General features: G+C 42.9%; 2 protein-coding genes and 1 pseudogene across 6 annotated transcripts; 1 reads left to right on the top strand and 2 right to left on the bottom strand.

Moving 5' to 3' along the window:
* The first annotated feature begins 34,246 nt into the window (after positions 1-34,246).
* Positions 34,247-95,436, top strand: Rmdn2 (regulator of microtubule dynamics 2). 5 transcript variants are annotated; one of them, XM_036171087.1, is made up of 12 exons: positions 34,247-34,345; positions 41,145-41,612; positions 60,633-60,807; positions 61,923-62,025; positions 66,444-66,504; positions 73,523-73,598; positions 74,473-74,550; positions 76,932-77,030; positions 80,060-80,113; positions 80,200-80,280; positions 81,715-81,764; positions 93,841-95,436. In XM_036171087.1, the coding sequence occupies exons 2-12, from the start codon at positions 41,161-41,163 to the stop codon at positions 93,914-93,916; spliced, it is 1,305 nt and encodes a 434-aa protein (XP_036026980.1). In that variant the 5' UTR covers positions 34,247-34,345; positions 41,145-41,160; the 3' UTR covers positions 93,917-95,436. The 5 variants fall into 5 exon arrangements, with proteins under 5 accessions (XP_036026980.1, XP_036026979.1, XP_036026982.1 ...); XM_036171086.1 differs by lacking the exon at positions 34,247-34,345 and adding an exon at positions 34,453-34,807; XM_036171089.1 differs by lacking the exon at positions 34,247-34,345 and adding an exon at positions 36,616-36,632.
* Positions 95,437-110,135: 14,699 nt separating this feature from the next.
* On the bottom strand, positions 110,136-118,659 carry LOC118571346 (cytochrome P450 1B1). The gene is made up of 3 exons (XM_036170280.1): positions 118,242-118,659; positions 116,831-117,874; positions 110,136-114,048 (listed from the first exon to the last, which is right to left on the bottom strand). Exons 2-3 carry the CDS (start codon positions 117,871-117,873, stop codon positions 113,460-113,462), a joined length of 1,632 nt encoding a protein of 543 aa, XP_036026173.1. The 5' UTR covers position 117,874; positions 118,242-118,659; the 3' UTR covers positions 110,136-113,459.
* Positions 118,660-119,554: 895 nt separating this feature from the next.
* On the bottom strand, positions 119,555-142,829 carry LOC118571495 (annotated as a pseudogene).
* Positions 142,830-144,179: the final 1,350 nt, after the last annotated feature.

Genomic DNA, 144,179 nt, shown 5'->3' with positions numbered 1-144,179 from the left:
AGATAGGAAGTGGAAGAATGTTGGGTGTGATGCCACAAGGTCTTTCAAGACTCTGTAATGTCATGAACTTCAAGAGATGATTTTTAAAGTCATAGAAGTGCCCACAAGGTGCTTGACTTTATCCAGGTCACAGAGGGACAGACAGCATCAGTTAATGCAAGGATGAGTGTGACACCATTATCCCTGGCAGGCAAGCAAGCCTCACTCACATCTAGGTCCCACAATTAATCACGCTAAGGCAGTTCCTGGGAGGAGGCTGTATCAGGCATCTTTTCCTTCCTTCTCAAGCCAAGACACCATAATCTTTTTTCTGCTCCAAATGACAGTTTTTGAAACTTTGGTCTTTGAAGGCTCTCCAGGTGGTTTGTGGTCTGTTGCCCAAATGCAACGGGTAAGTTTTGTTTAAAGGGTATTTTCTACTTGAAATTCAGATTTTTCTCTCCACAAAAGAATACAGAAATAGATGGTTGAAAGTTATAACCACAAAGATGGCCACATGCTAGGCAAACACTTCAAATGGTGGTTGGTTGGGTGTGTGTGTGTGTGTAAGCAGAAGCTTAGAGGTGGGTGGTCCAGGGGATTCCTTTAATGTGGTCGACAGTCTGAATTCTTTATTTGGAATGAAGTTGAGCCAAATACGGGACACCCAAAGGGCAATCTGAGATCAGACTGCTTGGGGAATCTCTAAATCAGATATTTGTAACTAATATTCCCACTAAGAAAATGTCTCAATGCTAAACACACAACTTCATTACACACTGTAATTGAGGAATATCCTGGCCATATCATTCTTACATCCAATTTTATTTCTAGGCTTTGAAGTTCTATGCCGAGTCATACATATTTTAAGAAATGATTTGGGGAAAGACTTTCAAGGAAATCTGTTCTCAGAAAAGGTCTTTTAAAAAAATCTTCAGTGGTCTTTATCAGAGTATGTATTTTCTAACTCCAATATATTTTTTAAAAATTCAATTTATTGTTTTAAAGAAAGACAAGAATATAGAGCATTACGATTTCAAGTATGTAGGGCTAACAGTTTTATTTTTTATCCTTTATTCTTTGGCAATGACATACATGTGTAGTGTAGTTTCATTTCATCTTCCCAAGTCATCAAAAAAGAAAGCGAGTTTAACAAGCAGGGCAATAAAGGAAGTAAGAACGCCTTCGTCTAAATTATGTCAGAAGGAATTTCCAGACCCTCAGAACTGAGGTGGATGGGACTGTGCAGCAGCAACAGAAGAGCCTGAGAGAGAAAAGAAAGGCCAGAGACATCTTACAAGTCACAGAATCCATAAGCGACGAACAGAGCTCATGCCTGAGAGGAGAGGATTGAGGATCAGGCGCTTTATGAGGACCCAGGTGAGCGCTTTGAAAAACAGCGAGAAAGACTCCATTCTGGTGGGAGAAGATCGCTGCCCTGTGCGGCTGTCCAAAAAACAAGGCCCCCAGACGTGCCCACATTCTAATTTCTAGAACCCGAGACTATGTTGCCTTACCTGGTAAAAGGGATTCAGCTAATGCAGTTAAGAATTCTGAGATGAGGACATTATCCTGAATTATCCGTGTGAGCCTTATGCAATCATAAGAGACCCTGGAGCAGGGGGTCGGGAAAATCAGATTCAGACAGGAGGGAGGCCAGCAGAAGCGGAGGGCCAGTGATGCACTTTTAAGACAGTGGAGGAGCCTGAGCCAAGAATCCCGACGGCACCTGGAAACTGATCAAGCAAGGAAGTAGGTTCTGCCGCAGCGCTTGGAGACGGAGGATGCTTCTGCCAACACCTGGGTTTCAGCCCAGCACATCCCTCTTCAATCTTCTGACCCGATGAACTGAAAAAGTAATAAAGTTGCATTTTAAGCCATTAAGTTTGTGTGATTTGTTACAGCAGTCATAGGAAACTAATACAGCAGAAACCACATTCTCCGCATCCCCTTTCTTAGTATGTTTCTGGCTAGAAGGGGCCAAAAGAGGAACAGGAACAAGATTTAGGAGGGTGGAGCCAGGACTCCTGTTCTCCTGTTCTCCGAAGCCCCGTGGTGAGATGAGGACCCTCCACGGCTGGCTTCACTCTCTGCCCTGTGTCTAGCTTTTCTCCCACTAGCCTGGTGACCCACAGCAGCCATGTGCACCAGAAAGGCTAAGTAAGCTTCACGTGGGTTACACACGCACACACGCACGCACGCACGACGCTGCCCTTCCTAGTCACACTTCAGCTCTCCACGCAGGGCTTCTGAGATGCCAATAGTTAGACGGTATAGATTGTTCTTGAAGCGACTGTATCAAGTTTGCAATGAGTAAGTTTCTGTTATTCCGTAACCTCAACAACACTTGGTATTGGCTGATTCTTACATGCGGCCCGTCTGTAAGCTCTGAGCTGGCATCTCCCTGATGAGTAATGAGGCTGGCATCTGTTAATAATTGTGGGGTGAATGTGGTCACTCATTTTTCCTACTGCGATGTCTATCTTTTTCTTGTATGTTCTGTATGTTGGTCCCTCATCAATTAAACGTGTTACGAATATTCCAGTGTGGGGGTTGCCTTCCCAGAATCTTTAAAAAGGAAGTCCTAAGGTCTAGGGATGTAATCAGATGTAGTTGGTGGTAGAGAGGCTGCCTACCATGGACAAGGCCCTAGGTTCAGTCTCGGAGAATTGAGTGATGGGGGGAGGGGGGACAAAAGTCTATCATTTTCATAATCACATCAAATTTATCATTGTCTTCTTAAAAGATCGGTGGATAGCAAACACGTCTTTTTTTTTCCCCATCAAAACCAATTCTTAGGTCCAAGATTGTTTATGGCAGCATTATTCCTATGAGGAAGCAGGACAGGGTGGAGGCAAAAGTTGGAAACTTCCAAATGTCTATCAACAGAAGAGATAAAGCATTATAGGCTGGTTAGAAGAGGGCAATGGACCAGAAACACATGTCTCTGTGTGTGGTTGAGTCTCACAAAGATATTGTAAACAAAACAAAACAAAAAATTCCTTCATCAAAACCCGGGTGCTCTGAGTTGAGTAATGTATTTTAAAATATAACAGTGGAGGAGTTCACTTTATAAGGAAAAGTGGGGCAATTCTCACAAAACATAGGATTGAAGTTACCTGTGGAGGAGACAGGAAATGGGGAGGAGCTCCTGGTGCTGCTGGCATCCTGTCATTTGAACTAAGAGGTATTTGCTCAGCTATTTTTTTTATTATTATTCTTTGAAACCACCATATGCTTCCAATAACCATTAAACCAATAAAACACGTTAAGAGGTATCAGTCACCTCAGTATACAAAGAGTTTGCATTCTCTAGGGAAAACTGTTCCCATATTGTATGTGTTAAAGGCTCAGACTCCAAATGCCACACGGCCTGGAGAATTAGAACGTTCAGGGCAGGGCTGAAGAAGCCACGTCATTTTGCTCAGGTCATTTTCTACCTGGCTCTAAGACACCCTTCTAGAGAACTCAGACCTCTGCAGGGATCAGCCTGGTAAAATTCATGGCCTGCACTGCCCTCTTGTGGCTAGTCCAGCTACCCACATGGAGAGGGGAAAGATGGAGCACACATGGAATGGTGGTCTAGCTGGTTTGGGGCTAACTCTGAGGACTTGTGTAGCTTCCTAGATGCCAAGATGTGTCGCCCAGAACCCACTAAATTGTCATTTTTGCCAAGGTTCCAAGCTCTTTAACCTGGCTTGTTTTCTGGAGGCCCGTTTGCTTTCTTCTGATGAGGATAATGTCACAGATCCGCAGACTCCCATCTGCTCCAAGCCTCCTCCTACTGTTTGGCTCTCCCTGTCCAGACAGATCCCATAGCTTAGAGTCTGCCTCCCCTTCTGGGCCCACCATACACATGCTGTCTCTTCACTAACTGCTCTTATTTTCTACCTAAGCAAATATCTACCGCCTTGACTGGCCACCTGGGCCCAGGGGCTCCTATCTGATCCTACCCTGTCCTTCGGCACCCCTGAAGGAGGACTCCAGAAATAATGCCGTAAGATAGACACTGCTCTGAGATGGGACCATGCTGGGTGTGCTTACTCCCTGCTAGTCTCGCTTCCTCCCACGCCCATCCTATTTTATAATCTCATTTTTGCTCTTTCTTCTGCCTCTCCCGCATCAGTTTCCAGTCCTCATGAGGAGCCCAGAACAGACAGGCAGATTCACAAAGAAAAAGACTTGGTGTCACTTCAAGGAAAAACTCAAACCAGATCTCATGCGCAAAGTCCTCACATGTAAGGTCTCCACTTTTTCACTGGCCTCTGTCCAAAGCCCAGCAGTCACTTGAATTCTGAACTTAAACTCTGCTGTTGTACATGGGTATTGATGTCTCATGAGTGAGCTAACCCCTATTGGTCCTCCCCAAGAGGCCATAGTCTTCTTTGTAGTATAATGACTACATTTCAATTTTGGAATGAGAATTGAATTGCTGATGATGGGCTAGATCGTTTTAGGCTCCTGATTGAACTGTCTATAAATCTCAGTCTCCTCATCTGTGAAATGGGAACACTATTTTACTCAAAGTGTGTTGAGGTTGAGATGAAAAACATGCTTATTATATTTCATAGACATAAGAGCAATTGAGTAAATATTGCTATCACTCGTTATGAAGTCCAGACCCTGTAGGCCTCAAATCACTATGTCTCATGGATAGAGTCCTTTGCAGAAGTAGATTATACTTGTTCCCAAAGCTCCTTTCTAGCTGTGTGGCAGTGGCGCACACCTTTCGTCCCAGCACTCGGGAGGCAGAGGCAGGCGGATCTCTGTGAGTTCAAGGCCAGCCAGGTCTACAGAGCGAGATCCAGGACAGGCACCAAAACTACACAGAGAAACCTTGTCTTGAAAAACAAAATAAAATAAAACAGAAAACCAAAGCTCCTTTCTGAGTACTCAGCTCCCTGAGAACTCTCTGGAAAGTGCTCACGTTTGACACTCTTCTCCATGTTGACAGCACTGAATACACTCTCCTTCAGTCGTGGCATGAATCTGGCTTTGAGGCTAGAAACTGGCCTGGAGTCCGGGAAGCTCAGTGCTCCTCCTGAGTTCTCATTGATCTCCAGCTGTCTACGAACCAGTCAGAGACACCCACCTTTTCTCTGCTGGACTTCCTCCTTTCCTCAGCTCCACTCCACTCCCTCTCTCCTGCCAGGATCATAACCACCATCCACATCCATTCCTGGTTGCTCAGTCCCTCATTATCTGTGCTGGGCCTTGAACCTGGGGCCTCACGCGAGGCAAGCGCTCTATCCCTGAACTCTGTTCCCAGCCCTGCTTTTGTAATCAGGGGTCCTGGGGTCATCTGCTTCAAACACAGTGATTCAATCCCTCAAAGAAACTACACAGTGAAAGACTGTAGAGCATGCTACCCTCAAACGTATCACTGTGACATCATCAGGATTGTTTTGACTCTCTGGGTACCCCAAGAATGTGTGATACACATGCCAACAAACTTCTTGTGTCTCTCTTGTTATCCCACTTTGTGTTACCCTGTAGAGTCCCAGACAGATGGAAGAAGAGTTCCCTCTTCCTTCAACAGCAGCCTGGGTTCAGAGAAACAAACAAACACACATGTGCTGTAGTGCTCAATCATGACGTCCTCTATGCTATGTACAAGGCCAGCCAGCCCCCACGGGCCTCCTCTGCTGTGTCCTCAGCTCTGCTTTGCTGACTCAGTGATTCCCAGTCTCTCTCACTCTTAAAATCTCTGTGGTGAGGGGCTCTTGTCTCTCTTTGGTCTGTCTGGAGTCAACAGTTACAGAGCTGCTGAGAATGCCCCTTCCTCAGTATGACATCGCTGAGTCAAATTCATACCCTGAACAACTTTTGCTAGACTCACTGGTGATGTTTCCTTAAATCTTCTCTCTGCTCTCTAGGACTCGGAGCTGGAGAGTGGTTCTAAGTATTATTGTCTCTTATATTTAACTACAGATTTAAAACTCTTCATTCGTTCTTAGACAATGATAACCACACAGCCTGGGTTACGGGCTCAGTTCTGTTTTCCCTTACCATGTGACCTTGGCAAAAATTACGTCCCTGAGGTTTCCCATCTGCCAACTGGGAGAGCCGGGCTGGTGACCTAAGAGATTCCTCAGGCTCTGATGGGTTAATGCCCTGTTCACCAGCATCAAGAGGGTCAGACTCAATCTTTTGGTACCACTGTCCCTTTGAGAAGCTCTCTAGTCATTCAGACATCATCCTCCTTATCCATCAGTAAAACTTCAGGGTCGGTCCTTTACTAATCCAATACACAGATTCCATAAATGGCATGCTTGAGGACACAAAATGAATCATTTTCCGAGGTCTAAACAGCAATTTAGGTCTCCATACAAGGTTTCTTCAATCAAGACAAGACACGAGAAACAATCTCTGCCAATGTTCCCCTCTCCATTAACATTGTTTAGTGTTGAAACAATGAGAAGCCTTTAGCAGCCTATGGCTCCTGTGCCCTGTGTTCTTACGTGAGCAAAGAAAAGCCCACTTCATGCAAACAATATAACGGACCTCCAGCTTAACCAATCAGGAACTGCTGACTAACTCCTGCTAGGGACTTCCTGCCTGATCATACCCAAATAAATCATAAGCCAAAGTGCAGACAGTCAAGTAATGTCCTTACTTTGTCTCCCTGTTCAGGGACTCTGTGAATCACTGCCCAGCTCACAGCTCCTTTGATGTTCAAATACACTCTATATGACGTCTGTTTTGTCTGAAGCTTTTAACAGTAGGTTTTTCTCCATCGAAAGCTTCCTGCTAACTGGGACATTACATTTCAAAGCCGAGTATACTTAAACACATGGATCATCATCACTCAACACTCGTCTTAAACCTGCATGAAGGAACAGTTAGAAATTGAGAAACTATCAGATCCCCCCACACATACCTTTAAAAAAAAAAAAAAGCTTGTCAAGACATGGCTAACAGCCTGTGAGGACTGGAGAGGTAAACGGTATATATCACAGTTTTAGTTAAGAACCAGAGCTTTCCATGCAAAACTCAGTGGCTACCCCCAAATTAACCCAGGCTCGGCCCTGAGTATTAAATTCTCAAGGCTAGTGGAACTAGCCTGGGAAAAAACCACTGAGAGCAAAAACATCTTTTCTCAAAGCAACATCTTATCATTGACTGCGTTTCCTTATCTAAGGAGAGATTAAACAGTTTTTGTACTGTTAGATGCAATACGGTCATCATAACTTCCATGTAACCTTGTAAAAAGCAGTTCAAGATTTTACAAGAGCTCTGACCAGGAAATTTCTTGTTCTTTACACTTAATTACATCACCGTGATTTTCATGAACAGGGCCAGGTTGTCACAGCAAGTCCTGACTACCCCATCCAGGTAGGGGAACAACCAAAGGCTCCCCCAAACCCCTGTGGATGGAGTTAAAGGAACATGGGCTGCAGAAAGGCTGAAAGGGTTAGAGACCAGAAAGTGTGTGTGGTTAGGACAAAAAAGGAATAAATGTCCAGACCTTGAAAGTGAAGGCCACAGAGATGACCACAGACATGAGCAGCTGAAGCAGAAGGTATGCCTAGAGATGGGAACAAGAATAAGGGATGGGATCAGGAAAGAAAAAAAAACCAAACCAAGTCATAGAAAACAGATGAGCAGGCAACATGGCGTTTAAGCCTCCTCAAGAGCTCTGAACTCACTCCTCCAGGGGCAGGACAGAAAGGAAAAGAGAGAGCTGGGTTTGATTGTGGACCCTATGGAGAGAGGGCTGCAAATGGGTAAACCCCTGAGCTATTTCTAATGGCCATTAGTGTGCTCCATTGTTTGGCTGTGAAGACTCGGTGTTCCACCACATAAAATTAATAAAGAGGGAACACGACATCTGTATATATTAATAGTTGGACACTGACTATAAATGCTCACCTTGCACTACAGGCAGTATTTTGTCTTGTTGAAGGATGTCTTGGTATGCCTCTGAGTATAAAGTAAACATATAGTGATGTAGCTTTGATAAAAGTCAAGGCATAGTCCTTAGTGTTGTAGAGGCGTGAATAGGTCTCTCCACATACGCCTCCTTTGCACAAGGATTGTTGGAGCTGATGGTAAGTAAGAAGACAGGAGAACTGTCTGTTCTCCCTCTGGCAAAGGGCAGGACACTGATTTACAACTAAAAAGATGTTCCACTTTCCTCCCACTGTCCTCCTGCAAGGACAGAAGTTGACCAAGTTAACCACTGAAGATAGCTTTAGCCCCTCCTGGGCAGGCACCAGAGTTACCCACAGAAGTGAGCTTTCCTGACTTGCCTTCATTAGCCTTCCTATAATTGCCTGCTTCTAGACAGCAAAGTCATTTCGTTTTAAGTCAAGGGTGTACCCAGGTTTTTGGCCTCTCCCCCCCCCCCCCGAGACAGGGTTTCTCTGTGTATCTTTGAGCCTTTTCTGGGACTCACTTGGTAGCCCAGGCTGGCCTCGAACTCACAGAGATCCGCCTGGCTCTGCCTTCCAGGTACTGGGATTACAGGCATGCACCACCACCGCCCAGCAAAGAGGCTAGTACATTTGTAAAAGTAGCCAGGAAACTATGCAAAGTGAAGCAACGGTACTGGGTGGGAAGGATTGGCAGGTGGTGGTCACGTGAGTGAAGGGACACCAGGGACTGTGATGACCATTTGGCAACTCCCCTTCCAGGTCTAATTACCCGCTGTATGAATGACTTGTCTTGTTGTTGTATAAAATACTTGATAAAAGCAATATAGGAAAGGCGCAGTTCCTTTTGGCTCACAGTTCAAGGCTACAGGCCAATAGTGGAGAAATCGTGGTAGCAGGAGCTTGGGGCAGCTGGTCACATGACATCTTCAGTCAGGAAGCAGCAATGTATGCTCTTTTCTCCTTTTTATTCAGTTTCGGATGTCAGCCCACAGCATGGCACCTTCCACGTTAAGTGTGGGTGGGTCTTCCTAATTCAGATAGCCTCAGTTAGATAATCCCTCACAAATGTGCAAGTCCTAGGACTCATGAGTTGGAAGGGGAGAACTGACCCCCACAAGTTGTTCTCTCACCTCCACATACACACTGTGGCATTCATGTGCACACACACACACACACACACACACACACACACACACACACAATTAAGTTTTTAAAAAATTTATAGAACTTCAACATATGTATGAGGCATAAACACATACTCAACTTTCAATGCTTTGACTTTGTCGATTTTAAAATTAAATTTCCTTATTCAAAAGAAGCATGCTACATCCCAATTTCTTTGCCTGCAGCACTGTCGAGGATACTCTGGAGAGGAGAACACCCTTAACAATGTAACCCCGAGGAGTCCACGCTCTCGGAAATGCTCTCTCACCTGGTGACTCTTCTCCACTGTTCTTTCCACTAACCCTCCCCTCTAACCCTGCTAAAAGGCTTTTCAGGCCTCAAGTTTTAACACAGACCACACAATGTATGAGAATTTCTATTTCAGAGGGCTTGAAAGGAAAACATCTTGCGTGAATTTGCCAGCTGTTGGCAGCTCCTATCAAGATGGTTGGTGCACAAAAATTAAGCATTAGATTGAAACTCAGAATTAGGGTGGTACCACTGGGCTGTGACAATGCTTTAAAATTCTTCAGCACAAGAGATCTCTGGATGCGGTTCCTATTGACGTGTTAGAATAGGCCAGGAAAGTTCAAGGACAGTATTGTACAATAACACACTCTTTATGTACTTTAGACTCACTGTTGTTTATTTTAGAGATCCACATCTGTATCTTGGTTGCACATGCCAACTCCCATTTGGTCAGTGTGGCAGACGTTGTTGGCTAATTAACCCAAACCATCTCCAACCACCTCTATTCCATTTTGCTACCCTTGAGGTCAGAAAGCCAGATGCCTGGATCCCCACCTCCCACTGTGCTGCAAATGGCTAGATGCTTCACTTCTGACCTAAGTGTTGGAAGTATACATTTTATGGAATTTTCCAAGGCATCTTCACCTTCCTGACAACTGGACCCATGTCCCTCCCTCCCTGTAGTTTGAGTTAAACAAGTAACAGAACAAAAGGCCAACAAAGAGAACGATAGAGAAGGGAAAAAAATCTGCCCTTTAACAGTTCATGGACAATGCCAATAACCTTGTCTCTCTCTCTCTCTCTCTCTCTCTCTCTCTCTCTGTGTGTGTGTGTGTGTGTGTGTGTGTGCATGTGTGTGTGGGTTCATGTATATGTGTGTAGGTGTAGATGTATATATGTATGTGTGGAAGCCAAAGGTTGACTTTGAATGCTATTCAATTGTTCTCCCTTCTACTTAGAGTGTCTCACTGAACCTGGAGCTTGCTTACTTGGCTCATGGCTGGCCAGCAAGCCCCAGGATGTGCCTGCCTTCTCAGTGCTGGCATTATAGGCACACGTCGCCATGCTTAGCTCTTTAGATTTTAACTTAAGCCGGGCAGTGGTGGCGCATGCCTGTAATCCCAGCATTCGGGAGGCAGAGGCAGGCAGATCTCTGTGAGCTCGAGGCCAGCCTAGTCTACAGAGCTAGTCCAGGACAGGTTCCAAAGCTATAGAGAAACCCTGTCTTGAAAAACCAAAAGAAAAAAAAAAAAACAACCTAATTGTTAACACAAGTGGTAGGGATCAAATTCAGGTACTCATGTTTGCATAGCAAGAATTTTACCTATAGAGCCACCTCCCCAAACCATCTTGCCCCTTTTTTAAAACTATTGTTTAAAAGTTCATTGAAAATGTTCCTGGTTGTTATATCATTATTTTTTCATTTTCTCCTCCAGGCAAAAATGTTCAGAGCTCATTCATTTTGAGAAGAGGTAGCCAAACAAGCCCACATAAGCACCAAGTACCTTCTTCACTATAGACCTTCGCCATATACTTCTTAAGAAGCCCATTTCTCCCAACAGTGTTAGATAGCTAGTTCCATATTAATGGGCTTAGGGGACCTTGGAACTAGATTCCCTCTGACATAGTCAGCAGCCTGTGGAACAAAGGACTGGAACGACAAGATTTTAATCACTCAGAAGAATGTTGCCTGAGTCACTATTTCTGCCTCTGGAAGGAGATTCGACATCCCAGACTGCCTGGAAGGCTGTTAGTGGATAACTTTCTAAACTGGACTCCATGGAGCCTTAACCCCCATAAGATTATTGTAGAACAGAAGGTTTTCTGGTGAGGAACAATGAGGAACCTTTTTATGATCTGCATCACTGAGATAGTCCTAGAAGAGTCATTTCCAACAGAACTGTTTAAACCACCCAAAAAGAAAATAAAAAAACTCTAAGGTGAAGTTGTTGTCTCTAGAGATAACAGAACACAATATATAGTCTACAGAGGATACAGACTACAGACTAAGGCAATGGTCTCTCTGGTCATGGTCTCTTTTCACCTCTTGAGAATGTATTCTCCTTTGCTCTGCAACAGACCACACATCTTCTGCCTTCTGCTCTGTAGATTCTTTTGTGTCACACAAATTCTTTCACCAGAGGTCACAAGAAGGAAAATGAGGGAAATCTGGACTGGGATCCTGCTGACATCTTTGGCATTCCTATCTGGTCATACGGGATTTCCTTCATCTTTATCGTTAGAGGACACAGACTCTCCTTTTTTATGTCAAGAGTGTAGTATCCTCTTCTCCTCTATGGTTACACCCTAACAGCCTGTGGGATCACCCCCACTTTCCTATTGTTTTGAGACTATATGTTTTGGGTCACCTTATCCTCTGCCACCTGTTGTCTCTGTGCTAACTGGAATACAGTTTTCAAGAAGAGGTAACTATGCTCCTATAATCTTTTTCAAATACACATTATTGTGGTGACTTCTTCACCATTTTAATTACCAGTATAAGACCTAATTGGAAGGCCACATGCTGTTATTTACATTAACCATTTTGCCAAGGCTTTCTTCCTTCAGCTACATAGTTTATATTTCCTTTACATCTCTGGTTCATAATTTGATTCATCACCATCATATAGTGGGATGAGTTCATTTTCTACCTAGGGTTGAGGAGGTGATGCCAGGCCCCAATAGGTGAGTTCCTTTGGTTTCAGTTGGTTGTTTTGCACCATGTACCCAAAGGACCCCAAAGGAGAACTTGAGGATCCCCTCATGATTAACCTTCAATACATTTGAGTGAGATGTGAATGCAGCTCTTCCTTCTGGGTACCCTCTTGAGCATCAGTTCAACCGCTCCACATCCTCATAGCAAAGACTCATGAATAATATCAAAAAGAGGCCATCTTTCCTGTACATGGATCAGAGGGAAACATTGAAAGAATCCATGGAGACCTTGACTCCCACCAGCGAAGGCGAAACATGCCACTCTTGATATCTAGCCTGGAGGGTGAACAGGGGATTCGTTCAATGATGGTTCCTTGTGGCTCCAGTAGAAGAGATGGCTTCTCCACAGGCTCCTTGTATTCCTTCTCTTCTGTATGGATAACCCCCCCTCCAATTCATACCGATGTCCCTCATGGTGTAGTCTTTGTAATGGGGACAAATTTTACCCCCTACCTTTAGAAATAAAGAGGTTGGTTTGATTTTTCTGTAAAATCGTGTGATCTCCGTGCATGTAGCGGGTCAGGAGAGTTGGCCTGGAAGAGGAAGTGTCAGTCACAATACTACTTTACAATCAGATTTATCTGTGAATGATTGGGCAAATAGGAACATCCTATGTCCCAACTTCCTTTGCTTTAAGAGAGGGACCAGAAATTAGATCAAGGATCAATAGTCCTCATAAGTGTGATAAAACCCTTCATTTAAGAGATGATGCTTTCTCTAAGCCCCCTCCTGAGAAGTCAGAAGAAGTAATACTGTAGGCATTGCCACCTATGGATAGATTAGGCCCACCATCTCCGTATTCAGAATCCTTTCATAACATTTGAATGAGCCTCCTCCAAGAACTCACTCGACAACTTGAAGCCATTGAGCCCAGCAGCCATTATGAGTGTACGCAAACAATCAGCTTCTCTGATGGTCCTGAGAAACACGGAGAGAGTTTTTTCTTACATCTCTCACAGAATTATTAGCTATTTTGGAAGGATGTCACTGTTATTATAGGACAGACACTAATTCTGAGAGAAAGCAGGTGAATCTGGCCTAGACAATACGTAAATGAGCTATACACTGTAAATTCTAAATATTCCCAATGGGACCTGAAACAGTACCAATATATCCCCTGATAGGGAAGTATAACACCCAACACCAGATGTGGCCTATTCTTGAAGAACTTTCAAAGCACTCAAGTAAAAGTAACAAATTGCTATACTGATGACAATTATTGATCAGAGCCTAAGAAAAACCAGACTGCCATTCTATGGTGTCTCAAGAAGCCTATTCCAAAATATATCTAGCCATTCCCACCCCACCCCCCTTGAGGGAAAAAATCCTTCTCTGTAACACATTTCTCACTCAATCTGCCCTAATAACACAAAGAAATTACAGAAATTGTCACTGGGACCCAAGACTCCTCCTACTGATGACCTACTAAATGTACAAAACTACCAATGTCAGCCGGATGGTGGTGGCACACGCCTTTAATCCCAGCACTCAGGAGGGAGAGCCAGATGGGTCTCTGTGAGTTTGAGGCCAGCCTAGTGTACAGAGCAAGATCCAAGACAGGCACCAAAACTACAGAAAGAAACCTTGTCTCAAAAAAAAAACAAACAAAAAACAAACAAAAACAAACAAACAAAAAAATAACCTACCTATGTCTTTGGCAATCAGATGCTAGAGAAGGAACAGAGAGAGAAAACAGAGGCTAAACTTACCAGAAAGAGAGAAAACAAAATAAAGAGAGGAAGCATCCTTAATAGCCTATGGGATAGCCCAAGATTCCCACTGGAGATTGCTAATTCTGGAGAAAATAACCTGGCAGATAATTGGTAGACAGGTCACAGAAGAAAGGTGGCCCAAACATCAGACATTTTCCTGAGAGTCCTTTTTCTGAGTGTAGTAAAATGGGCCAGAGGAGGACTCTTCACTCAACAGTCAAAGGACTCCTAGACTGCAGTCCAATATATTGTCTCTGGGATGAAGAAGAATCCATGGCTCCAGTTGGGCTCCCACTCAACCATCACCATCAATGGTACAGAGCCTCAGGTAAATCTGAAATTGCAGGTAGATTATACATGTTTTTCCTTGAGAGTGGGCCTCCAACTATGTTCTCACTGTGTATTTGTAGCATCAGTGAGATTCCTATGGTCAAATATTTCATTCTGCCTTTATGATGTCTATGACATGGTTCACTTTTCATCCATACTTTCCTAGTCAGACTTGAATGTCTACTCCCTTTATTAGGCAGAGACCTATTAACAAAATTGGAACCTAGATTACTTACAGTCTACTAAATAATCCCACCATAAAGGTAACGGGCACCTCTCCTGAAAGGCAGACAGTGACCCAGTCCTGATAGACCTCTCTATTAATCCCCAGGTACAGGCTACTGACATGTTACAGGGTCACGGTCTCCCCAGCTACCATCAAATTAAAATAGCCCCTTGCTTTTCCTAATTTTAAATAATATCTTCTTTATCCTGAGCCTTGGTCAGGACTTCAAGTCCTAATCAGTAAATTCTTCTGTTGTAGGCTTTGGCTCTGTAATACCCCAGTAGTGGTTATCAAAAAATCCAACAGAGACTATCACTTGGTACAAGACTTCCTTGCTGTAAATAAAGCTGCTGGTCTGATATATTCAGTGACCTCTGGCCCTTTTACGGTATCAGATAAACTCCGTCTAACACTCAATGATTCACAGTTCCGGATCTTGAGATGCCTAGATGACATTTTTGTAACCTGGTAGCCTCTGGATCTCAATTTCTTTGCCTTTGAACAGGCTGATGCATGAAGGCTGAGCTCCTCTCCCCCAGGGGTTAGGGACAGACTCATATTTTCAGATAGGCCTTAGTCAAAGGATCTAAATAACTTAACTTCAGAAAATACCATAATTTTACAATGTGTAGACAATTTCCTATGTTAAAAAAAAGCTGGTGGGTGGTGGTGGCACACGCCTTTAATCCCAGCACTGGGGAGGCAGAGCCAGGAGGGTCTCTGTGAGTTTGAGGCCAGCCTGGGCTACCAAGTGAGTTCCAGGAAAGGCGCAAAGCTACACAGAGAAACTCTGTCTCAGAAAACAAAACAAAACAAAACAACAACAACAACAAAGCCCCAAATCACCCATAAAAGATTTTAAATCCCCCATCTAATAGTGAATAAACAGTCTCTAAGCCCAGGGCCCAGTTGTTAACCCAAAGGCATTTTATCTGGGATCCATGCTAACTCCAGGTGGCACAGCTCTTTGGTTGATAAAGTTCAAGTTCTGCAGACCCTTCCCACACCTAGCACTGTAAAACAGCCTTTTCAGAACTAATAGGCTAACGTTGACTTTACATTCCCAGATGGCTAAGCCTGTTTGTAATGACCAAATTTCCCTTTTCGGGAAGCAAAAACAACAGAAGGTCTTTGATAAATAAAAGCCTCTTGACTCCAGGCTCCAATGTCAAAGCTACCGTACCTGACAGGCCTTCTAAACTGTACGTTACCAAAGGACAGGGTTGCAGCCCTGGAAGTCCTCACCCAGGCTTTGGGTCAAGCCCGTTATTAACCCGTTTTGATAATTATCCAAACAGCCTGACCTGATAGACCAAGAATGGCTGGGTTGCATGAAGACAATGGCAATTATAGGTCTCCTTTGGAAGAACCTCATGAGTTGACTCTGGGTTCTCCTTGACTGGGTTGCTCTTCACTCAAATAACCCCCGTTAGAACCCAAAGGATCCCACTGACTTAGAGATATTCATCTCTTACTTGGCCAAGCCTTGTTACTTGACAACACTGAACTACCTTTATGTAGATAATCTACCCTCAACACTGGTACTTGCTTTCCTACCCCTAAAGAACAGTATACCTAGCTCAGAGGACACTCTGGGGAAGTCCCTTCACAATTGCCTTGAGGTCATTAATTTATTTCATTATAGTAAAGAAGACTTGCAAGATAAGGTTTCTTTGATAACTCAAATGTATTTTGCTCACTGGTGGCCATTCCTAGGGGGAAAATGGAGGACAATGAGCTAGCTATGCTGCTGTTCCCTTAAAAACACACTGAAGTCCAAATCCCTGCCTCCCAGAACCACTGGCTGGGTTAATAGTCTTATCTCACACTTTGAAACTTAGCCAGGGGAAATGGGACACAATACACACCAGCTCTGAGTATTGCACATACTGCTACAACCTGGTGAGAGAGGTGTGGGAGTCCACATAGGTTTCCCAGTTAGATCTGAGCTTGCTTTACCCAGTAGGGCTGCATTAGGGGATGGCTGGACTATGTGCAAGGTCACCAGGTGTCTGGGATGGTCTGCACTTGACTGCGCTGGGGGAGGTCTTTTGCTCCACCCCTTGGCGTTCCTTTAAAAAGCCCTTTAGTCGAGACAGAAGGGGCTGGGGGGTTTGGATCCAGGCCCTCCCAAGGCTATCCTGTGTTTTCTGTCTGTCTCTCTCCTCTATATTTCTATCTACATACCCCTCATTTCTCCCTGGTGGAATAAGAGGGAGCCGGTCTCCCTCAAGAGAGATGTTGCCTTAATGTTAACTGTTCCATCAAAGATGGGCTTCCTATTCTAGTCTTATTGAAAGCAATACGCTTGTCAGCTAGAACAGCAGTAGTCCATTGTAGGTACCATCAAATAGGGACACACAAGGGACTCAGAGAATGGACACAACAGCCAAATGGGCAACTAGACATGGCTCAGTTATGTTAGATTTAAGTTTCCATCTCATATTTCTTCTCCAACTTATAGACCAAAAGAAACTACCAGGGCCTTATCCTAAGGGTGTAAACAGGACCAAGATGGGTGACTGATCAGAAAACCCCCTTCACCTTCCCCAGTCTATAGAAAATCAGTAATCACATGAGTTCTGCCGTCTAAGCCAAGACCGATCGTACCAAATTTGTAAGCAGATGTTCTGTAGCAAAGAACTTTATAAAAACCAATGATGGGTTTTAAAACCTGTGCTCTCTGTGCTGTTACTAATCCCTAGAATCTAAAACTCTCCTCCTTTGCTGGCTCCAGTCCTGGGGAGGAATGGCAAACAGCGTTGATCTAAGTGCCTCGTGGTTGGAAACTCAAATAGAGGTCTTCACGGGTACTCACACGGGTGTAAGAGGGCTTCTCTACATAATCTGAAGTCCCACTTTCCTAACTTTACTTGGGGTCTCAACTCTTAAGCTGGGGGAGGGGAGAGTGCCAGGCAGCTAGTTAGATATTGCCGGATGTGGAGGCCTTGAAGTTGAGCTCACTGCTTCCTGATCAGAAGCCTGCAGAGCAAATGACAGGAACAACAGGGTTACGGGGACTGAGTCCTGTTGCTGGCTCAGGAAGACATGTTATTTTGTGTTTTCCAGAAGGCATTACTGAGTAACTATCTAAACTGGGCTCCATGAAAGCCCTAAACCTCATAAGATTATTGTATAGCAGGAGGATTTCTGGCAAAAAACAAACAAACAAACACATACTGTCTTATGGTAGGTATCACCAAGCCACTTTGTTCTAGAGATTACAAAATATAGTCCATAATTTCGGGAAAGGCATGGCAGCAGATGGCTCCACAGCATAGCAGTGAGAGAATATGGCAGCTGCTTACTTACGTCCCAGTGGACCCAGAAGCCCAGAGAGAAAAGAGCAAAGGGGAGCAGCATAAACATCAAGGCCCGACTCTACTTCTTCCAGCAAAGTCCCACCTCCTAAAATTTCCACAACTTCCCAAAACAGCGTGACAAGCAGGGGGCCCAGTGTTTAAACACCAGAGCCTGTTGGAGGCATGGTGGGACATTTTCACATCTACACAAGAATATCTTCTTTGCTTTGCTACAAATCTTCATCTGTACAGTATTCTTTGTGCCGCATCTTCAACGGAGGACAAAGATCAGAGAGATGAAGAGTAGATAGACCAAGATCATGGTGATGATGTCACCACCCTTGACTAAAGACTCACAGCTACTAGTGATGAACACGCCACTGTCACCAGGGAAATTTCCTGTTACATAGAATTTTGCAGTAGAAGAAAAAAGAACTCTAACCACTGAACTCAGAAAGCTTTAAACCCCATAGGCTGGGAAGACAGAAAAGCACCTGGATTTTGTGACATGTGCAAACATGTAAGTCCAGGCAGCAATCCACTCAACACAATAGTCTACGTGTAACCCAAACTTCATCAAGATCCCCTAAATTGTTAGTATCCATTCTCACTGGATGTTCTTCATCACTAGTTGCTAGTACATCATCCAGATTACCTAAAAATTAAGATATTTCAAGCATTCTCGACAATCGTCAAGAGATGTATATGTTTTTATAAACATATCACTTCAACCTTTTAACAAACACTCTCTTGCTGGGCCTCCTCAGTATGGAGTCTGACCATTTCCACTGACAGAGGTCTCCCAGCAGACATCCTAGCCTCCCTCAGAGTTCTGAGGTGCTATGGTAGATATGTGGTAGGTACTGGGTGAATCCCTGGATACAACCTAGATAAATGGCCTCAGGTCATTTGACTTGTCACAAACTTGTTTAAATCCTAGGAACCACTCTTTAAACCTATACTCACTGAAGGTCCCAGAAACCATATTATGAAATATGTTTCTACAAAAATCTTCATAAAGAAATTAGACAAGTATTGTCATGAATGGTATTCAGTAGAATGTATACTTTTTCCCAATCTTTCTCATTGGTGTAAGAAAATACCTGGCAAGACCAGTTTAAGGAAGGGAAGATTGGTCTGGCTCATGATTTTATGGGTTTGTTCAGCCCTTGGCTTTGTTAATTCTGGGTATATGGTAATGTAGAACATCAGGATTGCAGGGGTGTGTGCTAGAAGCTTCTTCATTTGATAGTGGGCTAGAAGTAAGATCCCAAGATCACATGTCCCCCAGAACCACTTCCTCCTGTGAGACCTACCTGCCAACATTTCCAGTACCTCCAAAAAAGGTGCCACCAGCTGAGCACTAAGCATGCAACCTATGAGCCTTTGTGGGACAGTCAAACCATAACAATGTGACTCTAAATATGGGGACAACTTAAGAAGTGAAAACAAATTTCAGCAGTTACACTAATTCTCCTTTTAAACTGCTATGATACATTATCTCAATATTGGCACTATCAACATTTTTGCCCAGAGAATCCGTGGCTGTACGGTGGCTTCCCTGGACACCGGAAGTTGTTCAGCAGCATGCCTGACCTCTACTTGCTGATATTAGTAGTCTTCTCCTGTTGTGACAACTAAACAGACCTCCAGAAATTGTGAAATGACCCTGGGGGCAAGGGACAAAACTGTCACTGGGTTAAGAACCACACCTAAGGTTTATTGAAGTTTCAATCATAATCAAGAGATGGTAAAGTGCAAATTCTACCTCAAGGGATTTTGGTGTTTCTTCGTTGATTTATCCAACAATTAATTATTCCATAAGTACCATGCACAATATTCAGCAATAAGTGTGGAGAACATAACATTGAGGAGACAAAGGGCATGTTCTTAAGAGCTTACTTTCTATGGGGAGCCAAATGTAAGAGACACATGCCATGGAGGAAGTCCAGGGACGGGAAGACAAGAGGGAGGTGAGAGAATGCTGGCCAAATCTGTCACAGAGGCCAGCCTTGGGTGAGTCCAAGTATTAGCATGGGCAAAAGATACAGGAAAGAGATTCAGGGGGGCTCCAGGTTCACCTCACTTGACCTCACTTGGCAAATTGGGGGGAAGTTTGGCAGTATTTTCATAAGGTGGATTTTTAATAATCTCAATGTATCAAGTGTGTTCGTCTTTCCTTCCTATACAACTGGTACATTTATTTAGTCATCTTCATAAAGGTCAAAACTTAACGTTGTTTAAAAAGAAAATTAATGTTCTATTTTGTGATTTCAAAGGATGATCCCTTCTTTGGAAGAGCCACATGCAGTTAAAGAAAAATTTCCGTCTAGTTTTGGAACAAGCAGATTTGAGTTCTAGCTCTCGGGCAGGAAAGAGCAGACACAGGGATTGGGATCAGGGTTCATCACAGTGCAGTGTGTGATTTGTCCAGAAGGTTCTACAGGCAGGGATTTCCTTGTCATCGCTAGAGGTAGCAAAGAATGAGGTTGAGGACATGGCTATATTGTCACACTAGTTGAACATAAAACATTGAGAGATTTTATTTCAGCCACACTTAAATTTCCCCATCCACTACATTTTTTAAGTTCACTAAACTTAAAAGAATATATAATTAATCTTCTGACACCTAGCACAAGATAAATTAATCCTCGGACAGTGGAGATAACTATAATGTGTAAAGTAAATAAAAGAGAATGTCCCAAAGAATCAGAGAAGGATATTTTACACTTTCAAGTCCAGAAGAGTATCCAGTGGATTATATAGACCCTTACTTCACTTCTCCCCACATTTTTTTTTTCTTTCTGGTCTGAATTATACCCTGTCTTGGGCAGGAAAAATATTAAGACATGGAGTTTTTGATGAAGAAAACAAGAATGTTTAACCTAAAAAAAAAAAAAAAGTGCATAGAAAAGAATGCTTGTTGATAATTCTATCATTTTTTAATTAACACATTGTATGTTTAGTGGGGTACTGCGTGACATTTCAACATTACAGTATGTAATGATCTCACAAGGGTAATTTGCATACGCATCATTGTGTGAGTTACTATTGAGTCACTGTGACTGTCTTAGTTAGGGTCACTATTGCTGTGATGAAACACTACGGCCAAAAGCAACTTGGGGAGGAAAGGGTTTATTTCCCCCACAGTTCCATGTAACAGTTCATCAAAAGCAGTGAGGGCAGGAACTCACCCAGGGCAGGAAGCTGGAGGCAGGAGCTGATGCAGAGGTCACAGAGGGGTGCTGCTTGCTGGCTTGCTCCTCAGGGCTTGCTCAGCCTGCTTTTTTTTATAGAACCCAGGACTACCAGCCCAGGGATGGCACCACCCACAAGGGGCTGTGCCCTCCCCCACTGATCACCAAGAAAATGCCTTATAGTCAGATCTTACAGAGGCACTGGGTCATCTTTCTGATGACTCTAGTTTACGTCAAGTTGACATAAAACTAACCAATATAGTGACCAGATAGTAAGCTCTGGTTTTTCTTCCTAACTGGATGATACAGCTTTTTATGGTTAATTTTTTATTCATTTGGAATTCTCAGAGACTGTAAGCAGACAACTGGCAATAGTTTTTCTAATAAAATTAATCAATTACGTCATCACTACCTCCTTACCGATCCTCTGTTTCTCCTTGGTTACTAAATGCTCTGTGTACCTAGGTCTCTACTGGGCTGTTGTCTCTTCCATTAATTTTTGTGATTCCCCACACTGGTTGTGTGCTGTTATATTATTTTATAGTAAAATGTAACACTCAAAAGAGCTAATTCATTTCATTATTACTATTCAGACTCTTCCTGATTATGTTTGCATGTTTATTCTTCTGTTTGAATATTAAAATCAAGTCTGAAAGTAGCCTGGTTTGGGTAGAAATTTTGTGCACGGCATCTTTAAAACAGTGAATCTTTGTGTGCACGAACACAGTATGACTTTTCATTTGGTCTGGCCTTCTTTGGTGCCTGTGAATAGGGTTTTTCATCCTTTTCTTTTTCTTTCTTTTTTTTTTTTTAAGACCTTGAACCTTGCCAACTAATTGTAATGAGACACCATGGTGCAAAGTTTATAAGCAAGGACTCTGGAGCCAGACTGCTTGGATAACACCTCCAATACTTTCTGGCCATGTGGCTGCACAAAATTGCAGCTCTCTAATCACCTCAGGTTTTAATCTCTAAAATGGAAATGATGAGCTAGGGGATATATCTCAGATGGTAGAGTGCTCACCCAGCATTGGGAGACCCTGGATTCAGTCCCCAGTTCCTCTAATGAATTAAAATATAAGTGACAGGATTTACGTTACAAGATGGTTGGGAAAACTAACCAGATTAATCGTGAGGATTTAAAGGGATTATTTACGGAAATCACTTTTTTTTTTTTTAAGTCCTTGTTTCAGGCTAGGCATGGCGCAACACCAAGCCTTCAACTTGGGAGGCTAAGGTGGATTCAAGGTCATTCTGAGCTACAAAGTAGATTATCTTAAAAAACAAGCAAGCAAGCAAAAGGCAAGAAAGATGGTGAGGCTGGGTACTTATGACCAAGGAGATCATTACAAAAGGGGAAGGACTTCGCAACCAGAACCAACGGCTAACAACCATTGGAGAAACTGTTGGCGAGCGGTTTTCAATCGTACAACATTTGGAGGACAGGGAGGCGATACCCATCCCTTTTGTACATTTACCCCTGGGACCTGGGAATTCCAGTTTGAAATACATTAATTACCTTGGAAAGACACTAGAATGAAGACAATGCAGGATTTGATTTGCGGTGGGACAGTTTGGGGGTTATTCTCTGTACTGCCCTCTCTCCGAAAGAGGCAGAAATCCTACAGCTGTTTATCTCAATAAATCCTATCTGCAGGTAGGGCAGGCTGCAGCTAGCCTGGTAAATAATTGCTGTTCAGTCACTTAGCAAGGGAAGCAGATCTTTGCCATTTGGGGCTGCACAGTACTCTTATTTGATCTGGCTGTTCTTTAAGGCTTTTATGGAAAACAGTATGGCTTAGCTGTGAACATGGGACCAGTTGACAAAAATATCGATGCCTACTGCTTCAGATCTGTCCCTGGACAAGGGCTGGTTTCATTTTTCTTGTTGCTATTATTTTTGTTGTTGTTTTGTTTGTTTTATTTTTTGTTTTTGTTTTTTGAGACAGGGTTTCCTTGTGTGACAGTCCTGGCTGTCCTGGAACTCACTTTGTAGACCAGGCTGGCCTCGAACTCACAGATCTCTGTGAGATCAACCTGCCTCTGTCTCTGAAGTGCTGGGATTAAAGGCATGTGCCACCATGCCCATCCCGCTATGATTTTTAAAAGCCTTGGCAAAAGCAACTTGGGGGAAAAGGGCTTGTTGTAGGTCTTGTTATGCCCAGATCACAGGGATCCCCCCAAAAGACCACCACAGAGACCGAATCCCATATGTAAAAGCAAAGAGCCTCTATTTTCAAGCTCTGAGTTTGGTCTCTCTGTTTGTTCACTGCAGGGGTGAGAGCAGAGAGCCCTGAGCCCAGGCAAGGTAGAGATTTTACTATAGCAAAGGTTAGGGTGAGGGGATTTCCAGGGTTCAGGATTCTGATTGGCTGACATGATATGTAAAACAGAAAATAGGTGTGTGCTAGACTCAGGGACATCTGGCCATCCTATCTAACCTTATCTAAGGATTGGCACGTCAGGTACTTCCCCTTAGATGTAGGCCCTCCCTGGGTGGGGTCAGCTTATGGCTTTTCCTGGGCCTGGGTGTTGCCTGCCAGTAAGCCAGTCACAGAAGCTGCGTCTGGGCCTCTAGCCTGTTATGGCAGTTGTGTGGTCAAGCTGTTAGTTCAGGAGTATAGTCCATTATGGCAGAGAAGTCATGGTGGGAAGAACTTGGGGAGACAACTAGTCAAATTACCCCTACAGCCAAGAAGCAGAGAACAGTGAAATCTCACAATCAGCTAGCATCTCCTTTTATATAACCTAGGACAGGACTCAAGTCCAGGACATGGTGCCTCTTTTTAGATAGATCTTCCCACTAACTGAACCTAATCAAGATTATCCCTCCCAAGTCTGCCCAGAGGTTCACTTGATAGAGATAATGTAAGGATTCTGTCCTTAATTACGACACCAGCCTACGACAGCATCCCAGCCTAAAAAGCGGGCGTGCTCTCTCTGTGTTCTCTCTTTCTGTACTCTCTCTTTCTGTACTTCTCCTCCCCTGAGTGTTCTCTCTCTCTCTCTCCCCCCCCCCCCCCTCTCTCTCTCCCTCTCTCTCTCCCTCCCTCCCCCCTCCTCTCTCTCAATAAAGCTCTAGAAAGGTAACCATGGCTCGAGATTCTTCTGCCAACCAGGACTCTCCTCCGTCGGCATGGCCTCAGGTGGCCAGCCACAAGCACTACCACTTAACCAATAGATAATCCCTCACGAGTGTGCCTAGAGATTTGTCTCCTAGATGATTTCAGATCCTTGGAGCTGACAATATTAATCATCACACTATCTCATAATACACTCGTACTGAATCATATTTAATAGAAAATAATGAAGATAACATAGATATCTATTAGTTCAGAGACTAGTTAGATATCTCCCCCAAAATATTTATGAGTTATCAGGGAAAAAAAAGGCAGAAATAAAATGACATTAATGATGTATTAATTATTATGCATGTTTTGAATGGTACATTTAACACACAAGTGTGCCTGTATATTCATGGGAAATACAAAAATAATGTGCATCATAAATCATATTTTACTTCTGGAGAGTGAGATGGTCTAGAAAGGACAAGACATTTGCAATACTTCTGTGCTTCCAAATATCTCAATGTTGAATTGTTAATGAAATGACTTTAATTAGAATTCAAATAAGGTTGTCTTAGGTTTTCAGAAATGCTTGACCTCATTAGAAATGCAAGCCACCCTGGAGCTTGCTCCCTAAGGCTAGTATACTGTAAAAGATAACATAATTTAATTTGTCAATTCCTCCAGAGAATATTTGATTCAGACAATACTTATCAGAGGATGTCTACTGAGCAATACTGTCTCCCATCTTTCCTTTAGTTATAGTATTAGCTTCCGAGTGTCTAAGGTTCATTAACATGACTATTAAATTTGAATGAGAGTTCATTTGTTCCTCCTACATGAAGGACTAGCAATATTCCCACAGGATGAGAACCAAGACATTAGAGTTTTATCAGGCCCAAATCAAGACAAGGAAGAGTCAACTTATGCAGTGAGTTCTAAACAGCTCAGCAGTGCAACTGAACACAGCGGGTTCATGTGAGCAAGTGGTTCTGCAGCCGCCACCTGAAGCACAGAGACTGCTTTATCGCCTGCACCACAGAGAGAGATTCCAGGAATTGTTTCCAAAACGATGCCCTCTGAGCAGAGGTAGCATGGGGGTTTTATTCAGGGGTCCTATTCATACTCAGACAAGGGCTGGCCATTCCCAAGCATGTCTAGTTAAGAAGTACATTCTTAAGCATGCTCAGTTTTAGACTATAAGAAAAAAGGATAGCTGCATCTTGTGGCTTACTTATCTCAACATCATGAGGCACATGTTGAAAATATCGAGGTGAGGGACAAGAATGTAAGCATGCTCAGCTTAAAAAAAAGTTTAGTTGAAGATAAAGAACACTTGAAGACGTATCAACATAGGAGTTTGGCCCTAAGGGTGCCTGTCTTGCACAGTGGCTAACAGAAGTAGGCTCTTCTCCTTCCTATTTATCTGCATATACATATGGAATGAACTTACTTCCCTAAATGTCTATCAACTACGCTCCACTGAATTCCTTCTCTACTGCAGAGTGGGTCCCTGGTCTCCTAACACTTTGTGTGCCTGCATTTAGTAGCTCAGCCTACGGCAGACGAGACTTGCCCCTTTTCTCCAATTGTCACATTCTCATAACCCATATCTCCTTCCTGCTCTCTGCCATTGTAACACATAAAAGGGTCAAAACAAGGCTTCCTTGTGAGGCTGTGTGCCCTCTTTCCAATTGGTTGTGATGTTCCCTCCACTGGAACAGCTTGTGGTGACAGTTGTCTTGAAGGGTCCCGTTTCTCTTAGTCATTGTAGCTGATCCCATTTGTAGAATCATTGTAGCCTGGGTATGGGCAGGTGAAGCGTACAAGTGACCCTGCCTATATGGGAACAGTCCAAAATGGCTTCCTTGGGTAGTTTCAAGCTCAATTATATCCTGCTAAAGACAAAATACCACTACTTTGGGGATGTGCATGCCTTCTCTGCTTCCCTGTCCTGGTGCTCAGAATGCCTCCAGACTCCCATCACATCTACTGTTGAGCTGGGCAGCATCTTTAGTATCTCTTGGGAATATTACTCTCTCTACTTAGTTTTGCTCTTGTTGGGGAGCCAGGACACTTCCTAGACTTAATGGCATTTGGAGCCTAATGATGACCAAGTTGACCTCCAACTGGAGATGAAGAGGTCATATCCCAGGCTGTCATGCATTCCGATGGTTCTTGTGGTGAGGTCGCACCCCTTCTCAAGGCCCTTGGGTATAAGAAGTTCATGAGGCACCTAGCCTCTTTATCAGCCTTGCACTCTTCCACAAGTTACTTATTCCTGAAGAAAACGCAGAACCAAGGTGGAATGTGGAGCATCGCCTCTTCACATGCAAAGACAAGTTTCCTCAATTTAGAGTGTTTTCAGCTGAGCCCAGGAGAAACGAGAAGAATCTCATTTGGCGTCTTTATTCTTTCTGGGGGTTCGTGAGTCCCATCCTTTCCTGTTGTCTGCTCTGCGCCATTCTCTCTGTGTACTGCTGTGGATGTCTTTCTGTACACCGTGAATATGTGTTGCTCTGATTGGTTGATAGATAAAAGCCAGATGGCCTATGGCAGGGCAGGATGGAGACAGGCTGGAAAATCCAAGGGAGACAGTGAAAGGAGAAAGAAGAGGCAGAGAAAGGCTCTATCCCACCGTCCAGGGAGCAGCATGTAATGGCACACAGGTAAAGCCACGGAACACGTGGTGATATATAGATGAATAGAAATGGTCTGAGTTTAGTTATAAGAACTGCTAGCAAGAAGCTTGGCCATGGCCATACAGTTGGTAATTAATATGAGCCTCTGTGTGTTTATTTGAGTCTGAGTGCTGCAGGACCAGTGTACTGCCACTAGTTCTGATCCTGTGTATTCATCGTGCTTTTACCTAGTACCATGACATATCAAATAAAATATATTTCTTTAGTGCTCTACATTCTTAGAGATTGTAAATGCACACGTGGAATGGGTAAGTAGCATCTGGAGTATTTCTGCAATTCCTCTCTACATGTTGATTCTTTCTACTGTAATCCTCAATAATTACTCCCATGTGCTTTATTCAATCCTCTACCTGATGACCTCAGAAGAGCACTCATTTTCTGGTATTCTGGATAAACAAAAAGCAAAGGGCAGAATGTATTCCCAGCAATGAATGTGGACCTTTCTTATTTTTAACTCATTATGAAATAGATTCAGACATTGCCAAATTGTATCATTCTTCTAGTCTCAAGATATGCTCCAAGAAGCTCTTACTCTCAGGGAGGATAATTGTTAGAAATTGAGACACCACCTTAAGTAAACTCCTACTTGAGCAAGTGTTTTGAACCTGCAAATTTACAAGTTCCCTGCCAGTTGCTACAAGCTTTCACTTGAAACTGCAAATGCTCTCTCTAGCTAAAAACAAGCAGGACATGTTTTCCCCCAAGTTTCATTCAAAGAGTTCACCAGGCCATGTGCCCTCTACAAAGCCTTTCACTGTGTTTGCAAGACCTGATGAAAACTCCAAATATCATTTTAAAATGTTTAAAATAAGTGACCTTTCCAGATCCTTTCAAAGTGCATGAACTTATAAACACACTAAGGAACCCTACAGCAAAGATGTAAGCAAACTGTGTCTCCCAGAAAGAACTGGACTGCACCTAATTTGGAAGCAGTAGTTAAGGACAAAAGTAAAGGACATTTCCAAACCAGTGTGGCTCCTCTAAGGCAATTATTTATTAATGAAGGTAACATTCCTATTCTTTAATATTTTTAAGTTTCCATCTTCTAAGTTAAATAAATAATGCACAAGGGAAAAGCTGAAAATGAACCACTCATTTTGTTCATCAAAAATTAATTAGTATTATTTTTTTCTCTCTCTCTTCTCTTGGCTGACTGAGATTGCTACCCTGAATGCCAGAAATTAAATCAACACCATGGATGGATTAATCCATACCTCATCTTAAATTTCTCACCTGGTCCTCATGTTAACACCTTAACATGAGGATTAAATTTCACTATGGGTACTGAGGAGAACCTTCAAACTGTGGAGTATTCTCATAGGCAAAATTCTAAAATAATATTTTATTTCCTTGTCAATATTTCAATTTTAATATTGCCTTTTAACTCAACTTGTCATAAAAGACTAGAAATGAATGAAGAGGCTCACAGTGATTCCTATAGATGATGATGTCTAGTCTGTTTCACTTTGGAAATGTATCAGTGACTATCACTTAGAAACATGCAAAGCTCCCTAGAGGGTGGTCCACTCAACGTCAACTTTAAACTGAAACTGAGCTTTGCATCAGAACAAAGAACCCAAAGGCACAGTAGTATGGGTCTAGGTATTCAACAACCAATCCAGCAGCTTTATATGCTCTTAAATACCCCATTTTTCAGTTTGCCATCTTAACTACAAATACTATCTACACGATTTAGTAGGACCCCAAAGCAGAAGTAGTACACTAAAACACTTTTAAAATACAGTAGACATAAATTTAGAGAGATTTTCAAACCCTAGATAGCAAATTCCACTGATGAGGAAACTTAGTTTGATGAACAGGACTAGCTTTAGACACAATTTTGGCTTCCAATGTAAAGTCCAAAGCTTATTTTTAGTTTTAGAATTTGATTTCTACTTTTTCAGCTTTTCTACAAGTCCACAATCTTTCTCCACTGAAAGCTATCTTACCTCCCATTAGACAATTACGTGTGTGTGTGTTGGTCAGAAACAAGAATCTTGCCAAGTTTTTTAGTGGATAGTGAAGAATTTAGATACATAGATATTTCCACTTATCCATCTATTGGTTCATTAACCCACGGTGTATTACCAGTAAGTGTCAAGAATTGAGATGGAAAAATGAGTTTGATATATGGTACAACATATTCATAAGAAAAATTATCCAAAACTTAAAATATTAAGAACTAGCATATTATCTCAAAGACAGGGCATCATTTAACCCTATCTGAGCATCACCGAATCCTCTAGGGGAATGTGTTCATGTTGGTGCTATCTGTGTTAATTAACGGATTGGGTTCTATGAAGTTACACGTTACCCAATAGATCTATTGGGTACAGAGGTCAGGAGTGCTGAGAAGTATTCTAAAACATAGAACTCTCCTATGGTAATTCTCAGGTCTAGAAAGTCAATAGTACTGGTATTGAGAAACTCTGTTCCAAAAGATCAAAGCCACTTGCTCGGGAAGTGAGGAGGCCTCTGTCCTGCATGGTGGAGAGCAGCTTTAGTGGCTTCTGCCTGGGGGTGGGAGGGTGTCAGTGAGTAAAGGCTGAGAGAGAAAAGTTTTCAAGTTTAATAGGTAAGAATGGTAAACAAAGTTATTGCTCAAGAGGGAAGGCAAGGCAAGTGGAAATTTTGATAACTGTGGTAGCAAAGTATTTCAATGTAGTTGAGTCAAATGAAAATTCCAGTCTCCATTTAGGAGTATGATATGATGCCTTTGATATGACACCCTAAGCCACTGTAGCATGGTATGATGTGATCATGTCAGCATCTTAAAGGGGAAGAAAAATAGTTCTATTTTATAATTGTAAACATTTAGCAAAGGAAAACAATGAAGTTTCTTAACATCTAAAGCAAGTTCTCAAAATTAAATGTGTAACAGAAATCTTTTAAGTGACTGTACTATCACTTGCTTACTAAAGTCTTGCTGTATTTCTAAATGTAAATATCCAAATTATCCATGCTAGTTTAATGACCACAGTGCACTACTGAATGAGACACACTTGTTGAGTTACATTTTCTGCTCTAGGAGTGACTGGATGGCTGTCCAGTGTACAGCAGAAAGGTTAGCCCTGGCTACTTCTGCTGGGGAAATGAGAGGCTCACAGCAAGTGAGGGAGTAAACGTGAAGTCATTACTATCGGACCGTCTTCCCTTTTCGTTTTAAGGAGGACTGAGGGCTGCTTTGTTACATGAGAGAACGTCAAAGCACCCTGTGCTCAATGAGTTCCTTTGCTGGAAACCCAGCAGAGCCTGTGGCAGGCACAAGAAGACTTCTGTCTGCACTCGCTGGGAAGTAGATGCCACAGAATCAGACTGCAGTTCTCTTTTCCTTGGCCACAGGACAGTTTCCAGCTGCTACTGCCACCACCTTGTTTCTGGGTTGTTTTTTTTTTGTTTGTTTTTTTGTTTTTTTGCTTTTTTGAGCTGAGGATCAAACCCAGGGCCTTGTGCTTGCTAGGCAAGCGCTCTACCACTGAGCTAAATCCCCAACCCCCACCTTGTTTCTGTAAACGGGATCAGCCAAGGCCACTGCACAAGGGTAAGTGATTTCCTGACATCAGTTCTCCGTTAGAATGCAGCAAAACCCATGCTGAATGCTATCACACAGATTATAAAGGATTTTGTGAGCTTGTGTAGGAAACTGACCGTCATTTGTGGCATAAGTTTCATAATATACGTCTCCCGCTTTAAACAAACTACTGTTGTATTAGGTTGAAATACATATGGATTGTTGATTGATATATGAGACAGACTTCCTTCTGAAATTGCTCCTCTAGCAGGTTTCATTTTTCATCATTTTCTAGATACACATCTCTGGATGGGAATCCAAATATGTATATTAATTATAATGACAGAAATGTCATTATATAAGTTAAAAAATCTTTAAAACTTTATTATTTTAAAAAGACACTTGCAAAAAAAAAAAAAACAAAACCATTTCACAACTGAATTTAACCAGCCCCAAGTCTATACATCTCAGTGAACTTCTATACAGTTGGACAGTCATACTGAAGCTGTGGAGCTCCACACTGGCTTTTGCCATTTCACCATCAAACATGTTTTTAGGCAATTATCACCAACCACCAAAAATTCCATGACAGGTTAGAATTGGAAAAACAATTAGCTTTGTATCCTTTCTCGTAACTCATGTCCGTCCCCTGCATCCAATCCTCCGCATGCCCGAGTATTAAGCCTTTCTTGTTCTCTTTCTGCATGTTATACTGTACATTGTTAAAACAAGATGCTTTAACAAAGGTTGGCTAACTAATGAGTCTCTATTATAGCGTTACTGATCTGTTCTCCCAACAGATTTATATAGCCAAGTGTTTGGGTTTTTCCCCCTAACTCCTAAACAATTTCTTGAAGGATGTCTGCTCCTAAAGGGGAAATCATTTTTCTTTTCACAAGTTGAGGAAAGGGGAGCTACAATGCAGTTTTGCAGCAGAATATTGAAAGACTTCTTCATTAGTCAAGGATTAACAAAAGAAATCTTTTTGTTCTACTTATTGCAAGTAAACATTTTCATTCACATGTAGTCTTAACATTTTTTTTTCCTGACGAATTTTCAACTTTGATTCTAGCCAAATGATGAAACTGACCTTGGCTTACCAAGGATGTCCTTCAACATTATCTCTCAGGCTGGAAGAGTGGAGGGAGTGAGCTACTCTTCTTAGATCTGTTTACTTCCCCTTTAGAGTGCTCTGAATCCATGTGAGGAGATGATCCAAAAACTCTTCTTCGATTTGTAAAGAAACTCCGTGGAGTAACCTAGAAAAACGTATGTCAGCCACTGGGTAAGGTGAGCATCAATCCAGCCAGGTACTGTTCATGGCTTCTGAGAACACTTTGTTTTATTAATTGAACGAAAGTGTTTTTCTATGTGAAAATAGAAAGTATCTAATAAGAATTCAGTATCTTAATAAGGCAGTTACATTTTCAATAAATTGACTCAGTTTTCAATTGCTAAGTAATGTATGCATGTATGTCTGGGTGTTGAAAACTTGTCATTGATATTTATTTAAAATGCTATTTGGTATTCTTTCAGTACAGGAATAGCGGGCAACCATTTTGCTGTATTTAAGTAAATAATAATTTCTTTCATTAACCAATTAGCCTTCGGAGAATATTTAAGAACTATAACTGTGCACATATTTAAAGAGCTCTTGCCTTGGAGTTCCAATGTAACCACAGTTATAGTTTCAGGAATTCTTCTTTTGTAATTTCCTGGTGTCTTAGGGATACCCTAAAAAATTGTAAAAACAATTATTTAATTGGGCACATTAACATTTTTCCTTTTTACCCCCAAGCTTCATTCCTAATCTAATCTAAACATGGTGAGCAGGGCAGATTTACATCCTGTGGCCTACTAAGCCACAGTTAATACATGCTCAGAGCTAAGAGTTCAGTTCTTCTAACAAAGGCAGTGAACACAGAACCCTAAATAGCTGAAGTGGGTAACTCCAGTCCCAAGGGATCCAACCCCTCTTCTAGCCTCTATGGGCAATGCACACACACTATACATAGAATACATTCGGGCAAAACATCCATAAAGCTAAAATAAAAATCAAGAAATCTTTCAAAGAATGAATCCAGAAAACTGGGCATAAGATTCAACAGATGTCTTCCCCTGCGGTGAGATGGTCCCTTCATCCCAGCCTAGCGATGAAGGGGGGTTGCTGCTTTAAAACAGGAGTCAGGGACTTCATAATTGTGCTTCTTACAGTTACGGTTCAGCACTGTTTACAGTGAAGTTCAGACTGTGAAATTTTTACATGGGAACGGGGAAAATCATGGATGTGAGTTATATAGATGTTATCAATCCTTGAGTTTTACAATAAAATTCCTATCAAATTTCTAACAAAATGAAAGTATATCAGGTCAAGGAAAGAGAGACAGCGTACTTAATTATCTTCTAACCAAACAGTTCGTTTCCCTCACTGGTCTATTCACTGGATGATGTCACAGGTGATTACGGAATTGGGACTGACTGAGCAAGGAACCATAGAACAGTTATTCATATGATGTACTGATGTCAGTTACAGGATGAAAACTTGGTCGTTTCAGTATTTTCAGAAAATAAAACTGCTAAGATAAAATCTAAAAAATACAAAGCACTGACACATTTTGTGAATGCTTCCCCCCTCCCTCAAGTGCGTATATTACTTTCAAAGAAGTGTTTCCAACATGTTTTCAAACAGAAAAAAATAAAGTGCACGCTGCGCCTGGCCCCGAGAAACAGAGGTAAAAGCTACCTTCCTCATCTGGAGGATGCACACAGCACCGGAACACAGTGGCCACCGGCAAGCAGTAATTACCTACCGGCTCCGGAGGCTTACGGAAAGACAGCAGAAGGCGTTTTATAGTCCCTTAAACTCCTTATCCTTTCACAAAAAGTTTTAATGCATGAATGGATCCTTAGGGACAAGGAGAATGTGTCAGATAGCTTCTCAAGGGAGAGAGATTAGCATGGATTTGCTTTACCCAAGTGGCAAGGAAGAGGGTGTTCCGGTATGAAAAGAACACCGCTTATGGAGAGATGATGGGGTGGATCGTCTCCAGAGGATACTAACTGGTGAGAGCAGTGTGGGAAACTCGCAGAGTAGGTCCCAAGTGATCGCAGTTGCTGTACTGACTGTGAAATGGCAGCAACAATACAATTCAGTGTTTGCTGGGTTCACCAGACGCTTTTTTAAAAAATCGAACAGCCCTAGGAGATGTGGAGAAAGTTACCTCCCTTTGTAATGCTATCCCTAACATTGTCTAGCAACACACATTCTCTCTCAGTTTGGTACTTAAATTTAACCGTCAGATTAATAGCTATTATCTACTTATGAGTTTCTACATCTTAGATAATTTTTTACTGCTTTAAGGAATAAATGAAAGGCATTGCAGGCTAGTGGGAACAGGCATTAGGAACATCGGGCTAGTCTAGCTGTGTTATCCCACTTGTTTGTTGTTGCTTTTTGGTTTTTCGAGACAGGGTTTACTCTGTGTAGCTTTGTGCCTGTCCTAGAACTCACTTGGTAGCCCAGGCTGGCCTCGAACTCACAGAGATCCTCCTGGCTCTGCCTCCCGAGTGCTGGGATTACAGGCGTGCACCACCACCGCCCGCAGCGTTATCCCACTTCCAAACGCAAGGGTCAAGTCAGTACCCCACCCCACCCATCTTTCTCTTCTAGCTGACTTGGTAGGCCTCTCTCAACCATAACCCTCGATTTTATACAGTCTCTTTTGAGCTGTGTGCCAGGATGCAGCCATGAACTAATGGGCTCCTGGAAGAGTTGGGGTTTTGTTTGTTTGTTTTGTTTTGCGTTATTGAGAGTAATGTTTCTCCTGTAGCCACGTCTTAAAGAAGAAACACCACACTGTAAGACAGGTTTACATCATATCATGGTTAAATAAAGCAACTGGCATTAGACTATTATGTATTTACAAATCACAATGGGGTAAAAGTAGTTCTTCACTATTTTGGATACGAAGGGTAAAGTATTAATCTGTTCTCTACTTTTTAAAGTGTGTGTGTGTGTGTGTGTGTGTGTGTGTGTGTGTAGGAATGCATCTATTTTAATTCTCTTCAGTACCTGGTGGGGACTTTAGTAATTAAAACTGCCTTCAACAAGCCAAAGTTTAAGCCAATCATGTTCCAAGTGAGAGGGACTTGTGAGCAGTTTTTAAAAGTCTGGCAGAGTTATCATTACACAAACCGCAGAATGTGAAGCTGGGCAAAACCTTCAACGCCAGTCATTTAAGGAAACTGGTTTCGAACCAAAGACAACTCAAAAACAGTGGAGAGACGAAGAGGAATTGTGATCATTAAAAAGCAAGGTCAGTTGAAGTAAGGTACACCTAGGAATTAGTGCAAGAGGTGCTGTCTGCACAGAAGGCTCAAAGCTGTGCCAAAAAGGGGGGGTTAGCTAAGGGCGACGGGAGGACTTGGGAGCGGCCGGTGGCAGTGACGGGCCAGGGGACACGCAGCGTGGAGGGCGCCCGCGGCCTCCGGGCCGGCCTGCGGCAGGACGCTCCGCAGGGCTCAGCTCTCCCCGCGGTGAAAAGCAGGCGGGGAGCCCGGAGCTGAGAAGCGCGGGCGGGAGGAGGCGGGAGCCCGGGGCCGCTAGCGGCTCCTCCCCCGGCGCCTCCGCTATCTGGGTCAGACGCGGAGGCCGCGGCGCCGGACCTTGGGACCCGCGGACTCCGGGGCTCCAGTCGGCTCTCCCTTCCCCGCTCGTCCGCCCGCGGGCCCCGGTCCCTCCGGCTCCGGTCACCGAGAAGCCCTCACCGCGAACCCAGGTGCGTACCCGGCCGGGGAGGGGGCGACCAGCCTGGCTGGCTCCGTCGGCCCGGGGGCGTGCGGAAGAAGGCGGTGGCACTTCCGCCGGCGGCTTCACTTCCGGGTCGTGGCCTGGCGCCCGCTGACCCGGCGGCCGCGGGCTGGCTTGGTGCAGTGTTGGCGGAGCCCGTGTCGCGGAGGGCTGGTAGCGTGACCCTACCCCGGACCAGGCGACCCCCGGAGCGGACACCGCGCCTGTGCATCTGCCTCAGCCTCGCGCCAACCTTGTTCTCTCGGCGTGCTTCCCGCACTAAAAAAAAAAAAAAATAATAATAATCATTGAATTCTCTGCCTATTTTCTGCAGACCTAGAAACCAGCCTAATCGCACTACTAACATTTGCAAAATAAGATGAATTCTAAGGGGTCCCAAATGTAAATTATAAAGAAGGAGGCGTTTGGGAATCTGATGAATTATGAGTGTTAGAATTCAGTTGGAAAGTACTGGGTTTTCTGCATCGCTGTACATGACCTGGTTAATCCCCCACCCACCCCACCCCCAAGGTGTCAGAACGTTTCCTTTGGGAACTTGAAGTGGATTTGTAACTTATAATGTTTCTTGACCTTCTTGGTAGTTTTTCCTTTCTCTGGTTTGTGGGTTACAGCATTTTATGTCTTCCCCCAATTCTAAGGATCAGCTGATGAGTTGGTTATGAATGCAACTTAGGACCTCACTCTATAAACATTCTAATTATATGGAGACATGATTTTAATATCCAGAGATGAAAACCAGAACATAAACATGCAGTTTTTCCTTTAAAATCATTTCATATCCAAGTTTACTTAGAGGTCAACATTTTATCGTTTCTCTAGCTTTGTCTCACTAGGAGATTCTCGGCTAAAACCCGTTGATCACGTGTTGTATTAATTTTAGGTAATTTATACAAACATAATATCCATCATTTTCCATCATAAGTGATTTACAAATGGGAGTTTGTAAAATAATTTTTTTGCATCTGAAATGCATATTTCGCATCTTAAAATGAGTTGTAAGATCTGCTCAATAAATTTTAATTGTTTTCTCCATAATCGGTACCAGAATATACTACTATAAGCAAAAGTACAAAAACAATATAATTTTATACTACCTTTTAAATTACACTGTAGGCAAGCACAGATTCTTATTTACGACTTTGATCCCAACAGTGTCATTTTTCAGATTATTGGCACAAGAACACACACACACACCGGGATTTATTTCTTCCAATTACTGACATAGAAGCACCTTGTAGCATAAATTCAAGCACTCTTGACGGATATGTTTCTACCCGGCGAGATTATTAACCAAATGCCGCCTCTGTTCCTTCTAGTTCTCCATTGACTTTCTAGTTCTGATGTCATATTTCACCTCTGAACATCTCTGATTCCGTCAGCATTCTCCTTTGCGTCCTTGCTTGATGTTTTCTGATTCCGCATGCAGCTAGATGTCTCTAGGACTTAGGAAACAGGAACCCGGGGTAACCTTGCTCACTTCTTTAGTCAGATAACCCTCTGGGTAAATGACAGCAGTTCGTTTGTCTGAAAAATAATAGTGGCATTACTGTTGTGAATTCCTTCAAAGAGATCATTTGAAACCCGTGAGATGCCTTTTTTTTTTTTTTAAATAAAAGGTAAAAGTTTGGCTGTTTCTCATGTGTTGAAACCTGAGTCTGTCTTGGGGATAAAGTCTTTCTCTTCAGCAGACTTCCACTTCAGTTTATTAACTTGTTAAATGAAAAAAAGCTTTCAGATGTGTGTGTTTCATAATGTGAAGTTCAAGGCTGGCCTGGTAGGACTGCGCCAAAGAAGTAAGTCATGATAGGAAAATTCCTTGTGCTAGGTTTAAGATGGACATGTGGACGTTCTTTGTTAGTGTGTGGATGTGGATGGGGAGGAGGGGTTGAACAGAGAATGAGTGTTGTTGCAGAGCTGATGCTGGACCTCATGAATGCTAAACAACAGCTGTGCTGTTGAATTGTTCCCCAGCCCCAGTATATTTATTCATCAGTAAAAAACAGAAACAAATTTTAGCTTCAAGGTGATCAAGTTTGATGTTACCTGTAATATGAATATGTGTCATAGGTACGTTGTAGCTTTTTTATTTCTATTGCTTTTTTATGGTAATCTTTTGAGGTAATTTAGTTTTATGATATAATGTTCGATGGAGTTAAACAATAGTAATTATCAACAACCTCGCCTGTTACGGGTTCCTTAGATTCTGGTATTGCTGTGTCTCTGGATGAGTGGGAGTGAGCATTTGGTTCCATTTACAGTTCCTTATATCAAGTAGTTCAGAGGATATTTGGGTTGAAAAGAGAGAAAGAAAAGATAGGAAAAATTGGCAAATGCTCTGCCATCAGACGGGCCAGATTAAGCACCAAGATCGTCTCTGGAATTGGTTAAGAGAGGCATTTAAAACTAGTCTCTCAGAGGTCATAATCTGAGGTAATTTCTGAAAGACCTTTGTGTGTGATGAGATAGAGCATCCAACCTTATAGTAACTGTTGTCCATGCATATACTATAATATAGGACTCTAATTTTGGTGTTTTGTTAAACTTTTATTTAGTGTGTGTGTGTGTGTGTGTGTGTGTGTGTGTGAGAGAGAGAGAGAGAGAGAGAGAGAGAGAGAGAGAGAGAGAGAGAGAACACACACTTGCCAGAGTTTTTTCTTTCTCCTTCACCAAGGGGGTCCTGGGGATTGAACTCGGGTCATTGGACATCAAGGCAAGCACCCTTACCCACTGATCCATCTCAACCATAATGGGAATCTGAAAAGAAACTTTGTTTTAAGCAGCTACTTGGGAATAGATTCCTGCTATTCCCCAACCCCCTTCCATAAGTCATTTAAAGCATTATGTCTAGTCAGCCATGTAGTATACAGGAAACAATAGTACCTTGCTAGACTATGTAGAATAAATAGGGTTCTAGCCATAGGATGCAAGATTTCAGGTATACAGCCTAATTCAGGATTGATGTCTGTCTAGTATTCTGCCCTGGCATTCACTCCCGGCTGTTTTGGACAAGAGGCAATCAAAGAGAACTTTCATAGCCTCCTACATCTACCCACTTAACCTGAATTTCTGCTCATGTAATCTGCCTTTTCTTTGTTACTCTGAATGAGTGGTCTGTGTTCCCGTTAAAGGTCAACCTTGTGCGCATGCGCTAGAGCCCATCTCCTTTGCCCTCTCGTTTGTGGTTGTACAAGTCTCTACTGTTTCTTCTACTTCACTAACTTCGCTTTTCAGTGGGATCTTTCGTTTTGGAAAATAAAGTTTTTCTTGATCTTTTGGCACCATTTCTCTATATAACTGCCATCTTTTCTCCTTATTTGTTATTGTATTTACCCATGCCTTAGTCCAGTATTCATTCCTTCCTTTGGACTCTGAATGTCTTTAGTATTCTGTTTACACACACACACACACACACACACACACACACACACACACACACACACACACACACACACACTCTGGTTTATCTCTACCTTTATGGACTTTGGACTTTCCCATACTTTGGACTGTTGCCCCACCTCTTGCTTTCTAGGTCTGTTATGCACCTATGGTGTGCTGCCGTCACTTTGGCTTTAATGGCAGCCCTTTTATAAGTAAATATTAAAATGAGAACACCGACTTTCACGTTTGCCCCCATTTGTCACCGCTGGTATGCAGCGTCCTTTGTGCACGCTAACTGTACGTGTTTTGCTTCCGCTTGAAGAACTTCTTGGCGTTACTTCTGGCGCCTGTCACTGGGTAATAATAGTCTCAGCTTTTATTAAACCTCCACCACAACAAGAGCCCCACCTCTTTTCACCTTTGTGTTGGAAGATATTTCAGTGGATACAGACATTTCAGTGGGCAGGGGTCCCCCCACCCAGGCATGGCAAAGATGTCATTTCGTCGTTGTCTTATTTAAATGGCTCCTGGGGACGCAGGCAATGGTAGCCCTTCTTCTTCTCCCCTCTCTCCGCTCCTCCCTCCTTCTGGCTCTCTTCCCCGCTGACTTTTATGGTTGTTTTTCTTGCTCTGCTTGATTCAGTTGACTTTGTTTAATTTGGGGATTGTTTGCTTGTTCACCTTTTCCCCCTCCTACCATCCTGTCAATCTTAGACTGTTCCTGACACCCATTGGCCTGCGTCTCTGTTTTTTCCTCACTGCACTTCATTCAGGGATGATTTTTATGGCTATGTCTTCAAGTGCACTGCTTTCTTTTGGTGCATGGAGTTTTTTCACTGTTGATTTCATTCCATGAAACTTTTTTTTCAGAGATTTTATTCCAGTCTAGCTTAAAGCTTTCCTTTTCCTCTCCTTGTCATCATGTGTATTTCTACCGTGAATATATTTGTACATTTATAATATGGCAATACTTAATTTATTTATAATAAATCGCAAATATTTTAAATAATTGTTTTAAGGCCTCTGTTTGCTAGTTACATAATGTCTGGCATCTTCCGGCTTCTGTGCATGTCTGAAACTTTGTTGCTAGGTGTTGCACAATCTGGTTGTCTGTTGTTGAATCCTGCATTTTTTTTTCTGTTCATTTACACGATTAGACACTTTTATCTTCCTGCCAGTTAAATCATTTGTGAATCAATTTAATAATGTGGAGTCTTTTTTTTTTTATCCAGTTTGGAGGAAGCCAAACAGCCTTAACTTCTAGGGTTCCTTCCTACCAACACATTGCCCCTTCGAGGGCTCGGCGGAGAGCCTCACATAGTCCCTAAGCCTTCTTGGCAACTTAAACACTAACCAGCTCTATCTATGTAATCTTTGGGACCAACTGAACCTATAGCTTCCTGGTAGTTATGCTTTCCCTTGAAGTTATTCTTTGCCAGCCCCATGGAGTTTAACTGTCTGTTTTCCAGACGTACTTCTCTTATCTTCTAGGCTCTGGCACATACATTCTAGATACTTTAGTTTCTGTGGACCCTAATGTTATCTTTTCAGACTGCCTAGTTGTTTGTCTCATTTATTTACTTACTTACTTACTTATTTAATTTTCCCATAGTCCAGAAGTTACTTTCAGCTGGGAGGATTTCTTTCTTTCTGTTTTGGTCAGGTTATAGTTAGTAGTGATTTAATTATTTGTTCCTAACGTGGATAGCTTACAACTATTTCTCCCAAGTTATTAGAAAACTTGAACACAAATATATGTCTGATAGAGAAAATTGAAGTAAAATCAAGTTTGGGAGCTTCTAAGTATATATATATAGGTTTTTCAAGACAGGGTTTCTTTGTGTAGCTTTGTGCCTGTCCTGGAACTCACTTGGTAGCCCAGGTTGGCCTCGAACTCACAGAGATCTGCCTGGCTCTGCCTCCCGAGTGCTGGGATTAAAGGCGTGCGCCACCACCTCCCAGCTGAGTATATTTTTTTAAAGCTTCAGTATATGTAGTTACAAAGGCTTTCAGTATTAACCTTCTTATTTTTGTCTCACCATCTCAGAAGGGGAGGGGAGTATACCAGGGTTTTCATTCAATCCTTTTCTGACTTTAGATAAGCAGTGGTATTAGAAAAGATGGGATTTGCTAGAGAGAAATTTTGGCACATCTCATCAAAGTAGCTGAGTTGATAATAGAATGAGGTAGATGGAGAAAAAAATGAAGTCAAAGAAATGGTTTAAAAAGTTATTTTTAAAAAGTGAAAATTTAAAATAAAAAGCATTAAGATCTCAGATATAAGTGGAAATGTCAGAGGCAAAGGAATTCTGGGTCAGAAGAAAGACGGGACCTACATGGGTCTTATTGGCTTTCTATGTTGGATGAAACAGAGAGGAGATGAGTTATGAACTTATCAAAGCACTGTTTATGGTTCTTTCTCTGAGCCCCGAGATTTAAAAACCATCATTCATCACTGATGACTTAATATTAAGTCCCAGTGTGATGAAGATGCTCAGAAGGAGCCTCATCTCAGCCTTTAATGATGAACCAAGATAAGAAATCCAGCACATTAATTGCACACAAAATCGCAATTAAGGACACCTGAACTCTTCAATACTTCTCTCAAGCTGATGATACTTTTGCTTCTATTTACCAAGCCCTTTAAGGTATAATTAAAGGGTGAACTTCAGATTGACTGTAGAGAGTATAAATTCAGAATTAAAGTCAGTATTTCCCACTAGACCTCAGTAATAGCCTTGAGCAAATATTTCTCTTGAGGTATGAGTTAAAGAGGCACTTGCTCATAGTGTGGGTTAGCTTATGATTTGTCAGACTTTAGGATGACAAAGGCTTATCGTTTATTAATTGAAAAAGCATCAATATTTTTATCCTGGACAGAGAAACATTGTTTATTTACAGTTTTACTTTTTTTTTCTTAATTTTAGAAATAAAAGCCAAGAAATGCGTCATTCCACAAACAAAGAACTGATCCTTGGCATCATGGTGGGAACTGCCGGAATCAGCTTGCTGGCCTTATGGTACCACAAGGTCCGTAAGCCAAGGACAACAATGCATTTGCCTAGATTTCTTTCTCTGGGAAAGAAATTCGATTCACTAACTTGGCGAGATGAAACGCCCAGTGAACAAGGAGCATCCGTGGTCTTTCAAAGAAGGCAACTTCAGATACTGGAAAAGTTAAACGAATTACTGACCAACATGGAAGAACTTAAGGAGGAAATCAGATTTCTTAAAGAAACGATTCCAAAGCTGGAGGAATATCTACAAGATGAACTTGGAGGGAAGGTAACAGGTCACAAGATAAGTCCTCAGCACAGAGCTAGGAAAAAAAGGCTGACACCAGTTCAACGTGCAGCAACAAGTAATAGTTCAGAGGAAGCAGAAAGTGAAGGAGGGTAAGTGTCCTTGATGTTTCCTTTATCGAACTGATTATTCCTCATGTTATTGCTGTTGCGTAGATAGCTGCTCACTCATATGCTCTGCTCTGAAAGGAAATGAAAGCAATGATTGTTTTGACTTAGATTATAATTAAAATAGTAAATATTGTTGATATTTTAGATAGCTTAGATCACATTGACAAAAGGTATATATAGAGAGATAGATGATAAATATATACATGATAGATAGATACATAGATAGATGATAAACAGATGATAGATATAAAATGATATCCTATTAGAGTTGAGGAAGACAGTCACTATTTTCCAGAATAGCTAACTTATTTTCTAATGTGATTATTAAAAATAACCAGTAGTAAGTGGCATCATGTAAGAGCTGGGGAAGACAATCATCATTTGCCAAGATGGATAACCTATTTTATAATGTGATCAATGTGTGGTTTTTATATACAAACTCCCTAGATAGTGTGGTTCAGTAGAACCTGCTGCCATATTAGAAGGTGACTCTATCTGTGCTGCCCAGCATAGTAGCCACTAGCCCTGTGTGACTCTGAAGCACGTCAAATGTGGACTGGTACAGCTGAGGAAAGGAACTTGTAATTTTAACTCATTGTAGTTATAATTTTATTTCGTGTCATTAAATGTACCACGTACATAGCTGCTGAACTTTATTGCAGGTCTAGAAAGGATTAGAGCAGCTTAGAGGATATAGAAATGGTACTGTTGCATCCCTCCATGAGTTAATATCCTAAATCCTAGCACGAAGAACAAGTATCCCCTTAGTTGGGAAACCAATAATCTGTGGGTTTAAAACATTGGCCCTGGGTAGTGTTTTTGAAGAACAAAACAGCCAGGTTCTTGTCTGTTGTTTTTGAAGGATCTGTACTGAATGTGATAGAGCCTGGCATCCTTGAGGGTGGGGACCTTGTTGTCTTCATGACACCTTACCTCTGTTCTCTCACAGAGTGGGTGCCAGTAAGACTGTCTTAGCCGAGTGAGTGAGCTACACACTTTCTGTGGGATTGGGAGGTGGCATCTGAAGACATCTTAGACATCCGTGCTAGGTCCAGAATTGTCGAACATCTCTTGTATGTTAGGAAAATGACTATGAAGGTGTTTTGGTAGAGAAAAGCCACAGATGCCGGGGTGAATGACCAGGTCTAAGAACTTGGAGTTCCTGAACAGTAACAAGATGTCCCAGACTACTTTTAAAATGGGCAGGTGGCATGTTTAGAAAGCATCCTAAGTTCATTGGGAAGTGTGAATCAGAAGAGAGACCTGGGAATTTCCATGAGAATGGGTAAGAGCAACTAAGTACTCTTAATAGTGATCAGAAATCTACTACAATATGAAACATCGCTGAGCGGTACAGAAGGCCATCCCATGGTTATCCTGCCTGCATGGACATCTTTCATCGGGAATGCTGGGTGAGGTTTGAGCAATCCCTTCCCAGACAGGACACGTTAGAGCTAGAGAGTGGGAGGAGCCCCTGAAGCCTAATGGAGGTGTACAGACTAAAGTGGTGAGTGGCCTGTATTCTTAAAATCCTCTGTCAATGAATTTAAGTCTGGTGGCTCAAGAAAGTCTAAAGTTCTAGAAAGAGAAGTAGCCCTTGTTCAGTTTAGGGCAGATAAAAAGATAATTCCAAGGTTGAATTAAACTCCAAATATTGGCATAGTGAATATGGGTTCAAGGAAGATCTGTGAAAACTATGAATGGCGTGCCTGGTATGGATGTATCTGAACTTTAAGACAGAGACAGTGCCACAATACCTCTTCTTGCTTGGTCATGGGTGTTTTCATTAGCAATAACATGCAAGGGTAGATGCAATACCGCCCTAATGACAGACCAGATTCTAGTAAGGGCCACTAAACCAAACAAACACGAGGAAACCTTTCCTATTTAACACTACTTTGGAGAAGTTTTTTTTTTTTTAAGCAGAACAAAAAAGAAACCACTTAATTAAATTATTTTTAATGAGATACAAACAGATGTATCATGTCTTTGTCGATAAATACCTGTACGTTAGCCACCTCCCTAGGCCTTCTCTCTCTCTTTGGAACTTGGCTGATCTCAACCAGCTTGCCTGCCACCAGGTACTCTTTAGCTACCACAAGCATTTCAGAGACCCCAGGAGAAAACCAGTCCAGGAAAGGCATATGCCAGCTAGACTGCGCCAACTCGGGAATAACAAAATGGTGGTGAGCGTGGGGCTGCTGACTGGTCCCAGCTTGAGGAGTCTATTGGGGAACCTTTAACTTGGTGAGCTAAAATACAGACCTTGCCTTTGGAGCTGTGGGGATTGTTTGTTGTTTGTTGGTGGTGGTTTTGGTACTTTTCTTCTTAAAGTTATTTCCTCCTTTGACATTCACATCTAGGCTTCCAGGCAAAGACTAAGATGCAGACTATAACAGTCATCTTGTAACCCTCAAAGTTGTTATAGTTAGAAAATGATTTCTTCAGATCTATTAAAAATGTACTATTGTGATTAAAATCTTTTCTTTAAGAGACAGCTGTTTTCTTAGTCTGCATGCGGTCTTTGACGGTTTCAATGTTTCTTCTACATGTATGTGTTCCTATATACAAGGAATAAATGGTATTTTTGTTCCTAAAATGTATAGAAATGACATTATGTGATGTATTGTTTTGGCAGCTGTTTTTGCTTTAATACTGTTTTTTTTTTTTTTCTCTTTTGAGGCTTTTCCATGTTGATGCTTGTAAACATGCTTTTTAAGTGTGGTACTACATTTCATTGATGGGATATTTAAGCAATTATTCATATTGTTTTATTTAATAAATAAAACTCGAGAATCAGATACCAGGATAGGAATCTGATTGATCAAAGCAGCTATGCAGAGCCACTAGTGACCTCCTCTCTCTCTCTTTCCTTGATCCAAAAGGGCCTAAGTCCCTCCCTACTATTTCCTGTGTCTCTCTATATGTCCTGGGTCCTCCAAAACCTCTATGACTAATTCTAATCAGCTAGTAGTTAGCTCCACCTTCTGATTCAAGTTCAACTTTATTGGCAGTCTACAGAGTGTCAGAGTGTAATCAAAATATCCCACAACAGGATATAGGTATTCCTTATTAGTGGATGTTTACGTCACCATTTGTTTGCTCCTATAAACAACGCTTCAGTGAATGCCCTCCTAATTCCAAGGGGAAATGTGAAAGAAGTTCTATAAAGCATGTAATCTAAGTACTGACTTAGAGACTACATGTAGTACTTACATGCATATTAATAAGTCTTTAAAGTACTTCTGGTTCACAAACCTGACTGTATGAGAATGCTGATTGTCCCATGTTAATACTTGTATTGTCGGACTCTTAAATTTTAGACACATTGATGAAGATGAAATGTTAACTAATAATTTCCAAATTTGTATTTCCCTGACCATTAGTAATGTTGAGCATATTCTCGTAAGACGTTTGCAAATAGACCTTCACTTCCATGAAAGGGGGCAGGGAGAACAAGAGAGGGAGAAGGGAGGGGGCTAGAGAGAAAAAATGGGGATACAGTCAAAGTCCCTCTTAGTCCCTGACTGTGTGTCTGCTCCGTACCAGGCACTGTTGGAACCCTGGGGGCACAGCTGAGAATGGCACAGTCTTGTAAACCCAACCACTTTTCCTTACGATGAAGCAGGATGTTGAGGAGGAATGCTCTCCGTCATTATAACCACAGCCCCTGGGCAGTCAGGAGCTAGGCCCTCCTGGCCAGGACAAGGACGTGCTGGGAGACCAAAGCCATCTCCCATGTGAGCATTTAACTCATTGCAGCTGTGGCAGAGACTGCTACAGAGCTGAGAAGCGACTCCATCGTTGACCATCCCACTAGCATGCTTGCGAAGCCCAGCCTCTGTAGGAATGGGTGGTGGTGTTCAAGTAGACCTGTGGTGTGGGAAGAGAGAAGAGGGTGGTATGCATAGCCTTCTGGAACCAGTAGGACTGGAGTGGGCGGAGGCAAGTAAGCCTGCAAAGGATGCTGAAAACTGGTCGAACAAGGGTGTGTTGAGGTGGGAGAATAAAACCGAACCACCCCACCTCAGAACAATCCGGCAGAGGTCAGAGAAGCCGGGGGAGAATGAGGTTTCCAGAGCAGCAATGAGATCCCACGCTTTCATCGTTCCGTCCCAAGTATACATCCAGGCTCAGCTTCGACTGTGTAGATGACGTCAGTTCCCCAAACCCGAATTCTTTTCTTAAAATGTACTTGAGGCCAGTGAAGTGGCTCAGAGGGTAAGAGCCTTTTCCACACAAGCCCGACAACCGGTGTTCAATCCCTGGAACCTGAGGTGGAAGGAGAGAACTGATTCCCAAACATTGTCCTGCGACCTCCACATGGATGGCATAAATGCCATGGCTTGCACACCCCCACCCTCAGACAAACATACAATAATAACAAGTGAAATAACTTTCATTAAAATGTGCTAATTAATATATGTGTCTTGTTGTCTCTAGCCTCAGTTGAGATGATATAGGCAGGTGCTTTGCACCCTGTCTGATCCGTTGTGAATTCTGGGAAGTATTATTTTATCAATTAGAAGGGAAAAGGGCCTGAGGATGTGGCTTAGTGTTTGGGAACACCTGCCTAGCAATTGCAAGGCCCTGGGTTGGGTCCCTAGCACCATGAAGGAGAGGATTAAATGTATCAAAGGCACTAACGTGGGGGAGGGCTTTTTTTCTTTTTCTGCAGAGATTTTAGGAATTGAAGACATACAGGATCTGTCTCATCTACCAAGCTCTACCACCGGAGCGTCAAAGTAACTGCAGATAGCGTGGGAATGGTTGGGACTCAAAAAACTTTACGAAAACAGGTGGCGAGTAGATTAAAGATGGCGGGTTCCTTAAGCTAGGTTTCCTTCCTGTAACATGATCTGCGGCAAATACAGGTGTCTTGGGGCCCCCTGCACTGCCCCAGGGGCCGAGAAGGGCCAGCCCAAAGATTCTGGCCATCACACTGCCTGCTGTGTCATGAGTACTGTGTCTCTTGTTGCGGACCTGGGAATCCCACATCGTCTGTAAGAGGTTAACCAATTCGATTGCTCAGAGAAGAGAGTCACATCACAGATCTGACAGTGGTGTTGGAAACCGAGAACCGTAGGCCTCTTGTGAGGAATCTGTTCAAGGGTTTCCTGGAGTGGTCTTCAGAAGGAGACACTGACTAAAGGGGGTGTTGGAGTAGAGCAGGATATTGAGCACCAAATGAAAGCATTGGCAGGGGAGTTTCGTGCCCTAAGTGGATACACACATACTTTAGAGACAGTACTCTACCCTGAGATGGAGAAAAGGCTCTTCTTATAACCCTGCTAAACTTACAGTTGATGGGTATAAGCTGTCCAAAGGATAATAAAGCATAAAGAATCATAAACATAGCAGATCTCCTTAACCTGTGCCTGTGGGTCAGACGTCAGAATGGTGTGCTTCCCTGCCATTGTGGATAGACTGAGGGCATGACATTTGCTACTTCTTAAACATTTCTTCCCCATTTCATCAGTACAAATGCTAAAGCATCACCTCACCACTTCACTGGATATAAAGACACTGGGCAAAGGATATTCAAGTGAAAGAAGGAAGGGTTAAGAGACCAAGGATGTGTGATTGCTGGGGAGAGGCCGTCCCAAGGAAAGAACTGTGCAGAAATCATGTACATTATCGCCTTCATTCAACTGCGTTTGTATCCCTCAATTTCTCCGCTGCCTCCTTGAACATACTGAACTCAGAATGCACATTCCATAGCCATGGAAACCTCAGCTCTTCAGAAAGGTGAGCCACAGAACAGTTGTATTCTAAACCAGTGTCATTAGGTTCTAGACTCTCCCATGATCACATTCTGTGTGGTTGCCATGGTAGTCCCACATGCAGCTTAAGTATCCAGTTTTCTGACCTGTTCCACCTACACAGGGCATTTTACGTCTTATGAATGATGGCCTAGAAGGGAAGGACTTACTTTGGATTAAATTCAGTATGGGAAAATGTTTAAGGTATGCCTTAAAGACAAAGCAAAATAAAACAAAAAAACACTTCAAGTGTTTCATGTGTTGTGCGCTAAAGAATGTTGGAAGGGTTCAGAAACTCAGGGTAATGCTGCCTTTAGGCCCCCACAGTAACTGGAGAACTGTGTGTTGAGTTGAAGCAACCTCGTACCCCAGGGAGATTTTTGCTTCATCCATGGCAGATATGTTAAAATGTAATTAGTCAAGGGGATATAGGTTGGTTTTAGTTAATTCCCTTAAATATTGGAATTGAATAGTCTCAAAAGGATAGTGTGTATGTATGTATGTGTGTGTGTGTGTGTAAGTTCTAACTCTGGGGACTTATTTTGTGTTTCCTTTAATTTTTCTTTCTGCCTGCTCCCCCGAGTTTTTCACTATCCTGAACCCTAAGCTTTACCAGAGTGGGCAGACTCCTGTAGGGAGATAGTCTACCTATTTACACATTCCTTGGGGTTACATCTGCGTGGCTGTTAACCTTAGCTACTCCATTTTTCTAATTAGCTGTTGTTTGCCACTGTTATGGTAGAAATTACTCTTCCGGAAGCTTGCCAGTCAGGTCTCCATTCAGCTCCCTGTTTGCTTTTTCTCCCTCATTTGGCCCTTTTTTTTTTTTTTCCGCTCTAGCTGCTGGAAAGAGGACCAGAGCTTACCACGAAATTGTCCTGAACATCTAGTTCCTCCACAACACCAGCCTCATGGGTCCTCTTGTATCTTACAACCGAAAAGAGCTCTGAACTTCATAACATGCCATCCTTCCTCAACATGTAAGATAAGTCGAAAATTCTCTTCTTCGTCAGGTTCGTCTAGTCGCTTGTTCTTCACGTGCGGAAGACATAATTTACTGGCAAGACTGCAGAGGAAATGGAAGCAGCAGAGCCGAGTTAACTTTGATTCTCAGGAAGACATACCTTCCAGCGTCGCAAGATCTTCAGAGCCTGTGGGTTCCATCCGATCTCGGAGGCGTTTTTCATCCTGCAAGCTAAGTGTAGTTTCCTTTTACAGGAGTAGCACTCCCTATGAGACTCCGCAATGTAGTCTGAACCTGTCCCATGCAAATGCAATGCAAAGCTTTCCCGATACTCAAAAACGTATAAGCTTCTCTGAACCGGAACATGGCAGTAAGTGCTTTCCCAGTTTGGAAACAAAAGCCGTTTCTGCACGAACTTGGACTGTTGACAGACCATCTTACCCACCAAGCCTAACATCATCTCCCTTTTCTCTTCCAACGGTTATGTCTTCTTCCAGTCAAGTAAATGTATCAGTTACTGATGGCCAAGAACATGGCCATCTAACAAAGGACTCGGAAGATGCCCTTCACCTCAGGCCTCAGAGTCACAGTACAAATTACTCTCCAAGTGACCTGAAGCAGCATCTGCTGCAGAATATAACTTCCACCAGCCTCCGCAAGGACAGCTTTTCTCCACTGTATAAAAATGTCAATAGCTTAACTCTTGAAGTCACCTCACGCCCTTTTGAAGAAGAAGGCTTTGCTGCTTCGCCTCCAAAAGAAGATCGACCTCCACCCATTGAAATGACTGGAATAAGGTCACCTAGATTTTTCTTTCTCTAACCAGGGCAGCTCAAATCAGAAATTTCCCCAGCCGTCAGTCTTCAGAGTCACTAGAAACCAATGCTCACTGCTCTTGGAAGTCTGTTCTTACAGTTCTACCAAAGTGGGAGGAAGAGATTTCCGTACTGTAGTATAAATGGACTAGTGTGTGGTTTTGAAAGTTTATAGACATTATTAGAATGTGGAAGCCAAAGATGATTTCATGTGTCAGGCTTCGGTCAGATGACAGTTTAGAGACTGGCTAGTCCTGACTTTCTCAGTGACTTATTGTAATATACTATGGTCTGAAAATGACACTAAGTTTTCGTGTGTAAGTTAACCTGACTGTAGTGCATCCTTACTGTACAGGCCTTCCTTACCTACTAATCACTAGAGATGGTGTTCCTTTATAATCTGTAGTTCTGGTGACGGATTCATACAGTTTCATTCATATCAGCTTTTACTCATCAAATTTCCCACGCAGACATCACACCGACAAAGTTTTCATTAGCACAAGAATTAAATTAAATGAACAGTGCTATAATGGAAAATGTAGCTTATTTAGAACCCAGATTTTTAATTACATTCCTTTATTGGGGGGGTGCATATGCATGGTGAATGTGTGGAGGCCAGATGAAGCCTTTAGGAGATGATTCTCTCTCCCCTCTAGGTCCCAGATACCAAGCTCATGTCGTCAAGTTTGGTGGCAAGTGCCTTAACCTGTTGAGCTGTCTCACCAGCCCAGAAATTTTGATTAATAATTTAATTATATGTTTGTATAGGCACAAATCTGGGAACTCAAAGAGCCATGGAGTCAGAGATAAAAAGTGTATATATTGGGCCTCTCAAAACTGTATTTTTAAAGTATTTTTTAAATTCTTTTTCAATAAGCAAAAGTTACGTAAGTACTCTCAAAAAAAGTAATGAGTAGAGAAATAATGTAAGCAACTAAAACATGTTTGAATATAACTAGACTTGGCTCATAAAAGGGTACCTATGTTATTTTCAGTTATTTATCATAGTAAAATGAAACCCCAACTGCCGTCATTAGATTGAAATGTTATTTTTACATGCAGGGGTTTCTATTCGTCTGAATATATTGAAAATTTATTTTTAATTTTAAATTTATTACTTGCAATGAACATGAAGTGTATCATTAAAACCATTTTGAGGGGTGTAGTTCAGAGGTGTTAAATGCACCCACGGTGTTATAGGACTAATGCCACCATTCATCCCCACAGCCCTCATCATCTTATAAAACTGAAGTTCTATACCCATTAAATAATAACTCTCCAGTCTTCTCCTGTCTTCTAGCCTTCTACTTTCTGTGACTTTGGCTAATTCAGTAGTTCATATAAGCAGAATTTTTAGTAGTTATCTTTTCCGACCGGCTTATTTCACTTAGCATTATGTCGTCAAAGGTTCACGTAAGCATATATCAAAATACCCTTTCTTATCTTGTAAGGCCAAATTATACCTCACTTTATGTATGAATCACATTTCACCTGTGCATTCATGTGTCGATGGATAATTCGGGTCTCTTCTGCATTTGAGCTGTTGTAATTCCACGATGCACGCAGGCGCAATTGCTCTTTGAGCTGCTCCTTCTTAATGTCTTATTAGCATACATCAATGATACACAATAATGGGTTTCGTTCATATGTACAATGTATTTCAATCCTGTTTCCTCTCACCCTCTTGTTTCCTGTTTACCCCCTCTGATCCCTTTTTCTCAACTAGCTCCCCAGCTCTATTTCCTGTCTTTTCTGTTTTTAATGACTCAACCAGTTTCATTATGGTTACTATAGGGAAATAAAGAGGGCTTGTTTACATGGACACCTTACCAGTGACTGTACAATTGAAGGAAATATTTCCCCATCAAACATCACCAATGTAGAAATTCTCCGAGAGGGAAAGGGCCTCAAGAACTTCTCCCCACTCCATGACAGGATGTTGACAGGCCTACTCTGATGCAGGTCTTGCAGAGCATCTGTAAATTCAAGAGTCCAACAGCCATGCAATGCCTGGTAGTCAGCATTGCACACTGTAAACCCCTTCTTCTGGCTCTTACATGCTTCCCAGTCCTTGCGCGATAGTTCCAGAACTCTTGGGGGGGGGTTATAATAATAGATGCCCCATTTATCGCTGAGCATTCAGCGGGAGCTTATTCTCAACACCTGGACAGTTGTGGATCTCTGAAGTTACTGCTGGCCACTGCAAAAAGTAACTTTGCTGACCAAAGCTGGCAATCCTGTTAATCTGTTGTCATAAACATAGTTATTTAGAGGGCAGTTTGACAGCCATCTCATGTCCAGTTAGCAAAATGACAGTAGCAGCCTCCTCACTAGGGACTATGGCCTTCTCAGCCATAGGCCCCTGGCTGGCTGTATAGTACTGGATGTGAATTACCTCTTGTGGAGCAGGCTTCAAATCCAATCAGAAAGCAGGCTAGTCACTCTCCTAACAGACTTGCCAGTATTGCATTAGTGGGTATATTTTGCCTGGCCAGTAGTTATTATTGCACTGAAGGGTTCACAGCTGAGTAAAACTGCTAATGGCAATTCTTTCCCAGCATCTGCATAGCATCTGCACAGCACTTTCCAACCATTTGAAGGCTATCCAGGGCAGAGGAAGCTTCCAGCTCAATTCCAGAATGATTTTTCTGTCATGTGACTAGGGCATGTAGTAAGAGCTTACTTCAAATGGTTTTTTGAGTCTATACCAAAATTTCTATATCGTATTGTAATCTGATCTTTAATTCTTTAAGGAACCAGCTTAATGTTTTCTGCACTATCTGCACTAATTTTACATTCATAAAGGAAGGCACAATATTTATTTCCTTAATTTGTCAACATCTATCTGTCTTGTTTTAGTGGGTGTGAAGTGATATTTCATTTGAGCTTTGATCATCTTTGGATATGATTTTCTTTGAAGAAAAATCTATAAACGTATGATGGATTTCTTTTCTGACTTCTTTATACTCTTTGAACAATGCAAATCACCAGACACAGTGGTTCATGCCTATAGTTCCAGCTACTTGGGGCGCTGAGGCAGGAGGATCACTTGAGTCTAGGAGATTGAGACCATAGTACTTCACAGCAATCAGGTGTCCACTCTAAGTTCAACACCAATGTGATGGCTTCCTGGGTGTGGAGGACCACCAGGTTGCCTAAGGAGGAATGAAATAACACAGGTCAGAAGCAGAGCAGGTCAGCGCTCTCAGGATACAAGTCCTTAAACTCCTTAAATTAATCTTTACTTTATTCTTTGATCTACTGTTAGATATGGAACCCGTTTTTACTGTTTACCTTTTATACGGCTCATTACCAATGCATAGGACAGCTGGGTTTTGCTTCTTGTATCTTCGGCTTTGCTGCATGGGTTTATTACTTAGAGATAATAATGTGTGTGTGCACCTGTGTTTTTGTGTGCATGTGTGTGTGCCCATGTGTGCACAAGTATACATGTGTATGTGCATGCATTTGTGCATGTGTGTATACATGTGCATGTGTTTGTGTATATGTGTGTGTATATGTACTCATATGTATGTGTGTGTGCGCGTGGTGTGTGTGTGCGTGTGTGTGTGTGTGTGTGTGTGTGTGTGTGTGTGTGTGTGTGTAACATTTGGATTTTGTTCTTTCTCTACATATAAATCATATTAACTGTGAGGAGATAACTTTTCTTCTTCCTTTTCCATATGGGTACCTTTTATTTATTTTGCCTGATTGCTCTGGGTTGAACCTTGACTGATATGTTGAACTGAACTGGCGGAAGCAGGCAACTTTGTCCCATTGCAGGTCTAAAGGAAAAGCTCTGCATCACTGGGCATGTTACCCTTGTGTTTTTCATATGTAATCTTTAGTACATTGAAGTAATGAAGAAATTTTCTTCCATTTTTTTTTTTTCATAAAACAGTGCTAAATTTTGCCAAGGGTTTTTTTTTTCACATTAGTGGAGATGATCATGAATTCTTCCTTGCATTTCGTTGCTATAGTATATTATGCTGGCTTATTTTCATGTATTTTATTAGGTTACCCTTGCGCCCAAGGAGAAGTCCTACTCTGTAGGGTATAATCTTTCACACTGTGTGGTTAAAACCTGTGAATCCTGTTTGCTTGTACTTGAGAATTTTGACCTAAATACTCATCAGAGATAGTGGCCTATCATTTTCTTTTCTGGTAGTGTCTTGGTCTGGTGTTCCTATCTGGACAATGCTGACCTCATAGAAGACGTTTGAATAGTTTTCTCCTCTTCAGTTGTTGGGGCAGTGGGGGACTCAGGAATGTCTCTCTCAATTCTTCTTTAAACGTGTGCTGGAGCTGGGCCTGGTGACACATGCCTTTAATCCCACAACTCAAAAGGTAGAATCAGGTGAATCTCGGTGAGTCTGATGCCGGCCTGGTCGGTGTGGGGAGTTTCAGGCCAACCAGAGATGCACAGTAGACCCTGTCTCAAACAAAACAAAACAAGGAAGCCATCCGGTCCTAGACTTTATTTACACTTGTTGGGAGCTTTTGATTACTAAGTCACAGTCTCTTTGCTCATTCAGTTTCTCTGTGTGGCTTGGGTGCCTTTCCTGGAACTCACTCAGTAGCCCAGGCTGGCCTCAAACTCACAAAGCCTGCCTCTGCCTCCCGAGTGCTGGGATTAAAGGCGTGCGCTACCACCGCCTAGCTCTCTTAGCTCATTTTAAATGTTAAGATTTTCTGTGTCCTCCTTATTCAATCCTGGCACTTGTGTGTTTTGAGAAATTTGCCCATTTCTTCTAGTTTACTAAATATGTGCACATCCATTCTTCTTATAATCCTATTTCTACAAGACCAGAAGTAATATCTCATCTTTCATTTTGGTTGAGTCTTCCTTTTGTTTTTAGTCACCCTAGTTAAATACTTATCAATTTTGCTGCTCTTTCTAAAGAGCATGCTCTTTATTCTGTTGATGATTTTCTTCTATCATTTTTCTAGTTCAATTGTTTATTTCCATTTTAATCGCTATTTTGTTTTGTTTTGTTTTGTCTTGTCTTGTTCTGTGAGTTGACTTCCCAATGTGTAAATTGATATTGTTGTTTTGGGACCTTTATCAATGTAAGAATTTGTAGCTATAAATTTTCCTTTTATCACTGCTGTGTTCCTATAATTTGGTATGTTTTCGTTTGCATTCGACTCAAGCTTATTTTGTACTTGTCCTTATGGTTTCATTTTTTGGCCGATTGGTTGTTTAAGAATTTTAATTAGGGACTGAGAAGACAGCTCAGTAAGTTAAGTGCTTGCCACACAAACACGAGGACCCAGCACCCATGTGAAAGGCTGGTTGTGGTAGCCCACACTTGTCCAGACCCCTGGGTGCTTGCGAGCCGTTAGCCTTGCCCAATCAGTGAACCCGGAGTTCCCAGTGAGAGACCCTCTCTTAAAAAACAAGGTGGCACCAGCCAGATGACCCAGTGAGTACAAACACTTGCCATACGAGCTTAACAACCCTGAGATTGCTCTCCAGAAGCGATGTAAGTGTGAAAGGAAAGAACTAAGTTTTCCTCCAACTTCCCCATAATGCTGTGGGGTAGGCGCAGTACACATCAGACACATACATAACAATTATAATCAGTTAAACTAAAAATAGTCCCAAGGTGGACGGTTCGGAGGAATGACACCCAAGTTTGTCTTTTGGGCTCACATGCAGATGCATACACATATGTGCCTGCACACACACGAACACACTGCCCCACCCCACACACATGCTTCCACAAAGAGCATGTTGTTTAATTCTACATAGGCTTGGATTTTCCGGTCTTCTTTCTGCTGGATTCTCATTTCATTCTATTGTGATCGGAGAAGAGAGTCTAGTCCAGGTGCAATGATGCACTTGTATGAATCCCAAGAGGCAGAAAAGACAGCTTATGCATTTTAAATATTTTTTTAAATTCATTAAGACTTATTTTGTGGTTTAACGTATGATCTGTCCTGAAGAATGCTCTTTATCTTGAGAAAAATGTGTATTCTGCTAGTGTCTAGAGGCATTATTGACAGTCACATTCACATCATTTTCCGATCAGTTTTCTGCCTGATTTTCTTCCTCCACTCATTGCTGAAAGTAGGACGTGAAGGCTGGGGTGTGGCTTGATGGTAGAGCATTTGCACAGCATGTATGAGGCCCTGGGTTCAAATCCTAGTGCTACAAGAAGAAGATGTGGAATTCTGGACTCTTTTTACTACTCTTCTGCTACATTCCTCCAATTCTGTCAAGTTTTGCTTCATGTGTTCAGAAGCTCTAATGTCTGATGCGTAAATATAACTATTTATTCTTAATCAATTGGCCATTTTGTTATATATTATGATTTCTCTTTTTAAATTATTATTTTTGAGATTATGATGGGATTACATCACTTTCCCTTTCTTCCCTCCGTACCCTCCTCTATATTCCTCCTGACTCTCCTCCAGTTTTATGGCCTCTTTTTTCATTAATAATTGTCATACATGTATGTGTCTATATTCCTAAGTATAACCTGCACAGTCTATATAATGTTACTTGCATGTATGTTTTTAGGACTGACACTTGGTATTGGATAATCCCTGGGTGAGACCGTTTGTCACTCAGTGTTCCTTACTTGCCTGTAATCCTTTGTGTAGAGTTGAGGCCTTGTGCTCTTTGCCCATCTACTTTGGCATGTCCGTTGTTGTTGACCTTGGTGAGCTCGAGTTTAGACGGTCATGTTGGTGAGACTCTCTGGGTACAGCAAACTCCCTGGTCCCCCAGCTCTTGCAATCTTTTCACCCCCTCTTCTGCAGTGTTCCCTGAGCCTTAAGTGCAAGGGTTGTTTTGTAGATGTATCCATCGGGCAGTAGTAGCACTCATACCTTGATGGTAGCCAAGAGATCTCTAGTGAGACTTAAGTGCTATTCAACAAAAGGGAAACCACGCCTCATACTAGAGAACAATTCCAACTACTCAGGGATAGTGAAGTCATGGATCTTGGAGATGAACCTGCAACCATCACTTTGTACCAGATAAGGGTAGGCCTTACCCCTCATCAAGGAAACGTCTTGTAATAGATGGAGACCATCACATAAAACCACAGCCAATCAAAAATGCAGAGTGGAGGAACCCAGTCCCAGTGTTCTTCACCTTGTGTCACAGATTTTGACTTTAAGTCTATATTGTGTGTTATTGCTATAGTACTTTTAACCTGTTCTAGTCACCATACACACGGAGCATCTTTTTCCATCTTTGACCCTCAACCTGTGTTTTTCTTTAGAGTCAAGGTGTTTTGTAAGCATCCCATAATTTGATCCCGATTTTTTAATCTGTTTTGCCAATATGTATTTTTTCAGTGAGAAATTAGTCAATTTATATTTGATACAATAACTACTAGTACAATAGAACTTATTGGTGCTATTTTATTATTTTCTCTGTTATAGTGTTTTTGCCCCTCATTTCTTCAATTAATTATTTCCTTCATGATAAAATTGTATGTTTTATTATATGTTCCTATTTCCTTTTAAATAAGTTCTTTTGTGATTTTAAATAAGTTTTTTTTTTTAAAAAAAAAGTTGTAAGAATTGTTTTTAAACTGGTCTAAATTTCAATTACATACAAAAATTCTATTCCTTTTTAGCTTCCCTGTTTTATGATGATGTCACAATTTACATCTGTCTTGTATAAGCATTAATATATTTTCATAATTTTATACTTCTCTTTTGAAATCATGAAGAAAATGTAGAGTTTCAAAATAGAATTATGATAACACTCAGCTTAGTATTTATCCATGTTTTTGTCTTTACTGGAGAACTTAGCTTTTCTAATGTATTTGTTGTTGTTTTGAGACAGGGTCTTTTCAGGTTTGACCTTGAAATGTGTCAGCGAGGGTCCTCCTGTCTCCACCTCCTCAGCATTACAGGGGTGTGTTGCCACGCTCAGTTTACATGGCACAGGGGATTGACCCCAGGGCTCCATGAGAGGTAGGCAAGCACTTTACCAGCTAAGCCTCATCCCCAGCCTGAGAATTTACACTTTTATTTGGCTTCAGATTATTGTAGAAAGCCAGTCGGGAGGACTTCTTTTAGCATTTCTTGTAGGGCAAATAATAAACTTGTCTTTTTTTATTTTTCTGTAAGTATTTAATTTCTCCTGTATTTTTCAAGGGCAATTTTGGCTGGTTGTAGTTATTTTGTTATTCCTTTCTTTCTTATGGCACTACAATTTATCTTCCCAGCGCCATCTGGTCCACAAGGCTTCTGCCAAGAAATCCACTAAAGGTGACAATCCTTGATGTACGCTGAGTTTCTATGGCCCCTTTCAAGATACTCTGGTTTTGTCTTTCAGCAGCTCGAGTGTAAGGCCCTTGGGTAGACAACCTTGGGTTTATTCTACTTGACATAGATTCGGCTTTTTGCATACTTGTCCTTCCTCAGATCTGAGGTTTTGGCAATTATTTTTTTCATGTATATTCACTATCCCTTCTTCTCCACGAATCCTCATAATGTGTATTTGGTCAACATAATGGTATCTCCCAAGCCCTTTGTGGGGTGTTTACTCCCCAACCCCACAGCTCCCCAGAGTTTTCTTGAGTGTGAGCAGCAGGAAATATTAGAGAGAAGGATTTATAGTGTGGAGATAAACAGATAGAAAATAAAGGATAGCCCCGAGAGGGCCTGGAACCTATTCCAATGGGCCCCAACTGTCTCAGCCCCAGAGTATTTATAGAGACAACAAGGGGTGGAGCAAAAGACCTCCCTCCAGCACAGCCAAGTGCAGACCATCTCAGACACCTGCACTCAGGCCCGTGGCCCTAATTATCCTCTATGAGGACCTGCTGGGTAAAGCCATGAGGAACCCAAAAATGGGCTCCCACAGCCCTTTAGATTGTATCTATTTTTATTAATCCTTTATTCTTTTTATTCTTCACAACATTTTCAAAGGATGTGTCTTCAACTTTACCTATTCTTTGCTTTCCATGTTAAAATTTTCTGTTGCTCTCTTGCAGCAAATTTCAGTTCATTTAGTGTAATCTTAGCCCCATGATTTTCTTTTTCATAATTTGTTCCTCTTTGCTGGCACTCCCATTTTGTCCATATGTTATTTTCCTCTCTTTTTAAATCTTTTTTGTTCTTTCCTTCTTTTCCTTAGCTTTTAAGCAAAGTTTAAGACTATTATTTTAAAATCGTTGACTAGAAACTCTAAAGTGTGCCTCTCTTTTCGAATCCATGTCTGGAGATGCATTCTCTTTCTTTGAATGAACTACCTTCCCTCATTTCCTTGGATGCTTGTGGGTTTTGTTGAAAACTGAGAAGTTGAAAGAACGTCTAGATCTGTGGACTGACGCCATGTTTCTCCTTGATCAAGCGAAGTGTCAAAGTTCAGGGTCTTTTCAAGTCTTTTTGGAGCATGCATTTCTTACAGATCTATGTGCATACATACTTAGAGTTTTTCCACTTCCTGCCATGTACACAACTATTTTAACATACCTTCATTTTTCTCAGAGTTTTCTTGGAGACTTAAATGTTCTGTTGTACTCCTCCACCCATTGCCTCTCATTCCTAGGCACCCATGAGTCCGAAGTCTCCTTGTTAGATCTCTGTGCCATAGTGCTCATTACTGCTTTCATCGACTTTCGATCCAAAGTCCTTCCATAGTCTTTCCCAAAACACATGTTCAGGTCTGTCGCAGAAATAGTCCCTTCTTTGGTACTAATTTCTGTCTTAGTTAAGGTTTTTATTGCTGTGTTAAACACCATGCCATAAGCAACTTGGGGTGGAAGGAGTTTATTGTTTTGTTTACACTCCCTTATCACAGCCCACCATAAAAAGTCAGGACAGGAACTCAGGCAGGGCAGGAACCTGGATGTAGGAACTGATGCAGAGGCCATGGAGGGGTGCTGCTTACTTGATGGTTTTCTCAGCTTGCTTTCTTATACCATGTAGGACCACCCGCTCAAAGGTGAGCTGGGCCTTCCCATGCCAATCATCAATCAAGACAATACCCCCCAGGCAATTCTGGTGGGACTGTTTCTCGACTGAGATTCCCTCCTCTCAAATGACTCTGGCTCATCAAGTTAACATAAAAGTAACCAGCATAGAAAATAGTATTCATTTTTGAAAACTAAACAAGTGAGAGCAGTGGGAGCTAAAGCAAAAAATGGCTCAGTCAAAAAAATGCTTGCCGCACAAGCATGAGGACCTGAGTTCAGATCCCCAGCCCCCATGTATGCTGGGCACAGCCACGCCCATCTGAACCCCAGCACTGAGGGAATGGAGACAGGCAGGTCTCTGGCCAGCCAGTGTGGCTACCAGGTGAGCTCCAGGTGAAATGATGGATGCTGTCCCGAAAAACAAGGTGCAGAGTGACTAAGAGACAGCTGGTGTCAACTTCTGGCCTCCACACAGCATGCATGTGCACCTCACTGTGCATGCACGTGCACATGCACACACACATACACCACACACACTAAAGTAGCACATCATGTTCAACTGTAGATGAATACATAAACATGTGCATGTATGCACACACACATTTTTTTTGGCGGAGCTGAGGATCAAACCCAGGGCCTTGCGCTTGGTAGGTAAGTGCTCTACCACTGAGCTTAATCCCCAGCACACACATACATACATACATACATACATACATACATACATACATACATACATACATACATATATATATATATATTTGAGTGCCTGCTAAGTTCATTGAGCTTGGTATAATCTACTCAACAACATCCAGGGAATGTACACTGCGTGACACTTTTTAGCTCTTTAATTAGTGAACATTAGCACTAACAGGCATTCTAGTGGAGCTGATACTGAAAAAAAAAGAACATATGCTGTAGGATTATTTTTTATAGCATATAAAAGAGTATGTGCTATGGAAGGGGGAAAATCAAACATCAAGAAGAAGAAGGAGAAGAAAGAGTCAGGGCTGCGGCATTAAATAGAATCATCCTCTGGACCACCCTAAGACAGCTACATCAGTGCAGAGACTTGAGTTAGGAGTGTAGTGATTATGTTGCTGTCTAGGGGAGAGAACATTCCATCAGCGAGAACAGCGGGTAAAGGTAGGAGGTAGGGGCACCCACGACAGGCTGAAGGGGCCAGTGTGGAGTTGACCGGTCAGAAATTAAGTCAGAGAGGGGGCTGGAGAGATAGCTCAGAGGTTAAGAGCACTGGCTGCTCTTCCAGAGGTCCTGAGTTCAATTCCCAGCACCCACATGGTGGCTCACAACCATCTGTAATGAGATCTGGCGCCCCCTTCTGTGTACATAAATAAATCTTATAAAAAATTAAGTCAGAGAACTATTAGGGCTGGTACACAAGTTGCTTGAGCCCTTGTAAGTGGCCAGCTCTTGGACCTTTCCTCTGTGTTAACAGTGGGTTCCGCGACACTTTCTAGCACCGGGTGGAATAATTCGACTCGCATTTTCAAAGGATTTCTCGGGTCACTGCGCTTGAGTCTAAAGGGAGTTGGTGGTTGTTTCTGCCGTCTTAGGTATATGACAGCTAACACTGACACAGAGGAACAGAGTTTCCCAGGCCCTAAGGCTTTTAACACGCACATAGAGGAACTGAAGTTGGATGTCCTCCTTCAGAAGGTAGACCTTTTACGGATAAATGAGTCTGACAAAGTGGAGAGCTTCGAGCTGCTTTGCGACCACAAAGAAAAGGTAAGAGCTGCATGGGTGTAACATGTGCATGCCACTTTCCTTTTTTATTTAAGTACTACCCTGCTCGTATTGCCACTATAATACTATGTCACAGCATAGAAACAGAATGATTGGTGTATTTCTTATAAAATGAGTAATTTTTTTTAAAATTAAATTTGAGTTAATTAGGTTTACCTAAGGTCACAAAAGTAGGAACCAGCCTTATATAGAGTTACTTTGATTTTATTAACTTTGATGCATAATGCATGTTTTATAACATGAAGAATAAGTCATTATGCCCAGGCATACAGTATGTTTTCTCTGGAGAGAATAAAAATTGTATTTGAAATTTTCTATATTGCTATCAATATCATATCAATCAGTATGCTCAAGATATTTCTAACAATAGTCATTCTGCAGTGTTTCAAGTTGGACTTGAAGAACTAATCTTGTCTCACCATCACCAATGACAAAAGGGACCTCAGGGCTCCAAGATCTAAGGGGAAATCAAATCTTTTTTTGCCCATGAGCAATATGAGGCTAACTTTGGTCTGAGGGTTTAGCAACTCTAACACACTGTAAAACCTGTGGATCCTAACTGATTAACACATAGCATACAAGTATACCAAAAGATAAGACGATGCTCTATGAAGATGTGCAAGAATTAACTGTCAATAAAAGTTTTGAAAAATTCAAAAATATTTACAGTTATAATTGGGTCATTTAGGTAAAGCTTGTAATGTCCTTATTGAGTGTATGCACTTTAATTCACAACTACTCCCTACAATGCTCAGTAAGCTATTTATTATGGTGGCGGTAGACCACTTATGAAGGATGAGAGAGAGGGTACCCTAGTCCAGGGAGACTGTTTAGGTTCTGGCCCATGTCAGTTCTGTCTACTACACAGTTGGATCTAGTTTCCATGTAATATTAATTGATTCACAATACGAATGTAACACTATATTTGGCCATATTTCTTAGCCATAAATATTTGAGTTAAAAATATTAAATATCCATATGTATAAATTCAGTCATCTATAAATACTATTTTACCTGCCTTTAAGGTACAATGAAAGCAATTATGTCAGTCTGGACAAACTAATGCATTAATCTAGTGTGCCATTTTATCTTTCCAGTTTAGTGAAGAAATAGAGTTTCTGTGGCGGCTTGCCCGTGCCTATGGAGACATGTATGACCAATCTACAAATACACAAGAAAAGAAACATTATGCTAATATTGGTGAGTAATTTGTCAAATTGGTTGTTCTCATGTGGCATTATCTTCCAAAATAAGCCATTAGTAGATTTTAATTCATGCAAAATCATCTTAGTTAAAGACTCATTCTATCTCCAATATATCCTGGTAACCAAAAACTGTACACAATCTCAGAAAAGGCCTTCCAGGGCTAAAGTGGATGTTCCTTTAAAATAATTGAGCTAATAATATTAGAGCAGGGAACTGAAAAAAAAAAAAAAAAAACCCAGACTTCATTTTTTAAAGTCTTTTTTTTTTCCCCCCAAGACAAGGTTTCTCTGTAGTTTTGGTGCCTGCCCTGGATCTCGCTCTGTAGACCAGGCTGGCCTCGAACTCACAGAGCTCCACCTGCCTCTGCCTCCCGAGTGCTGGGATTAAAGGCGTGCCCCCCCTCCCCGGGCTCTTTCTAAAGTCTTAAAGACTTCACTTTTAGCATCACAGGAGGCTAAAACACCTGTGCTAGAATTTGAAGCTCACTAATAAGCCAAGGAGGATCATGGTCTCCAGCTGTAACCGCTCACAGTTAAACTCACAGCTCACTTCCTGTGGCACGCAGGTCTAGGAACACAGAAATAACCTCTCAGATGCCAGGAATTCAGAATGTTATCTGGAAGAGTAAGGTCACCCCTGATTTGATGGTGATTTAAGATGAGTGCATCATGACAATCATTATACTGCCATGCCTACATTCTGCATATATTTTAAATTTTCCTCAGTAACAGTAATGGCACGATGAAAACCAAGGAGAAGGTCGAATTGTTGTTGTTGTTGTCGTTCCGTTTATGTTTCACTGGGTGTCAGAAAGCTTTTCTGCTCAGAAGCCCCTGAGCTGCCGTCTCTCTGAACTTCAGAATAATTGGCGTCGTGGTTGGTTTTCCCTCTGTTTGTTCCAAAGCTTTCTCTTTCCCTGGCTTTCCTATGACAGTATGAGAAAGAAATAGCAAGTGAGGACTCCTCCAGCTCTAGTTCCGGCATTTTTATTTCCACGAAGGATGGACGTACCGCCAGAAATCTGTGGTGGTCTTTCTTCCCGTTGAGGATTTCCTTGCTGCACTTTAATTCCTCCCTCACTGGAGGAAGATGAGAGACTTCCCCTCTTGTCCTGTTCATATTTATCCTTCACCTTCCCGGGGTTAGTCTTCTGTAGCAATCTGGTTGGCAGGTGATATACATACACAGCGGAGTTTTTAAAGAAGAAATTTTGAACCAGAGTCTAAAAGGATTTATATTCATATCTGCGAGGGGGAGCGAATAAAGCATATCGATGTAAAAGCTGTTGGACATGCATCATCACTCATGTATTTTTCTCCAGCGCTCCCTTCTCTTGGATGTTCTGATAGCAGGTGGGGCTAGGAGCACAGAATAGATGGGGGTCTCAAAATGACTGAGGGGGGGCCCTGACTTTGCTGGGAAGGCAGTACTGTTCAAATAATCACATATAAAGAGACTGACAGAGATGGGCTGTTATTTTAAAAGAGAGTGGGGTGCTCAGAGTTTATAGCAAAAAGGAGGACTCGGTAGCAGGAGCTGGAGGTTCGTGGAGGGAAATGAAGGAGGTAACCAGTTCTCAGAGGTACAACTTATGGAGGTAACCAGTTCCCATAGGTACAATGTTTTAGTCGGTTTTGAAGCTGACTGGGAGCCCAAGTGAGTTGCCCTAGTTAGTTTTAACTGCCAATTTGACACAGCTTAGAGCTGCCTGAATGGAGTCTCAGTTGAGGGACTTCCTAGATCAGATTTTCTTGTGGGCACGTCTGTGGGGGGCTGTCTTGGTTGATAATTGCTGAAGGAGGGCCCAGCCCACTATGGGCAGTACCATTCCCTAGACATGGAGTCCTGGACCGAAGCATGGGCTTGCAAGCTAGACATCAAGCAGCGTATCTCCTTAGTTTCGGCTGTGCTTTCCTGGCTGTGAGTGAGTTCCTTGGTTAAAAGCAATGCACTGTGGACTAGCGAGCAGGCCTGGATCTAAGTCCCTGCCTGAGTTCCTGCCCTGACAGCCCTCAATGGTAGTCTGTGAACTGTACGTTAAAAGAGAGCGTTTCCTCCCCTAAGTTGCTTCTGGTCAAAGTATCTGCCACAGGAACAGAATGAAACGAGAACAGGAGTTAATGTATGAGATCATGGGAAAGTGGGAAAACAACCTGAAGGGAACACAGGGGTAAATCCTGAGTGCATAGGGTTGGCATGAGGTTTATCCTTAAGATGAAAATCTACAGTATCACAGCAAAAATGAGAGCTGTTCTCATTCATACAGAAGGAAGTTATTCAAAGATTGAAGGAAAGCAAAAATCACTTTTTTGTACGTTTAAGAAAGTAATTGAAAGTGTTATTGTCTGGAAACAGCATTAAAATAAAGTGTAGCGAGAAGAGGTGAGGAGGGAGGCAAGGGCCACATGTGAGTGACAGTGTCACCCTTGAGAACTGGCTGTCTAGAAAGGACCGATAAACGGCCGTCACAGTGTATAAGGAATAGATGCTTAGTAAGGTCACGACCAAGTACACCGGGGCTGAGAGCCAGGATTCAGTCTGGCTCTTGAGGAAAGTTGGGTTCTGTATGAGGAGAGGTGTTGAAGCGGATTTCCTCATCAGCTCGTGTGTGAAGTCATTCAGAATTCTTTTATAAAACTCAATTCGTACCATTATGCAACACATTTTCCAAGTGTGATTGACTGTTTACTTGTATTCCAAGCAAACTTTTTCTCATTCTTAAGAGGGCATTGTGATAATACTTAATTGTTTGGTATGAACGCCTGTTCTGTAGGGGAAGGAGCTGTTCCTGGGGGTGAAGAGCCAACTATACAGCCAGCCTGTATGCTGCCCAACTTTCCTCTGTTATCCCCAGAGGGATTGATGCCTTCAACCCTACTTAAGCCTGTGGTGGCGCACTAAAAGTTTCCATTTGACAAGCTAGCTGAAGTATTGATTCCGATCTGAGCTTCTGTTTTGAGACAGTCTAGCTGTACAGCGCAAGCTGGCCTTGAACTCACAATCCTCCTGCCTCAGACTTCTAAGTGTCAGAAGTACAGGTATGCACCAGCCACCAGACTGAGCTTAGTTTGTTTTACACAAAAAGAACACATTTTTAGCTGGGTGGTGGTGGCACACGCCTGTAATCCCAGCACTCCGGAGGCAGAGGCAGGTGGATCTCTGTGAGTTCGAGGCCAGCCTGGTCTACAGAGCTAGTCCAGGACAGGCTCCAAAGCTACAGAGAAACCCTGTCTTGAAAAACCAAAAAAAAAAAAAAAAAAAAAAAAGAACACATTTTTAGCTGTGTGTTGTAGCTCATACCTGTAATCCCAGTACTTGAGAGGCTGAGGCAGTAGGATTGCCATGAGTTCAAAGTCAGCCTGGGATTCATAGTGAGTTCCATACCAGTCTAAGCAACAGTGTGATACTCCGTCTCAAAATTTAAAAAAAAAAAAAAAAAATGTTTCTACCTGGGGGAAAGGGAGTATGTTTCTAGTGTTTCATTAAAAAATAACTGATCCTTTGATGCTTGTCCAAAGGTAATACCAGTTATTACTAAAATGCTTTACTTTAAACCTTTTCCATTTCAGGTTGATTTCTACACAGGATATGTTTCTTAATGGATACACTATAACATGCACCATGAGCAAGTCATAAATTAGAGACTGATTTTTACAAGATCCCTATTTAAGATTCTCTCGGCTACTTTTGTAGTCTCTGGGTAATGTCTTCAAGGCACAAAAAGGGGTGGGGGCAGGGAGGAAAGAGACACAGGGGAAAAAAGTATTCTCTTTTTGAGAGTCTCGGAATACACTCAAGCCATTGGAGAACCTCCGTGAGAAATAGTCCTCACAGGATGAAAAGCTATTCTAAACTGAGTGTAATAATTTAAGAGCATCGTGTATTCCTTGGACCCATTCTTGTTGTGAATGAGCAGGCCAAGCTCCTTGGGCCTTCCCCGTCCCTTCACACACTCTCTACTGCCCTTTGACGTTGTACTTACTTTCCAGTCAAGTTGTATACTGAAGGCTGCAAGCCCTGGAAGTCAAGGACTGTCTCTAATTTGATGTCTTGGTCCCAGAGGTCACATAATATGACAGCTAGTGATCACTCAGCAAACGTCTTGTATGAATTGATTACAAGAAAACAATGTGGTTTTTCTTTCATGTAATGAGTAAGAAACCTCCCTTGCCTTTGCCTAAGTCAGTTAACCCAGTGGGTCTCAAATGTGAGCGCACAACAAAATCCTTGAAGCCAGTAACATACAGATCATCAGGCCTGACCCCAGTGGTGAATGTCCTCTACTAGCAAATTACAACTGGGACAAATGCTTTCCACCGTAGGGCCCTACTTAGGAGCCGCTGACTCAGTTGAAGACCCCGTTTCCTACCAAATCCTGTAATGACAGTAACTTCAGTCTCTTTGTCTTTCAGGAAAAACGTTAGGAGAGAGAGCTATCTCTCGAGCACCCATGAATGGACACTGCCATCTGTGGTAAGCACACAGGAGCCCTGTAGCCTTAACCTCACGGTGTGCCTCTCTCTACTCTGCCCTGAGTTCTGGAGACTATGATTGCTGTATTGAATGGCTCAGCCACACGCGCCACTCAGAAAAAGATAGTGGATAGTACAGCAACTGTTATCGTGTTTATTCTCATGTATTTCTCTTTAGATGCATTTTAAACGTGAGAATCTCATGAGACTCTAACAAGTCTTGTGCCTTTGAGGGTAAACTATAATTAAGTCTAATAAAATATACCAGCTGGACAGTGGTGGCGCACGCCTTTAATCCCAGCACTCGGAGGCAGAGGCAGGTGGATCTCTCTGAGTTCAAGGCCAGCCTGGTCTACAGAGAGAGTTCTAGGACAGGCACCAAAGTTACACAGAGAAACTCTGTCTCTAAATAAATAAATAAGTAAATAAACAAACGAACAAATAAATAAATGGTTCAATAAATAAATGGTTAAATAAATAAATAGATAAATAAATAAATGAAATATACCAGTATTTTGGAAACATACACTAAAATTAAGTCATGTGTCTAAACAAAATGTGCAACAAATGCTCCAAAGAATCAAAGCGTAGAGGTCATTTTCTCTCACCTGGTGGGTCATGGCAAACAAATTCCCCAGGTCGAGGAGAATCCAGTCTGTGCATAAGATAGCCCAGAGCAACTCAGGTAGACATAAGATGAGCCGCTTTGGAACAAAGGAGGAAAAACACCTCGTGGTTCTGTTTGTTTGGGGTTTTCTGTTTTGTTTTTGAGGGGGGTGGCCCCCTTGTATACTGAAAAATAGAAAACTAAAAGAAACATACTGTTTTAAATCCGTTCACTTGTCGCGCGGCAGCTTTGCATTTTTAGATCCCTGGTTGTTGGCTTACCGCGGTTGGCTTTGCTCTTCTGGTGCTGTGCATGCTGTTACTGTTACCCCAGATATTAAGACTGTACGGTGAAAAATTAACTTTATGGCCCTTTCTTCAGTGTAGGTTTCCAGAAATACGCCCCCTCTGGGGTTATTTTGTTTCTTTAGGGACATCATTAGGCAAAAATCTATTTCAAAACAGCTGCCCCTTCGCTGTTCGCGTCATCCCTAAGGATTTCTTCACCAGAGGAGGCAGAAGCAGAGCCGGCTGTTTACTCGGCCGTCAGCAGGGGGCGCTCCATTCCCAAGCACTCGCTTTAACCTCCTGAACAAAAACCCAGCAGTTCTGTGTACCCCAAATTCTAAGAAACACACCCCAAAATGGGAAATAAACTTTAGGAGCTAGAACATGTGACTCGACTCCCAGCACGCCTTACATGGATAGTGGCCCCTTGAATAGAAAGTGGGTGGGAAAAGCAGCTCAAACCTGAAGCAAACGGGTGACGGTGAAGTCAACTTTCCGCCACAGACTTAAAAGATCACTGTAATGTATAAGACTCCTGGGTTTTAGATCTCTGGTTAGTTTGCCTAGGTCATCTAACCTGTATAAACGTACACTTCTAAGTTAGCGTGTGTGCTAAAGGGCTCTGTTCCTTCTCTTTGAGGAGTACTGTGATGAGTTTGTACTGAACAAGCAATTTTCTCTCCTCATTTCTTTTGAAACTGGGTGTCTGGGACCTGGTTAGCCAGATCTGGGCCAGAAAACAAAACAAAACAAAACAAAACAAAACACTCCTGTTTCACTCTTAACTCTGAGTTTCTGTCCTTCTCCCTACTCCCCCTCCATACTCTTTGTTTCACTTCCTCTCTCCCTTTCTCCTCCTCCTCCTCCTCCTCCTCCTCCTCCTCGTCCTCCTCCTCCTCCTCTCCCTGATCTTCCTCCTCCTCCTCCATCTTCTTCGTCTTCCTCTGCTCTTCCCTCTATCCAACATTGTAGTCAGATTAGTGACATGGAGACTTTCAATTATGAAAGTTTGGCTGATAGCTTAGGCTCGTTTCTAACTAGCTCCTATAATTTAAATTAACCCTATTAATTTACTTTCCACCTTGTGGCTTTATTACCGCATCTCCGAATTACCCACCCTGCTTGCTCTGCATCTCCACCTTCTCACCATCCTCTCTGCCAAAAACATCCTGCCAAGTTATTGCCCATTCAGCTTTTTATTGAACCAATCAGAATGACACATCTTCATGGTGTACAAAAAAATTTATACCACAACACAACATTCCTCTGCACCCATGAAGAATCACATTATAAATGTGCATCATCTTCAGTGAGGACCTTTATCAGTGTAAGTTTTCAGTTTTCATACAGAAGCAATATTGAGTCTTCTCCAGGCCCCTCCCCCCATAAGTACCTGTGCTTTGGCTAGCTAAGGCGGACTGTGCTGAAATCATGCTCCGTCTCCTTTAATCCCCTTCTCTCTCTCATTTTTTCTGTTGTCAATTAAATACCTTGTTTGTGGCAATGGGACTTAAGTACTAGATTAAGTCTTATCACCACAAAATTATGATCCAATTATGACGTTTTTAAATTTGGTATCAATTTTTAACTTTAAAAATGTTAAAATCAATCCAGTTGATGAAAATGTAATAAGTTTGAATGCCAATTAAACCTTAACTCTTAGAATGTGTTCTATCTGCTCAGTAGAAAAGCCTTCACTCAGTCAAATAGTAAAATTTAAGGTGATGACGAAAGAGAATCTTGGATGGAATTTAGATAAACCAATTTCATAGCTAGTCCTCACAGTGTTGAGGAAAATGACTTGTTCATTCAGTCAACAAGAATGGCAAACTGTGGTCTGAAGCCTAAATCCAGCAAAACAAATATTTATTGGACAGCTGGGCGTATAGGTCAGCTTGGAAAGAGTTTCTCTGCTGTAACTTTAAGGCTATACAAACATTCTAGAAGATTCCATTGTCTTTATTATATCAACCTAAAATACTCTGGAATTGAGATTAATAAAATATATTTGCATTATGTTGGCCAAATAGGTTTGGCTGTAGGTATAGATATATCTTCCATATGAGTTGTGCTCTGTTTGTGACTTATAGCTACACACCTTATAGTGTATGTGCCACAGAAAAGTCTGTTTCCATTTTCTAAATACAGAAGGAAAGCCCCATGTGTGTGTGTGTGTGTGTGTGTGTGTGTGTGTGTGTGTTGTTTAGTAAGCAGGGCTACACTATATATAGAAAAGCAGAATTAGAACTTAAGATATTACATTCTGATGTTATTAAGATATTATATTCTGATGTTTTCAGCCATCCCTCTATTCCAGGAGACTCCCTGATTCCTACCATGTATGTAGTGTTAGTGTTGAATCACAAATACTGCAAGAAATGAGTGCAGTTATTTTAGGAGTTGTTGAAATAATATGGCTATCACCCAGTGAGGGTATATTCAATTCCAGTGCAAATACACACACACACACACACACACACACACACACACACACACACACACACACCACACAAAATCAGGTCTTGTGAAAGCAACAATACTTCAAATGACCTCTAGATGGCGGTAATCCACCATAGTGTAAGTAACTTTCTTCATTCCCATCAGAGTAAGAGTTTAAGCAATGAAATATTAAGTTACATTTTAAAATGAACACTATAAAAATAACATACACATAGCTAAAGTTGATTAGAAGAAAGGAAGTGATAGCCTTTTGAGAGAAAGTGAGCGAGTGGAGTTTATGACACAGAAAAAGACAAATAATATTTTTAGAGTCAAAAGACAGATTTCAGGACAGATTATAAATGTCCTAAGTCTCTAGGGACATATTACTCGAAAGGGAAAGAGCACTTCCTCTAATGTTTATAACCCATGGAATTTCTTTCTCTTTTCACTCACAGTAACTAGGAAAGAATGAGTAATTAGAGCAGATTCAAAACCCAGAGATTACATAATAGTTCTGATTATTCAGAAAACATAGGAATGTATTTTTATAAAATTATAGAAAACAAAATTAGGAGGTGCTGGAAAGAACCTTATGAAAGATGACAATAATAATTCAAAAGATTTACCATGTTTAAAAAAAAAAGATCCCTAATAATACGTGAATTAAAGTGTCCAAAATGCTGAAAAACATTAGGGAAAAACAGACATTTGAATGAAGTATAAAGCCTAATTAATAATTGTATATTAATATGGGCTCATTGTAACAGTTGTTTATCAGTGTCAGTACAGTTAGAACAAACGTACTATAGTAATAGAATATGCTAAAAACGGGGGGACTAAGTATGGGGTATGCTAACTGCCTGCGCTCTATGTATTTTTGTGTGTGTGTAAATTTAAAGCTATTCCAAAGGAAAGTACACTTAAATGGAAAGTGGCCTGAGGTTTTGTGTCCAAATAAGTTGAAAAATTGTAGTACTCATAACCAAAATAGAGGTACTTACATGGAATTCCAGAAGGATTGAAATTACTCCTAGAATTCTTTGGAAGAAATGATACAGTAGAATTTTAGAGAGCATTTCAAAAGAACATATGAATAGAAAATTAACCTAGGCCTTTAATAAATAAAGGCCTAGAATAAATAGTTGACAGGAGCCAGGTGTGGTGGAGCATGCCTTTAATCCCAGCACTCAAAAGGTAGAGGCAGGTGGATCTCTGTGAGTTCAAGGCCAGCCTGCTCTAAATAAGTGAGTTCCAGGATAGCCAGGGCTGTTACACAGAAAAACCCTGTCTCAAAAAGCCTAATAATACCAATAATAATAATAGTAATAATATTAAAAAAAACCACTAGGATCCACCAGTAAATTCTTTCACATATTTAAGGGAAAAAACACACCAGCTTTCTACAAGCTCTTCTAGAATTCCCTCTCTTTATCCTAGCACTATAAAACTTCTAAAACAAGATGAAATATTACAAGAAAACTGCAGGCCAGAATTTCATGAGCATAGGTATAGAAATCATTTCAAATGTATTAGCAAAGTGAATTCCCACAATATATGGAAAGAACACACAGTAGCCATGTGGATTCTCTGCTGGGCTTTTGGAAGTCAGTTCAATGTGTAAAAATTGGTTAGTACATTAACAAACCGAAGAAGAAGAAAGATCATATACCGGCATCAACAGATGCAGAAAAACACAGTGGACAGACAACTTTTATTCGTGGAAAGTCAAGCAAACCAAACCTTTCTGAAAACTAGAGTGGGCACCTCCTCAGCTTGGCAGAGAACAAAGGCCAGACCAGCTGCGGTTAACATCATTCCTAACATCAGAAAGTTGCTTTCCTGCCGTGTAAGCAGGAAGATGAGAGGAAGGGATGTCTGCCCCTCCCAATGATGCTCTTTCATGCTCCTCTAAGAGTTCCAGCTCACGTACAGAAGGATGTGAAAGCTACCGACTGAGAAGAAAAAAATTGACTTCGTTTGCTGAAGACGTGACTGTCTCTTGACTGTCTCTTAGAATTTAGTCATCAAAGCAAGGTTGTAGGATGCAAAATTGATGTACAAAACCCAGCCACAATTAAAATTTTAAATTAAAATGCATTTCCATTTGCATTAGCATGCCCCTAAAATTAAATACTTAGGTTTTTTTTAATGTACAAAATGTATACACGATCTATATGAGAAAAAGTGTAAAACTGTGGTAAGGGATATGGAGAGCTAATTCATGCTGTAGGTACACAGCCCCAGTCTTGTCAAGATGTCAGTTTTCCCACTGTGGCCCTGAGATTCCACACACCACCAGCCCGAAATCCCATAGATTTATTTTGGGATATCACAAACATATTTTATCTGAAGAAACAAAAGGCTCAAGTCAGTGTTGGAGCAAGGAACAAAGCTGAGGAGCAGTAGTCCTTGGCTTGAAGGCTTGGAACAGTAACCCAGCAGCAGCAGTAACCACGCGACCTACAAATCAAAGGGTCCAGATTTCACAAAGGAGGTTAAGAACACTCTGGAACAGCAATCTTTTAATATCCAGCCTCTGGGTGCAGAAGAACATTAAGTCTCATTTAAAATGTGTGAATAGTCACCTGTCATACTCTAGATTCTCAGTCATTTCTACTAGGCTGGACTGACTGTTCCTCCTGCCTCTACTGGGGTGGATTCCAGTGGCCGTCACAGAACATGTCACAGAACAATGTCACAACCGAAAGGGGCCATTTTCTTGGTTGTGCGTGACTGGTTGACTTTCTGGCATCCTTTGTTTCCCAGAATGTTCTGTTTCACATTAAGAAATTGCTCCCTTCATTTTTGTACTTAGAATTTTTGCTTATTCAGAGAAATGATTGCAATAGCATCCCAAACCACATTCCTGATCTCAATTATTATAACAGTGCAATTCAGTAACAATCACAGTCTTAACATAGGTTAAACGTGTATATTTTGCCTCGGGCAGCAACATTCTGAAATTCTCTGAAGCCTTTCACAGACAGAAACAGGTGTGAAAAAAATGTCCCTTCGATTTTTAAAGTAAATAAGCAAGTTGCTGAACATGCACTGCACCCAACCATTTCTATACATTTTGAATTCCCAGTGGGGGAAAGAAATCCCTCGGAACACTCTGTACTAATACGCAATTTCCAGCAGGAATTGAGAGAAAATGGAAAATCTCTTCAAAGCATGCTGTAAGATTATCTTTATTTTTATTTGGTTTTAATCATGAGAGTTGTTTTGTTTTCAATGACATTTAAAGAGGTCAGGAGAGTTTTAAAGAGGCATATTGGTTTTAATATGTTTTAAAATTTATAAATCTATTAACACATTTTTATCCAATTCAGTACATGATTAGATTTTCTCTGAGAGACCATCTGATGATGACATTGATGATGGCATCTGGCACTGGCTAAAACCTGCTGTTTGCCAGGCATTGTTGAAATCACATTACACTGGGTGGCTCATTTACCCTCACCACATGTGTATGGCATAGACAACAATAATTTGTGTATTTTTGCCTAAAGAAGCTGGCTTCATATTAGTGTCAAATATCTAGTTATAGGGCCCTTGGATCTATATCACCCCTTCTGTAAAATGTTGATGAGTGCTCTAGAGATATAAGTGTTATATGATAGTGGTATTTGTTTACAATTTTACATGGCAGACACTGTTGTTTTTTTTTTTTTCCTTTCTAGGTATGCAGTTTTATGTGGTTATGTATCTGAGTTTGAGGGCTTGCAAAACAAAATTAACTGTGGACATCTATTCAAGGTATTTCTTGGTGTTCAGAATGTTCCATTTCACTAACTGGCATGGGATTATTCAGCATGTTAAACTCTGGGGATTTATTTTGATGTTTAAGCAACAGAAAATGAAACGGTTAATACCGAATCAAACCATTTGGGTGTCTAAATATTATCCAAGATGGCACAGGAACCCACCTAGTAGGTGAGTGTTCGCTTTCATTGGTTATGAACTCACTGACATCATAACATTTGACTAGGACTAGGCAGCCAACAGCCTCTACTGACTTCGGGGGCAGGAGTGGGGGATGTAGGGTCTAATCTAAAGCTTAAAGTTAGTTACCATGATGCGTGAACAAAATAAGCAACTTGCCTACATACCATGTACTGTTTGCTGTTGTTTTTTGTGACCCAGTAACTAATCTCTGACTCGGTAATTGTGGAGGAAGAAAATGGCTCTTCCTTGTATCCCAGTTCCGGGTACTCAATCTGACAGTGCCTAGGGAATCAATCCGTCGCCACTCCAGCACCGTTGTTTTTCTTAAGTTAAATCCTGCTTCACGCCGTCTTGTACAGATAAACTCACTTCTGGGTCGATGTGTCTTCACTGGGAAAGTCTAGGACTGAAAGACGTTTGACTTAGTTATATGTTGTATTCTAGTTTTACTGTGGCACTGGGCTCTAGATTAAGCATGATCTGCCCAGGGCACAGGCGCAGCTTTATCTCCAGGTGCAGGAATTCAGTTTTGAATTATAGCCGAGATTTAGTTGTGGTAGTGTTGAGGAATGGGGAAGTTGCTGAGACACTGTCAGACCACCTTGAGTTCCCTGGGCTTTGGCATGGCTACATTCAGCAGTATCTGAAGGTAGGAGATGACTTCTCTGTGATTTGTTTTTTCCAGGAGCATCTAGATATAGCCATCCAGCTCTTACCTGAAGAACCCTTTTTGTATTACCTCAAGGGAAGATATTGTTATACTGTAAGTTAATGCCTTTGCTTAGAACTCTTGAATACGATGTGGGTATTTAATACATTTCCAATGGCTTACTCATTCTTTTCTGTTTTTACCTATTGCATATTAGAGAGCATTGTAAAATTAATTTTTAATGTATGACATGTATGTTTTGACATTGAATATTAATTTTAAATTAAAATACACACCTAGAGGTGTGTGTGTGTGTGTGTCTGTGTGTCTGTGTGTGTGTGTGTCTGTGTGTATACATTTTTTTCTTATCTTTCCATGGAATTGCAGAAGTCATATGTTGGGCCTCTTAGGTTGAGGCCCTACCACACACATGTTGTATATAAGTGTTCTACCATAGTTCTGTGGAAAGAAGATAAATACTATTTTTTTGTAGTGCTAGGGATCAAACCTAGAACCACCTTACACATTCATCACTAATCTACAGTCCCAAAAGTTATCTTCAAACATGACACAGACCAAGGTTCCTTCAAGGAACTTAACGTGATGGGGTATGAGATATTGAAATAGTTCAAATAAGGGCAACTGGTCAACCTAAGACCTGGTGTCCTAAATAACACTACTAGCTTACAAAAGAGTTACAAAATGTAAAAGTGTATCCAAAAAGGTGCATGAAAAAGGTGCAGGGCTGGAAGATACAATTTGTAAATAAGGAACTTTTTCATTAGGAAACCTTTTCATAAGGAACCCAATCCTCAAAAGAGGATTGGGGAGGAGAAGCAGGCCCTCTTTTATTGAAGACCTGCTGTGTGCCACATGTGAATCTTATGCTTTATATTTCATATTGCACTTAATCTATTTTAAGGTATTTCTAGAGCTACAGAGTATAACTCTGTAAAAATAAAAGGCTGCATTAACTGTGAAAGAATTTGTAAATTATTATGCCTCTAATATTAGCCTCAAAATTATAAAATAAAAATTGACCAAATTATGCAAATATATATATGTTTGCAAATTTACAAAATGCTGGTAGACTTTACATGCTACTTGATGGGATTTTGAGGGGTAGAGTGCTTGCTGTGTGGTTCATGTGTGTATATGCATATATGTGTGCATGCACAAACTCATGTGCACATATGGAGCCAATGGTTGGCATCAGATGTTTTCTCAGTAACTTGCCCACCACCTTATGGTTCAAGACAAGGTCTCTCTCTGAATCAAGCTTACCAATTCTACTAGACTGGCTGGCCAACAAGGATCATGGGCCTGTCTATGACTATCTCACCCCTCAATCCCAATGCAGGGCTTACAATCATGTCCTGCCCCATGCCTTTTACTTGGGTGCTGGCCACTGGGCACAAGTTCTTATGTGTGCAAGCAAACAGTCTTCCTGACCCCCAACCTGCCTTTACTGAAAACAAATAAATCAAGAATACAAAAAGTATCCATAGGTAAAGCACCTAATAAACATATTAAATTCCATATTTAGTATGTATTGAAATGACTGGACTTCAGTTATACTAATTAATCTGATAAAAGCAATGTTAGGTGAAAAAAATCACGAAAGGAAATACATAGTGCGGTATACTTTTTACAAATTTAGAATAACAAAACTAAGCAAATCAATAAATAAAATTGTGTGGAAATGCACATAGTTTTGTCAGCACCAGGGATTGAACCCACAGCCTTGCGCATGCTCAGTAAGTGCTGTACCACAGAACTACATCCCTAGCTCCACAGGTATATATTTCTTTTTACTAGAAGATGACTACCTAGAAATTTAAAGATGGGTTGAGAAGATCTTTTATGTCACTGGGAGGACAAGGGCTTCATCGGTGTCTTTAAGTAGCGTTTCTGAAATACATGCCCAATATTCATATTTGGGAACAGTGAACAAATAAATGACAACTTGAAATTGAATGATTACTATTTTTTTTTTATTGTCTGAGCATTCCATACATGCAAATAGTTTGTTTTGTTCAAATCCACCCTGTCCCTTTCTCTCCACCTCCTCTCCTACCCTCCCTTCCACTCTTTCCTCCCAACCTCAAATGCTCTCTTTCTTTTTTAACCCACTAAGTATGTGCATGGGTGTAGGACCATCTACTGGAACATCTACGGGTAGCCTCTCAGGGTCCTGAGAAGTGAATAAGTATGCCCAGCCCTCAAAACTCCCTAGACTAGGAATTGTGATTTCGTATCCATCTTTAAGAAAGTGACTCAGGAGGCTAGTTGGTAGCATCAAGGAGGCAGGAGTAGACCAGGGGGGCAGGTCCTGTCGCTACTACATACTGTGACATATTAGGTATGAGTATGTTTATTAATGTGCATTCTGTATAAGCACATAGATCCATATTGCTTACACCTGTGGCTGGAAAGATATCATCCATTCAGAAGATGAATCGCTTCCTAAGAATGCTGTTACTTTGTATGTATAGGTCTCAAAACTCAGCTGGATTGAGAAAAAAATGGCTGCCACTCTGTTCGGGCAAATACCATCGTCAACGGTTCATGAAGCTTTGCATAACTTCCTTAAGGTGCGTTTCTCTGTCATTGGAGTATCATTCTGCTTCATCCGCAGCAGCCTCAGCTGGCCGGCTGCCGAGGAAATGCTTCTTCTCTCCACGGGCAGAGCTCTAACTGAAGCCCCGATTTGAATTGTAGCCTTGACAGCATTGCTCTTACGTCTCTCAAGATTCAAGTTGTGTTTCAAATATAAGCTTTCTGGGTCTGAAATTATGCTCTTGGTCCTAGGAATGGTGTATTAATTTTTTGTTGTGTTTTTGGTTGCTTGGTTGATTGGTTGGGTTTGTTTGTTTGTTTGTTTGTGACTGGGTTTCTCTGTGTAGCCCTGGCTGTCCTGGAACTCACTCTGTAGACCAGGCTGGCCTTGAACTCACAGAGATCCGCCTGCCTCTGCCTCCCGAGTGCTGAGAGTAAAAGCATATGCCACCACATCCTGCTGGCACACTGCTTTTTAAAAGAAATTCGGTGGCCTAAATTAAGGTATAGGCAGAGCAACCCTCACTACCAAATCTGAGAGCAAATTGTTGAACTTGCTCCCAACATTCCTCACGAGCCTGACACAGAACCAGCATAATCTTAAAAGATTCTGTTGTGTGACTTTTCTGGGGAGATGGGGACACATGTTCACTGGGACCAGACAGGACACTGACCACAAATTGATTCTACCCAAGCATAGCTGGGTGAGCCAGAGTTTATAGGGTTACTTACAGGAGCATATGTGGGTGATGGCTGGAGAAGCAGCCTCCCTAGAGTTCATCCAGCTTTCAGGTTGCTCCACTCAACAGGTATATCAAAAAATTGTCTTTTTTCCCCAGCAACTGTTTCCTGCCTTGAAGTGGGGCCACATGAGTCTCCTAACTCTCTGGGTTCCCTGAAATCTGGTTAAGGTCCCTGAGTTTCATGTGCCTCCTAAGTTTCCTTAGCTTCTTGAGGCTTGCAAGCCTCCCTCCTCTCTCCAGGAAAGGATGTTTCAGTTGGAGCAAATAGCTAGCCAAGAGATGTGAAGAATTACCTTGCCAACCACTTTCTAAGTTGCAGACACTTCTATAGAAGGTCTTCAGGCATTAGAGCAAACCAGTATTTTTATTCTTACTTTAGAATGTGTAATTGCTTTGCTGATACAACTTTGAACAAGTAAAGGTAGCTTTGTACACATCTAAGCATGTACTATATCCACCCATTAAATTAACTCACTCTGGAACCAGTTATACAATCCTGTAGTTACAAACTGAATGATCCACATCCAGAAACCTCCAATCTTGGAGCACCTTCCTGTCAGCACCTTCTTAAAGTCTCAAACTCCAGAGCATATGGGATTTCCAGGTTCCAGACTAGAAATGCCCACCTGGTGAGGTCTGTGCACATATTCCAGTTATATTGTTATTTCCAGGAGGGGGTGCAGGAGAGAGCACGTGAGTAGATGTTATCTAGATAGGGTTTTCACAGAGCTAAGACAAGTCCTGAACATAGAAGGAGGCGCAGTTGGACTGTTAGCCTGAGGCCTTCTTGGAGTGGCTCAAGAAATACTCTTACCAGATGAGGAATATTGAGATGGAAGTGACTAGAAAAGAGAAACTTGGGGCTGGAGAGATGGCTCAGCAGTTAAGAGCACTGACTGCTCTTTCAGAGGAGCCGGGTTCAATTCCCAGCACCCACATGACAGCTCACAACTGTCTGTAACTCCAGGATCTGGCATCCTTATACAGACGTACAGGCGGGCAAAACAATGCAAATCAAAGAAGGAAAGAGTAGCACCTGGCCAGCCAGAGTCCGTCAGTAGTGTGGATGGCTCAAGAGCGCATGCAGAACTAGAGCCAGCATGGAAAGGACAGCTTCTTCTCACCTATCGACATCTGTGCCGTCTCCCTTCTAAGCCATGGCCATACATTGTTTACCTGTACATCTCAGTCTCGCCTACAGACATAGTTACACATATACAGGAGCAGGGGTGTCCCTTGATAGTGAAAACTGAGAATGAATTTAAATGTCTAAGGGGAAGTACTGAATTTAATGATCGTATACCTGTAGTTTGAAATACAGCTTTTAGGAACAATGAAGCAGGTCTCTGTATGCTAACATGAAAACGTGTCTGTGGCTCCAGGAAGGGAAACACGTATAGAAAATAGCCCCATTATAGGTGTTATTTTTTTTTATAAACCAGTTACTTCTATTTCTATATCCAATGAATAGTCTTGGCGGATGACTGTTGAACAGTTGATAGTGGTACTCCTGGAGCATGAAGCTGAAAATAAAATTAGAAAGGAGACACTTGGCTTTTTAAATTTTGTAAATAACTGGATCTCTAAAGTTCTGTAGGTATATTTCTCCCTTAGGTTCTGTGTCCCTCCAGGCTGGGGACTGGAGCCATGTTGGGAGCTCACATGCCTCGCTACCTTGGCAAAAGGTGGATCCAAGGCAAAGACTGACTTGGGTCCTTAGAAGAGATCTCTAGTACCCTAAAGGAATTCTTATGCCCTGGAGATTAGGAACTGTGGATGAAAGAGGAGAGTTGGGCACATTAATAGTACCTACTTTGTCTACCACTAGGACTAGCTGTTTCAAGGATCCTATATTTCCTTTAAAAGCACCGCACATATTATTAAAGTCATGTGACATGTGTTCCTAAGCAATCAAGCCTTATTCTATTAAAAGATGCTTGCCATGGGATAACAGTCATGCTCTACTCCTACCTGTCACAGGGAGAGTATGCTGCCAAATGTTTTTATTCTCAAAAGAAAGATGAGGAAGAATAGCATAGTAAAACCAAAGGCGATGATTGTGTGGGGACGAATCTCGGCGCTGTGAAAGCTTAATGACCACTATGGAAGCATCAATCCACCTTCATAGCTATCTTTAAAAGCTGTGCTTCTACACAAAGATACTTAAACCAATAAAAGTATTCACACGTGGAACAACCAAACTTCTTGTGACAGTTTGGCCACTGGCGTCTGCTTTCTGGAACTACGTCCTTTCTCATGATGACTAGCGTTCTTGTTATAACGTTGCCCATTCTCCTCTTGTCTGCGTTCTCTTAATCCAGGCTGAAGAATTGCAACCTGGTTATTCTGTGTCCAACTACATGTTCGTGGCCAAGGTAAGGAAGAGGACTGCTTGAAGATTGCTTTGAGTGTGTTACATTAAATGTGGGTGGCCTTTAATATGGATTTTTTTCTTTTCTAGTGTTACGTTGATCTTGAGGAATCTCAGGATGCTTGGAAATTCTGCAACTTGGCATTATTACTGCCTATCGTTACCAAAGAGGTGAGCCTAGACAGTAAGAGTGAGTGTGAGGGCCTCACCGGCACTGAGGTTCAATTACCATCTTTTCTAACCTTCCTTTGTGCTATTAATTTTTTTCTAAGTTGTATATGTACCATCAGGGATTCAGTTCCCTTTCTGTTGACAGCATAGGATAAAGTGATCTATATGTATAACCACCTGTCTCTAAAAGCTTTTCTTCAGTCTGAAACAGACCCAGTTAGTGATTTTGCCAACTAGTTCATTCATTGCCAACTCAAAGCGCCATGAGTTACAGTGAGGATGCCTCACTGTTAGTTTTCTCCCTGCCTGTGAACTTGCTCAGCATCCTTCATCTTTCTTGTGGCACCTGTAATGTCGCCTCTGAATGACGTTATCCATGAATGTGTCTTTGTCTCTCACCCAGGATGTTCTAAACCTGTCACACATCTGGTTGCTACTCAGACTGTTAGCCATTTGGTCTCTGGAGCCCAAATTAATGTGTATAAACAGCTTTACAGTCCAAGAATCCCAAACGACAGCATTTCTATTATTTATGTGAGCATCTCCACTTTAAGGGGCTAATCACAGATCCTAAAAGACATTCTTTAAAACAGAAAATAAAAGGAATTCCTATGTCTAAGGCAGTATATAAATGATTGCTGAATGAAATATTGTCTCATCAATAGCCTCACACTGCCTTGCGATAGCGTTCAAGTTCAGCAGCCTGGAGTATACTGAGGAGGTCAGATGGGAATGAAAATACAATGCTTTGATTCACAGTGGCAGAGGCACTAATATGAAGGATAAACTGTACTTTAAATTGCTATAATATTTTCAGATGACATTAATCACTCACGGGAGAGTCATCGCTAGGATAAGCTACCTGATAAAGTCAATATAATGCAACGTCTAACATTTATGACACATCATATGGTGACATGTATGTATATGTCATCTGTGAGTATATGGCTCTTCTGGGGTAATCTCTGGTAACCTCAAATCCTGCTGCTAGGGCTATGATCTCACATCACTTAGAAAAGGCAGACAGCACCATGTTAACATGCCACAAGAACCAGGGTGTCAGCCTACGGGAAGACTCTCCCTTCTGCATCCCACTCCAGATTTCATGGAGAAACACCTCCTTACATTAACTACGTTCTCCTAGACCCACATTCTGCTCAGTCCTAAGAAATCAGTAGTCTGTTTGAATCCCTGTGTCTAAGGCAGTCTGTGATGCTTGCTGAATGAACTACTGGCTTCCTCCATAGCCTCACACTGTTGGCCTAGCAATAGCGTTCAAGTTCAGCAGCCTGGAGTGTACTGGGAAGACTCAGACAGGCCATTTATAATAGCCTTTCAAGAAATACACCTCCATCACAATCATCAATATCAAAGTACTTAGAGTGTCGAGATAAATGTGTGACATTTCATTGTACATTTGTGTTTTCTTTATAGGACAAGGAGGCACACAAAGAAGTGAAAAAAATAATCTGTTCTTTGAAGAGGTAAATAAAAGAATTTATTCTTCGGTAATCCCAATATGGTCTTCTAGAGTTTATCAGAATTGTATTTTTATAATCCTGTTCTCCTTAATGTAAAGATTATGTGTCCTCATTGGATTTAAAGGTATAGCCAATCATGCCTTCTGCAGCAACTGCACTACAAAACACACCGTGTTATTTGGAAACAGTATTTAATGTTGGTGTGTCATGATCCCTAAACATGTATGCTTCATTTTTTTCATGTCAATAAACTACAGCCTTTAGAATATTTGTGTAACAAATACGTAAATCAGTCTAATAAAATGCACCTTAGTGAATGTTATCGTCGCTTCAATAGACTTTATAAAATAAAATAATCTTATTCTTAAAGACAAAAATGTAAGCACTGGGCACAGTTGGTAGAAAAGGGAGAAAAAAGAAGTATAGCTAATAATCAGAGAAATGTAAATAGAATTACAATAAAATACTGATTTCCTATCAAACTTTGAAGTTTTTTTTTCTTTTTTCAGGAAATGGTCAAAATTATCAGTATTGCCGTAAGATGAAATGTGTTTATACACTGTTAGTTAGCAGGGGGAGGGTGGTATTTTTGCTACAACCCTTGGGTTAACTATATCTAAAGCCTAAAATATATATTAAGCCTAATCTTGCAATGTCACATCATAGAAATACCCCTAATGAGAAAGCACAGGTGAGTTATGTGTATTCCCAACAACGTACCAGGAGAACAGGTAATCATACTACACTACAGTAGAAATATTCTCAGATAAAAAATCATTATATCCTGGACATGGTGGCACACTCATTAATCCCATCACTCAGGAAAAGGAGGTATGATCATGGGTCCTAGACTGACCTGCTTAAAAAGCAAGACCCTGTCTCAAAAACAAAAATATACACCCAAATGTAAGATATGATATGATATTGGGAAAAGCAGGAAGATCATGAGTCCTACATGGACATAAAAGCAAGACTGTTTCTCTCTCTCTCTCTCTCTCTCTCTCTCTCTCTCTCTCTCTCTCCCTCTGTGTGTGTGTGTGTGTGTGTGTGTGTGTGTGTGTGTGTGTGTGTTATAGGGACATGCATAGAATATCTTGTGAATAAGACAAAATGGTACATAGATGTGACATCAGCTGTGTGAAAATATGCCAGGAAAGAATTAGTAGAAAATAAACTAAAATAATGCCAGTTTTATTTCTGTGAGTCTGTGTTTTATTTGCTTTATTTCCCAGTTTTTAGTAATAACCTAATACAATTTTTAAAAATTAAACTTAGTCATCAGTGATTGGTAAAGATCCTCTGGTACCCTTTAACCACCCAAGAAATTAGAGGAAAACTTAAATTTCCTGTTTGCTCTCCCCAACACACACACACATATACACACACACACACACACACACACACACACACACACACACACATACACACACACACACACACACACACACACACACACACACACACACACACTAGTCTGACTGCTGTCCTCTCCTCACCAAACCATGGGATGTTAAGACCATGTGATGGGACCAACTCAAGTTTCTGCATTAAATTTCTTTGCCTTGTAAAAGCTATTTTTCTTTTGCATGGCCAACCGCATTTATTACATAGAGAATATTCCATCCCCTTCCAAGGAATGTCACACAGTTCATCTGTGTGGACTGCTAATTTCTTGTGGTTACTTCACCCACCACTCAGAATGCCCGACTTTGGCAGAGCAGAACACGTTCAGCATGCATGAGATAAGGGTCACTTCTGGTGGATCACTGAGGCCAGAGTAACAGGACCCCTCCCCATTAAAGAGGAGGTAGACACACTCTGACCTCTCAGGAGACTTCACGTCCAGTGCTAGGAAGAGGGAGTTCAAACTCAGAGCTTTGAGTATCTCCCAAAGACACGAATCAAAACCCTAAGGAAGTAAACATGTTTCCCTGCCATGTTAATGTTTCAATGTCCCTTGAGCTGTATTGTTATTTCTCCTTCCTGCAAGACAAATGGCCTTCGCTGTAAGGGAACTGAAGTCACTTTAGTTGTGCCCAAACGTAATAGATAGCAAAGCTTTTATTTTGTAATGTTCTTATACTTTTGAATTAGAAAATGCATTAGTTAAAGCTAAAGGGATCTAAATTCCTCTTCTACACCAAACTCCCCATTTTAACAGTAAATAGCGTATGCTCTGACATAGGAGGAACACAGTTGGGGCCAGAGAATTGTACTGGGCAAATCAGGACTGGGATCCAGATCTCGGAATCTCGTGTATTCTCAAATCCGACTAGAGCCTAGGGCTGTTTACATGTCATGATTGGAGTCCAGTGTCTGGCATAGAATGAGCCCAATGAGAACAGTAACTTGCATGGTGATTAATAACTACTCCCAAGTTGTTTGTCCTGTATCAACCCATTGTATACGCCAGTTGTTCTCAACCTTCCTAACGCTGCAACCCTTTAATGCAGTTCCTCATGATATGGTGACCCCCAACCTTAAAACTGTTTTGCTGCTACTTCAGAACTGTAATGTTGTTACTGTTATGAATCGTAATGTAAACATCTGATATGTAAACCCCCAGATGACCCATAGGTTGAGAACAGCTATTACATACCAACTCTATGAAGAGAGGGCATTTGATTTTAACCCTGTCTATATCATGGACACCAGAACACAAGATACAAACTGCCATGCCCTGAACAGTGGTCAGGAGACTAGAAGCAGGCAATGAACCACGGTCCATGCTGTGGTCCGAGCTACTGCGTACTCCTGTTGGTAAATGGGTGGGGAGGAGGGAGACAGGGACAGGGACAGGCACGGAAGTGGAGGAAACAAAAGACAGAAAGTAGCAAGGAGATGCTAAAAAGGGAAGGAAGTGAAAAGAGAGGTGTGGAAGAGTAAGGAGAACGTGTCAAGAAAAGCATTTTTTTATATTAGCTCGTGTTTTCTAGTTTTATGTCATAGATTTCTGACAACCAATCATATACTCTTCTAATACATTAAATCTTTCTCATATGCTGACCTTAGCCCCCTCCCCTAGATAAGAGGAGAGGATAGTGAAGCTTAATGGAATGGCGTGCCCTATACTATCTGTGTGTACAGGAAGAGCCTCAATGGGGACGTAATTGCTTATTAATTGTGATGAACAAGATTAGTAAAGTTGTTATCTTGATGTTCTGTGATCTTGGGTCTCCTCAGCATGTGTTTTGCTTCAGGTCCTGCAGCCAAATCATTAAGGATGAGGTTTTCAAACAGCCTTTTTGAGATATTGTTGACCTACAACTAATTGCATATATTTGCCATGTATCATCTGACGCATTTTGACACATGTGTATACATGTATAAACCCATGAAGTCTCCCACACAACCAAGAGCACTTCTATAACCTTACACTCTGGTCCATGTCCTTCCTCTGCAGTCTTTCCCTCCTGCCTGTCTCTGCTGCACCCACACACAGCCACCCATCTGCTGGCTGCCGCTGTAGAATGAGTCCTGGGAGAAAATACAACTCAGAAGTAGAAAAAGAGTGAACGGCTACCTGTTATATAGTGGGTGAATCTCAGATTAATTATGCCTAAAGAAGTCAGACAGAAAGTGGTCCATAATGTATGTTTACAAGAGAGTCTACAGAACTCAATCTGCAGCGACACCTTCGAATACAATGGAAGCTAGCCAGCTGGAAGGAAGTTTCCCCAGTCAGTTCAATATTGATTTCTCCATCCTGCAACTGCACCCTATAGGGACTTCAGCAGTAGGCTCTTATCTGTGGGGAGCAATCAATGACAATAGCCTTTCTGGAGACCTCTGGGGCCTGAGCAGTCACTACAGGAGATGTCCCATGCCTGGCACGTTGACTCTGGTTTAATAATTCTGGGAACAGCAATGTCTACCCAACCTCCTTTTAAACTCCTTTTTAAAAAAATCATAACATAGACTTTCAGGGCTTTTACTTCCTCTCCAAGTGTCTCTTATATCACACAAGTTTTGATACGCTGTATTTTCACCTTTATTCAATGGAAGATAATTTTTAATTTCCGTTTTGATTTCTTCTTTGACGAGTGAGTTATTTAGAAATCTGTTTAGTTTTGTTTTGTTTTGTTTTGTTCTAATTTGGGGATTTTTTTCAACCGTCTCTCTGCTGTTGGTTTCAATTCCACTGTGATCAGAAAACATATTCTGTCTGTTGTTGAGACTCTATGGTACAAATAATTGCTATTTTGATTAACGGTCAGTGTACGCTTAAAAAGAATATGTACTCCTTTTTTGGGAGAGAACATTTCTGTACTGTTTAGACTAGTCTCAAACTCTAGCTAAGTGATCCACCTGCCTCAGCCTCCTGAGTAGCTGGGCCTGTAACTATACCACCATTGTTGGCAGACAATATCTTCTTTATCAATCAATTATGTCAAGTTGGATAATAGTGTCTCCAAATCTTTTAATTCCTTTGGTCTTCACTGCTTTGTCAAGCCGGCAGAATTGGGTCCCCCCACCCCCAAGGCCTGGACACTCTCAAGGTAGTGAGCCGGGGCAACTGTAGGGCTCATCTTGCTGCCCAACTCTCATGAATCGCTTCTCTCCTCCTCTGTCCAGTATCTTAGAGCCAATCCTGCCCATGCTCTGTCCATGTGGAGAGCCACACAGGGGAGCTTTGGGAACATGCACCATGGCATACAAACACTCATCGACCTTTCTAGTCCCACAAACAATTGCGTGGCCCACATAGCGAACTCAAGAGTGTCGCGTTGCTTTGTTCTACAAGCTTCTGTAACATTTCAAATGCGTCCACTTTGTAAAGTAAGGCAACCAAATCACCTGTGAAGTTGGGCTTTGGTTAGAGCTGAGATAACCCTTGTGTTTAAACAGTGTCCTTGCTCTTGGCGATAATATTAATTGTTTATGAGGAGTTAAGTCTTTCTTTTTCCCTCGTTGAGCCTTTCATGTTGGTGTCTCTGAACCAATTTAAAGTTTGACTATCTAATTTAAGATGAGGAAAATCATCTGCTGGAAATTACTCCATTAGAAGCTACTAATGCCACATAACTGGGACTCCAGCAGAGCCCTAATTGGACAGTCCCTTCCAGCCAGGGAGAATGGCCCTGCCTTGTTGGATACAGAATGCATTTTTTTAAATGTCTTGGTCATAAAGATAACAACTTTACAGCCGAGCCATGAATCGCTTTCATTCTTGGTTTGAAATATATTTTATTCCCCTTGTTTCCTTTTGTTCTGGGAGCTCAGGATTCCTTGCAATTATAATTAAAGATTTGTTGAACTAATATTAAAAGACCATCCAAATACTGATCCAAATTTTAGGGGGACCTGAAACTTATACGATTTTTAGAATTTTTAATAGAAAAATACTAGAAAGGTAAATACAAAATTAGCTTTGAAAGCAACTGTGTGTTTACAATACAAAAGGTAGCCCAACGAATTATAAAATTTCAAAAGCTGAAAATATAATAATGATCATAAAAATCCGGAAAAAAATAACACTTTGTTATTATTAACTGAATGGCATAGCTTTGTCATATTTCAACATTCCGCCATACACTCTTTGTTCATGTTATCGTATGGCACTACATTTTCCAATATCCTTGGTCTTTCCCCTAGCATTATGAAGTAACATTGATGTTTTGTCGCATAGAAAAGCTCCTGTCATCCCCACTTCACGTTTGCAATGACACGTGGTCAAACTTCTCAGCGTCCCTTCCTCCTAAAGTGATCCATTCCTCTGGGAGCTCCAGCCCCTTGCGGGAACAATGGGACCAGCTTGGGGGGGGGGGTGTTGGGAGGCCTCCGTCCTTCCAGAACCTACCCCCATCTTACCTGCAGCCATGCGGGGTCCCAGGAATCCTTGAAGCCTGAGTCATGGTGAGGCCTCAGCAGGGAAGCAAGATCTTGTCTGTAGAAGTCAAAATCAGGATCTGAAGCTCAATGTAAACCTCTAGAAATAGTCTGTTACTGCTGATGCGGACGGTTCATACTGACCATCTTAAGAAGCAAATCCTATAGGATGTGTAGGGAACCCCATACGCACACCGTTCTCCTTTCCTCTCCCAGCATTCCTCCTGAAGCTTTCTCCTTAGGAGGATGATGAAACAAAGAACAAAGACTGATACCAATATCTTGTGGTCTTTTCCCTGTTATCTACTGCTTAAAGGCCAAGCCAACCGTACCCCATGCTCCCGCCTCACCTGCCCTTCCGGCAGACCTCCAGCTTTGCGTCATTGTGCGCACGCTGTCTGCAAGTCAGACAGACCGGATTGGTCTTTACTCAAGAGCTTTCTGCTCCTCCTGCCGGACTGCTTGGTTTTACTCCCTATGGGAATAAATGCCCCCTGTTCCAGACTGCCCATGGTAATCAAAGCCTGGCTCAGTGATGAAAGGTCCTCCATTAAAACCCATGACCCATGTCATCAGCTGCGATCTCACCCGCCCCAATGCCAGAACACTTTTCTGTGACTTAAGCCCAACCTACTTCTGCAGGGTGACAACCAAGGGCGTGTGTCACTTAGTTCCATCGCTCCTGACACTGTGTGCTCAATTAACATTAGTGAAACCAAATAAAACAAAGCCAGGGTGCTAAAAGGGAGCATGGAGATCCACTGCTGTCCCTGGCTGTGGTGTGACGGGAGAAGGGGCAGAGAACAGCGCAGAGGAAGAGACAATCCAGGCAGGGCGGGAACACATGGGACTAGAGGCCAAGCAAGACACAGCAAAGCTGAGGTGGGGCCAAGGCGAGCTTTCAACCCGTGATATCTAGTAATACAGCCGAACTGTTATAGGATAGGCTAAGAAAATAATTACGGGGAGGTGGCAGGAAACTGGCTGGGACAAAACCGAGATTTCATGATGTCGTGTACCTAGTTCTGCAAGTGGGAAACCAGACCCAGGGGCCTGATTTCCAACACTGCTTTGGCCAGCACTGACAAATTGTACCTGAGCTGTATATTCCATTTCAACCCACCTTGGATTACTGTCCTTGGAGATTAAATCTATTTCCCTTTACTTTGTTTCTACTTTTCTCAAAATTAACGCCGCTGAAAACAATAGACACGAAAAAAGGATTCTCGAAATTTATATCATTGTTAACTTAGCCAAGAGTATAACAAGTGTCTCCCCTGGGAGTGGGAGGAAATGGGGAGGTGGTTCATTGGAAAGGAAAACAGACATTTAAGGGGAACTCTGAAAAGAGAACTTGGTGGCCATAGGAGATAAAGACAGGGGAATGGCCCAGAAGGTGTCTACCGCTTAGGGAACAACTCAATTGTCCCTGATAGCTGCAATTTCTCTATGAGATGTTTCTCTGCTATACTCTCTGTCCTTTTTCATTTCACATAAACATGTAAATTTTCACAGCTACAGAACTGTAATTTATACTTCATAGCATACTTGAGATTACATTCTGTTTAATACTTGCAAATCCCCACCCAAACATGTCCTGAATTTGCCAGAGAAGCTTAGGGGCAAGGGAGAAGTATATCTGGATTCTCCCAAACTCATTCAGCTAAGGGTAGTTGTTGCATCCCATTTCTTTACAAAGAACAACTTTCTGGGTATGGTAACTCCACATCATCCCCTGACCTTCCTCTGAGTTACCAGGCTGGACACACTTTCAGAGTGGAGCCTCTTTGGGATGCACAGAGCCAATGAGGAATGTATGACTACAGATAGGTAGATCTCAGTATAAGGTCTTGTCCAAGGGAGAGCTGATAAGTTGGGTCAGTTCCTAAAAGAACCATCCTACAAATTAGCTTGTGCACCACAATGGCCCTGCCTAAGACTCACTCGATATTTTTACTAGTAATTTTGGGGACCAGTGGCACACTGTGAGGAGTTCTCTCAAGTGAGTGCTGTCTCCAATTTTCTCAAAATTCAAATTTTTTTTATATTAAATGCATTGAGCTATGGATTATATACAGAAAAAAGCTGATTGTATTGTTTTAATTGTATTGTCTGGTGAAGTCTGACAAATTCACCTGCATTGTAATCCTCGCCACAATTAAGGTGTAAAATATGCAGTTCCTTTTCCCCTCTCCCACCTCCATCCCAGACCCACCTAACCACTGATCTGTCCCTCTAGGTTAATTGATTTCTATATGAATGGAATCATGTGTATACTTCTAAACACAGCTCTTTTGCTGAGCACATTTTTGAGATCTATATGTGACAGAGAGATGTGTAATTTTTTACTCCATTTTGGGGTCATTTCTAGCCTGAAACCACCAAATTTGTTCACCTGTGTGAGGTGACTTGAGGTTTTGAGTTATGAAGACCTGACTTGAAATTTTCATGCACTGGCTTTTCTGCAAATTTGTTTTTGTTTGTTTGTTTGTTTTGTTGTTGTGGTGGTGGTGGTAGTTGGTTGGTTGGGTTGGGTTTTTGGCAGACTTTTTTTTTTTTTTAGTGAATAAGCAGAAAAGAGTCTAAAGTTCGATGTGGTGCCGTTGTTCCTCATAATGAGTATGCATTACTAACATCACGAAAAGCCGCCAAACTGCTTTTCAAATACTTGTACGGTTTTGCACTCTGATCAGACCGGCGTGCCTTCTGGTTGCTCCACACGCTCCCCGCCTCTTAGCGTTGTCCATCTCTGTCTTTACTATTACACATTGTAGTGGCTGCTCCTCCCTGTCCCTTCCTGAACTCGCTCCTGGCTGCTGCACCTTTCCCTGGGCTCTAGGCTTCTTCCTCCTTGACTCAGTTATGCAGGCGAGTTCAAGGTCACCAACTCTGACTAATTCTGCAGCCGCTAGAGCTGTCCGAGCATCCTCGTTGGTTACGAGAGAGCCGTTGCGTTTTTCTCGACATTGTACTCTCTTATAGGTACATTAACTAGCAGCTCCTCTTTCCTTCCCAGCCTAGGTTGAGATTCCCAAACAAGATCTTTTAAAGGCTTGGTTGTAAGGAAATGGAGCCTGTGACACCAAACGTTCCCGTTCAGCCAAATGCACAGGAGCCCCCTTGATGCAATCCCATCAGCCAGTTCGTCCTGTGACTTCTCCCAACATGCTCCAGAATTCTTGTTTTGTGATTCTGTCACGTGTCTTGCTGAATTGTTACCTAATCCATAGGGACGTGTATTAATTCCCTAGATGTTAAAAAGACAATGCAGTTTACCTTGATTCTGTGCTCTTACAATGACCGAAAAGTACTTTTAAAGTTGATCTTGCCCTTTTCCTTTCGAGAGATTCAGTCTAGGGTAAAATATGTTCTACACTTCCGAGCAGTCATTTCATGGGAACCCAAAAATTTCATCCCTAGGACACTGTGAGATTCCTCCCCTAACCTCCTGCCCTTGTTGATGATGTAAAACAAACCTCGTCTGGCCTGCGTCTTATCTCCATGGACTAGTCAGAGTATTGTTTTGAGTTTTCCACTGCATCTATTAATTTTGAAAGAACACATGTCTTGGTCCAGTAAAAATTTATAGAAACCCAGATAACAGGAATTCTGGATTGGGATGTTTATGCCTCCAGCTCTCTTTTTCCTTTTTAATGATAGTGAAAAATCCTGATGTTTCTTTACTTTTTAGAAGCTCCTTGGGGCTGCTCTGGCAGGGGTGCTAACAGGAAGTGTCCACTGTGCTGAAGCTAGGCAGTGGGTCTTCATGAGGTCTGGATGCCTCCCATCCTTGGCCTGATCTGCCTGGAGATGCATCATCTTCTACCCCGTCACTGCCAAAAGGAGCTTATTTCAGCCAGGACACTACTTGTGCTAGACAAAATTTGCAAAGGCTGGACCCAGGCTGGACTGTCCAACCCTACACCGTAACAACGCCACAGTTTGGCAGCTAAATAGCAAGGCTAGTGAGTTCTGGGAAACTCAGTTCCAGCTGCTTCCTTGGAACTGTTGGAGAGAGAGGAAGGACGCTGGGGCATCAAACTCAGACTTTTTCAGAGGAGAACTTAGGCCTTCCAGTGACTGATTCTCAACAGACCTTCTCTCCACCAGTAAAATAACCAATAGTGATCAATTATCCAGAAGCAGTCAAGATCCCAAAAGATATTCTGCATTGTCAAAAAAAATTAAATTGTAGATGATAATTAAAATATTTTAGCATGGTGCTATGAAATAATTCTATTAAAATGTTCTAAACCCACATCCTCCAAAATTTATTTGTTTGGTTTGGTTTTTTGTTTTGTTTTGTTTTGTTTTGTTCTGAGACAAGGTCACACAATGTAGTTCAAGCTGGCCTTAAACTCATAATTCTCTTGTCTATGTTCCTGAGTACTGGTATTATAGATGTGTGCTACTGTACTCAACTTGTAAATATTTTTAATTTGCATTTTACTTATTACTATTATTATTAATTATTATTATTATTATGTTTAAGTTCAGATGTATATATGCCATAATGCTTGCATGTGTGCGTGCACACACGTGTGTGTGTGTGTGTGTGTGTGTGTGTGTGTGTGTGTGTGTGTGTGTGACATCAGAAGGCAACTTTATGGAGCTGGTTTTCCCTTTCCACTTTGACACATAGATTCCAGGGATCAAACTTAAGTCTCGGGACTTTTACAGTGTTAGAACACGATCCAGGAATGGAGTCACGAAGGAGAATTGTGAGGGCTTGTGAGAACACTCCAAGGAAACAAGACCAGAGTCTTGTGACATCAGTTTCTTCAAGCCGTGGAATTGTTGTTGCAGTGTGTTTTCATGCTCCTTCCAGGGGTGGCAGACAAGAGTGAGTTCACTTCAGATTACTCCTTATTGCTTGCTGCTGCCCCTCAATGAAAGGTTTAATCTATCCTTTCTACACCTTTATGGAAAAACATGTTTTTGCCGTGTGGTGCTTGTCCTCATGGTTGTCTACAGCTTGAACGCATGAGAACTCACCCATGTGACCTTCCTTAACCCTCGGAGTATAAATTGTCTGAGACTCTGAGTTAAGTTGGCTGCTGCGTGGGCCTCATGTATCAGCCCCCTTCTCCCAGGTCCCACCATCTTTCAAGGGGTGACAGCAAGTGCTTTGGTTGGCTAGGCCATCTTGCTGACCTTCCGGATTCCAAATCTAGTGAGGTTTCATTTAAAACATTAACATTCCCAGATACATTTAGATTTGTGTATTTACATTGATACCGTACTAAAACGTTCATGAGAAAATATGCACGAACATGAAACCGATGTGGGTAGGAAGATGACTCAGTTGGTAAAGTGCTTACTATACAAGTGTAGGGAATCTGAGTTCAGATCACCAGCCCCCCATGTAAAAAGCCCAGGCATAGCAGGGCATGCCTGTAATCCTTGCACTGAAGAGACAGAGAAAAACTGGATCCCTGGAGCTCTCTGCCCAGCTAGCCTAGAAGAATTGGTAATCTTCAGGTTCGGTAGAGACCTTGCTTAAAAATACGTAGAGAGTATGGGGAAGATCCCCACCATTAACCTCTGGCATCCACATGTGCATATGTGTGTGTGTGTGTGTGTGTGTGTGTGTGTGTGTGTGTGTGTGTGAACATGTATACACACACAGAGAGAGAAGCAAAAAAGAGAGAGAGAAAAAAAACACTTCATAGAATAAAATAACCTGATCTTGATTTTTTAAAATTCTTCACGAGAAAATAAACAGATGTTTTCTTAATTCACCATGCTTAAGAACAAAACCTTGAGAAGCACTGAAATCAGGTATGGAATGTGGCGACCCTGCCACTACTGTCACTTAACAATGTCCTAAAGGCATTTGCTCTAACGAGCAAAACAACTTACGACGTAGAGGATACCATTATATAGAGTGCGATAGATACCATTCTGGTACTGGTGAACTTGTATGTGTGGGAAACCTGAGGGACTAACTGCCAAAACTGTTTCCAACTATAGAAGGATTCATTAGTAATGTGTAGAAATAGTAGCCATCGCAAACAGAGGGTGGCCAGTTAGAAGACAGCCAGGGTATAATGCCTTCTTTAGCATAACCTAAACAAAATCAAATGTCTAGGAATAAACAACAGGTTGGTGAAAACAGAAGGACTCCAAAGGTTTTGACAAACAGAAAGACGCGCTATATTTTGACAAGAAAGACGGCATTCTGTAGACTACGCGTGCCCTGCGATTTCAAAGCAAGAACTAACCAAGACTGTTTTTGTTTGAATTTCAGGCGGAAAACACACAGGAAGAGTCGTGAACACACTGAAAATGTCAAGTCAAAGACTGTGGCCACCATGAAAGACTAGATAGTGAAAATAAAGCGTGCAGAACTGTAGTCCTCAAAGACACGCTGTGAACGGATGGATGTGTTGATGAGATAGGCTAGAAAGCCTTTGTTTGTACGTGTATACTCAAAGGCACACACTAATTTAACATACGGTAAAAGTGGTATGTGAAAGAACTGTCCAAAGAATAAGGTCTTGGGGGATTGGGGTGAGGTAGCAGAGAGAGCCAGGGCAAGCTACAAGATTGTTAAGCAACTGGTTTAGATCTTGTTTATTCAGAAAGACCCAGGAGTAGCTCACACGTCCCCCGCCACCATGATGTTCATAGGTCCACTGGGGAGCAGTCATTGTGTCTTACTTCTTACCTCTCAAGCTCTCCCATTTGTATCACAACACAGCAACAACATGCTGTAAGCATATTACAGCACAATAGCTGATCAGCAGAGGTGATGGATACATGTGATAGCTCTGAACACAGCAGCAGAAAAATGCCAACTAGGAAGGATATCAAGACTTATGAGAAATGAGGGTGCGGGTGAGGGGATAAAAGAGAATAGCCTAGCTTGACACTCTCACAGGAACCTTCTAGGTATGGCTCGGCTTGAAGATACGGGAATAACTATACTGGAGCATGATGGAGACTCGTCACAGAGATGCCTGATTTTCATCAGAGAGGAGCAGGACATCCCCGAAGTAGTACCACCCAGGAGCTCATAGGCATGGTTCTGCATGATCTCAAGCGAGCCTTGGGCCTCTTGCCGCCGGCTCTCAGGGTGCACGTAACATTAAGTGGCAAACCCCAGGAGGTGCCCAAACAATAATTGTTCGCTTAGAGTTGAGCTTTGTGTATGACCAGCGCTCACTTCGCTTTCGACATCTTCCTTCTGTGGGAGCCCTGAGTGGCGTGGACTAGATAGACCCAGTAAGTGTTCCCATATTTTGTCAAAGAAAGTTAAGGCTGAGAGCAGTAGACGGATTGATTGGCATCTTCTTGATGCCCTGTCCAAGTGCACCAACCTCCTGCTCCATTTGCATTCATATTGGCAGGCGGTGAAGATAGGCATTGAGCTAAGCCAGTACAGGCAGCAGTGGCTGAGATGTTCCTGGATGTAGCCCTCACAATGAAAGCTCAGCAGGTCTGGGAACAGCACAGGAAATGAACTCTTAGGTTCCTGCTATGCAGAAACAGGGCCAGGGGTGGTCAGTACTGAGCTGGCAAACACTGGGTTATCTGCTGAAGTCTGATGTGATAGCAGCCTGGCCAAGATGTCCCTGTACTGACTGGTACAAGGATAATCAAGGCTGCCTAGTGAATGCTGCTTGTCTATTTGGGTGGGTGGGTGGGGATATGTAGAATTAAGAGCATAGAACATAGAAACATGTCTTCTTTGTCACTAGGGTCCATCCATCTCCTAGAAATATGGGCTTCTAGGGAATGGCAGCCTGGTTGGTATAAAGAAGAAAGGGCCACAGTAGACTGGAATCTTGCATATTGTAACTGAAAGTTTTCCTGTGTCCCACCCAGTCCACAGCCCAAGTAAAATCCACTCAGACTCAAGTAAACACACAGAGGCTTATATTAATTATAACTGCTTGGCCATTAGCTCAGGCTTACTACTGACTAGCTCTTACACTTAAACTCAGCCCATTTCTGTTAATCTATGTGTCACTACATTTTCCATGGCTTTACCTGTGTGTCGTTACATGCTGCTCTCTGGACCTCAGGCTGGTGTTTCCTGATGCAGCCTTCCTGTTCCCAGAATTTTCCTTGTCTGCTTATCCTGCCTATGATACCTGGATGAACTTGAGTAAGTGACTGTTAAGATCTCTGAAAAGAGGGGATACAAATCTCTGAAGGATTTTGTTAAAGGAGTAAATAAATGTGCATAAAATAACTGGCACCTTCAAACGGGTGACATCTTCCCAGCCTTCCTGTCTGATGGACAGACATTCTTCTGGCTCCTTAGACCCTCCACATACTCCCCCCACTTGCTTTCTGCCTCCACACCCCTGATTCCCTGCTAAAGTGACTCACATACAAGAACTTAGCAAACCACATTGGCTGTCCCCCTAGATCCTGCTTGTTTAATAGATGTCTTTGGAAACACTCAGTGATGGGCTCACTGCCCAGTATCTCAGAAGTCCTTGGTAACACCACAGAGCTCCATGCAAGCCTCAGGAGAGGAGTCCTCACTCACACACCACTGCCCTAGTTGATCAGTTGATGCCAGTTTTTGTAACTGAGTCTCAGAACGGGTCAGAATTTTTAGAGTGAATTATCAGCTTCCCATCAGCTATGGGGGAACTTGGAAGAAGCTCAAGGAAGGAACTCTCCCCCGAAAGTACTTTACACAGGGGCCGTGATCCCATTGTCCAGATGATTGGAAACAAATTGAGGTTAGATGAGTCATGCACGAACCACCAGAATTAGAGACTGCCAGAGCTAGAGACTGCCAGAGCTAGAGACTGCCAGAGCCGAGCCACAAGCAGATAGCTTAGAGTAAGATTGTGAGAGAAAAATGTTGAGATGGAAGTGCAATGCTCTGCAGGGTCTGTGTGCCCGGTAGAACCTGTGGAACTTGGCGTTCATTCTCTGTACCCACAGATCGGTCCCTGAGAATCCTCACCAGCTCTGGCCTTCTCTCTTTTCATCAACACTTAGATCTGATTCCTCCCTTCTCTTGCTCCCATTCTTTGCCCATCTAGATGTTGAAGCCTCCATCTCAGTCCACAGAAGTCTGAAGCCTGGACAGGGGACTTTCCACAGACTGACTGGCCTCTGCCTTGGACCTAGGAGTCCTTAGAGGGGGCCAACCCAGTGTCTCCAAGACACAAGGAGATCCAGTCCATTAATTGTGACTTTCTGTGCACAGTACTCTGACTTTGCTTCCCTTGGGGTGTTTTTGGATTTTCCCAACAACGGAATAAGCTGAGTGTTCCTAGTTCAGCTATCTTGGTGCTCAGGGGAGAGGGTCAAGAGGAAACTTGATAACCATTGCGGAATGAGCTCTTTTCTGGGAAATTCTGAAATGTCTTCTTTATGATTCAAGGCTGGTTACCTCTGTTTGCATCCCAACCCTGGAAGCTGGCTTTAGCAAGTACCTCAGCATTGGGGACCAGGTTGTGTTCTTTTATCTTCCAAGATAGCTTAGAGTCACATAGAAATCACACGCCTTCAATCTTGCATCCAAAGCATCTAGAAAAATAAAAACAAAAACCTTCCATGGAGCAGGCACCAGGTAAAAAGTATCAGAGTGGGAAGAGAGTTGATCATAATGAGCATCTCTCACGGCATGAGCTTGGGACTGATAGCGGTGCTGTCAACAACATGCATGGGCAGCGATGCCTCGGTCTTGTCAGACCCGAGTCTAGAGTCCGGACCAGGGGACCACAGTGTCATTTCTTAGCATCTCCAAGGATAACTCTGCCCTTAGAGGTTTTCCTCCACTGGTCCTCAGGTATTCCAGGCCAGCATGTCCCACTGGGGGACAACCAAAGAGAGTGTGCAGTTAGTTCCCTTGTGCTCAAATTTGGGTTTGACAAATGACAAATAATTTTGAGCAACACTTAAAAGCCAGATGCTGTGGAGCTCTCTGTAGATGCCATTTTTCATCCTGTTATTGCCCTGCGATGATAATCTCTTGTTTTAGGATTGTCCTTTAAGACTTCGGCCAGATGAGATTGTCTTTATTTACAAAGCGGAAACTCCGTCGATTTCTACTGTAATTTTTGCTACTTCCTTTTTCTTCCATATTTAGGTTTACTGTACTTCCTGTCTGTAAGGCTATAGGTAGAACCTAGTTACAGATTTGGGGTCTTTATTGTTTTCCAATGAATGCATCGAAGTTTGTAAATTTCTATTTTTTTTAAAGATTCATCTATTTTATGTGTAAGTGTTTGCCTTTGTCTATCCACATGCTTGTCCAGTGTCCACAGAGACTCCCCTAGAACAGGAATTACAGATAGCTGTGAGTACCCCAAATATGGATGCTGGAAACCAAACCCAGGTCTTCTGCAAGAGCATCAAGTAATCTTGACAACTGAGCCATCTCTCCAGCCTTCTCTATAATTACTATTACTGCATCCCACAGGGTTTTTTAAAGTGCGTTTTATTTCATTTGGTGCAAAATATTTTAAAAACTTCACTTGATGTCTCTTTTTTTAGAGGTTTTGATTTTTTTAAAATCTGTCTTCCTCTTGATTTTCCCACAGACTGAGGCTATATTGTAGGGTTTCCTTTTTTAATTTTTTAAAATGTTTTTTTTTTATAACTTTGAGTGTGGTCTCTCTTGGTGACTGTCCCATGTAACCTAAAAAAGGAAAGTGTACCATGCTGTGTTGGCTGGAGGAGTCCACAGACATTAGTTAGATCCAGATCACTGCTAGTGTCCTATTGGCACTGGGTCTCTAACAGCTCTATCTACCTACTTTTAACCAATACAACTATTAAAGTACCTTCATAAACTGTACTTAGATGTACTATGAAAAAAGTACTATGAAAGCTCTGTTTTTCTTTTCTTTTTTTGTTTTGTTTGTTTGTCCTGGATCTCACTCTGTAGACCAGGCTGGCCTGGAACTCACAGAGATCCACCGGCCTCTGCCTCCTGAGTGCTGGCTGGGATTAAAGGCATGCGCCACCACAACTACCCAGAGCACTATTTTTTCTTAAGTGTACTTTGTGTGTGTGTGTGTGTATATGTGATCTGAGTGTGTGCACAGGCATGCACTTAAAGAGTGCACCACCAGTGTGGTGGTATGCAGGGTTATAGTTAAGTACTACCATGTTCACTTTTATATGGGTGCTAGGGATTTGAACTCAGATCCTCATGCTTACATAGTAACACTCTTACCCACTGAGCCATCTGCCCAGTCTTAAAAGTACTATTAAAAGGGCTATAAAAGTCTTCCCCTTGATGTATTTGACACTGTCGTTAGATTCACACACATTCTCAGATAATTGACCCTTTCACAATCAAGTCCATCTTTATCTAATTATTATCCTTGTTGGTGCTTCTCAAATTAATCTGTCTATTGCAGAGTTTTGTTTTGTTTTTGTTGTTGTTGTGGTTTTTTTTTTTTTTTTTTTTTTGGAGCCTGTCCTGGAACTCGCTCTGTAGACCAGGCTGGCCTCGAACTCACAGAGATCCACCTGGCTCTGCTGGGATTAAAGCTGTGTGCCACCACTGCCGGGCTTGCAGAGTTCTTTTAACCTGCATTAGCATGATACACCTGCCTCTATCCCTTTACTTTTAAACTTCCTTTGTTTTTAAACTGTATTTAACATTGACATAGGGCAGGGCATGGTGGAGCATGACTTTAATCCTAGCACTTGGGAACTACATAGTGAGACTCTGTATTGAAAAAAAAAATGACATGGGTAAAATCTTCTTATTCATTTTCTAGTTGATATTACAGATCACCCACATTTTCATGTTTAAGATGTCAGTTGTCAAAGTTGGATACCTATCAACTATGTTCGTGCTATATGCTCATTGCTCTCTCTCTATTTCTGTATCTTCCCTAACGTTACTTTTTCTTCATGTTACCAAGTTTTCCACTAAAGACTGGTATATAGATGTAAATAAAGTTTCTTGACGGTGCTGTCATATATAGAAGTAACAAAGCCTAAGTCTTATTACAGTAGATGTATGAAGTTGTATTCTGGTTGCTTGCTTTGGCCGGTGAAACATAGGCATTTGTATAAAAAAGATAGTGGGATAATATGGTCCCATTATAAAGCTCCAACACATTCTATGAATTTTTAAGATGTAAATATTCAATTTCATTCTTTCAGATAGTAAAGTACAATTGTCAGTGGGGTACATTTTGACAAATGTTAGGTTTACATATCTCTGCATGTTAATGGATTTGAGGAGGAATGACCTAAGGTACATCCAAAAAAAAGAGAAGAAGAAAAGGTATGTAATTAATGCTATGTTGGCTTGGAAGATGCTAGTACACTTATGTAATTGCAAGTACAATTACACTTACAGATTGTTTAATTATTTTCTCCACATGTGCTTTTAAAAAATTCCTCATAGAATAAAAATAACTGGGGTTGAACCAAGCATTGGATTCAGTGGTTCATGAGTGTAATCCCAGCACTTGAGAGGTTGAGGCAGGAGGATTACAACGAGTTCAAAGACAGCCAGCTGTAAAGGAGGGGCAGCAAATGGATGCCTTAGGGCCCAGTTGTGATCCAGAATGATCTCCAGGTTTCCCATGGGCCCCTAAATACCTTCTGAGAGTCTGAGAATGCCGTTTGGAAGCCAGGGAAGAGATGGCTAATTCTCAGTACTGTGGCTCACATATTTCTCTTCCACACTGCATTTTCAAATCTTAATAGGCAAACTGTGCTTGGTTAGAAAGCTTATGATCTTGTTTCCCCAGCATCTAGGCCTAATGTTCCCAATAATAATTATGACTCTAGCTGTGGTACCTGGTGTTTTGTTCCACACTTCTCCGCTGCAATTTTGTGCTAAGGTTTTAGCACGCACTGTTTACTTGAATACTTACTCTTGGGGTGGTTGTCTGTGCTTCACCCCTGAAACACGGCCCCCACTAGGTAGCAGGTAACTGCTAGGTACCTGCCCCCACCCAGGGTGTGGCCAAGATGGGTACCCCTTAAGACCTGAGATGTGTATGTCCGTGATATCTCTTGGCTACCTCGTGATCCTGGATGCTGGATGCTGGACTGCAGACCAAGTCAGAGTTCACCAGAGAACTGCTTTAGGACTGTGCCTTACCTCTCCTGGATCCTGTAACTGACCCCTTTGCTTGCTGTAAATTGATCCAAAATAAACCTCTTTTGACTATCAGGAAAACTACATGGAATTGCCTCATTAATTTCCATTATAATTTATAAAACTCTAGGAACCTGAGCCTTTATCAAAGTCATTGTCCCAAGGAGTAAATACCCACTTTAAACAGTTACAGGTAACAGCAAGTTCACACACATTTTCATAACCTGAAAAAGACAGTACCCAAACGTGAGATCCAAAGAAGGTTCTTAAACCCACATTACACGAACCCCAGGAAATTTGGTATCATGTTCCGAAACTGTCTTGGCTTCCTCTTTCCCAGAGACTTTCCCCATACAAACATTTCCTTCATCCTTTCCTCTCTCCTTTTAGGATCAGTGTGTGCACATGCCTAACTATATCTTAACCGTGAATCCCATTTGTAGACCCCCATATACAGCCCCAACTTTAAAAATTTTCTTTTCATGTTCCTGAGAAAGCAAGTCATGTAGAACACGACAATTAACTTAGAACTCCAACATTTCTGAAGAGCCTTAAAATGTCCCATACAGAAGCCCAGCCGTGGTGGCCTTTAATCCCGTGGATGCAGAGGCAGGCGGATCTCTGTGAGTTCGAGGCCAGCCTGGTCTACAGAGTGAGTTCCAGGTTGGCCAAGGCTACATGGAATCCATATGGCCTATACCCAAGACTCTGTTAGCAAGTAGGAAGAATGGTTGGCGTTGCATAAACACCCACAAAACTTGACACACTCCCTCAGTCTGATACACCCATCCATTGCACACAGATGCATACACAAATCCTCCACCACACCTAGATCATTACCACCCTTAAGCACACCCCAGCCACTCACCTGGCAGTTATTTCCTGAGCACTGTAAGGTGGCAGCGCTGCCGTGTGCCCTGGGATTCTAGAGTTATGCCACTGGGCTCCCCAGGGCTGTCTGTGACCTTCCTACCTTCCTGAAGCATTGTATCTCTCTGGTCAACTGCTAAGTGTCTTCTTCGGCTCATCTCAAATGACACCATGACACCTCCTTGCTGGAGCCTTTTCTAACGGTCCTCTCCCCACAAGCTCTCGATATTTCTTCATCATTGTTCCCAAAGCTCTTAATACACATCTCTTTTTAAATATTCATCAATATTTAAATGTGTTTCTTCAACTAGAAAAGGCACCTCTGAGTCAGTGTGTACGTTGATCTTTATTTTTATTTATTTATTTATTTATTTATTTATTTTGTTTTTCGAGACAGGGTTTCTCTGTGTAGCTTTGCGCCTTTCCTGGAACTGACTTGGTAGCCCAGGCTAGCCTCGAACTCACAGAGATCTGCCTGGCTCTGCCTCCCGAGTGCTGGGACTAAAGACGAGTGCCACCAACACCCGGCTTTTTGTTTTGTTTTGTTTTGTTGTTTTTGTTTTTGTTTTGTTTTGTTTTGTTTACGTTGATCTTTATAATGTTCAGTTTCATAACACCTTATAATAGCGCCTAGCAACATTTAGAAACATGAATTAGATGCTGAATAAGTGATGGGTCGGAGGACCTGACTTTTTGTAAAATTATAGTGTATTTGACAACTGTAAGAAGATACAGGAATTCTCCAAAACACAGTTCAGGGTACCCCTGGTGATTAAAGGATTAAACATATTTGATAGGTACCATCAAATGTTTTAGGTTATATGCAAGAATTGTGATCAAGACTATAGCCACCCACAGAAGGGATAAAATCCTGGAGCCCCCAGAATACCAGGCATTATGTCTCCTAGCTTCAGCGTTATGCCTGTTGACTGGCCTCTTCCCAACTCCCTCTCTCTCTTACCCTCCCCAGTCGCTGGTCATTGCTACTCTTGTCTCTGTTTCTACAAGCAACATCCACTATGTTTCGATTGGAAAAGCAGGACGTTGGATGGACTCACCGTAAAGAAAATGAAAAGGGTTTGAAGATGATGGACGTGCTCGTTACAGAGTTGACCCCTGGCCAACAATCAGTGAGCGAAAACATTGCCTTGGACCTCATAATCCGTATAAAACTATTTTTGGTTAAAGACAGAATAAAGTAAGAATTTAGTCCTAAAGATCGAAAAGTCAGAATCAAGAAGAAGAAAAGCCTTCAAGATCCAAGTCACAACGCTCCTCCCACTTGCCTTTAATGCTGCTATCACACTTGTGGGTCTGAATTCTGTCTTCCAGTTGCTGGGATCCTCAGTTTATGATGCAATGTGAACGTTTTCCGAGTCTGGAATACTGCCTTTGTGAAAAACATGACTGACGTGTTGCTGTTCCCCGGTACCTCCTTCGGGGATCTTGGCTTTGTGGGTTTGTGTTTCTCTGTAAGGCAGCACCAGCTTGTCAGGATGCTAGCACAGCCCAAGGCCAGCCAAGACACAGGCAGAAACAATCATATGGGAGCCCTTTGCCAGCCAAAAAGTGCTTTCAAGCAGGAAGAGGTTGCTATCCCTATTAGTCAGTGCCTGGAGAAGTTGATCGTGTAGACCAGCGTTGACAAGCTTTTTCTGTAAAAGGCCAGAGAGTGAATATTTCAGGCATTGCGAGCAGTGTGGTATCTGTCATAGCCACTGAATGCTGCCATTGTGCCATGAAAGCAGCCATGAGCAATTAGAGAACAAATTAATGTGGCTGTGTTCCAGCTAGTTTTATTCACGGATATAAGAATTTGACTTTCATAACATGTTCTTGTGTCGTGAAATATTATTCGTCTCTCGATTTCTTCCAACCATTTAGAAATGTAAAACTACTCGTAGCTCACAAGCTGTATAAACACAGGTGGTAGATCAGATTTGGTTCGTGGGCTGTAGTCTGTTGACCTCTGATGTCATTTCAGATGGCTGGTAGCCAGTGGAGCCACCATATCAGAGGAAGGACTCAGAAAGACACCCAACATATGATGGCAGTATTTGAGAGACTTTAGCCCTTACAAATTCAATTAAACATAGCAATTACTTCTCCTCTGCTTTGTCCTTTTGACTTGAGTCTATTTTCCCGAGAGGGTGTTGGCATGTTTGCCTGTAGGTGAAGGCCAGGTCAGGATGAGTCAACCATATGGAATAGGGGAAGGGGTGGAGGAACCCAGGGTGGAGATGAGAAGCCACACTCAGCTGCTCCTCATCCTTCCACACATCTTTAGGTCAAGGCTTCATGCTTAGCCCTGAAGGAAGAAGCCATCTTAGAGACATCACTCCTGGGATAGCAGTTCTCAGCCTGTCAGGGGAAGGGTTGGAGGAGGGATCATGTAGACTCTTGTGGTCCCATCTGTTTCCCCCAGCTCTGTTTTAGCAGGGTGCTAGACACACAGGTCCACATTCTGAGGAGCGGGATGACGGGATTAGAGAGAGACAACAAACCCAAAGCTAAATTATGTTAACTTCATGCTGTCTCGGGATACACTCAGGGATGGCCGACAGAGAAACGATAGAGCAAGGTTCGGGATTTGAAAGAGCTGGGAAGAGGGGACAGATAGGTTCACCTCGTTTCTATAGCAACTGGTTTGCAACCACGATGCAAAACACAGTGAAATATCAACCCCTTTCTTCCACGGCTTCGTCCCGCGTCAAGGCCAAACTGAGAGCAGCTGGATCTGCTATGGGCCTGTGGACACCGAGGAAACGGAGCCTTAAGTTACAGTGATGACGCCTGGGATGGTAAGAGAACAACGGTGGCCTTAAGTCTGACTACATGAGGACTGCAGTGAAACATGAGCCAAGAGAACAGAATGGATGGCGGTGGGAAGCGAGCTCAGAATGTCCTGAGTTTCATCACCGCAGATTTCCCCGAGGCCTCTGCCTCTCGAGCTGAACGTAACCTGATGCCTGGTGTCCCAGAGAACTGTGGAGGAGGAACACAAAGCAAAGGCCAGAAGAGAAGCTGCTCACCAGCAGAGGATGTGTGATCCCCCCGCCAATACAGTCTCCCTCCAGGCAACCCATCCTCAGCAACTCTACTGGGATTAGCTCATGGCAACTATTTCTGCATAAGCAACAAGATGGTTCTGAGAAGAAGGGCCAAAGCCTGAATCGACACTATTGGTGTGTGTGTGAGTGTGTGTGTGTGTGTGTGTGTGTGTGTGTGTGTGTGTGGTGGGGGGAGGGGGCAGGAAATGCCAGATTTCAGCAGGAAATGGACCACCAGTCTTTGAGGTAGAACCACTCACAAGCCAGAGAAATTTCAACCAGGCATTGTTGTAAGAACCTGGATCTAACAATGAACCCCAGGTCCTGAGCTCATGGAGCCAATCAATAGTCTTAGTGGGATGGAAGGATGGGGGGAAACAACAGTTGTGTTATAAAAGCAGAGTGGTGGTGTTGTGTGTGTGTGTACATGTGTGTGTGATGTGCATATAGAGTGTGTATATATGCATGTGAGTGTATGTGTGTGTGTGTGTGTGTGTGTGTGTGTGTGTGTGTGTGTTCATGAGCATGTGTGAGTGTGTTGGGAGACTGTTTACAAATGAGTAGTCAGGAAGCACTCTCTAAGGGAAGCAATACCAAGGGGTAAGCATGGAGGCTGTCAGCTTCTGCCTAAGTCCTTCCTGTGCAGGAAATTCAGACAGGGAGTCGCCATCCAACAGTACTTGAATTACCCACAGCACTAACAAAAAGTCTGGCTACATCCATTGAGTTGATTTCATAGCCACTTAAAATCTGGGCAATTTGAAGTAAACTAGTCTGAGCACACCCTATGACAGATGTTGTGGGCAAGTCCTTATTCTGTCTTGGCTTCTGCTTTTGCCAAATGGCATTGGTGTGGTCCAGACCATTCCCTGACTTCAGCTCACTGGCTTGTTCTAGAAATGAACAACCAGACAGCAGGCTTCCAGAGTGAACATACTTTTCAACAATGCCTTTATACAAATTACAGTGGATCCTAATGGTACATGCCTGTAATCCTAGCACTCAGAAGTAGAGGCATGAGTTCAAGGCCATTTTCCCACTCATAGAGAGTTTGAGGATTGCCCAGGCTGCATGAGACCCTGTCTCGGGAACAGAAACAAAATAAAAACAAAAAGTATGTTCTAATGATCTGTGGGGTTCTTGAACATGGTGTGTACTGAATGTCTCCAAAGTGATTTTGTGCATCTCCATGGTTTTTCTACACTTCTTGAGACTGTGCTGTATGAACACACTTCTACTATCTATGATTGGTCCATTTCCTGCTGAAATCTGGCATTTCCCCCCCCCCCCCCAACACACACACACACACACACACACACACACACACACACACACACACTCACACACACTCACACACACACCAATAGTGTCGATTCAGGCCTTGGCCCTTCTTCTCAGAACCATCTTGTTGCTTATGCAGAAATGGTTGCCGTGAGTTCTAGCAACCTATCTCAGTCCATGGAAGCTCCTTTACACCAACTCCCCTTTAAAACTTTTAAAATTGTTCTGTTACGATTTTATTTCTCATTAAAATTATATGTCCATGTAACTATTTCCATAATCAAGAACTATGTTGCGGAATATTATTTTAACTATGTAAAGATGTGTTACATTTGTCTGTGCTGCATTTGCTTAATTTCATAAAGATGTGTTGCATGTGTTTCACCTTGCCTGCCCACTGCACCTGATTGGTCTAATAAAGAGCTAAACAGCCAAGAGCTAGGCAGAGAGAGGGTTTGGATGGGCTGGCAGGCAGAGGGAATAAGTAGGAAGAGAAATCTAGGCTCTAGAGAGATGAGAGAATGAGGGAGAGAAGAAAGGGGCATGCTTGGGGACAGAAGCCAAGGAGCTGCCAGACAGACAGACACACAAGAAGCAGCAAAAGTAAGATATACGAAAGAAAATAAACCCCTGAGGCAAAATGTAGATAAAGAGAAACAGATTAAAATAAGAGCTAAGATGCCGGGCAGTGGTGGTGCGCACCTTTAATCCCAGCACTCGGGAGGCAGAGGCAGGCAGATTTTTGTGAGTTCAAGGCCAGCCTGATGAGAGCAAGATCCAGGAAAGGCATAGAGCTACACAGAGAAACCCTGTCTTGAAAAGAACAAATAACAAAAAATAAATAAATAAAATAAAATAAGAGCTAAACTAAGACTGAGCATTCATAACTAAGAATAAGCCTCCACGTCATGATTTGGAAGCCGGCTGGTGGTCTAAAAGAAAAAGCGTGGTACAGAACTAAATCCAACTTTCTCCACCACTAAACTGTTGGAATCATGCAGTACATAACCTTTTGAGGCTGACTTTATTTTTTTTTTAAAACTAACATAACTCCCTCGACAAGTGTCCACATTGTTGGGTTTTTGTTCAGTTATTCCTTTTCATTACTGAGTCAGATTCTATTATGTGATTGTACCACATTCACTTTAGCTAATCACCTTTGGGGGAAAAGGTCAGTTCCAGTTTGAGTGATTATGAATAGAACTGCTGCAAACATTTAGGTATAGTTTCTGTGTGCACTTATTTCTCCTATATAGGATGAATATCTTGGAGTCAGGTCATACCCAACTCCAAGATATTCATTCCCCTCAGGACTGTATGAAAATTCCAGGTACTTCACATATTCCCTAGCTCTTACGACCATGAGCAGTTTTGCTTGCTTTTTAAAAAATAAATTTAGCAGTCATGGTGCATGCCTTGAATACCAGCACTCAGGAGGCAGAGGCAGGCAGATAGATCCCTAAATTCAAGGCTATCATGTTCTAGGATAGCCAGGGCTACACAGAGAAACCCTGTGTTGTAGAATATTATTTCATGATGTGTTACTTTCGTTTGCGCTGTGGAACATTTGTTTAATGACGCAAAGATGTGTTGCATTCTTTTATGCTGCATTTGTTTAGTTCTGTGAAGCTGTGTTACTGTGCCTGTCTAAAACACCTGATGGTCCGATAAAGAGCTGAACAGTCAATAGCAAGGCAGGAGAGGGATAGGTGGGGCTGCCAGGCAGAGAGAATATATAGAAGAAGAAATCTGGGAGGAAAAGAAGAAAAGAGCAAGGTAACACGGAGAGGAGGATGCTAGAGGCCAGCCACACAGCCACACAGCCACACAGCCACACAGCCACACAGCCACACAGCTAGCCATGGAGTAAGAGTGAAAGTAAGATATACTGAAGCAAGAGAAAGGTAAAAGCCTAGAGGCAAAAGGTAGATGAGTTATTTAAAGTTAAAAAAAGCTAGCTAGAAATAAGCCAAGCTAGGGCAGGGCATTTATAAGTAAGAACAAGACTCCCGTGTGTGTGATTCATTTGGGAGCTGGGTGGCGGCCTCCCCCAAAGAGCAAAGAGCAAAAACAGCCAACAGTTACAACCCTGTCTGGAAAAACTAAAATAAATAAAAAAATACATTTAGCAACTAGAGTGGATTTGCAATAATGTGTCCCCCAAAAGGATGGAGACTGCTTGTGAGACTACTGAGGAACTAACTGGCTCTCAAAAGCTGGCAAGCTACCTTGTATTTCCAATCATAGGCCAGTTGGGGGGAGACAGGTGATGGTACCAAGGCAAGGAAGTCGGAAGTCAGCGCTCAGGGACAGTCCCGATGAGGACGCTGCTGCCCCTCCACCAAAGACTGCCATACTAGAGTGTGTTAAGAGCTTACTTAAGTACACTGATCCAACCCCCCAAGTGTGCACTACCCCTTCTCTCTTTACTCTCTTACCTCATGCATGCTGAAATGCAGTAATGACCTTTTTAAATTTTTCTTCAAGTTTGTACTTGTGTTTTGCCGTGGGTGTGGGGTCCCTTGGGATTGGAGTTATAGACAGTTGTGAGCTGCCATGTGAGTGCTGGGAATTGAACCTGGGTCCTCTGGAAGAGCAGTCAGTGCTCTTAACCACTGAGCTACCTCTCCAACAGGAATGTGTTTCGTTTTCCTTCTTTTTTTCCCCTCTTCTGAGGATAACTAAGAGGAGCAAGCCAGAGAGCAAAGATTCACTGATCTAAAATAAGAGAAAGCTGAAAGCCAGTTCGTTTCTGGAACATGTGCAGATAAGTGGACAGATGTTAAAGTGCCAGGATAACCTGGTGTTAGATTCAGGTTCTTCAGGATAGGCCACCTTTAGGAATGATCTCTGTAACGTGCCATCTACCCATGCTCCAGACTTCTCTGGATCTTAGTATCTGTCTTTTGTTTGATATTGTGCATGTTGATTGTAGTTCCATCTTATCTAGGTCTTTATCCCTTATTCCTCCTGGACAATATTTGATAATCGTTCCTATTGTATATAGTTTTGTATTAAGTTAGAACTTTCTTATTTAGACAAAAGGGGGAGATGTAGTAGGTAGCTGTTCCAGCTTTGACCTGGAAGTACTACCCTCATTGAGGCTTCCAATAACTGTCACGCCTATGAGGCGGGGCCAAGAGAGGAGCCCTTAAGACCCGAGATCTGGATGTGCCAACTTTCTTGGTTCCTGGACCCTGGATACTGGAGGTAGACTGAGCTGAGTTCTCCAGGGAACACCACTGGACTGCACTACACCTTTCCCAGACCCTGTAACCTATCCCTTCACTTGTAAGTTACCCCACAAAATAAACCTCCCTTTTAACTACGTGGAGTGGCCTTAATAATCTCACCAATACAAGCCTCCAGTGAGCACACCTGGGTGACACCCAAAACCGCCTTCCTTTCCCACCTGCATCTAGCCTGGACTGGTTAATTGGGCTTACTCCTACAAACAAACAAACAAAAAACAAACAAACAAAAAACTGACCCCACTGAGATTTTAATTTCCACCCCCAGAAAGTATTTTTCCCTTGTCCTGAATGGATATGGCCATTTTTCCAAGAACTTTTTTTTTTTTTAAATCATGCATCTGGAAAACAGGTGAATATTCCTTAAGACCAACTCAGAGCCATCCCTTTTGGGCTGCTAAACGGATGTTCCCAGCCAAAGCATCAGTGACACAGAGTGTGCCATTTTGGATTTCCTGCTTCTTTTCCCATTTTCATAATAACCGGGGCAGGGTTGTCTGGAAGAAATAAGGGCCCCCACCATTGCACGGCCCTACCACCCATGTGTTCGGAACAGTGAGGCCCTCGCTATGCGTCCTGTGACACCATGCAACTTACCAGATACACAGGAGGTCTGCAGAAAAGTATTTCCACATAGCGCACTGCAGAATTTTCTCATCCATTCTGTTTTACTGGACGTCAGCTACGCTTACTAGTCAAGGGGCACAAATCTTAAAAATGAATGGATCGCATGCTCAAGGGTCAGCATGCTGCCGAGGGGGACAGATGTGTCCTGCATTTTTCAGATGAAGCAGAAATATTAGGTCAACACATTAAGACCTCCCTCAATCCAGTCTTTCAAAATTACAAGTTAGTTCTTATTTTGCTTGGCTGATCACCAGTAAAATTTAATCTTGTGTTGGTTTTTATAAATTCAGTAATATAAAGACCAGGGATTTGCTTGAGAAAACTGGATGCTAAAATAGTATTGAGTGAAAGAATAAATTGGAAAAAGAATAAGAGCAAACAGGCTAAGGAATGGAATGATCCAACAAAATGATGCATATTTATTTTTTTTTACATTAGGGAGTAATGGACTGATGTGTAACAAAGTTGAAGGCAGGCATACAGCACACAGAGTATGTGAAGGTTGAATTAATACACAAAGGAGCTGTAAGGACCACACGCTTCAGTGTGTCAATGCCAGAGCACATAATAATAGTAGAAATAAATGACCCATGAGACGTTGCTGTAACATAAAAAGAAACTTCATAGAATTATGAAAGTGAATTTTATTGTCTAGGTAATGGTGTTTTGTAATGGATAATGACTGATAAAACTTTTTTTAAATTTTAGTACATCAAAAGGTAAAGGCTACACTTTAGTTAATGCTGTGTGCATAGGACCTGTCTTGGTTATGACTGTAACAGCTATATACATACTAAGAACATATATGATAAAATACAAAAACACAAGAAGAGGCTAAATAGGCAGTTATCCATGGATTATAGTCACCAGGTAACATGCACTCTTTATCATACAATCGTGTCACAGCTAAAAGCATACGAATTAACATGCACAGTGATGTATCTACTTGATCTAATACAGCCCTGGTGCAAAAACATTAAGAGTGTGGTAATATTTCACAGGTAAAGGCTAAGTTCTGGGGCATGAACTCTTTCGATTAATCCACAAAACATACCAAAAGGATGTTCTGACACAGTCCAAGCATGAATACCCAAATGAGGCATTTAGTAAGAAAGAACTTTTGCTGCGCTGAGCTGAACATTCTGACTTATGTGGTGATCAGCAAACGAAGTCCTTCTGTGGGAGAAATAAAATCAGACTTTCTGATGAAGCCAGTAAATCCATCCTGATAACCTCCAGATTTGGTAATCATTACTCATTTCTGGTTTACAGCCTCCTTCCTTCCTCTAGTTTCTAAATACCTTAAATAAAGCACCCCTGCTTCTTCCTCTGTCACTGAAAGCAGCTGGTGAAAACGGTCCCCACATTCACAAAACGAACATCTGGGTCTGGTTAACTGAATGAGGGGTCCAGATTGGCCCACGACGACTTTCACCATGATGAATTTCTCAGAGTACAGAGGCCACAGGAGCCCGTGTCTCTGTCCCAGTCCTACTGGGGCACATGCCTTTAAGAAGACTTAAAAAAAAATTTAAAACTTTGGACAGAGTTCATTTCTGTAGTTGAAATGAAGGTCTTTAAAATACTGACACAATCCAAGTTTCACATTCAAGGGGTCCTGTTGTGAAAATCTTTAAATAAAGATTAAATTTTTATAACTCAATTTCCAACAACAAAATAGATGTAGAGGGGGGAGGCAGAGGCGGGTTCGGGCGATTCTTAAGACACCCTTAGAATTCAAGGGCTGTCACTCCAAACATCTTTTTTTCCCCGAAATGTTCATGTTTCAAATTTTATAGGTCAATAAATTAATTTGGAGTGAATGGGAACCATGTAAACATCTTTCCTCATACTCATTCTTTGTGTCTTGCAGCTTCTGGCTGCCTCCACACAAAAAGTGTCACACACTCCATCCTTTGTAATTTCGATATGAAAATTCCACAAAGCCCAAAGAAACAGAGCAAACAGTAAGCTCTCTGAGTGCTGTGGGCTTCTTTTGTTACGTCTAATTGCAATGAAAACAGAAATGGGAAACCCCCACCAGGCCTGTTCCTGCTTTTGTGCTCTTCCAGCTTTCTGGAAGGGTTTTCAGCTTGTTTACATAATCCAAATGCATCTATTTCCTCTTTCCCACCTACCAAAAAGTAACCGTGCCATCCTAAATAAGGGAGCTGATTTTAGCTATCCCCACCGTCTCACAATGTAATTACCAAACAGCCTCCCAAGACAATTAAAAAAAAAAAACCCACAGACCTTAATACTCAACTTCAAAAACAGTAACAACAACAATAATAATAACGTTCTAAAAGAAATTGCCCAGTTGTAATGAGTTTCCTATTGTATGTCCTAATACAGAGAATATCTAGAAAATCCATGGCCTTTTTTCAGTATTTGTCCTCAAAGGTTAGGTGTCTCCCCTTTGAAGGGATGGTGATGCTATCTCCTCTAGCTTCAACTGAAACAAAATAATTAAGATGGATTTTAAATTAATTTAAAATTGAAGCATGCCAAGAGTTTGGAACCTTAACACATTAATGAGGTCAATTCCAAAAGGAGCATCTTTATCATAACAACTACCAGATAAGAACATGTTTTGCTGGTTTAGTTTTGAGATTTGTTCCTTGTCTGAACCTTGAATAGGAAAAAAAAAAAAACAAAAAAAAACTTTGTTATGTGGTTCCCTGATGTCAAAACAGATCCATTTAGTCTAGCTCATTCCGTGGATCTGGGAAATTTCAACTGATTATATATACTTTTTGGTTTACTATATGGCATAAGAATTATATCATTCAAATGTTTTGCTGATCAAATAATTAATATTCATATGATTTTTATGAATAATTATGTAACATTTATATGCATTGAATACTATTTGGTGACATGAGGCTTTGTTTTGTTTTGTTTTGTTTTTAGTTTGTGAAACTTATTACTGATACCAGTTTATTACAATCCCATATCTGAAAGCTTAAGTTGGACTAGCAAATATTTTTTCTCCTCATAACTGGAATAGTTCACGTTAGCAGCCAAATAACATGCAACTTTAACTTGTAGAAAAAAATTTTCCATATAAACAAATTACCTTTAAATTAATTAATTGCTGAAATCTACTGCAGTTATTAAGTTAACTATTAATTTCTTTTTGAACAACTGACTTTAGGGTCCATCCTAAAGTGGGAGGCACATTTGCAGGCAAGAAAACCTCACCCAGGGCTACCTCAAAGGAGTTAAATTACTTTCCTAAGTGGGTTGTTTCTTGGTGGAGAATTTCTGGTCTTTACAGTTTTACTCTGGAATTACTTGTGTTCGAATCTTGAGTATATCCTGAACCTTTGCTTAGTGTAATTCTGAAGGGGTAAATTTCTGCACTTAGAAGTGTCATCGCAAATCTACCTACAAAGGCAGAATTACTCAGATACTTTGTTGGGTAGTTGTGCACATCTATTGATATGTGTGCATATGTTTAATTGAGGGGGAAAAGTTCCCTTAGGAAGTTTTTGCTGACAGGATCAAATTCCTTGGATCCTTTTACTCTGATTCAAAAATACATCCAGTAAAGGTGGCATGGGCCCAGGAGGAGCCATAGGAAACATGCCTCACCTTCAGGCCCCTTGGTTTCTGCTCACTCCAGAGACATGATGTCCAAAATGGAACTGGAAAAAACAAACAAACAAAAAAAAAACCCTGTGTTTTCCTCCCCAGTTAATGAGGCGGGTGTTGTAACATTTCAGCTACCTCTGGCTTCTCACTGACCAGCCTCCTCAGTTTGCAGCTTTTGAACAGCACTATCAAGGAGCTCCATGGACTCTCTGAGAGACACGTGGATTTTAAACGACTTGGGCTTAATGGTCAGGCCGTAACTGAAACTCATGTTTGAGGGCTCATTTGGGTTAGCCTTGAAATCGCACTGATGAGCAAGGATGGAGATAAAGAGAAACAGGAGCATCTTAGAGAGCTCTTCGCCGATGCACCGCCGTTTGCCCACCGAAAAAATCATCACACTGCTGGCTAGTTCCTTATTGATGAAGCCATCCTTGTCCAGGAATCGGCCTGGCTCAAAGTCCTCTGGGTTAGGCCACTTCGCTGGGTCGTGATTCACGGACCATTGGTTGACAAAAACCACCGTGTTCTTGGGGATGTAGTAGCCTAGGACGAAGGTGTTGGCCGTGGTGGCGTGAGGGATGGTAACAGGCAGAAAGCTGGAAAATCGCATCGATTCATAAAGGAAAGCCATGACGTATGGCAGCTTGGGCTGGTCATCCATGCAGGGCAGACGGTCCCTCCCCACAACCTGGTCCAACTCAGCCTGCACCCGAGCCTGCACATCAGGGTATCTGTTTGGATTTCAGCATGAAAGGTGAAGATTGAGAGAGAGGAGAGAGGGGAGGAGGGAGGGAGGGAGGGAGGGAGGGAGGGAGGGAGAGAGAGAGAGAACAAAATTAATTCACCCTCCATCTCACAGCACACAGCAATTCTACTTTAATTCCACAAACTATCTAGGTCTGTGACTGAATTACAATTTCTGAAAGAAAATTAAAAAAAAAAAAACAGGTTACCAATTTCTCTCACTCAATATTACAAGTTAAACAATTTTATTTGTCTGTAATAAGCCTCTTATGGCCTAGGATTTATTTCCCATTGTGAGAAAATGAAACTCTTAAGTTTTTAATAGTCTGAAAATGCACAATAGTGGCCAAACCTACTTATGTACCGGGCACAGTGCCTAGGCCCACAATGCATTTTAGACACCCAAGAAAATATTTATCTATCTTGTAAAGCCTTCAGACCTAAACAAATGGACTTCTAAGTACAAGTCCTTATAACACGTTTTCAATATTCATTTTATACCAATGTGGTCATAAAATATACTTTCAATGTGTTCGTAACATGTCAAACACTGCCCTGAAAGTGGATTATTTTCCTTTTCTCATATCATTAGACAATTCATTGTTATTATTTTATAAAGTATTACTAGTCTTCTGATAGATAAAGCTACACATTTCCTAAATTTAAAAGGCAGAGTCCCAGTTTGTCAGATGAGGGGTACAAATTTTACTTCTGTGCTCTTGCTAATAGAAACTGGGGTAATTCTTTTGGAAGACAAAATCTTAGTGCACAGCAAACTTTACAAGGGCAATCATTCCTTGGTCCTTTATTTTTAAACCCAATTATTTATTTCTAAAAGCCTATTTTCATAAATAGTCTAACAGGTATAATGATGCATAATTATAATACTACTTAAAACTTATAATGCAGTTAAAAACCAACAATTAATGTTAAAGCTCAAAACTGATTTTATACGTGTACAATATTAGGACAAGATATTATGTAGCCATCAAATTTACTAAAATTCCAGGCTGGAGAGATGCCTCTGTGGTTAAGGGCATCAGCTGCTCTTGCAGAGTGCCTGGGAGCAATTTCCAGTGCCCATATGGCAGCTAAGTGGAGTTTGTAACTCCAGTCCCAAGGGATCGACCCCCTTCTGACCTCTGCAGGCACCAGGCAAGCACCTGGTATCCAGACATCCACTTTATTCAAAACTAAATGAATAAAAAAATACTTTTCAAAAGAGAAAAGCATACTAAAATCAATGTTAAATGTTGAGGAAGTTTAAGTCGAAGGCTCAAAAAGGATGGAGGGCGGAGGAGAATAAATACAGCCTTGAAAATAAGCTGAGCATTTAAATGGTGAAATCCCGGCAGCTGTTAAAATCACTTAACAGAACTTCCCAACGTTGTCCACGAAGGGCCAAATAGCAAGCATTTTGGACCCCATGGACCTAACGCCCCCTTCAACAGCTACTAGTTTGCACTGTATAGACACTATGTAGGAGCGGACCATCCAGGTGTGCCAGGAAAATTTGTGCTCTAAACAGGCATTATAATTTACCCACTCTGATTATATTGTCTCTTCACGAAAAAGAAAAAATAATGTCATCTTTGTTTAATTGACAATGACCCCGAAATTATTTTATTTCTTTGGAACACATGGGAAGCTACTTACACAGCTCAATAATTTTTTTTTTTTTTAATTCCAAAGGGTACAAGCTCATCTTGGTATGTGAAAGACCTGGTGATCCCTCTCCAAGAAGGCGTTTTTCCTCATCTTGAGTTGAATTCTCTTTATTCCCTGCCTCCCCTGGCCCCTGCCCCCAGACCCAATGGTCCCAATATATGTTTCCACAATTTGACTTTAATATTGAAAAGCGATTTTAAATAGACTTTTAAAATGTGAAAGTAGATGTGCAACATCTAAAGAAATATGAATTGTGTGAATCCAAATGGGACTCGATTCTGCCTGCCAAATTAAAGTGGGGGGGCACACATTCAGTATCCCTTCTGTGCTGGCTAAATCTGAATTTCAGGTAAACAATAGGTGACCGTCAAATTCTCATAAAGGTTTCATTTGCTTAGACCACCTGACAGCGGGGCGTGGTGGGGAGGCTGCTTAATCCTTGCACTCAGCCTTGCAGGGCTGTAGAGGTCTGTGCCCTGGCCCAGAGATTTGGATGGCCCTGGCACCGCCTCCATACCGTAGACTCCTCTCTAGATCCTGATCGCAGCCACAGAAGTGCCTGCTCCTGCTTTCTTAGCTGCCTCAGGGTGAATCTTATTCTCAGGTTGTCCTCTGAGGACCTGCCTCCGCTGGCTTCCTTTGCCTGGTAACAAAGCCCTGGATGTTAAGACCCGGGCTGGACAGCCTCCAAGGTGCCAACTGTGCGCGCCGTGTTCAGTTAACATTCTACTGCACCACCTTGAACCTTGGAGGTGGTCCAATTCTGCTTCTATTGAGCCACGGAAGGATCAAGGCTGATCTCCCCGCATGGCAAAAAAAAAAATAAAAAAAAAAATAAAAAAAATCTTGTTTTTGCAGGGGAGGTGCTCTCCCCAAATTTGTTCCCAGACACGAGAGGAGTGGGGAGAGGCAGAGACCACTTCAGAAATGCTGGCAACAACGTAGGCCTACCCTAGTGGTCCCGGGCTTATCTTCCCTGAGATCTGGTTTAAGGAATGGAGGTGGGGCAGGGCGAAACCTCAAACCCTGCGCCTAGCTAGCCACACGCCCTTTTTCAAAGGAGGAAAGAAAGGATCAACCCATCCCTCCTGGAGGCTTTACCTAGTAAAGAGGATGAGCAGCCACAGCAGCGCAGTGGAGAGGGTGTCCTGGCTGGCTCCGAAGATGTCCGTAATAGTGCCTGGGACGTTCTCCAAATCCAGCCCGAAGGGACCATCGCCAGGGCCCCCGGCCGCCTTCTTTTCGGCGGAGAGGATGAAGGCGTCCATCATGTCTCGGGGAGCAGCCCCGGGCACCAGGCTTTCGCGGTGCTTGAAAAACTTGTCCAGGACGAAGTTGGTGAAGCTGCGGTTGACCTGCTGGAACTCGCGGAAGGCGGTGCGCACCGGGTTAGGGAAGAGCTGCAGCCAGGGCAGCACATCCACCAGGCTGCCTGCGCCCACCGTGCGCCCGAACTCTTCGTTGTGGCTGAGCAGCTCCAGGAACTCGGCATCGTCGTGGTTGTACCGGCAGCCGAAGCACACGGCGCTCATGACATTGGCCACGGCCACGATGATCGGCTGCGTCGGATCCAGGACGGCGCCGCCCGAGCAGCGACGCACCAGGACCGCCACCAACTCTCGCGCCTCGCACAGCGCGTGGCCCTCCAGGAGGCGGCGGCTGCGCGGGTGGCGCGTGGAGAAGGCGCGCATCGTGCCGTAGGCCGCGCGTCGCTGCGCCTTCCAGCGCTCCGTGTAGTGGCCAAACGCCACGCTGCGGCCACCAGACACCACGCGGAAAGAGGGAAAGGGTGGCCGGTCGGCGAAGATGCTGCCCTGTTGCACCAGGGCTTGGTGGATGGCACTCTCGCCATTCAGCACCACGACGGGACAGCTGCCCAGGCGGATCTGGAAAACGTCACCATAGCGCCTTGCAAGGCGAGCAAAGTACAGGTGTGACGCCCGGCCCACCGACGCCGCATTTCCGATCAGTGGCCAGGGGAAAGGACCCGGGGGCGAGGACCACGGTTTCCGCCGCCACTGTCGCAGCAGCCACTGTCCCAAGTGCACGGCGGCCAGGACCGAAAGGAGTAGCAGAAGTGTGGTCTGCTGGGTAGACATTGGGTTCAGCGGCTGCGGGCTGTCTGCGCTAAGGCTGGTGGCCATGCTGGGGACACAAAAGCAAAATGTGACACTCAGGTGTGCAAAGAAAAAAAAAAGTGCATCCTCCGTGTCCCAGCCCCAGCATGGGACCACAGAGCCTTGTTAAATAGAGAGGAGGCGGTGCCTAGCTCAGGTCAAGGATGGCTTTCTGGACAAGGTGCTTAAGACGACCCTTCCATACCCAACCCAGCCTCCAGCAGAGACATGCCCGCTTCAGAATCCCCAGGGGCCTAACGGTTCCCAGAATCCCGACATAATGCCGGTGGCAGACACAAAGGCAGGTTTCTTTTAAAGTAGCTAACACCCCACCACTGACTTTCAAGAACCTGTCTGAAGAGGCCACGGGAAGGTGACTCCGCGGACAGACTGACCTGCGACGAAGCGTGGTTTTCCAGCGGTGCAGAGCCACCGGCTCTGGGAAAACGCCCTGGAGCCTCTGCCCAGAGCAAGACTTCAACCTGAGAGTCCCCAGAGACCTGGGGGCCCGCCCTAGACACCTGATGCCCGCTGCTGTAGCACCCACTCTTGGCTCAGTCGGGACCTAAACTTGGACTGGGGTGGAGGAGAGGGGGTGAAAAGTGTCCCAAGGTTGCTGAGCTCCACTGCACCTGGGGCTTTGCAAAGTCTCACGGAGTTGGAGTTGCGGTTGAGATGGATGGGGGTTGGGAGTTGATAAAGTGGAATCAAGTCCCAGGCCGTGGACGGCTTTCAGGCTGGCGTCGCAGAGGTGTCTGCAACGCACCCCAGAGGCGACAAGCGCCATCCCTCTACTCGGGGGTTTTAAGAGCTGGGTAGAGGCTGGAGGAAACGGGACCTTGAGGGGGTGGGGCGTGAGGGGCGGGGCGCGAAAGTCTGGGGCTTGGACTCCAGACTCTCGGGTCTCGCGTCTGCGCTCAGGGTGCCAGGGTGGTCCAATGGGAGAAGTCGGCGCCGCGCGCTCGGACCGTCCTGGAACAGTAGTAGCTGGCAGTTTTGTGGGGAGCCGCCTCGTAAAGTTTTCCTTTGGCGATAACGGCTTCTTATCATCAGCCATCCCCGAGTCAAGACCCCACGCTTTCCCCAGAACCGAGTTTAGGACAGAATTTCCCACGCCTCTGCGCACTGGAGCAGAGAGCACCCAAGAGCTCGCCCCGCCCCTCCTCCAGGTGACTCGAGCTTGGGGCTTAGCTCGTGATCCTTAGGCACCCAGCCAGAAATGGAAACTTGTCATTTTAAGAACAGGGGTAGCTTGGGTTGCTTACGGTTTGTCTTGCATTGATTTTTATCTTAAGGTTTTGCAAACCCTTTGGCCCGACAGCCTTGGCTCTTTGTGTGCACAAGTCTCTTTCCACCTCTGCTGGCGAGATCAGGAAACCCTGAAAACTGCTGCCCTACCGCCCCAGGCGTGGACTATCCTTCGGCACACAAAGCTCAGCAGGCCTGGAGTCTTCCCGCGTTGGAAAGATAGGGACACGCCACCTGCTGGACACACGAGACAGCTCTGATCGCACCCAGGCTGTAATCCAAGTTTGGACGCCGCCGGGGCAGTTCTGGAGCGCCAGACCTAAGAGGGGGCGGTGAGTGGGAGGAGGAGGAGGCGGCTCTGCAAGCCTGGAATGATCGGGTTGAAAAGTTTCTGCTGTCGCCTCCCCCTTGCGTGCGGAGCTGTGCCTTGCGTGCGCGACTTCTGGGAAGTCGGCTCCAGTCATCTCCCTGGGCGCTGCTCTCGGCCGCCCCTCCCGCGCTTCTCACGGCACCTGACACGCCGAGGCGGCGGCCAAGGGCGGGGTGCCTGCCGCCACCACCCTCGGCGACGCACGCACAGCTGCGCCCCCGGGGCCTGGCCCGGGGATGCTCGATCGCAGCCGGCTTGCCGACCCTCGCTCACGCAGCCTGGTTCCCAAACGAGGGCCTGCTGGCCATGGGGACGCTTCCTCCTAAAGGAAAGCTTCGGGTGTCTCAAGGCCCTGGAAGCAGCTGCTCCTGTTCCTACTGGTTAATGCATAGACTCGTACTTTGAAAACACCTGTGAGAATAAGGTTTGTGCCAGGCTCTGGAAAGGGCGAGCCGAGCCGAGGAAGAGGTAGAATGCTTCTCTTTAATCAAGTAGGAAGTGTAGCTCCGGGTCATTGGTGCGATCTCCAGACAACCCACTCCCAACGCTGTGTTAGTGTCTCGTTTAAAAAAAGCATATTCAGAGAGATTATGGGACTTAAACAAGTCACATAGTTCTCTAGAGGTAGAGACAGGATTTGAACTCACCAAGTCCCACTCCGAATCCCTCATACAGGTTTATACCGAGTAAAAGCATATTTAAGAGGCCCAAAGTCATCTTTCTTGCTAATATATATATATATATATATATATATATATATATATATATATATATATATTCAGCTAAGAGCTAACCAGAGACTCAACAGCTAAGCACACTTACTAGCAAGCCTGACCCCCCCCATACTAGATACCTGGCACCCACAAGGTGCAAGGAGAGAACCAATTTACACAAATAAATAATCCTCCAACCTCCCACCTGTTCCAGACCACACAGGTACACACATAATAAATGTAAAAGGTTTTAATCAGCTGGAAAGATTTGACACTTTTTGTTCATGATTGAGCGTTATAAGACTCACAAAGAAAACAGTATACTCACCGTGTTTAGAGTGGCCACAAATGAGGGGGGCCAGTGGAAGGTGCCTCACAGCTGACATTGGAATTACTGATTGCATCACAGCTGACATTGGAATTACTGATTGCATTATAAAGAAACTTAATGAAGGTGTCTGAAAAAGTGTCTAGCATCTTCCAATAAAATGCCTGGCCCGATAAGAAAAATGCCTTTTTATAAGTGTTTTCAGTAACTTTTGCTGTGCTTTCTGAATGAATCCCCAACCCCTGAATGAGATTTTATATACACCATGGTTGAGTACTCAGAACAGAGATGAAGTTGGCCTGGGGGTGGGGGGCACATTAGTTTAATAATAAACATTGATTTCTCAGAGCTGCACTAATCCAACATGTCTGTTTAGTTTGTTTTTCTCATATAACAAAATGCTTGAGATGGACTCATTTTAGAGGAAAATGGGTTTACTTGGGATCACGGTTCAAGATTCAGGAAAGCCCTCCAAGAGCATTATGCCAGCTCAGGGAAGAGGGAGAAGGGAGGGCAGCCATGGCCACAGCCCATTAGAGCAGAACGGATCCAGAAGAGGCCCTAATACACCATGTTCTTTGCTCCCAGTATCTAGAAACTCCCACTAGGCACCACCATTGCATTGAGAAATCAAAGTGGCAACATATGCAAACCATAATAAACTCTTCCAAAGGAGGTTTGTGGCAACCTTGTTTATTCAGCTTTAGCGGGCCCCTGGCTAGTGATCATCTGGGACCAGCACCAGTCTCCCACCGCACTAATTTAGGAGATGAGAATCAGCAACCAGTCATCCCACAGCGTCTCTGCCAAGATTAGAGAAGAAGAAAGAAGCTACCTCCAAACCAAGTCAACTGCTGTTTTAAAGCATAAAGCGAGGCTAAGACCTCCTGTTTAACAAATGCTATGTGGCTTTTAGTTCATCATGGGCATGCCTGCCTACCACAGCAAATGTCGTACTTGGGCACAGCTCCTCAAAAAGTAGAGGAACCAGTTGGACGGATGCTGTCAGGGAGATAGGCTCTTATCAAAGTAAACAAACCAATGTGGCTGGCCACAGGGCACTATCTTCAGGCCTCGGGCTCCGAGCTTTTTTAGTACAAAAGTCACTGAAGGGGCTGACTTAGTCCTCAGTTAAAACTTCAGCATTAATAAATAGATAGGTAGAAAGAAGATAGATAGATGATAGATAGATAGATACATAGATGATAGATAGATAGATCCAAAGCACTGATATGTATTCCTGATCCATCTCAAAATGGGGTCCTGTTCTCTCTTAACTAATCATCCATGTTGCGGCTTTGGGATTACTATCAGAATCTCTCAACCAAGCTATGGATCTTGGCCTAGGAATCCCCTCTCAGTCAACACAGAGGAGGGCCACGGATTTCAACCTCCAAAATCTCAAACTTGAATTTTTCTTTTCTTTTCTTTTTTCTTCCTGAAACTAACTTTCAAAAAGAGCCGTTAAGCTAGAGAATGGTTTAACGTGGAGGTTTAACAATGCCTTATAGTGTATTGACTCCAAGACACAGCTAAAGTTACGCAAGGCAAAAAATGTACCAGCTCAGAGGACGGTTATGACATCTCACAGCATGGAATGGCCCAGCAAAGTGGCTCTTCTTCCTCACCTCTACTCCTGCTGACCTTTGTTCTTCTAGTTCTTTCCCACGCCCTGAGAAACTGGCCACAGGCAGGCAGCCTTCCACTGAAAACCCTGAGAGAAGAAGGCAAACACCTCTCTCGAGGTCCTAGAAGGACTCTGATAGGCCAGGTTGGCGCTGTGTTTCATGCCATAGTGCAGAGTTTGTTTTGTAATTAGAAAAAGAAAGATGGGCCAAACCACCAGGAAGCTAAGGAGCCACCACAATCCACTCCGTGCCCCCTAATGTATGCACAGCATCCTGACTTTGTTGGGGACTCCATCTTGCCCCACCCACTCGAGGTTCGCAGGCTGCATAGACTCCGCCTGCAGATGGTGCAGCAAGTGTAGCGGCCTTTACCAACAACGCCTCCCCAACTCTGTTTCGCTTCTTCCTTTTCTCCTGGTTTCCTCCCTTCAGGGCCTGTTCTTCCCCCTTGTTCTGCTTTCATTCTCATTTTCCCTTTCTCTGGGTCCATTGCCGGCTTCCCTGTCTCCTCCTTCCCTCTGAGACGACCTTTTTCCAATCTCCGCTCCCACGCCGCTGTACTATCTGTATTTCTATTTCCTTCTCTTCCTCCCTCCCTCCCTCCTTCCTTCCTTCCCTCTTGCCTTTTTTTCTTCCTCCCCCCGCTCCATTTGAAGGGTGGCAGCCAGGGCCTTATACAGGCCATACAAGGGTTCCATCACTGAGCTACACCCCACCCCCATACACACCTACTTCCTACTTTCTTTGAACCCCCTTTTTCTTTCTCACAGAAGAGTAAAGAGTAGACAGACACGGAGGGGCCAGGGAAGGAGGAGCAAAGGAAATAGTAAAAATAAGGAGTGCGGAGGTAGAGCAACTAAGAAAAAGGAAAAAGAGACAATATCAAATCCCAGGGCTAAAAATGAAACTTTGCGATCATTTTATCTGGTGTTTCGGCAACTACACTAGAACATCTGGGCACAGCAGGGATGCCATGGGCTATGGTAGCTTTTGCACATCTGTCCTCTGGGGTTCTGCCACGGCCTAGTCTGGTTCTGAAATGTGCCTTTCTGACAGCAGAGTAGGGCTTAAAAGCCCTGTTCCCTGGATCCTTCGACCTTGCATGACAGACAGAAGATACTGTTTTTCATTTTCCTTTTCTGAAGTTAAATGCTTACTAGGTTACTAAGAAAATACAGGTTTTGACAAAGTCCCCATTTAAAAAAAAAAAAGAAGAAGAAGAAGAAGACGGAATGTACACTTGGGCTCTGGGAAAGCTAACAGCAGACCCAGGCTTCAGGTCCAGACTTTTCATTTTTGTTCCATTAACCTCTTCATCTTTAGTATTATATCTGCTCCCCCCCACCGAGTTTTCTTCTTTTTTCCGCAAGGGAATAAAAATTCAGGTTAAAAAAGAAAGAAAGAAAAAAAAGTTGTACTCATGCTCAAGGTTTGGAAAATAATTGGTAGTTAAATAACCTAAGTGGCTGTTTTTCCTACATAATCCCAAAGGGAACGTAAGAGCTGGATAATTATATGTTAGCATTTTTTGGCCCTGACCTCAACGGAATTCACCCCTTCTGCTATTAAAGAAGCTACGGCCTTTGCTTTTGCTGGATTTCTTTGGTTAAAAAGTTTTGGATACTAGGAGGCTCTTGTCAATAGCAAGGAAGTCCCAGAATGAACTTTGTTATCTTATGATAAACCTTGAGCTACCTCTTGGCGGCCAGCTGAGTGAAGATACCTTACAAGTGGCATACCTGAGGACAGGCTCTGAGCCAGCCTCTGGTCACCTAAACAATGCCCTGGTCCCTTAGTCATCATTTGAATAACCTGGGTTTAAGCCTTACATCCAGTGTCTCTGCCGCCTGAACAGTGTAAAATTTCAATACCCCTGACGAAGCATATGCCTGGAACTGAGCATAGCCCAGATCTGTTGGTTGTCTTGTCCAGACCAGAGAGGCACAGCCACTGTCAATCACATGTGGTGTTTCTTTTCTTGCTGATTATTCGCCTCCTACTTAAAATATTTACACTTCACTAAGATTGGGATCAAGGAGCGGCCTCATCTTGTGAAACTGGACCTGATAGCTGGCACAGGCTTTAACTGTCCATTTTTCAATGAAATTTTTTTTCAATATAAACTTTACATGTATTCTTCCCCAATGCATCTTACAATTTGAGGATAGTTTTCTAGCTCTGGAGGCCATGTTGATACTCTTGGGTTTTTTGTTTTTGTTTTGTTTTGTTTGTTTTTCAAGCGTGTGCTATTTTTTATGTGTTCTTTGAGAATGTCATACATGGGTATAATGTATTTTTATCATCTACAACTCCATTCCTCCAACTCTTCCCAGACTCTCTCATATTCCCAACTCTCTCTCTCTCTCTCTCTCTCTCTCTCTCTCTCTCTCTCTCTCTCTCTCTCTCTGTGTGTGTGTGTGTGTGTGTGTGTATGTGTGTGTGCGTGTGTGTGTGTCCTTTCCTCCTTCCCTTCCCCCCTCTCTCTCTGTGAGCCCAACTTATGCTGCCTGGGTGTGCCTGGGTGTGCATGATTATAGGACCATACACAGGAGAATGGGAGACTTCCTAGGGGTCACTCCCCTGAAGGAAACTGTTCATCCTAAATCAGCCATTATCTACCAAAAGCTGCTCAGCTAGGGCTTGGGCATTAAGAGTCACGCCACCCACTGCCTCAGCTAGCTCATGCAATGCAGCGTGGAACAAGGAGCTGGGCCATTCTCCTGCTCTCAGGTCTTCAGATCCAGGTCACCCACACTCACACCACCAGGACCAGTTCTACTGTATTGCCCAGGTGGGGTGCAGGGCCCACTCTACTGTGTGCTGCAGCTGGTGAAGGGCAGGACTAGCTCTCTCACTTTTGTGACCCTAGGGCCAGGCCGTGCTGGAGAGCTCACCCCAGTAGTGATGATGAGGGAAAGATGGCAGCCAGCTACCACCCCATCTATGAACTGTTGGAGCAGGTGAAGGCAATGAACCTACAGATCTAAAACATCAGGATCTCCATGACACAGGATAACTACAGGATATTCAAGAGGAGCCCCAGTGAGAGTCCATTATGGGTGGTGTAGCAGAAGCCAGAGGCCTCGAGCCAGACCAATGACTCATGGCAATGAACACTTGTAAGTCAAGATGAATGGACTAAAGGGTAACCTGTGTGACTCAATGGGCCACACAGCAGCTTCCAGTACAAGATTCCTTTCTCTCTCTCTCTCTCTCTCTCTCTCTCTCTCTCTGTTTCTCTCATTTTTTGTTTTGTTTCTGTTTTGCTTCTTTGTTTTGTTTGGTTTTTGGTTTTCCTTTTCAATTTGTTTTTGTTGGGAGCAGTTCACAAGGGCAGAGGGCCGATGCAGGGGACAGGGAAATAAGTGAGATCGGAATGCGTGGTGTGAAACCCACAAAGAATCCGTAAAATTAAAAAAAAAAAAAGGAAGAGTCCCCACCCGCACCCACGCTGCACTGATAACTGGCTTCATCTTGTGTAGGTCTTGTACAGACGACTATAGCTACTGTAGTTTCATAAGTGCCACCACGGCCCTTGTCATGTCCAGAGGATGTTGTTTTTACAGCAGCTTCCCAGAGCTATGGTTCTTACAAGCTCCTACCTCCTCTTCTCTGGTGTTCCCTGAGCCTTGGAGGAAGCAGGTATGATACAGGCATTTAGGGCTGAACACTCCACTGACACCTACTCTCTGCACTTAGCCCAGTTATAAGACTGTATGAACTACTGTCTACTGCAAAAAGAAGCTTCCCTGATGAGGGCTGAGAGGCTGTGTTGAGCCATGGTTCTTAAGACAGCTATTTAGAAGCAAGTTTGTTACAATGTCTGTCTAGAAAAACCATGTTTATGTTTTTGTTAACCGTGAAGAACGGACACTAGATCAGGACAGTAAAAGCATATGAGGAGCCTGTCTGTGGCCAGGTGACTATGGCCCTCTCTTGATTTCTTCAAGAAAATGATCTTTGGGCCGTGGTTTGTACTGTGTTCTACACTTACATTATTCTATGATCACAATATTATACACATTTTATTATTTTCTGTGTTGACCAGATATACCAGATAAAGTTTTTAATTATGCATATATTCATGTGTGTCAAAAGAGGGCATTGGATCACCTGGAACTGGAGATACAGTTGGTTGTGAGCCATCCCTCCGGCCCCAGAAACACGTTCTTAAAACATGCATGCACAGTACATAAATAGACTCTTGCTGCAAGAGTCAGCCAATAGATGACACACAGGAAAACTGGAAAGATGCACTCCCATTCCATCTCAGACCCCAGATGGAGAAACCCTGGGCCTCCTACATATGTGCATATATTTGGTATGAATGAAATCTTATTTAAATCATTACTATTTGGTGATATTTCCCAGCCAAACAATGTTGGCCTCAAAGGAAGATAGATGCAGATCTGCTGCTTTTGGACGATTCTGGAGGGTTATTTCTGACTTAATTTATTTAGCCACAAGTAGTGACTTAGGTCATCATTTGTTCTGCCCTTGACTCTAATATCCTTGACTCCGCATCAGTGATTTCCCTTTTGCTTCTACTTCTGAAGGTATCTGTAAGTATCGCAGTCTACCCAGACATATAGGATAATTTCACCCCGGTGCCACTTGAAAAGGCACGCTAGTTTGTATCCTCACGGAACCTTGACTTCTGTACCAGGTAGCACATGGCCACAGCACCTGCTGCTCCTCTTATAGAACACTGTTTACTTTAACTTAGCTTTGCAAATGTGGGACACAAAGGTAAAAATATCATCTGTCTTTCAAACCAGTCTTGATTTTAAAGGATCTGTGTGTGCTCGTGCTCAGAACATCTGTTCTTCCTGACAAATGAGGGGAACCCCAGGTTAAAGGCATTGAAACATTAGAAGGGGGGATTCCAAATCTCCTTATCCCAAAGGAGGTTTCACAGAGTCTGGGGAGAGAAACAGCAGCATCCCACACCCAGACCTATTCTGAAATGATTATAGTTCTTCACATGTCCCCTCCCCACCCGGCCCCAGCTCAGGCCCAGATGCCTTCCAAGCTCATCCAGTCCTTTACAGAAGACTAAAAGCCATGCATCCCACACACTGGTCATCAGGAGCTTGGCACTCAAGGGTCTAAGGCTGGATTCCCTTATTTATTTATTTATTTATTTATTTATTTATTTATTTATACCAGAGCTGAGGACCAAACCCAGGGCCTTGCGCTTGCTAGGCAAGTGCTCCACCACTGAGCTAAATACCCAACCCCTGGATTCCCTTGTTTATAGAAATAGTAACTTAAGGTCGGTTAAACATTCCTGAGCCTGAGTTTCCTCAGTTTTAAAAACAAACAAACAAACAAACAAAAACCATAGTATCCCCATGGTCATGGGGGGAGTAAATGAGAAAATCAATTAGTATAGTTCATGGCCAAATGAACTCTCAATAAAAATCAACCAGTAGAGGTAGTGGTATCAGTATTATGCCTAGTCTGACTAAGTTTATTTTTGAGCTGCAAATCTTGGTCTTGAAGGAGCGCTTGGGTCTCCGTCACAGGAATAAGCACCTAGTCTGTCAGCTCTGTGTGACAGCAACCCCTCACCCCTCTGCCAGCTCCTGCCAGCTCCTGCCAGCTGCTGCCAACCCAGAGCCAGAACCCTGTGCTTCTGCGTATCTTCCTTAGAGAATACGCTAAGTGCCAGCCAGACTGCCAGGGTCTGAATGCCGCTCTTTCGTGTAGAGCTGAGTGGCTTCTCTGCTTTCTCTTTATTCCTCTAGGCCCAGTTTAGACGTCAGTAAAATGGCAGGGACAGCAGGAACTAGTTCCCGGAGCTATGTGAGGACTAATGAGCGAGCGCACGCCAACCTTGCAGACTGGTGCCTGTCCCATGGCGGCTGCTCAAGTGGCATCAGTTCTGGCTGTTCCCTGGGAGGCCATTTGCTGCTGTCTTTAAAAGGTTCTCACCCAGCCCTCTACTCTTGGCAGACAGGCTCAGCGTCAGTGGCCAAGCTGTGATTTCCTCCAACTCCAGCTGGTGGCTCTGCGGTCCTTCTTCCTCACCCCATTTTACCTTACCCAGGCTTGCCTAGGCGGAAATGCTAACTTGCAAAGGCTGTGTGCTCCCCCAAAAGCTCCTGGAAGGGCGGCCATGCTGGCTCCCTCCTTCTGAGGCTCTTGTCTAGGCTTTCTGCTGGGTTTTGTGGGTGTGTTTTGCAGCCCTAGGGGTGAAGCAAGAGTCCAGGAGAGTACTCACCAATCCCTGGCAGCGAAGATGGGGAAGCCAGGCTGGGTGAACATTCAAGCGTGTGCTGTGGGCCCTCCTGGGGATGGACACCAAAGGAGCAGTACTGTGATGCTTTCTAGAAGATTCATCTGCTTTCTTGTCTTCCAGGCCTGGGAAGAAATGCACATGGCTTCAGACATGGGATACGTGACCCACATGACAGCCATACTGTGATCCTGTCACAGGCGCCTGCAACAGAAGGCAAGACATGGAGATCTTCAGCTCTCCCTCCTAAGTTCCAGGGAAGAAAGTGTCCAGAAGCCTTCCTGGTCCAAACTGGAAAAATTACATGCAACAGTCTGTACTTTGGCACAGACTAACCTCCAATTTTCTTTTTTCCCCTTGTGCTGAGTCAGACCCTAGTGGGTCATATGTTTTGAGAATTTAAATGCAGGAAGAGGGATGGGCTTGTTAGCATGGAAGATCTGACAACCTGGCACTGTGACCTGCTTGGAGATGGCTGTGGCATCCAGCCAGCAGCCATGCCCTTGAGATTCTCACTCTTCTGTTTCAGGGATGCCACAGATGTACCTGTGTCTGGAGTCCTCTGAGTACCAGCCACATCCCAGTGGAATCTCTGGGGTGTGAGCTACCGCAAGGCTATGTAAGGGACTTACACTAGCAGAGGACCTATTTCTGTACTCTTTTTCTGCCAGGCTATATGGCTACCTGGGTTTCCTTCAGCAGATCAAAAAGGTCAAAATCAAATTATGTATATCATTTAACACGGAATGTACACAACAATGTCTTGAGTTCTACATACAGCCCACTATGCCCAAGTATAACGTTTTTCCTCTGGTGTCATAAGACAGGATCTATAGCTTGTGTTCCTCTGTTTATTCTCTTAGCATCCCCTAAAACAACAAAACTAGTTGGAGACAGAGAAAGGAAAGGGGCTAGTCTGCCGCTCCACCCGCAAGTGATGGGTGCTGTATTCTGTGCCTTAAATCTTGTTTCATATTTCTCCCAACCACCCTCAAGAGATTGATATTTTAGCCCATTTCATTCATAAAGGGGTTCTTTGTCGAAAGTCACATGGGTTGCAAATGAAGGAGGCTATCGGTCCACTTTGTAATTGATATAACAAAATGTACAAAGCGGGGAAACTTATAAAGTAAAGAGGTTTATTTGGCTCATAGTTCTGGAGGCTGTGTGAGCATGGTGAAGCACCCTGGCAAAGATCCTCTTGTGGTGATATATTGTGTTCCCCAATATATTGTGCACCCCAATAAATTTATCTGGGGCCAGAGGACAGAACAGCCACTAGATAGATATAGAGGACAGAAAACGCCTTTAATCCTATCACTTGGGAGGCAGAGATCCATCCAGATCTCTATGAGTTCAAAGCCACACTGGAAAAAGCCAGGCATGGTGACTCATGCCTTTATTTTATTTTATTTTTTATTTTTTGGTTTTTCGAGACAAGGTTTCTCTGTGTAGCTTTGGAGCCTGTCCTGGAACTCACTTGGTAGCCCAGGCTGGCCTAGAACTCACAGAGATCTGCCTGGCTCTGCCTCCCGAGTGCTGGGATTAAAGGTGTGCGCAATCATCTTTGTTCCTGTGACAGATGTGAGTCAAACTCTCCCCCACCTCTCCTGGTGTGGGGTATCTGTAGTCTTTTGCTGGTACAACTTAATATCTGTAATTCACAGACAAATCTTAAGCAAGCATTACAAAGCTTCCTTTAAAACAGTGGCTAGAAGATGAGAGAGTTGGTATGAAACTAAAATGCAGGCTTTGTAATTAGATTTGCTACACTCAAACCCATTATATTGAAATCATCATAAAATTCACACTCTTCCAGTCCCCAGAGATGACAGTTTTAATTGGGAGGAGATGAGCAAAACCGTGACTTCATGGGCCACAGTGCCAAAAGCTTAGCTCAATATTTCTCTAACAGTTTTCTTTCACGACCTCTTCATACTCTGAAAAATTACTGTAGAGCCCAAGGAACTAAGGTTTATCTTGAGTTGTATCTATCAATATTTACAGTTTTAGAAATGAAGGCTGAAAAACTTAGAAATGTTTATTCATTAATCCATTAAAAACAATAAAGATAGTACACAGTAATACAAATCTTTTAAGGAAACAATTATATTTTCCAAAACCAAAATATTTAGTCAGAGGGACATTGCTTTGTGTTTTTACAAATCTCTTTAATTTGCAATTTAACAGAAAACAGCTGGGTTCTCCTGTGTCTGTATCCAATCTATTAGGATGTCAAACATCATGGCGAACTTGGGGGTAAAAGTAAAAAAGGCAAATGATTATCACAGTTCCAACCTGATGGGTCCCCCAAAAGGGTCTCAGAGACATGAGGGGTTCCTGGACCACACTTTGGAGACACTGTCTCAAAGAGTGTTATTTTCCTGTGATCGAGAACATTGACAGGGACGATAGTAGATTTCAAAAGGAGTGATGTCTCAACTACTGATGTCATGAGACAAGCCCCTAAGACAAGTGTGGGTTCATTCAGGCAGCACCTTAACCCCACTGGACTCATGCAGAGGAGTCCCAGCAGGGGTCTGGCCAGAAAGATGTCACCTTCTCATGGCAACCACCCATCTGAATGATGGACTCTAAGCCTAGGAAAAAGATAGAGATCTAGTCCCCAAATCCAAGTTGCTCTGAGCCCTGGGGTACCTGAGTCAGGTGGGCTGGGAAAACTTAGCTCTGGAGAAGAAGGCAGTACTCTCAGATTGGACCAAGAGGCAATCAGCCAAAGCCTAAAATTGCAGTGGCACCTTGGGTGGCAGTTATGGGTGACAATAATAATATATTACTAATAATGTATTAAGAACTACCACGGATCGAGCACTTTGAGGCAGCCAGTGCGCCAAGGGCTTGGTATTAATCTTTTATTATTAATCCCTCACGATCACCCCCTGGAGATAGCTATTAGCCTAATCCCCTTTTATAGCAAAACAGAGCAAGTCAGGAAAATGTGAAGTTATCCATCAAAATCACAAGTCTCTATTGTGGTTGACCTGGAATTTGGCTTCGGATCTACCAGGTCCCAAGAACTCTCTTGCTGCTCAACCACGCCAAGTGGGAAAATTGCCGACAGTGGAAATGTCACCAGTGGAGGGCCAGACGCACCTACATCTCCTGCTGGGAAAGAAGACTGGAGCGGTAATACTGCTCCCTGTGGGAGGGACCGTGAAGCCAGAGTGGACCCTGTTCCTAGTGTAGGCAACATTCTGGAGGGCTCAGAGATGAACAAGCAGTTCCAGGGACACACCAAGATTTAGGGGGGTTAGGGAAGTGGGGAGCTGAGGCAACCACAGCTTTTGGGGCATGGTCCCCCAAGGTTCAGGAGTCCTCTTGCACCTTTCTCAACCCACATACATCTGTGTATAGACAGCAGTAAGGACCAAGTCAACTTGGCATTGTTCCCACCAGCACCCCTGCCTCCTCTCCTCCCCCATAAAAACCATGCCCCATCAAAGAAGCTCTGACGGGGCGGGGGGGGGGGGTGTCCTTTGCAACCCTGCTGCCCGGCAGGCAGTCTGGCACAAGGCCCACTCCCCCCATCCCACCCCTTCTGACCTCAGCCTCTCCGAGGTTCAGGAATGTCCCGTCAACAAGCTCTATCGCCCCCACTCACTCCATGAAAAAAAGAGGGGGGGAACTGTGAGCGAATTCCATTCCAAGGCATCCTCCCATCTCCGGAACCAGAGGCTCCAAGGAGTTCAGCTTTGCACACGCTTGCGCTTTTTAATTTGCGTGCAGACAAGCACAAAAGACCTAACCGGATATACCTGTTCTTTCCCAATGACCTGAGAGCCCGAAGTTTATGTTAAGCCTTGGGTTATGGCAGCGCTTGCACGCAAGGCTCTGCAGCTCCCTCCCACAGGCGATTCGGAGGTGGTGGTGGTGGTGGTGGTGGTGGTGGTGGTGGTGGTGTGGAGGACAGAGGAGGCGCTCTGAGGTGACAGCACATAATTTAAATCCCCCTAAGCTTTCCAAGCATGCAGATGGTTCCTTTTCTTTTCTTTTCTTTTTTTTTTTCCTGTCAGCGTATCACCTAAGTGATTTGTTCTACTCAGTCAAGAAATACCTGATTGGAACCATATTGCTGTTAATCCCCAGAGTGAAGCTTAGCTGGTGAGCAGCTAGACAGATGTCAGCTGAGGTACAACAGACCCCCCAGACCCTGTACTTCTAAGCCAGGTCGTGAGTAGGGGTTCAAAGATTGGAGGCTTTAAACACAGTACTCATGTGTCTGTCTCATACCTCATCACTCATAATCAACTGGCTTAACTTTTACTGAGAAAATTTGCAGAACAATGTTAGCTATGCAACCCCAACATCCCAGGTTTGAGCTCAGTCTGAGAATGTGTCACACTTCCAACCACTGTCCTCTAAGATACAGGACTTGTTAGTGGTGCAGGTGAGCAGTTAGACAGACTTCAGTGGTGGGGATCTTACTTAAGCTGTCAGGTGCAAGGACCCACCCCAGCACTGCTTTGCCTCCATCAAGCTTCAGTTTTGAGACAAGGAATTTCTCCCTGCACCTCAGTGAGCTCATCTGTAAAATGGGCGAGCTGGTCCTCGCCTACAATACTGTCATTTGCAGTTTCGCAAATAACAGTCGCCTTATTATTATGGCCATTATTATTACTAGTATTTCCGAGGACCTCTGTAGCTGAAGTTTTCCTGGTTCTGCCCGGCTCCCAAGGCCCCGAGGTCCCGCAGCTGCTCAGACCCAAGTAAATACACAGAGGCTTATATTAATTAAAACTGCTCGGCCATCAGCTCAGGCTTTCCACTGACTAGCTCTTACACTTAAACTCAGCCCATTTCTGTGAATCTACATGTTGCCATGTGTTCCGTGGCTTTACCTGTGTGCCATTACATGCTGCTCCCTGGACAGTGGGCTGGTACTCCTGACTCAGCCTTCCTCTTCCCAGAATTCTCCTTGTCTGCTTATCCCACCTATACTTCCTGCTTAGCTACTGGCCAATCAGCGCTTTATTCATCAACCAATCAGAGCAACATATTTTCACAGCATACAGAAAGACATTCCCATCAGACCTCATCATCCATGCAATTCCTTTAAGATTCTTAGCTAAGTGTTTTCTCTGAGGACACAAAGCGACGAAGACTGTAATACTCTGATTTGGGAAGAGCATTCTAAGCCCTCCTCATCCTCCTCCACTTATCTCACGTCCTCTGTATCCCCGATACTGTCGAGGGGCTCCACAGCCTGCCTGAGGCTGTGCTTTCACTCAAGAACCTCCAGCCCTGGCCCTCCCCTCTTCCACGTAGAACCATTTTAACTAGGGCTGCCTTGGCTTGCACTTCTGATGATTTCGTTCTGTCTCACATGATTCCAGTACATATCCTCAGGTCTGGAGCCTTGGGGACTTAGTCTTCCATGTGGCCTCCTCCGTCTTTCTTTCTCCACCACCTGCTGTACACTCATGGGGGTGAATTAACTGCTGAACCCTGTGGATATCCTCACAGGAGGGAGAGAATGCTCCACAGGGTTAGGATAGAAGTTTACCAATAGGGTAGAGAGCGCTAGCTCCACTCTCCAAGGACGCTCTTTCAGTGGGTATGGTTAGACCACAATAGCTAACTTTGATCATTTCTTCAGGAAAGGATTGAACTGATCACCTTGGTAAACATGTGACCACTGAAAGAAGTGTTGAGACAAGTAGAGAATGTCCTTTGAAGACCATTTCATTTTCTTAAAGAAATATGAACTTTCGTACCAACAAATGTTTACTTAACAGGAGTCTGTGGTTGTCCATGTGACCAAGAGAATGGGGACTGTCCATTTCACTTCTCCCAGGCTCACAAGGCACAGAGGGGACTCGAAGTTACTTATTTGGGAGGGAGAACCCTGTAATTAAACTGAGGATTCAAAGCGTGTGGTATCTTTTGAGATGAGCATTTAAAAAAAAACAAAAATAAACATTCCAGCGCATCTTCAGAAAGTGAGAAGGAAGAGAGGCTAGTGAAGGCAGAGAGGTTAAATAAACTTTGAAGACAGGAGGTGGGTAAAACACATCACCACCCATGCAGATGGGGACATATAGTGCAGCGCAGTGTGGGGGTCTGACATCTCAGGTCCCAGTAGGGAGAAGCAACTCTGCCCTTTCCCTCATGGCCGACTGCAAGTCAGGCTTAAAGGGAGAGAAAGGCTTGGCTCTGGAATATGGTCTTGCTTGTTTTTCTTGAGGCATTTCAGAGATGTTAATGAATGTGGCAAAGCTGGCATTAGTAGGTAAGGGAGTGAGTAGGGAGGGTAATAATAGCAGTGGGAAGCTGGCCACTACCAGGACCTGGGGAAAGCATGCACACTGGCTTGAGAGGGCAGAACTCTGGTGATGTGGATGGACCAGAGCAGAGAGATGTAAACACCAGAACGGGTTTGGGAGAGGCAGAGACACATGACCAGGGGGGAAGGTGCATAATTTCCTTCCGGATCTGAAAGAGATATTTGTGCTGAGAAGTATTTTAGGAAGTGGGGGAGGGTGGGGGGGGAGCCCCCACCTCCATGCCTGGAAGGTTTCTAATTATTTGATTTTAGAACCCCCCACAACAATTTCTACAATGACTCTGATGGCCTGTGAGTAAATGTCCCTTCATCTGCATCAGATAAAGGTCTGTCTTACCAGTGCTGGGGGAAATTAGCTTCATTGGCAAAATTTCACAAGTACCTGTGGTAATGGAAGGCTGCCAAGGTGTAGCTAGGTAACTCAGGAGAAGTGATACCTCCAAATCTGTAGGGTTCTAAGAGATAGATAGTTTCTGATCTCCCATAGAGATCTTGAGCTGATATAAAGAGGAGGAGGGAACATTTATCTCAGAGAGTCACAACTACACGGAACACCTTATTAAGTGCCCTGCCTACTGAAACATTTAGCCTTGAAAATTCACGACCAAAGATTCCCAGAGTCTGCAGGGGAGCGAGTCAAATATCCTGAGAGCCTACAGATCAAGTCCATTCGGCCTACTTGCATGCAAAAATTCTACGACCAGTGGTTCCCTCCGAGAAATGTGGAAACTTGGAAAAGGAAGGTTTCTGTTTCGATATGTTTAGTCAAATGTGTGTTGGCTGAAAGCAACTCCAGACAAGCTCACACACCGCCCATCTTATTTTTATTTGAAAGTAAGATTAGTGTATGTCTAAAACACAGGCAAACAGCTGAGGTGTCCATTAACATATCAAAGCGGATGCTGGTGGCCAGGTTATTCCAGCACCCTCAGTCTACCTGTGTGTTACAGGGTCGTCCTGGCCGGCATACCTGGCCCCCATCCTGAACTCTGCAGCCCAGATATTGGGCTGGGCTTCCCTGCCCCCGGCTCCCCTGGCCCCTACGTAACTCAGCCACTTGGGCTATACCACTCTCTTGGCCAGTTTCTTGGCCCATGCAGCTCCTCTTCCCATCTTCCCCTTCCTCTCCTCCCCCTGGCTCAGCTCAGGGTCATGTCCACTCTGGACTCTTCCAGATGTCCCTGCCTCTACTTATGCTCTCCCTTTTGTCTACAATAACCCCCCCCTCTACCATACCTAGGAGCTGTCATGTCCTTCTTTATATTTCTCTTTTCGTTCCACAGGGACATCCAAGTGTACAGAGAACAATCTCAGAAGCACAAAAGATTTCCTAATCCATCACATCATGTACGGTATAGACACTGGACCAGCCACGACATTAAGTCAGGTAATGTCTTGGCTCTGATGGAGTTATATGTCTATTCATGGTGGGGGGAAAAATCTTAGGTTTCAACCATTTATTAGCAGCAGATTGTGAAGGAAAACCAGCCTGGTGTGTTGACCCTGTGAAAGCAGTTACAGTTTCTAATTTCCACGTGCCCTCTGTGGCATGTGATACGTTTCAGAAACTCACTTAAAATTGAGAAAATAAGCCATTCCTTAAGTAACACAAAACAGCTCATTTATGAATCTAAGAAGATTAAAGAATATGGTTTTACTGTGTTTGTTTAGAACCTGTGCCAACTTTTTTTTCTCCTAGAACCACAAATCTGATTTTTCTCTTCTCAAAAGGAAAGAAGAAAGAAAGAGAGAAAGGAAGGAAGGAAGGAAGGAAGGAAGGAAGGAAGGAAGGAAGGAAGGAAGGAAGACAGGCCTTTAACAGAACCAAAATTTTTTTTTAAAAGAGAGTGTTTTACAACAAGATTGTAACACTCGGAAATCTTAACAAGTAATTCACCTTTGTTTTGAGAGTGGGATTTTTGCACTCTGTTATATATGTGCCTTTGGGATTGATTTTATTGTTTATGGTTACATCATTGGGTTATTAGAGTTCTGTATGATTTAATATAAAAAATGAGACCATTCTCCAACTAGTTGTTTATAATCTCATATGATTTAATTTCCACAAGAAGTCTTTTAAAAACGAAATTTCAACCATGTTGCTTGGAACTTTGCAATGAGCTCCCGCTGGGTTTGTAAGAAAATCCAACCATCTTATTTGGGCCCACGTCACCTGGACCTTGGCCACCCTTCACTGTGAACTGCTCTCCAGCCAGCCTCATACATAACCCCTAACAGCACCTTAAACATCACAGTGCTTTCTCACCTCAACTGTGCTTGCAGTTGTCTTGTCTAGAACATTCCTCCCTGGTCTTTTCACCCCTGCCTAGCTGTCATCACATTTTTCCTGTCTTCTTTCTAAAGAGGTGTCCCACATCCACCCCATTGCTGTCTGTCCCGTCACCCTCTTATTACCTGGCACCCATTGCCATGTTCTCCTCTTCTTTCTTGGTTGGTTTATGTCTGTGAGTTTGGATCTGTTACAGGCATGTCTCCCAAAGGATCGTGTCGGTAGCCTAGGCCTCTGTGTGGCAGAATTAAAAAGTACTGGAATTGTTAAGAGGGGGAGCCCTGTGGGGGTTCCTTAGATCACTGGGGCATTTCCCTCTGGAAGAATTAATGTCATTCTTGTGGGACTCTTGCTCACTCCCTTGAGAGTGGGTCATTACCAAGAAGAGAGATTGGCCTGTTCTCACAGTCTGGCTTTCCATTTACCATGAGATCTCTTCCACACATGATCCTGGGCATTGTAATGCCACTCACCATATGTGGAAGGAGGGGAATATCCACCCATGTGGTGCTCTCTCCTTCTCTCTCCATTTTATTTCCCACCTTATTTATTGAATCCATTAGCTCAGTGTTCCGGAGATTTTGAAAGCTCAGCCATGAGGCTCGTACAGGGATAGGGATGCTGAGCATTCATCAGCAATCAAACTGAAAGACTATCTACCTTTCTGGTACATAAAGGGGTGGCGGGTTTAGGCAATGATTACAGTGTAGTGGTTGGTAAGGGTGATTTCCTCTCCAGAGAGCCAGACACTTGTGGAGTTCCTGGCGCGTAGTAGCACTATGCAGGGTGATTTACATTGAGAAGAATCTTGCTTAATTGCTACAATCACTCTACACTCATCAAATTGTTAGCGTCATGTTAGGAAGCAGGGAAAGGGGAGATGCAGTGGAATTATGGATATGAGACACACGTGATGATCTCAGAAGGAGAGAAAAAAAGACAGCTCAGTATTGAGAGATTCCCAGCAAGGGATGTGCTTGCATCAGTAACCAATCCATCGGCTCAGCACGGTACCCACTGCAGACCAGCGGTTGCTTTCTCGTCCATAGAACATGTAGGCACAACGTCTGCTGATTACTTCTCCTCAGGCTGTTGAGAGGAACAGTTGGGATGATGAGACCTGGGAAGGACCATCAGAGGGTGGCTAACCCTTACCTTCTGTTGTCATGGTCTCTATCCTCTTCTTTTCCCATTGCCTCTGGGCTTGAACAATGTCAAGTCCTTTTTCTTCCTAGCTTGGCTCAGGGGAAAGAGAATAAGAAGAAAAAGTGATTCGAATCTTAGAGTAGAAAGGCCCTGTGCTTTTCAGTGATGCCCACTGCTCAGATGGTCCCATCAGGGATAAAGACCTACCTTCATCTGAGATAGCATTAAGTGTGCTGGACCATCCAGGCCAGGAGAACAAGGTGTCTGGCCTGCATTCTTCTCTCCTGAGATGTAGGTTGCAACACAGGCCATGTACCTGCCATGCCTGTCCTGGAACTCACTTTGTAGACCAGACTGGCCACAAACTCACAGAGATCCACCTGCCTCTGCCTCCCAAGAGCATATGCCACCACTGCCCGGCTCCAGCTTTATTTTTTAACACATTTCTCATTGGGTCATGTCTCCTGAAGTTACCTTGAATCCCAGGAATAAGAGGGCTGATCGGTTAGTATCTCAATTGACAAGGAAACTAGTCGAACAATTGCAGCCTGCAGGACAGACCCCTCTACAGAAGGGCGATTACTCGGCATGGTGAGGCTGCATCCTGGAGCAGATGGAATCATTTTGTGGCGGTAAAACTGTTCCCCTGAAGTGATGACCAATGTCCTTACAGAAGTAGAAGGGAGGTAACAGTCAGCCACACCACTGTTCCCACTAAGATCACCTCTCTGTCCACTGAATACACCCGGAAACCTCTCCTGTTTACCTTTCCTATAAAAATCTCTGTGACCTCATTAGTCCTTTACAGAAACTTGCGGTCGCTAGACCCCTTTACCCACGATTCTGAACATGGCCGTCTCTTTTCTCTGTCTTTCAGTGTTCCTCATCCTTTTACTTGATACAGTGGAATCAGAGGCCACGCCTAGTCCATTGGGGCTCCCCAAGCTGCAACTTTTGCTCCCAAACTCCAGTAACAATTTGTCTAGCCAAGTAGGAGAAAGCCCTTGGGCATTGACCGCTTGCAGAAAGTTGACACTAGATGGAAAGACTGAACAGACCTAGACAGCTGCTAGAATTTCTGTTATTCCAGAGACTGTTTTATATAGCAGGAATCTTAAAGGTACTGGTTAATAAAATCAAACCTGAGGCCAGTTATTGGGGTGAATGCTGGAAGATCAGAGAAGCAGAACAAGCCACAGCTACCTCACCTCGCCAGTTCTTCAGCTGAATCTGTTTCCTCAGACTGGAAGCTTCTGGGTCCTCATCCCAGTGAATCTCTGCTGAACTGCTGCTAAAAAAGCCTGAATGCTTAACCAGCCAAATGCTTCCAGTTTCTGGTCCTCATGCCTTGTATACCTTTCTGCTTTCTACCATCACTCCCTGGGATTAAAGGCTCACTTTCTGGAATTACAGGCATAAGTCACCACACTTGGCTGTATCCTTGAACAGATGGATTTCTGACTCTGGAATGCTAGGATTAAAGGTGTGTGCTACCACTGCCTATCCTCTATGTTTAATATTGTGGCTGTTCTGTCTCTGACCCCAGGTAAGTTTATTAGGGTGCATAATATTTCAGGGAACACAATACCAGCACAGTTTTATCCCTTTCCACTTTGCCTGGCATCATCTACTCCGTCCCACTATTCCGTGACGCAGAGAAGTGAGTGTTTGGATTCACAGGTTATTAGTGGAAGACACCTGCTGAGTCATCTCCCCAAACACAGACATGGGGTTTTCTTTCTTTTTTTCTTTTTCTTTTTGTTTGTTTTTGTTTTGTTTCTTGTTATCTGAGCTCTTTAAGAGCTATCCTATGCTTATGCTTTTTAAAAATAAAAATTTGAATATTTTAGAAATTGTAATTAGTTTCTTGTTTCTTTGTCCTTAGAGTTCTGTTGGACTATTCTGGGAATAAGCCACTTTTTTTTTTTTTTTTGACCAGGAAATTTAAAATTCCATAGGACCAAGTAGTAAGAAGAAACACAAGGTATGATAAAGAGCCAGGGTGTTTGGGAGATGTCTGTTGCAATTTATGTAACCATGGAAAACAAGTGTGTATTATCAGATCTGTAGGGGACTAGAGAGATGGTTCAATGGTTAAAACCATTTGCTGCTCCTACAGAGAACCTGAGTTCAGTTCCCAGGATCCTCATAGTTCCATTCACAACAGCCTGTAATTCTAGCTCCAGGGGATCCAATGTCCTCTTCTGAACTCTAAAGACAGCTCACATACCCTCCACATAGATATACACATAACTAAAAAAAATAAATATATAAAAAGCAAAAGACAATGTATTAGGGCTGAAGAGATGGTTTAGTCAGTGGAGTGCTTGTCACATGAGCATAAGGTACAGATCCCCAGAATCCACTAAAAGTTGGGTCTAGTGGTAGAAACACACAGCCTATAATCCTAGCCCTAGAGGATGCAGAGACAGGTGGAACTTGATGAATTAGTCAATCTAGCCCATCAGGGTGTTCTCAGCTCAGGAGAGACACTATATGTAATATGCAGAGGCATCAAGGAAGACACTGAACATTGGCCTCATGCACATACACACACACACACACACACACACACACACACACACACACACAGAGGCATGCACACACATGCACTCACATATACAAATATTCACTACAAACATACATTGACACACACCAAAAAAATTTAAGTAAAAGATGGCCTACCGTGTCCCTGTAACAATATGGGCTGAGTGTGCATCAGATGCAGAGGAGAAACAACCTTGAAGTAGGTCATGAAATTTCTATCACTATTTTACAATTGGAATTATTTTGTCAAAAATTAGGAAGATGGGCAGAGATGATTAATCTTTTAAGTTAAATATTCCTTAACTTAAAAAAAAAACTATTTTATCTTGTGTGCATTGGTGTTTTGCCTACATGTATGTCTGTGTGAGGGCAACAGGTCCCCTGGAACTGGAGTTACAGACAGTTGTGAGCTGCCATGTGAATGCTGGGAATTGAACCCTGGTCCTCTGGAAAAGGAGTCAGTGCTCTTAACTACTGAGCCATCTCTACAGCCCCAAATTCCTCAATTTTTTTAAAAAAATCTCTGATACTACTGCCACAATTTACAGGGCAATATACCCGATGTAATGAAAAGGAAAAGAAAAGGCTAAAACAGATAAAAGACCTCAGGAATGTGCATCTAATTGACACTACGTTGCAGGAACCAATGGCTGCACTTTTTGCAAACTGTGGCTGTGACAGGCCTAACAAGAAGAGCTTCCTGTTCCAGCTGCAGTGACTTTTCAGACTCTGGATCACCGTTCTTTCTATGGCAGATTTTTTTTTAAAAGATTTATTTATTTATTATGTATCCAGAAGGGGGCACCAGATCTCATTACAGATGGTTGTGAGCCACCATGAGGTTGCTGGGAACTGAACTCAGGAACTCTGGAAGAGCAGACGGTGCTCTCAAACCTTCAGCCATCTCTTTAGGCCCTATGACAGATATTTACAGTTGTTCCTTTAGTGCATTTGGGACGACTGCCTCTTGGTGACCGGCAGCTTTCCTGATAACTCCGACTATAACCCTTTTCTGTGGTTTTAAAAACCTCTGCTACCATGAGAGCTCACAAATGTCTGTAACTGAACTTCCAGGGGATCTGACACACTCCCACCAATGCACATGAGATAAACTTAAATAAATTATTTAAAAAAAAAAAAAAAACAAACCTCTGCCACCATACCCATCACTCCCACCACCACCAGCTCCATAGCCACCACCATAGAGACTGTTTGAGCTTCTTCTACCAAGACTGCCTCTCTTCATGGGTCCATAATCTGATTGCTGTTGTCCACCGACTTCCAAAATCATTATAGTTCCCACCATCGCCATAGCTACGTCCACCAAAATTTCCTCCTTCATTGTAACCCCCAATATCCCCTCCTCCACCATCACATCCATCCCCTTGGTTTCCAGATCCTGGTCCACCACCACCATAGCCTCCTCTCAGCAAAGCTGCCATCATCACCTCCAAATCCATTATATCCACCATCACCACCTCCATAGTCACCTCTGCAACACCTCCACCACCATAGCCTCCTCTTCCACCAAAGTTTCCACCATGACCAAAATTACCTCACCACCTCCAAAGTTTCCTCCACGATCCATAAAGTTGCCAGATCCACCTCCACTACCTCTCTGTGACCCAGCGGAGGCCATCTCTTGTTTAGAAAGGGCCTTTTTCACTTCACAGTTCTGCCTACTAATAATGTGGTATTTCTGAACAACAATGTTATCAACTGTGTCATGATCATCAAAAGTTACAAAAGCAAATCCTCTCTCTTTTTCTTTTTAACTCCGCCTGTCTTCCAGAATGTCTATGGTTTCAATCTCGCCATAGTTTTCGAAGTAGTCTCTCAGATTATATTCTTCTGTATCTTCTTTAATACCACCAATAAAAATTTTCTTCACTCTTAAACAGGCACCAGGCTTTACAGAATGCCCTCTAGAAATGGCTATCTTTGGTTCCAACACACGTTACAGCTTCGACCTCTTCAGTATGTGAGTGGGTCACAAAACCAAAGCTCCTGGGATGCTTGACTTGGGGATCTCTCATTATCACACAGCCTGTAAGTGTGCTCCATTTCTCAAAATGTCCTCTCAAGCTATCATCTGTGGTTCCAAAGCTCAGACTGCTAATAAACAGCTTTCTGAACTATTCTGACTCCCTTGGATCATAGCCCTCCATTTGAGACCGACTTTCCCTAACAGATTCATCTTCCCCAATTTGCTCTGTTGATTAAAACCCTTTCCTGCCTTTCCCCCATTGCTTCTGCTTGTAGTGAGCGGCTGGATGTGACATCGGGTCAGGCCTCTAGATGAGAACTCCATCAACATAGCTAGAGAGAGAATCATTTTTACTAATAACTTCAAGCTAACCTAGAGAGAAATGTGTTCATCAGGCAGACTGGATATATGGGAATTAGGGAAATGTTTGCTGTGCATTCTTAACTTAAAACAGGGGAACAGCACATCCATAATACAAATAAAACAACGTATTATGTAGGATTCCAATAGCGAAAAATAAAGAACCTCTATCTGCCGAGTACAAAATGGTAAATGTTTCTCTTGGTGATGGGATGATTTTCTCCTTCATACTTTTTATAATTTTCCCCAAACAACCTTATGTTTCTACTGTAAGCTGAGATGCCAAACATGAGATTTTTTTTTATTGGATGAGTAGTTCCATGATTGTGTTTATTTCTCCACAAATATCCATTCATATCCTGACATGATAATACATGCTGTATTTATGCATGTACATGTATGCTGTGCTCATATGCATAAGGTGCTCACATGTGTGTGGTGCTCCTGTGTATGCAATGTTCTGAAGTTCTGGGGTACACCTTCCATTCCTACCAGACCCTCTTTGCCTCTTGTGAACTCTCTAATCCTCTACATACTCAGATCACCCTTCTGGAAAGACGAACCCCAAGTACTGCAACCCCAGCCTTCTTGTGAGGGTTTCTGGGGGGTGCCATTTCCAAGCTCAGGCTTGGGTAAGATCACCATGGACCCTGCTTTTGAGCTCCATGGTCACTTTCTGAGAAGCCAGCCATGCTTTGCCGACCTGCAGCCTTGCTCATATGCCCTCTAACAGTGATGTTCAAAAAGTGTTGCCTACATTATTAGAATATAAAGAAGACACCCCAAGAGAGTGAAACCCTAAAACTGACCAGCTCCAAGGATCCTATGAGCCACACTGCTGGGCAGGCACCCTCAGACTCAATGGAGGAGCCATAGGACTCCCTGCCTGAGACTTCAGCTTTACGGTTACTGCAAAGGTTTTCCTCTGACATAGCTACATTCTTCCCTTCCTTTTATTGTGTGTTTTCTGAAAGACAGTTTAAACAGGACAGTGTGTTGGACTTCGGCATACGGTTTGTATTCTCCCATGTCCTTTTCCCTTTGCATCTGGTAGGTCCTCTCTCGCATTCTAGTACTTTCTTTGTAAAAAAAAAAAAAAAAAAAAAGCCTGCATATCCTTGGCCACCAAGGCAGTGTCTCTGGGAGCCCAACTCTGATCACCATCACATAC

This window comes from Onychomys torridus, chromosome 21 (genome assembly GCF_903995425.1).
Source record: "Onychomys torridus chromosome 21, mOncTor1.1, whole genome shotgun sequence".
In the NCBI taxonomy this organism is placed as follows: Eukaryota; Metazoa; Chordata; class Mammalia; order Rodentia; family Cricetidae; genus Onychomys; species Onychomys torridus.
This window is presented reverse-complemented; position numbering and strand designations above follow the sequence as displayed.

What these genes read in the sequence shown, in the direction of transcription:
- LOC118571346 (XM_036170280.1), bottom strand. Translation starts at nt 117,873, where the DNA reads ATGGCCACCAGCCTTAGCGCAGACAGCCCGCAGCCGCTGAACCCAATG. An exon ending in CTGCTCATCCTCTTTACTAG is followed by an intron (nt 114,049 to 116,830) that starts GTAAAGCCTCCA and finishes AAATCCAAACAG; the next exon opens with ATACCCTGATGTGCAGGCTC.
- Rmdn2 (XM_036171090.1), top strand. An exon ending in AATGGACACTGCCATCTGTG is followed by an intron (nt 66,505 to 73,522) that starts GTAAGCACACAG and finishes TTTCCTTTCTAG; the next exon opens with GTATGCAGTTTTATGTGGTT. An exon ending in ACTACATGTTCGTGGCCAAG is followed by an intron (nt 80,114 to 80,199) that starts GTAAGGAAGAGG and finishes TTTCTTTTCTAG; the next exon opens with TGTTACGTTGATCTTGAGGA.